Source organism: Ahaetulla prasina, chromosome 4 (genome assembly GCF_028640845.1).
Source record: "Ahaetulla prasina isolate Xishuangbanna chromosome 4, ASM2864084v1, whole genome shotgun sequence".
NCBI classification, from domain to species: Eukaryota; Metazoa; Chordata; class Lepidosauria; order Squamata; family Colubridae; genus Ahaetulla; species Ahaetulla prasina.
Window position 1 is genome coordinate 44,059,492 of NC_080542.1, and position 106,314 is coordinate 44,165,805.

Genomic DNA, 106,314 nt, shown 5'->3' on the forward strand with positions numbered 1-106,314 from the left:
ATGCACAATATCCAATTTATCTTTTTTCCCCTTGGGACAACAATAGTTTCAACTTTAAAACAATGTCCATTTAGCTCACATTTGATTAGAAATACGGGAAGATCTTAGCAGAGATATTCCTATTATAACCACTTCTTAACCTGCCTGAAGGTATGTTTTTTTTCTTCAATTCTACCATACAATACTTGGTGAAGGCAAAATATTAATGTAATTCAAATATAGAAAATGGGAAGCTAATACTTTTAATAGAGCATCCACTTAATTACTTCAGAATTACTACTGCAGCTTCTCCTTTCGCCCCTGCAAAATCTGTTGCAATATTATAAAATAAAACATTAAAATATATAAGAATACATTTTGCAAAAGTGTTTTGACAATCTTTACCATTTGTATTTCTGTAACGTGTTTTTGTGACATACGGCTAGCTAACCTCTCTTCTGATGCAACCATAGAAACAAATTAATTTTTAGCCAAAAGTGTTCAGTGAAAGTTAAACTAAATAAAAAACTCTGAACTAATACAAAAGAAATAACACATTTTGTCATATTGAAAATACAATTTTAAAAAATATGCTGCTTACTGTGTATAAAGACCCAAATAAGACTGGGTCTTATTTTCTTTTGAGCCCCAAAATAAGCACAAGGGCTTATTTTTTGGGAGGTGTCTTTTATTTTTTCCCCCCATGTATGGGAGGCCGACTTCTACTTGCTCGCAGTGGGGCAGGAGGCCACATAGTGCACCAGTGCCACTGCTGCTAGGCAGGGGGATGGAGCTGACCCACACGCCCCACACCAGCTTACCTCAGGACCTCTGCAGCCAGGCCATCTACATCCTGACACCTCCCTTGCCAATTCACCAACACACCACTCAGCCTCCTGCTCCACTGTGGCAGCGAGAAAGCAGAAAGAGTGGGCTGGTGGCCATATAGGCCCTTGCTGCACATTGCTGCTGGTGCTGCTGTCGTGAGGCAGTTGTCAGGGCATGGATGTTCTGGCTGCGGGAGCCCTGAGGTAAGCTGGTGCAGGGAAGCTCCATCACCACCACCACCCCGCCTCACCTCATGGCTGCGGCACCACAAGCAACCAGATGGAATAGGTGGGCAGCCAGCTGCGCAGGCTCTTAAGTAGGGCTTATATTAGGTGCACATGTAAAAACATGCTAGGGCTTATTTTCGGGATAGGTCTTCAGGGAAACAGGGTACATGTGTGAGAAATTGCTTGCAGGAAGTAGGGCAAATTCCATTACACATATCTGCATTGGTTATATGGAAAAGTGTAGCTTTGAGAAAGGTTTATGGGAGTTGTATTCTAACATACATGGTGGACAATATATTGGAGAAGGCTAGATTAGTCTATCTCAGGATTTCCCAACCTTGGCACTTTAAGACGCATGGACTTCAACTCCAAGAATTTCACAGCCCAACCATGCTGGTTGGGAAATTCCGGGACTTGAAGTCCACAGGTCTTAAAGTTGCCAAAGTGGTAAACCATGATCTATCTGAATATATTAGCACATCTGATCCAACCTAGGGATAAAAAAGGAGCAACTGATGCCCTTGAATTACTCCCTCTCCACTTTAGCAATTTATTTTTGCTAACGGCAAGTTACTGATGATGCTATTTCACAAGAAGTATCCCTGCCTAGCATTACTCAGGTCAACAGAACCAGCAAGATGTGTATCTTGACCTTTTGCCTAGAGCAAATTTATTCCCTTTGGGTTTAGTCAGGAATAGTAATATTTCTTCCTTGCTAAACTCCCTGTACAAGCAATGTTTTAAAGGCCACATATACTGAATGTAACACAAACTACATGTGAAAACAGAAATCACTCTCGTTTAATGTCCTTCTTTGTACACCAAAACTCACTACTTTTTTTTTTTATTGAAAAAGTTTAAAAAAAAAAACAAAGACATTTTCCCCCCTTTTTTCCCCCTCCCTCCCAAAACCCCTTCCCCTCCTTCTGGCTTCCCGGTCAATCCGGTATTGTTATACATAAACCAAACATAGAATAAAATTTTCCTTCCAATCCAATTAACCTCATCCAAAGCTTTTCATCTCCCAACCCTCCCATTAAATAAAATAACTTTCTAATTATTCAAAGGCAATCTGATATTTCTTAATCTGATATCTGTTTTGTATATAATCAATCCATTTTTTCCATTCAATTAAATATCTTTCCTGCGTATTGTCTTTTAAGAAAGCTGAGATTTTAGCCATCTCAGCCAAATTCCATACTGGGGTCCTGACTTTTACTTTGAGACTGTTGCTCTTCTTTACGCTTAAGAGCTCCTCTTGTCACCCTTTGCTCTTGTGGTTCCTCTAATGCTGGCAGCAATAAAGGCTCTTGGATCACCACGCCTTCTTGAATCTCTTGAAGTTTTTCTATCACTTCTGTTTCAACTTTCAAAACTGTAGAAAGAAAATCCTTTGCCTTTAAAACAGTGTCAATTCTGTATCTCCTTCCTTGATAAAATACTGTCAGTCCAACTGGCACCTCCCATCTGAATTGAATCTGATGTTTTTTAAGTTCTTGTGTAAAAAAAACAAATTCCTTCCTATCTCTTAACATCTTGGAAGGAATCTCTTTCAACACCTTCAGCTCCTGTTCTCCAATTTTTAAAGTTGTCTGATATGAAACTTGCAAAATCTGATTTCTCATAGTCCTTTTCACAAAATAAACCACAATGTCCCGAGGAAGCTTTCTCTGTCTTGCGATCCAGGAATTAACTCTATATATTTTATCAATTTGGTAAGCTACCTCTTGGGGTTCCACTTCAATAAATTCAGCCAATGCTTCTGATATAATTTTTCTTAAGTCTTCTCTCGCTGTTCTTGCATACCACGAATTCTAAGAGCTCCTTCCATAAGTTTATATTGTAATATCACAACCTGATCTTCATTTTGATCCACTTTTTTCTGAACACCTTGCATTTTATCTTCTAAATGCTTATTTGACTGAGAGATCTGTTGCATTTCCTCTTCCAATCCCTCAATTTTTACTCAGTCCTTGAACTGCCATGAGAATATCTTCTCTTATTTTTGCATTAAAATTCTCCATCATCTCTTTTTGCCTATCTTCAGAAAGTTTTAATTGTTCTTTCAATATATCCTCAAGACTTGGTTCAGATCCCCTTCTTCCAGAAGGCTTTAAAGGTTTAGCTGCCATTCTGTCTTCAAAAAGATCAGGAATTTAAACTTAACAACTTCCCTTTACTCCATTCAGTATAAGAGAACTCCGTTTGTAACAATCCACAAATAACGCTACTTTGTTGTACTAAAAAATTTTACTTTCACTTTCAGACGCCATTTTAAAAGTCAATTAATCAGAGACAAAGAAAGGTTTCAGGTTTCAAAAAGGGAGTCGGTACTTGCCGTGTTGATTCTACATCAAAGATCGAACGCTTGTGAAATTCTGCCTGCTTAGAAAATCAATCAATTTAATAAGTCCTTTTGAGCAGAAGCGACTCTCCTACTCCTTTTTCCTGAAAAAAAACAGGAGCGCGTTTGAAGTTGGAGGTAGTGGAATTTGGTGGGATCATAAATCCAGGAAAATTCGCTCTTAAGAACAAACCCCCTGTCTATATCTACCACTTTTCCACAGCTCTGCATAACCCTCTTTTGCCCAAAGGGTATGCTAAGGTCAGTGAACAGTGATTTATACTGTTTCACTGACTTTTACAATCTTCTAACGCGGAGTGCCCTGTTAGAGCACCCAGCAGGAGCGGTGACGTCACTGGAGCCCCAAAACTCACTACTATTACTTCATATGAATTTACACTGCCATAACCACTTCTGCATTGAATTCAGCCCAACATATAATAAATAACAGTGGCCTTACTTGTTGCCAGATTGGTGGACAGATCTGTAGCAGAGGTGGGTTTCAGCAGGTTCTGATCAGTTGTGGAGAACCGGTAGTGGAAATTTTGAGTAGTTCGGAGAACTAGTAAATAACACATCTAACTGGCCCCACCCCCATCTATTCTCTGCCTCCCGAGTCCCAGTTGATTGGGAGGAAATGGGAATTTTGCAGTAACCTTTCCCTGGAGTGGGGAGGGAATGGGGATTTTACGGTATCCTTCCCCTGCCATGCCCACCATACCAGACCCACCAAGCCATGCCATGCCCACCAAGCCACGCCATGCCCACCAAGCCACGCCATGCCCACCAAGCTATACCCACAGAACTGGTAGTAAAAAATTTTTGAAACCCACCACTGATCTGTAGAACTCCATATTCCCAGATTACAGTAGCATTTGTTAAGCCCTGTCATTATAAGTATTTAGAAGAGACACACATGTATTTTCCAACCTGTCTTGAGGGAGCTTTCCTCCTGAAAGGCAATCCATAAAAGTATTTAAATAAATGGCTTTTGCTATGTGGTTTGATATTTATAATCTCCAGTGCAGAGACAGTATATGCCTTTCTGTATCACTAGATACAGGATAATTATTGCTATCATATCTGCTTACAAGTTTCCAGAGATAAATGCCTGGCCATATTGAGAGAAGAATGCTGATGACATGAGTCTTGGTCAATGAATCAACTTTTGCTACTTAAATAGGCATATTGATATAGATAGACTCATACAAGAATAAAACTACAATAGTCACTGTAATCTTTTTTTAAAAAAAGATAACGAGTGTCACATGCAATTTTAAAAAATGGAACAAACCTTAACATTGGGACAAGAAACAATAAATGAGTACCATGGATAATATTATTCAATCTCTTTTAACAGGAACAAGCATTTTAGTTTACTCAAATCTAAAAAGATTTTTTTTATGTTTTTAGGAATTATATCCATATGAGATTGATGCCTTTTCCATTTAGATGGAAGGTGCTTCAGAAGCATGTAAATTTTAATTTATTTCTTTGTTTATGTACATCCTATTCAGAGGTTGTATTCAACCGGTTCGGTAGCAGCAATTTGACCTGGTTTGCTGAACCGGTAAATACTACCTCTGCTGGCCCCGTCCATGCCTACCCAGTCACCTGGTCACTGCTTGCCCCTTCCGGCCGTTTGCCCCTTCCAGCTGCTCGCCACTAGCCCTGCCCACCCCCACCCCCCTGCCCTATAAATGTTGCCTTCGCAAGTCCCTCCGGTGCAGCGGCAGCAGGCAATGGGGTGCATGTGTGCAGCCAACGCACAGAACAGGGCGGCGATGGCAATGGCACGTTCGCGAAGAGTGAAACCAGAGGTCAGTAATTTTCACTGCAAGAAGCCTGCAACCGCCTCCTCTTTTTTTCAGTGCATCTGGATTCCAGCTGCACCGGAAAAAAGAGGCGGCAGCTGCAGGCATCTTGCGACAAGGGGGGGGTGAGGTGCAGGCTGGTGGGGAGTCCAGCAGTGATGGTTCAGCCCTGCCTTGCCTTGCCTGGCAGCCAATGTGGAAGGAAGGTAAGGTCATGGCTGCGGGACGAAGAAAGAGGCGGTCATGGGGGAGGAAGCAAGGAGATTAAGGGCCGGGGCCTCTGAAGGAGAGGAAATGGGGCAACATGTCGCACTTAAGGGAGAGCGGGCATTGAGCGTCCGGAGGCTTTGGGGCCTTGGGAATGGATGATGTTAAGGAAAAATATTAATTCAAATTTTTTCCCTACCGGGTTTTGTGGTGTGGCTTGGTGGGGGTCATGTGATTGAATGGGTGTGGCCAACTACATGTCACTCACAGCAAGGTGCTGCCCCTCTGTCACATGACCCACCCACCAAGCCTGCCCACAGGACCGGTAGGGAAAAAATTTGAATACCACCACTGATCCTATTCCAATTACTTCTGAGCAGTTCACAATACAATACCATAAAAAGCAATATAAACCAAAACAAGATGAGATTCAATAAGAGTATACAGAGAACAGATGTCAAGCTCGCAGCTTCATATTGCCATCACATGATGTTTCATGACATTTTTCCCATTTGTGGAGCTGGGGTGTGTGTGGCTTGTATGCAACGCATCCGATCCATGGACCACCAGTTTGACATCCCTGATATAGAGAAAAATAAAAAATAATAGTCACGATCCATCCAGCTCAGCCAAGGCCTGAGACAACAACTAATTCTTTAACACTCAGTGGAACACCAAATGGTAGGAGCTGTGCTGATTTCAAAAGCCAAGTGGGTAAGAAAAAAAGGCACACACTTTGTACCCATAGACGACACTATTTAATAGAAGAAATGTGGAGCATGCCAACTCTGCTGGCAAATAGTACCAGGTAGAAACAATTAGAGATAGACATTCATTCAGCCTGGTCCTATATCATGGAGAGCTTTGTAGATAATAACTGGCACTTTGAATTTGACTGGAAGCAGAGTGGTAGACACTAAATCATTATCAGCCTTAGAGAACCAAGAGAGGGGGGAAAGAATCTAGGGATGCCTCAAAAGTGTGCAGTTTGCTTTTTGGGCAGTGGTATCCTCAAAATGTGCTTGGAATGCAATGCAGATTTACCAGTCTTCTATCTGCAACCTGTAATAATAACACAGCTAGATTTATGAAGACGCTCTATAGATTAATATTATCTGTCTCGCTATATTTGAAAATCAGTCAAGACTAGTAAATTTATTATTTTCCAGGCATCTTACAGCACTTAAACTACTGGCATCTCTTCACACCTGGAAAAAGAGAAGGATATAACCGTACATCTTGGAAGAGCATGTCAGAATATTTATTTACATTTATTAATTTATAGATCCATATATATATATAGCAATGACTCTGGATAATATTGAAAGATTAGTCACCAGAGCAGCACATAACCTATAACAGCCTGCTTAAAATAACAGCCTCCCACCTTCACCATTGGAACTCACCTAACCTCATGGCCCAAATGCCTGGGGAAACAGCCAAGTCTTCAGGGTCTTATGGAAGGGAGATTCAAACAGCTAAACACAATGGTCAGATATGGGAGATTCCATTCTACACCTACGATGGACCTCTCTGCATTTGCGGAGCAGCAGAGGTAGAAGATTTGGCTCACATCCTATTTGATTGTTGCCTGTGTAAGAGGGTGAAAAACAGGTACCTTGGAATATATATCAGACAAATGACCCATTGGGAACTCTATATCAAAACAACTTATCTTATGTGTCGCCAGAATCTGAAAATAACATTTAACACAGCACAGTACTTAAGCAAAATGGTTCAGTTGAAATTGGCATATGCGGGACTGACTGGGTAGATTATAGGGGTGATACCGAAATATAATTTTATCATATTTTGTTTATCTATATATTAAATTATTGTATTTTATTCCAATTTCATTTTAAACTGTATTTTATTCCAATTTCATTTTAAATCGTATTTTATCCAATTCTATTTTAAATTGTTTTTCTCAGATTCTAGTAATAATTTGTGTCTCGAACAATGAACTATGATATGGCCCAAGGGCTAATCAATAAAGTAAACTAACCTTATGGAAGGCTATCAGAGCTGAAGTTATTTGTAGTATTTTCCCCCCTCATAATTCCTCTGCAACACTGTAGATAAGATAAGTGTTTAAGTATAATACCAATGCATCACAGTAGGAATGGAATGGAAGGCATTATGTAGTTCCCATGACCATGAGTGACAACCCTAAGAGCAGAAGCTCCTGGCAGAATCATCTTGCCAGCAAGCTTGTAAGGGAAAGGGAAAATTCACAAGGTGGGGATCTGCAGACTGAAGGAAGGCATCTTCTCACCTAGGAAAATGAATCCCAATATCAAATCTAGAATAAGATGAAAATTGTAAATCACCTGTGTGTTTTTGCCAAGAAAACTCTGTGAACGTGATTTCAAAATTTAGATGAAATTGAACCAAGGTGCTGAGACTCTCCAGATCAGAGAGCCCGCTTTTTATTATTAGGAAAGAATGTCAACTTCCGGAAAGAAATATGGGCATGGTGACATGACCAGATAAAAGTTATAAGGAAGTTTTATCACTAAATATAATGTAGCACAGTGGTAGTCAACCTGGTCCCTACCGCCCACTAGTGGGCGTTCCAGCTTTCATGGTGGGCGGTAGGGGTTTTGTCCGATACTGAAGCACTTTCCTTTGTTTTAATTTAATTGACTTTTAAAAAAATGTTCATAACATGATTTAAAAACATTTTCATTAGGTTGTCATAAAATTCCCCATGACAATTTAAATTTCTGAAAATATACTATTTGTATCACCCGTGCGCAAGTTTAGTTCACATTACCTAAGTGAAACTAAATGGCGCTATAGTGCGACCACAAACAAAAGAGCCTCGTCCCAGAATAGCTCGCGCATCTCCCCCCACACCACCCAGCTGTAACAGACAAGCAGAGCTGGAAGCCGGCACCCCCCCACAAACCCAATCCATGATGTGCAAGAGGTATGCACAGACGACGGTACACGGCGCATTACTGTGGAACCGGTGGGCGGTTAGAAAATTTTACTACTAACAGAGATACAAAAGTGGGCAGTAGGTATAAAAAGGTTGACTACCCTGGTGTAGCAGTTAAAGGGAGTTCCTTTCTTTTTTTACAACTGGAATGTGGCATGTAAGAAGCAACCAAGGAAATGAACCATACTAGTTGTAAGGGACAGTGGTGGGATTAAAAAAAATTTACTATCAGTCTGTGGGTGTGGCTTGGTGGGTGTGGCATGGCTTGGTGGGTGTGGTTTGGTGGCCGTGGCAGGGGAAGGATACTGTAAAATCCCCATTCCCTCCCCACTCCAGGGAAAGGTTACTGCAAAATTCCCATTTCCTCCCGATCAACTGGGACTCGGGAGGCAGAGAATAGATGCGGGTAGGGCCAGTTAGAGCTGTTATTTACTAGTGCTCCAAACTACGCAAAATTTCCGCTACCAGTTCTCCAGAACTGGTCAGAACCTGCTGAATACCACCTCTGGTAAGGGAAGATTATCACACTGATAAAGAAGCCATTGTATAAACAATATTCAGGTATAGAATAATCCTTTGAGGAAAGGGCATATTGCTGCATCAAATTCATGTTACAAAAGAGACAGATTTCAATTTAACATACTTCCCAATACTGGCTTATACCCGAACTTATTTTAAATATAAAGTGAATTTTAATCCTTATTAAATTAGGCAGCAGAATATTTTTTTAAAATGTTCATTGTTAGACCATTTCAGCATTTCCAATTTGGATCAATTAACTTAACTTGCTTGGGTGACAAAAGAACAGGATCCTTTGCATTAGATGTTATTGGTTTGATATAGAAACGGTCCACTGTTTATAGCTGTTCCAAATAAATTCCGGTAATTTATTTCTTATTTCAGGATTGGGCTTTGATACTGAAAATAGATACTGAAATTCCCCACTATACAGCATGAGAATAAAACATCGTATACTGATTTTCTATTGTTCTTAAATCCTCCTAATATAACTGGTCCTGGATGCTTAAGGAATCTGCAATGTGCTATCAAGAATTAGCAGTTAGAGTAGATTTTTCAGGAATATAATATTGATTTCCATTAATTAATTTAATGCTATCTACAACCCTATAAAATATTTTTCCACATCTAAAAAATGTGACAGCATCTATACACTGCCAGCAAAGGGAGACTGTATCTGTATGAAACTGCTGGCATTTAAATAGCATGGATTAAAAATAATGAATATATAGGTACACATGGTTAATATCTGCTCTGTTTAATGACTGTTGAAAATTATAACAGCACTGAAAAAGTAGATTTACTGAAAAAAGTAAGGTTTTACATTTAGGCCAAAAAAACAAAATGCACAGGTACTGTATATGTGGTACCTTTCTCAACAGTAATAACTGTGAGCGGGATCTTGGAGTCCTAGTGGACAACCATTTAGATATGAGCCAGCAGTGTGCAGCAGCTGCCAAAAAAGCCAACACAGTTCTGGGCTGCATAAACAGAGGGATAGAATCAAGATCACGTGAAGTGTTAATACCACTTTATAATGCCTTGGTAAGGCCACTTGGAATATTGCATTCAGTTTTGGTCGCCACGATATAAAAAAGATGTTGAGACTCTAGAAAGAGTGCAGAGAAGAGCAACAAAGATGATTAGGGGACTGGAGGCTAAAACATATGAAGAACGGTTGCAGGAACTGGGTATGCCTAGTTTAATGAAAAGAAGGACTACGGGAGACATGATAGCAGTGTTCCAATATCTCAGGGGTTGCCACAAAGAAGAGGGAGTCAAACTATTCTCCAAAGCACCTGAGAGTAGAACAAGAAGCAATGAGTGGAAACTACCGTATATACTCGAGTATAAGCCGAGTTTTTCAGCACGTTTTTTGTGCTGAAAAACGTCCCCTCGGCTTATACTCGAGTATATACGGCTTATACTCGAGTTTTTTTTTCTTCTTCTTTTTTTCACATTATACCGGATGGCGCAAACTTGGCGGGCTTTTGCATTAGCGCGGGGAAGCCCTGCCGGTGCAGTGAGAGGGTGGGGCGGGGGAGCCGCCAGCCTTCTCGGCTGAGGGAGGGAGGGTTTCCCCGACCGGTAGCTGCCTCATTTCCCACCCTCGGCTTATACTCGAGTCCCCAGTTTACCCCAGTTTTTTGGGGTAAAATTGGGGACCTCGGCTTATACTCGGATCGGCTTATATTCGAGTATATACGGTAATTAGAACTCAAGAGAAATTTCTTGACAGTTAGAACAATTAATCAGTGGAACAACTTGCCTGCAGAAGTTGGAATGCTCCAACACTGGAAATTTTTAAGAAAATGTTGGATAACCATTTGTCTGAAATGGTGTAGGGTTTCCTGCCTGGGCAGGGGGTTGGACTAGAAGACCTCCAAGGTCCCTTCCAGCTCTGATATTAATATTATTATTTATGATTGCCATTGTAATTGGAGAACTACCTGTTATGTGTATTTGAATTTGATTCTGTACAGGCCATCATATAGAATTTAATCTCTAGGCAAAGGCCACAATAATGCTTTCCTCCAGCCAATGAGAGAACCAAAATGTAAGTTGGCCACCCTTTGTACTAGCTCCACAATCCTATTCTACAATAAGGAAGGCAACTGGAGCAATAGTTTGTTCCACTTACCTTCACTACTGGTTTGGAATAGGGAGTGTGCATGTGCGCGCTTGCTTTGCTTGCACGTGGTGCTTCTGCACATGTGTAGAATCTTCTGCGCATGCGCAGAGTGTCTGTGATGACGTCTGGGTGGGTGGGCAGAGCCTCTCCCCACCGCTACTACCAGAGCGAACCGGCCAAACCGGAGCGGACTGATAGAAACCCATCACTGAACTGGAGCTGTCCTCACACATTAAATTCTGAAAGAATGATGGGAAGTGATTGGTTCTCTCTTCCCCTCCCAGGTCCCCTCCCCTTAATTTTTTTGACAAGCTTTACATTGTCACAAGTATGGCAGGGTGACATTGGATCTAAAAATCATTAGTGAAGTAGCAAATCCAACAGAGCAAAAAGGGAAAGTGGGTACAGAACTATCAAACAGGATGGGAAGGGCTGGAAGGATTTTTGACAAGGCAAAACAAAGGCTCCAGCTTTTTTCTAAGTTGCCTTTCTCCACCTCCCTTGTATGTTTTCTTACAGCAATAGATAGCAAGTTTTCCTGATGCCAATTGCTCAGGCTCAACAACAATAAAATACAGTCTATTTCCCTTCCCCACCCAAAATTAGACAGTTGAAGTAACCAACTCTGCAGTCTCGGTTCTGTTTTGATAATCAAAAGAAACCTCAGCGCACAGAAGCATCATCTGTTTTATTCTAAGCATGCATGACAGGCTTCTACAAAAGAGCGAGCAGATCTTGCAGCCTTTCCATCTGCCCTCTCCTGTCATGCAAAGGATCCTTCTAGATGTCTCATGGGGAAAGGTGGGGGGGAGGAATATTACGCAATGCTACAATTGCCAGAAGGGAAGACTTAGAAGATGCCTTTTTCGCCTGCTCTCCTTTTCTCTTTCTACCGATGAACTCTGGATTTCCAAGAGTTTGCTTTGGACAGATACACTTTCTGGTTCTGGGTGACAGCCTCCATTTTTCAGTTTGAGCAAAATGTGTTCTGGAGAGTAAAGGAACAACTGATGGGAATTCTGCAGGCAAGCGAAATGTTAATGGTCCCTTAGAAACTGCACAATGGGAAACAGTTCATTCAATCACAGGGAGAAAAAGAAGAGCGACTGGAAATAGGCTCAGTGGGAGGGAAAGTCATTCTCCAGCTGGGCTTGCACCAAAGCAAGTAAAGGAAATAAACCTCCCGGGTTTCAGGGCACCTATTTTCAAGGGGGGGGAAATCAGAATCTTTTTCTCATGTCATTCCCTCTCATCCTCAAGAATGCTATGGCCATGAAACTGGCAACGTAAGAAAAAAAACAACGGTGAGAAGGAAAAACCCTTGTAAAACCCTGCTGCCACCCTTGCCATACATTCTGTTCACCAACTTTGACTTGTCAGTGAACACAAATGACAAAAGTCCGCTTCAGTCTTGCTACCTTTATCGACACTTGCGCTGAAACTAAATGCATCGCTCCCTAGGAAATTGGAAAATAGCAATAGCAATAGCACTTAGACTTATATACCGCTTCACAGTGCTTTACAGCCCTCTCTAAGCAGTTTACAGAGTGGCCCCCAACAATCTGGGTCCTCATTTTATTGACCTCAGAAGGGTGGAAAGCTGAGTTAACCTTTAGTTGGTCAGGGATCAAACTCCTGGCAATGGGAATGCAGAATACAGTGGCAATACTGCATTCTAACCACTGTGCCACCACGGCTCTCACTAATTCAAACAAAATAATAAGAAAACCCCTCAAGATATGGAAATCTTTCACACACACAATAAAATTCTCCCACCCTGGACCCATCAATCAAGGTCAACATTTGGTCACAAAAGGGATGAAGATTGCCTATCCCACTGGATGACAAAACTGAATTTTCTCCCCACCGGACCCATCTCAGCCTTCCCCCACCACGCAAATCATACCAGGTCAGCTTGGATATAATGGATCTAGTCTTAATACAGATATTCCTTGTTCAGTGTCCACAACTGGAACCAGCAACTTGGTAGTTAAGGAAAGGGTTGCTGAGTGAATCCATGACTGTGCTTACAATCTTACTTCAGCTTTTCTTTGTTTTACAGTTCTGTGAAGATTATGAATGCAAAGATTGTGGCAATGTAGCTTTTTCATGGTAATTTCCTGAAATGAAGAAAAAGTTGAATATGCCTGCAGTCTTTTTATCTCAAGAAGGCAATTTTAATATCTGAAGGTGGCATATCCCATCACTTAAGTCTGTTTTCATTGATGATGTTTCCATTGCATTATCTTGAAAAAAAAAGTTTCTTAAGTTTTAATAGAATAATATACTAAGGAACACAAAATCTCCTTTTTGTTAGAGTATCATTATGTACTGACTACAATGCTTCTGTAAGAAGTTAGCACCCACCCCTTTCCTAGAAGAATGAAATATTCTAGGAAATATTAAAAAGGCAGAATATTATACCTCCCTAGATGAGAAAAGGAGAAACATGCTCTTGGATAGCAGCTAATAGTCCCAGAAAGGCTGGACAAGCTTATCTACAACACAAAAGACCTTCACCCTCAGGACATAATAGAATTAACCCTCTACCCATCTCACCATATGACACTTTAAAAGATTACATCACCCAGCAAGATTCAACCAAGCCTGGGACTCAAGATAACCTATAAAGTTCTCCCTGCATGCTCCATGGGAATCTGACAACCAATCAGGATACATTTCTTGCCACAGGAACAGGAAGCAAGTTCAAAGCCCAACAGAGGGTATAAATCTCTCTCCCTGTCTCACCCATGTGCTCATTTTTGTCCAGGATCTCAAACCAATATGGTCCTGTCCACCATTAAACCATCTTTCCAATCAGTCTCCATGTTTCCAGTGTCTTTCTTCCCAGTTAGAATTGAACCCAGATGGACATTTCTTCCAACACTTCCATTAAAAATTCAAGGAAATGTTTTTAAAATTATGGTGTGTGTGTGTGTGTGTGTGTGTGTGTGTGTGTGTGTGTGTGTAGGTCTTGGCATACTTGGGTCTTTTCCCATATAAAATTGAGAGTATCTTGGCGACATTTCGATGAGATCTCACTCGTCATCTTTATAGAGAGACAGCAGCCCCGACCATGCTTTGCTCGCACAAGCACGAAGCCATAAGCACCAGCCTGAAGATGACGAGTGAGATCTCGTCAAAACATTGCCAAGATACTGTCAACATTACATGGGAAAAGACCCAAATACGCCAAGAACTACATACCTATACCCGTGAAAACCTACGAAAACAAACATACATATATATATCATCAGCGAAGAAATTCAACAAAGAATCATTCCCAGAGAGAAATCATCCAGATGCCCTAAGCTCTACGGCCTCCCCAAGATACACAAAGAAGGAACCACACTCAGACCCATAGTCAGCTCCATAGGCTCACCTCTACAAAACCTAGCCAAATTTCTCACCAAACAACTACAGCCCTATGCAGAATCCATCGCCTCACACGTAAAAAACTCATTCCAGTTCATAGAGATCATAAAAAAACAAAACTTACAGCCCAGCGACCTACTCGTGAGCTTTGATGTCATATCCCTCTTCACCCAAGTGCCAATCAAAGAAGCCTTGACAGCTATCCAAAACAAATATAACCCCCCCAAGCACATCCTAGATCTGACCAACCACTGCCTATCCAACACATACTTCATCTATAACGGACAAAAATACAAACAAATAGAAGGAGCACCCATGGGATCATCCCTCTCACCTGTCATTGCCAACCTCTACATGGAACACTTTGAAACCCAAGCACTAGAAAAATCTGATCACAAACCCAAACTCTGGCTCAGATACGTAGACGACACCTTCATAATCTGGCCACACGGGAAAGAAAAACTTGACAACTTCCTCACACACCTCAATAGCCTACACCCCAAAATACAGTTCACCATGGAAACAGAAGTTAACAACCAACTTCCTTCCTAGATGTCTTAGTCTACAGAAACCCAATGGCTCCCTAGGACACACCATCTACCAGAAGAAAACACACACAAACCGCTATCTGCATGCACTCACACCACCACCCAGCACAGATCAACTCCGTAGCCAAGACACTCATCTCCAGAACAAAACGCTTAGCTGATGAACAACACCTAAAACCGAACTACACTCTCACTAACGTACTAACATCCAATGGATTCCAGAGAAATAAGATTACCAAACTAATCCAAAAGAACCCCCACTAAAATCCAAGACAGAGAACAAGAAAACGGCACAGCCCTCCTCCCATATATAAAAGGCACCACAGACAGAATCAGCAAGATCCTCCACAAACATAACATCAAGACAGCATTCTGCACAAACCAAAAATATCCACCATCCTAAGAAACCCCAAAGACAAAATTGAGTTAGAAAATCAAGGAGTATATGAAATCCCATGCACCTGCCCCACCACATACATTGGACAAACCAACAGAAGAATAAGTGCATTGAAGAACACAAGAACTCAGTCAAAAAAGAGGAACCAACTTCTTCCCTGGTTTAACACTTTAAAGTCACAGGACATGATATTGACTTTAAAAAGACCAGAACTATCGCCAAAACTGAACACTTTAACAACAGAATAATCAGAGAAGCCATCGAGATAGAAAAACGCCCACACAGCATGAACAAACGAGATGATACCTCCGCCTACCAGCCATTTGGAAACCCGCCCTTATTGACAAACGAGTCCCTAACATGAGGAATGACACCAGGCCCACATTCACGAGGTCCACACAGGATGTCACCACCACACATCCACCCAGAAAGCAGACCCAAACCCACACTGATCATGAAGCATGACCAAGGACCAGAAGCCAGACCGCAGCTGCAACATTAGCCATTTCAAACCCCTCCAATCCATACATGCAGCAGACTGACACCCACTATGAAGATGTAGCACGACCACAAACACGAAGCCAAACAACAGCAATGCAGCTCACCAGCTCAAAACCCCCTGCCACTCAGACTAATCTGAGCACAACCAAGCCCCCACCCAAACAGGACACACCCCCAGCCAATCAGAGCACACAAAAAACCCCATCCAATCAGAGCACAGCCAAGCTCCCACCCAATCAGTTCAAGCCCCCACTAGCAGTTAAAAAGGAAGAAACAGCTGCAATCACACATTGCTCCCAGAAGCACGAAGCTGAAGCCTGAAGATGACGAATGAGACTTTGTCGAAACGTCGCCAAGACACTTCCAATTTTACGCGGGAGAAAACCCGAATAACCAAAGACCTACATACAAACACCCGCGAAAACCTTAGAAATATATATATATATATATATGTATGTATGTATGTGTGTGTGTATATATATATTCTAGCTTTAGAATATAATTTAGCACCTAATCTTTAATGAGGATAAGATTGGTTTCTTCCTCAGTCCTAGAAAGCTGAAAGTTAGAAAAAAAGACCTGGTTCCCTTCCCCCATTCATCTCATCGGCATTCAACAGCAGGTGACCTCCCTTTAACAGCTGAGTTTCAATCTGCAGTCCAGAATCCAACAAAGGAACAGATTAGAGAGAAAGAAGTAGATTTGTAAATTATCACTTGCATCTCTGAAAATGCTGAATATACTCTCTTTGTATTTTACATGCCTGTGGTGAATGTATTTTAAGCTTTATTTTCTAGTCAGAAAAAATTCTGGATATGGTATTTGCTAAGTGGCAATAATGGACTGAAACAATTGAATCTATACTATTTGAGGTTGCTGTTCCTTCTGTGCTGGAGATACCTTATGATTCTTGACGAATGTATCTTTTCTTTTATGTACACCGAGGACGTATGCACCGACAAATTTCTTGTGTGTCCAATCACACTTGGCCAATAAAGAATTCTATTCTATTCTATTCTATTCTATTCTATTCTATTCTATTCTATTCTATTCTATTCTATTCTATTCTGTAGGTTGGGAGAAAGAATTCAGCCACTGATAAGAGAAATGGATGAGAACTACAGCTAATGGACATGCCCCTAAATTACAGAGGTTCATTTTACCCACTATGCTATGCTATGCTATGCTATCCTATTTATTTATTTTATTTAATTTCAATTCCAATTGTATCTAGGTAGTTTAAAATAATAACTTGAAAAGTCATTACAAACCAAATAAAAGAAGGGATCTGGGCATAATATTTAAATAGAAAATAAAAATAACAGACCCCAAGGCCTGTATCCAACTGGTTTGATTTAGCATAGTGTGTTGTGCAAGTTCAGTCTCTAAAGTTTTTAGGGCATGGTTTTTTGCATCTTATGAAGTGGGAACAAAAACAAGTGTGCGTTAAGCAATAAACCATGATTAAACAAACTATGGCTTAGCTTTTAAGTTTTACCTTGTAGGAAGTTAGCACCCACACCTCTCCTAGAAGAATGAAATATTTTAGAAAATATTTAAAAAGGCAGAATATTATACTTCCCTGGATGAGAAATGGAGAAACATGTTTTAAGGACAAAGCAGCTCCCTGCAGCTTCCTGCCTCCCCACACCTTTGGCAATGGGCCAGAGGCAGAAACTCTTTCTCCCCACCTTTGTCAATGGACCATCATCTGCAACACAATAGGACCCCTCTAGCAACAGAAACTCACCACATGGCACCTGGGAAGATTACATCAGCCAGCAAGGCTAGCTAAGACCCCCACCCCCTGGGGTCTGACAACCAATCAGGATACTCTTCCTGTGCCCCAGGAAGTTCGAAGCTCAGAGAAAGCATAAAACCAAGGTACGCTCAGTACCTCAGCCCTTTTCTGTTCAGGAACTCAAACCGTGTGCTCCTGTCCACCATTAAACCATCTTTCCAAGCAGTCTCCATGTTTCCAGTCTTTTTCCCCACTTGGAACTGAACCCAGATGGACGTTTCTTTCAACAATGCATAACATTAAATAAGTAAGCTTATATGAATAAATATTTGTGTAAAATGTCACCGTGTTCATGCTTTTTAAAAAGGAATGTGCTTAATGTACTTGTTCTACTTTGATAGGGAAAAAAGCTGTGGAATGCTGACCTGGAAAATGATGTGAATTCAGTATAGAGTTCAACATCAGCTCCCTGTTAATACTCATTCCATAACTAGTTTTTGTTTCTTTGGAAAGTAAAACAGGGCGGGTTTCAAAATATAGCAAACAATAAATTTCTGAAGGAATGCTCTGAATTTTCTACATTCCAGGATAAGTGATAATAAGGGAATGAAGAAACAATCCTTTTATAGAGACAGATTTTTGAAAAATCAATTAACTCTGAAAGCATTTCCTGTATTATTTATTTCTTTATTAATGTAGAGGTTGTTGGAAGAAATGTCCATCTGGGTTCAGTTCCAAGTGGGGAAAAAGACACTGGAAAGATGGAGACTGCTTGGAAAAATGGTTTAATGATGGACAGGAGCACATGGTTTGAGTTCCTGAACAGAAAAAGGCCGAGGTACTGAGCATGCCTTGGTTTTATGCTTTCTCTGAGCTTCGAACTTCCTGGGGCACAGGAAGTGTATCCTAATTGGTTGTCAGACTCCCAGGGGGTGGGGGGTCTTAGCTAGCCTTGCTAGCTGATGTAATCTTCCCAGGTGCCATGTGGTGAGTTTCTGTTGCTAGATAGGTCCTATTGTGTTGCAGATGATGGTCCATTGACAAAGGTGGGGAGAAAGAGTTTCTGCCTCTGGCCCACTGACAAAGGTTTGGGGAAGCAGGAAGCTGTAGAGAGCTGCGTTGTCCTTAAAACATGTTTCTCCATTTTTCATCCAGGGAAATATAATATTCTGCCTTTTTTAATATTTTCTAAAATATTTCATTCTTCTAGGAGAGGGGTGAGTGCTAACTTCCTGCAGCATTTATGAACTATATCCAATCCAATGGGGTTGAAAGGGAGGGAAATGTATGTATGTATGTATGTAAGTATGTATCTATGTAAGAGAGTTCACCTCTTATCTATACTGAAAACAAAATTTCATTGTGATTTATCACTGGCCCTTGTTCTCCCTTACAGATGTGCACAAAAACCCATATTCCTTCCAAGCTATTGTTTGAGCAAATGTCCATCTGGGTTCAGTTCCAAGTGGGGGAAAAGACACTGGATTCATGGAAGTTGCTTGGAAAAAAGGTTTATTGATGAACAGGATCACATGCCTTAGAGATCTTGGGAGAAAAAAGGGAAGAGATGCTGAGAGTCCCTGGGTTTTATACCCTCTCTGGCTTTGAACTTCCTGGCACACAGAAAGAATATCCTGATTGGTTGCTGTCAGAGATCATAGCTAGCTTTGTAGGTTGTCTGTGTGCTAAGTTTGGTTGAAACTTGTTGGATGATGCAAAGAAGAGCAATTAAATGGGTTGCCTGAAGGAGGCAGATCTTTGTTATGCAGAATGGACTGGCTCAGGCCTTAATGGCCCATTAACAAAGGGGGCTGGGGGGGTGCTGAGTTTCTGCCTTCCTTTAAGGCAGTGGTTCCCAACCAGTGTGCCGCGGCACTAAGGGGTGCCGTGAGATCTTTTGAGGGTGCCGGGAACTTTTGAGCTACGGAGATTTTAAATATCTATTTCCTTATAAGGGTGCCGGGAACTTTTGAAAGGCTTTCCAAGGGTGCCTCAAACAAGAAAAGGTTGTGCCTCAAACAAGAAAAGGTTGGGAACCACTGCTTTAAGGGGAAATATTCTAGCCTTTTAATATTTCCTAAATTATTTCATTTTTCTAGGAGAGGGGTGGGTTTTAACTTCCTACACTATTGTTGGAAGAAATATCTTGCTAGAATTCAGTATTGTTATTTAAATTATACTATACATAATAATAACAACGTTTATTCTCATAACTTGTTTTCAGCTAAGATATGAAATGGGATGGAGAACATGCAGGGGTGGGCTTCAAAAATTTTAGCAAGGGGTTCTCTTCTGCCCAGTTGCTGGGTGGGCATGGCCATGGTGGGTGTGGCCTAGTCGTCCACCTGCACCACGATGCGAGGGGGGGGGGCGTTTTTGGCCCTCTGGCGGCCGGGTCAGTTTCCAGCCTTCCCAAACTTCCAGTAGGCCCATTTTTCACCCTCCCTGAGCCTGTGTGTGCACGCTGCACTTACCTGCATCCAAAATGGGCTGTGTGGGAACTCCTGGGAGTGGTGGGGCGGGGTGGGTGGGGCCAGCCAGGATTTGGTTTGGGGATTCTCCGAACTGCACAGAATCTTAGGTAGAGGTTCTGCCAAACACCTGCAAACCCCCAGCAGCCCACCTCTGAGAACATGGACCTTCAACATTTTGGAAAATTGATATTCTAGTTGATTTCCCCCAAATTCTATCTTTTACATATTTATATGGCAACTTAATGGATTCTTGCTTAAAAATGGAAACCCTGCCATCCAGAAAAGAAAAATCACTTTCTTTTACCAGTATGACATTTTTAGTATAATCTGGGGATTAAACAAATTTTCCATTCTGCCCCATATCCTGTCACACTAGATACCAAATTTACCATGCTTCTCCTCTGATCCATCGAAAACCAACTAGCTTTCTCTTCAGATACTCAAAAATCCATATAAAAAGAAAATGAGATAAATATATTTTTAACATATATTTTATATAATTGCTATAAAAGATATGAAACACCACATCCCCAAAGATTTAAATTATTAAATTAAACTTCCAAGTTCAGCATTTTTCAAATCTCATGTTGGTTTTGAAATTGCTAAGAATGAGTCCCTACAGTTGCAGTCCCCTGAATACAGAGAGAGAGCAATACTGTAATACTTAATATCTTTGTTAACTATTGTTGATTTTGCTATATCAGACCCTTAATAATGAGTAGGAACTAAAATTGAGTTCATCTAGAGAGCAACAGCTGCAAAAGGCTGGTTTGTGAGATCAGATTTTTCTGTGACACAGACTGCAAATCATTTCCACAAGACATGCAATAATTAGGTAATAATAAAACCTATATTTAATGAAGGAATTTGGTAAGCAACTGAAACTCAATTGCTGATGAGACTATTCTCCTTATTTATTGTTTTTCCGTTAACTGCAGGCCCTAGAGCATTTGCTTGCAGAAAGGTTACCCAGTGATTAAAGACAAGAAAAAGGACAGGATTTTCCATCATAATTCATGTGAAGATAAAAATCTATAGAGGATTATTTTCCCAAGCAACTACATTCCTTTGCCAGGTATTATATTAACTTCTCTTTAAAAACAATAACTGCATTCTCCCGAAAATAAAATAATCTCAGAAAATGCAGCAACTTTGGAAAATGGTTCAGAAACAGATAGCTTACAAACATAAATCAAGTGCACTGGTGTACATGCATCCCCATTCTGTAGAGACATGATTCAATAATTCTTAACCCTTTTTATTAATGGAAAAAAAGGAGATAGATGTGTTTACCACAATATACACTAAGCCATAGTTTATTTAAATTCAAAGTCAATTGCAGAAAATATGACTTCAGTAACAGAGTGGTCAATGCCTGGAATGCACTACCTGACTCTGGTTTCGTCCCCAAACCCCCATAACTTTAACCTTAGACCGTCCACTGTTGACCTCACCCCATTCTTAAGAGGTCAAAAAGGGGCGTGCATAAGCACACCTACATGCCTACCGTCCCTGTCCTACTGTCTCCATTTATTTGTACCCATTTTCTGTATTCATAATCATGTTTATACTTATATCTGTTATCTTACACATGCTTGACAAAAATAAATTTTAAAAATAAAATAATAATAAAAAAGCAATTGGGGCCAAGAGGTACATTTGAGATTTGTCCAAAACAAATGGCAGATTTTTCCATTCCTGAAATAACTACTCCTATAGGTATAGCATTCACAAAACAACAAATTATTTAAAGGAAAGATGGTGAAGATGCTCTCAACCCTTCATTTTAGCTCCACAAGATATTCACAGTCCATTCCCAGTGTAACTATCTTCTTTTCTGGGAAATAAGTAGGTACCAAACTGTATCTACTTATTACATTGATTAACATCCTAAAAATTCTTAAGAGGCCGTCCAAGAGTTTCTTTACAAGTAAATATGATTCAGGAGACAATTGCTTTAGTTGCAACATGGGAAGTTCTACTATTTAAGTTTAAAATGAAATAGAAGAATTTTTAAAATGGAGGTGGAGGTAGCAGGACTGGCAGGTATTAAAGGAAGTTTCTGCAAGGACAGTGATTATTGGGCTATTGGGATCCCAATAATAAATATGGCTTGTAAAATATTTTTTATAAATTATAGTGATTGGAGTCAGGTAACATTCTCCCTGTCAGTGGGAACGCCAGTCAGATGTGGGTTTTCCCTCCTGTCCCTCTGCAAGGACCGAGTCTGCTAATTTGTTTAGCCCCGCCTCTTCCTCTCCTCCCCGGCTTTTCGACTCGGTCTCACAGAAGGACAGTCGTGTCTACCCACTGCTCTGACTCAGTTCTTTAAAATATTTAGGATTCCCACGGCTCCGTATTTAACATCTGCAGGGAGGCTGCTATTCCAGTGAGAAGGGCTTAAGCCTGATACCGCCAAAGACCGCGGCTGCGGTTCCAACCTGCCGGCTGGCAGATTGGGGTTTTTAGAAAGCGGATTCTCTTGCTCCCCCTTGGCGCCCATTTTCCCTTTCAGGGAGGGCAATTTAGCTGCATACAGAGCATTTGCTTTGCAGCCTTTGAGCGCGACGATCATTTCCGCACCGACAAGATCTCATTTCACCCGGAGGGTGAGCGATCGGAGGAAATGTTTCATCAGCTCCACACGAGCTGACAATTGAGGAGTGCTACAGCGGCTTGCCAATGGGTCTGTAAGTAACAGGGGCCCTTGCTTCTTCTCTCCCTCCTGGGGAGTTTCTTGACGTGCTTTTCGGCCATTTTGATTTCTGGGCTACAACTAAAATGGCCCATCCTCACCAGGAGCCTTCTTCCAGGGGACGGACCAGACATCGTTCTGATCCGGGGGAGGGTCCTTCAAGGTCCCAATCCTCCAAAACAAGAGCCAAAACTCCTAAGGAGAGATCCTCCAAGTCCTCCAAGGCAGAAGAGCGCAGACATAGGGCGCTCAAGAGAGTAATTAACAAAGCTCAGCTTCAAGCAGCCTCCAGGGCCAGCTCTCCTCCAGCCCAAACAGCCCCATCGACTCCTCCCGCAGGAGGGCTCAGCCCAGCCAGGGCTTTATCCACCCAGGGAGGTTCAGCAGTCTAGTCCCCTGACCGCCCAGCTTCCACTACCCAGCACTCTCCAACTAGCTTGGGGCCTTTATTCCAACCTCTGCCAGAGCCATCTATCCAGCCTATTTCAGGCCAGCGATCAGCTTCTGCAGCCTCTCCTTTGGTTCCTTCAGGTTCAAGCCTGGGAATCCTTCCTGCATCAGAATTCCAATTGCTTCAAGCCTTTGGACTTATGATTTCTAAGGCTATTAAACAAGGATTGATCCAGTGCCTTACTCAAGGTAACCCACCTGCAAGATTGGATCTCGCCTGCAGGGCTGATCACTACCAGGCCTCAGCAGTTCTTGAAGAATCTGGTGCATATCACAAACACGAAGCCTCTCTGTCCGATGAGGAGATTCTCAGAGAACAATCCCTGTCAGATGACGAAGGTCTGGAACCTGACCAACCCTCATTCATTGGCCTAGTTCAAGCCACATATGTTTCGTTCTCTTTTGTTCAAGGCCCAAAACACCACTAGATTGGGGTCACTCGTCCTCCTCAGAATGCTCAGGCTGAACTAGATCCAGCTAATGCCTTATTTCAGGAGCCTGTTTTAGAAGCAGAAACAGTTCCAGCTCCTAAACTGAAGATGTGGTGCAATGCCAATGGGCGGTTCCTGGTTCTGGCCCCAACCCTAACGGATTGGACAAACATCTATATAATGTGGCTCACAACTTGGACAGTATCCTATAGGTTCCCACTGTAGGCGCTCCCATAGTCTCTCTCACCTCTTCTTCAGCTCTGACAGGCCCAGCTGACGAATCTCTTCGACCAGAGGACAAACGTGCTGAGAGGATCCTGATTAAAGGCCACCAGGCGGCAGCTTGGGCTGTCAAGGCCTCCACTGCATCGTCTTTTTTTGATAGGGCTTCCTTGTTTTGGCTAAAACAACTACAAGCCAGGATTCTCCCATCTGATGTTCATACACATCAGGACCTTAACAAGATCAAGGCGTCCTTAGAATATTCAGTTGATGCCACACTTAAAGCTGCCAGATTTGCGGCCAAAGCCATGGGAGCTTCAGTCACTTCGAGGCAACTCTTTGGCTTCACCAATGGCAGGCTGACACCTGTAATAAGTGGTGCCTCACCTCAGCCCCTTACTCTGGGGACAAGTTATTTGGAGCTCCCTTAGAACCTCTTTGAAACAAGAGACAAACGAAAGATCTTACCATCGATCTCCAGGCACAGTGACTATCGCACCCAACAGTACATTTGCCCTCAGTCCTTTTGGCCCTTGGATTCGTCATATGGCTATCAATGTACCCAACGATTCTTCGCTTCCGGTAGTCTCCAGCAATACAACACCCAGGTCAGACAGGGGACTAGATTCCCTCCTCGCAAATCCTTCGGGGGGGCAGGGGGCTTCCCTTCCGGCATCCCAAGTAAACTCCTTTTCTGCCAGTTGGCACACATTTGGCCCATTTTGCATTCAATTGGGATCTCATAACTTCTGATACCTGGGTCATATCAACTATACGAAATGGCCTCACTCTGGAATTCTCCTCTGAACCCCCGAGGTTTTTCGTACACTGTCCCGTCTCCCGCATTCACTCCTCCAGAATTCTTATTGAATCAGCCATCAACCATCCCCTTTCTATCACCGCAATTGAACCAATACGCAATTGACCAATCCCTCCTTGTGAAGTGGGGCCACCGGAATCAGATGGGGCTGTTGATCACGTACCTGGCTCCTTGCTGCGTGACTACAGCCCTACCTGAGCTACTAGAGGTGCTTGCTGGCATGGCGGTTGAGATTCCCAGACTTTTGGTCTTGGGGGATTTCAACCTGCCATCGGCCGGCTTGTCATCAACGGTGGTTCAGGAGTTCCAGGCCTCCATGACGGCCTTGGACCTGATTCAAGTAACTGATGGCCCTACACACATTGGGGGAGGCGCGCTAGACCTGATTTTTATCTCTGGTCAGTGGGTTAATGATCTGGATTTAGGAGATATAGTTAAAGAACCAGTGTCATGGTCAGATCATTTTCTTCTTCGCCTAGACTTTCGGACCGCCGCTCACCACCGCAGGGAGACGGAGCCAATGCGTTGGTTCCGTCCCAGGCGCCTAATGGACCCGGAGAGGTTCCGGACGGAGCTTGGGCCGTTCCCTGAGGATCTTACCCACGGCACGACTGAAGAACTGGTTGCGGCCTGGGAACGGGCCGCGGCTGGGGCTTTGGACCGTGTCGTGCCTTTGCGGCCTCTGACCCGGCGTAGATCTCAATTGGCTCCCTGGTTTTCCGAGGAGCTGAGAGAGATGAAACGCCGGAGAAGACGCCTAGAGAGTACTTGGAGGTCTAGCTGTTCCGAGGCTGATCGGACACTAGTGAGGTCCTTTACTAGGACCTACCTAGTGGCAATGAGGGAGGCGAAGCGTTCCTACGTTTCCACCCTCATTGCATCGGCAGATAACCGCCCGGCCGCCCTGTTTCGGGTGACCCATTCCCTCCTCCATCAAGAGGGACGGGATGACCCCTTACAGGGATGAGCTGAGGAGTTTAACGGTTATCTATACGATAAAATCGTTCAGCTCCGGGATAGTTTGGACCAAGATTGCGAGGATCCAGCTGAGATGACAGAGACACGTCTTGTTGAGGTTATTTGGGATGAGTTTGATTCTGTGGCTCCCGAGGACATGGACAGGTTGCTGGGGAGGTTACATGCAACTACATGTTTACTGGACCCGTGCCCTTCCTGGTTAGTGCTGGCTGCTCAGGAAGTGACATGAGGCTGGCTCCAGGGAATTATAAATGCTTCTTTGATGGAAGGGGTTTTCCCCGCCGCCTTGAAAGAGGCGGTGGTGAGACCTCTCCTCAAGAAGCCTTCCCTGGACCCAGCTATTTTGGGTAATTACCGTCCAGTCTCCAACCTTCGCTTTGTGACGAAGGTTGTAGAGAGTGTGGTTGCATGGCAGCTCCCCCGGCACCTGGAGGAAACTGTCTATCTAGACCCGTTCCAGTCCGGCTTCCGACCCGGTTATAGCACGGAGACGGCTTTGGTCGCGTTGGTGGATGACCTCTGGAGGGCCAGGGACAGGGGTTGTTCCTCTGCCTTGGTCCTATTAGATCTCTCAGCGACCTTCGATACCATCGACCATGGTATCCTGCTGCGCCGGTTGGAGGGATTGGGAGTGGGGGGCACCGTTTATCGGTGGTTCTCCTCCTATCTCTCTGACCGGCCGCAGACGGTGTTGACAGGGGGGCAGAGGTTGTCCTCGAGGCGCCTCACTTGTGGGGTGCCTCAGGGGTCGATTCTCTCGCCTACCCTGTTCAACATCTATATGAAGCCGCTGGGTGAGGTCATCAGTGGTTTCGGGGTGAGTTATCATCTGTACGCTGATGATACTCAGCTGTACTTTTTCACCCGGACCACCCCAACGGCGGTCAAGTGCTGTCCCGGTGCCTGGAAGCTGTACGGGTCTGGATGGGGAGAAACAGACTCAAGCTCAATCCTCCAAGACGGAGTGGCTGTGGATGCCGGCATCGGTACAGTCAGCTGCATCCGCAGCTGACTGTTGAAGCAGTTAGTGGCCCCAAAGGAGGTGGTTCGCAACTTGGGCGTCCTCCTGGATGGACGGCTGTCTTTTGATGAACACCTGGCGGCCGTCGCCAGGAGGGCCTTTTACCAAGTTCGCTTGGTTCGCCAGTTGCGTCCCTTCCTTGACCGGGATGCCTTATGCACGGTCACTCACGCTCTGGTTACGTCTAGGCTGGATTATTGCAATGCTCTCTACATGGGGCTGCCCTTGAGGTGCACCCGGAGGCTGCAGTTAGTCCAGAATGCAGCTGCGCGAGTAGTAACGGGAGCCGCTCGTGGCTCCCACGTGACATCGCTGCTCCGTAGCTTGCACTGGCTTCCTGTGGTCTTTCGGGTGCGCTTCAAGATTTTTGTAACTATCTTTAAAGCGCTCCATGGCTTAGGACCCGGGTACTTATGAGACCGCCTGCTGTTACCCTTTGCCTCCCACCGACCCGTACGCTCTCACAGAGAGGGTCTCCTTAGGGTGCCGTCCGCCAAACAGTGTCGGCTGGCGGCCCCCAGGAGTAGGGCCTTCTCTGTGGGGGCAGTGACGCTCTGGAACGAACTTCCCCCTGGCCTGCATCAAGTGCCTGATCTTCGGACCTTCCGTTGTGAGCTCAAAACATATTTATTTATTAAAGCAGGACTGGCATAATTAGTGTTGAATTTTAATTGGGTATTCTTAATATTTTTAAATTTTTAAATTTAAATTTTAATAATCAGCCTTTAAAATTTGCTCTTTTTAAATGTTGTTTTAAATTGTATATATTTTGTTTTTATTCTGGCTGTACACCGCCCTGAGTCCTTCGGGAGAAGGGTGGTATAAAAATTTAATAAATAAATAAATAAATACCTAGGGAGCAGAGGGGGCTGGGGTTCTACTCCCAGCTCTTCGTCGTACGGAAATTCTCAGGGAGTTGGCGGGCAATTCTAGATTTAAAGTCCCTTAACTGATATATCATCTATTGCTGGTTTAAAATGCACTCCCTTACTTCCATTTTGGAGAGCATACACCCGGGAGATTTTTTGTCATCTATAGATTTAACAGAGGCATACCTCCACATTCCCATCCATACAGTCCACCGTCAATACCTCAGATTTTCCTACTCAGGATGGCACTATCAATATAAAGCGTTGCCGTTTGGCCTGTCCTCAGCCCCGAGGGTATTCACTCCTGCCCATCAGGATAGTTACCGAATGCCTCCCACCGACCTGTACGCTCGCACAGAGAGGGACTCCTTAGGGTGCCGTTAGCCAAGCAATGTCAGCTGGCAGCCCCCAGGGGGAGGGCCTTCTCTGTGGGGGCTCCCACCCTTTGGAACGAACTTCCCCCTGGACTTCCCCCACCGTGAGCTGAAGACCTATTTGTTTATTCGCGCAGGACTGGCATAGGATTTTAATAGTTTTAATGTTTTAATATTTCATAATTTTATGGGGTTTTCTCATTTTAATGTTTTAATTCGGCCATCTGTGTAATAAGTTTTTTAAGTCATTGTTTTATGTGTATATTGTTGTCGTTTTTTATTTTGGCTGTAAAATATTTTTACATAATATTTTAAAATATTATTTTATTTCCCTGAGTCCCTTGGGAGAAGGGCGGTATAAAAATTCAATAAATAAATAAATAAATAAAGATTCAAGCGTACCTAGATGACATCCTCATTCAATCCTCTTCATTACAATCAGCTAGACCTCAATTCTACCATCAGGAACCTTCAGGAGCATGGCTTCTCGATTAATTGGGACAAAAGCCATCTCTCCCCATCCACCTGCATACTACACTTAGGTACGGAAATAGATTCCTCTCTATCCTTGGTGTTTCTCTCCGAAGAACACCAGGCTAGCCTGTCGGCCTTAGCCGCTCATTGTCGACTCCACAGTGCATCTTCTCTCTTTCAGTTGTCCCAACTCCTCAGCAAAATGGTGTCCACCTTCAGTATTGTACCATGGTCTCGCCTACATTGCAGGCACCTGCAATGGTTCCTCCTACCACGCCAAAAGCGTCATCACAGTTCCTCTTCTGTGAGGGTCACCATTCCCCAGGACGTGCGGGACTCTCTGACCTGGTGGTCCTCCAATGCCATTACCAGGGGCAGCAGTTTCCGGGATCAACCCAAAGTGACACTAACCACAGATGCCAGCCTCATCGGCTGGGGAACCCAACTGGGACCACATATAGTCCAAGGTCATTGGTCCTCCCAGGAATCTCAGTTGAGCATCAATCTCCTGGGCCATTTACCTTGCTCTGCGCAGTTTCCTTCATCTGATTGCGGACCGTCACATGCTAGTACTGATGGACAACACCACAGCAAAGGTGCACGTCAACAGGCTGGGGGGAACGCATTCCAAACCACTCATGACAGAATCTCTACGCCTAGGTCTTTGGGCGGAAGCACATCTGAAATCCATTTCAGCAGCACACATTTCAGGACACGAGAATCTATGAGCGGACGCCCTCAGCCACAAGTCAATCGACCCGGCAGAATGGTCCCTTCATTCCACCTTGTTTAGACAACTATCAACCAAATTCAGCCTTCCAATGATGGACCTCTTCACGTCCCAGACAAATCATCAGGTACCACGGTTCTTCTCCCGGTACCTGTCCCCAGGGGCAGAGGCCGTGGATGCTCTACGTTCTCCTTGGCCCCTGGGTCTCCTCTGTGCCTTCCCTCCCCTCCCAATCATCCCCAAGATCATCACAAAGCTTCTCATACACAAGGCAGAACTGATCCTAGTGGCACCTCGGCCCAGGAGACCATGGTACGCCGACCTGCTGAAACTTTCAGTAGCTCTCCCCTGGACAATACCCGATGTCGAAGTGCTTCTCACTCAGAGCCCCCTCAACCACCCCACCCACAATGGTTCCACCTCACCGTATGGAGTTTGAGCGGCGCCTCCTAAGGAATTCAAATCTCTCGGACAGAGTGACTGTTACCCTGCAGGCCTCAAGGTATGATTCAACTATCCGTATCTATGAAGCTACCTGGTGGTCCTTTTGCGCATGATACGGGTCTCACTCTCTCATTCCAATGGAGGCATCGGTGTTCCACATCCTGGAATTTCTCCAAGATGTATTTGAGGCAGGATTTACCCCTAACATGTTGAGGAGACAAGTGGCAACTTTCGCCTCAGTTCTGGCTGGAGGAGCTTTCATGGCAGCAGCCAAGGACCCCCTCATTCGGCATTTCCTATGAGGCGCCTCCAACTTGCGCCCTCCACTGGTCCACTGCTTCCCCACCTGGCGTTTGAACGTTGTTCTCACGGCTTTGACCAAACCCGCATTCAAGCTATTTCGAGTCACATCACTCCATCTCTTATCGCTCAAACTCTCCTTCCTTGTCGCCATTACATCGGCCAGATGCATCTCCAAGCTCGCCACTCTCTCCATTAAAAAAGGACCTTTGTATATTTCACAGTGATTGTGTGGTACTCAGATTAAATCCGACCTTTGTCCCTAAGGTCAATTCAATCTTTCACCGTGCTCAGGAGATTGTCCTACTGGACTTCTGCCCTTCTCCAAGCCATTGATTGGAACGCCTTTGGCACACTTTGGATGTGCACAGGGCATTAAAGATTTACATCTCCCGTACAGCTTCATTCTGGAAGTCTGAGGCCTTGTTTGTATCCTTCCAACCAACATCATTGGGGGCCAAGGTTTCAGCTAGATCCCTGGGGATGTGGCTTAGGGCGACTATCGCCTCACCATATCAACAACAGGCTCTTCCAATTCCATGCCGAATTTCGGCCCACTCAACCAGGAGCGTGGCCTGGAATACTCAAGCATCATTACTGGAAATTTGCAAAGCAGCCATCTGGTCCACGCTGACACCTTTTATCAGGCATTACCGACTCGATGCGTATGTGTCCATGGACGCTGCATTCGGCAGATGGGTTCTGCAACAAGTTCCTGCTGACTAGTCTCATGGAGCCAACACATTCCCACCCAAAGAGGACACCAGCTTTGGTATGTCCCACATCTAACTGGCGTTCCCACTGACAGGGAGAATGGGCGTTGGCTTACCTGATACGCCCCTTCTTGGAGAAGTGGGAACGCCAGTCAGTCCCACCCTGGGGTTCCTTCCTGGCTCAGGGGTGTCGGGGTGGGTGGCTTCTAATTGTTTATCGTTTCAGGTAGACACAACAGTCTGCTACACGTCCTCGCCAAAAACCTGGGGAAGAGAGGAAGAAGCGGGGCTAAACAAATTAGCAGACTCGGTCCTTGCAGAGGGACAGGAGGGAAAACCCACATCTGACTGGTGTTCCCACTTCTCCAAGAAGGGGCATATCAGGTAAACCAACGCCCATTCTAGGCCCAGAGCAAACAAATCATATGATGGCTTTGCATAACGGGTGAAGCCATGTCACATATTTCCGAGGGCTTGTGTATTTGCACCTATTTCTGCCATCATGGAATTATAATTCTAAAGTTAAGCTTAGCCCGCTATCTTTTATCCCAGATGTTTCAAGTTTCAATATGATTGATTTATTTGTGTCCTGCTTCTATTATTTTTACAAAAAACTCCTATTACTTTCCCCACAACAACCCTATGAAATTCGAGTTAAGAGGGAATGACTGGCCCAAGGTCACCCAGCTGACTTTCATAGCTAAGGTGGGACTAGAACTTATGGTCTCCTGCTTTCTAACCTACTTGCCTTAATCACTAGATTAGACTAAACTGGCTCACTTAATGATAAAATTACCTGCACTGAATAATGTAGAAGCAGCACAAGCCACTGTAGCAAATTATTAGGAAACTGTCAGAATTAACGACTTGCCTCTTTCGACCAACTTCCTCTCCCCCCACAAAAAAACTACAACAACAAAAAACAAATGGAGATTTGTTTTTAAAATGAAAGGGATGAAGAAAGTGGCAGTAGCCAAAATCCTCTCAAGTGGGAGCCCAGATGAATGAGCATTAACATGGAGAGATGGAGGATGAGGCCTAAAAAGCTTCCAGAGACTGTTTTATGTGTTACCACCATGTTAGAGCCAGTTGCCTAGCAACCTGTTCTCTAGTTAAACTTTGGTATGGCAATAATTACAGGCAGGAAACCAGAGGATGGACCTTTTGTGCCCCTCCCCCCGTTGCCCAATGGTTGGAGACAGCTGAGAGAAGCATGGGAGCAATGACATCCATTTTGAAATAAGGTATTTATTTTTATTTATTTATTTATTTATTTTGTCACAACAGTATATATAAGCATAAGCATGAAAATAACTATATAATATATAAGCATATATATAAGCATAAGTATGTAATAACTATATTAATTTGATATAATGAAAGGAAACAATAGGACAGGAACGGTAGGCACGTTTGTGCTCTTATGCACGCCCCTTAGCATGCATAAGAGATTAGCAGAGATGTCCCTTCCATCTCTGCTAATGTTAAGATCATTCTCAGAGATCCGGTTCTTTGCACAACCCTGAATACTTTTTGTTCTCCTGCTAGGCAGAGCTCCTCCCTCCCATGAAACAGAAACCTGGATTTTCCAAAAATAAAGCTGTGCCTACTTAATGACCATTGATTCAGTGACCATTCAAACTTACGATGGTACTGAATGAATGATACCAGCAGCCCTCGAAGTTCCAGTTGTCACATCATGATAACAAGACTGCAATGCAGACACTCAGTTTGCGGCTTGCAATTATGACATTGCAGAGTCTCACAATCACATAGTCGCCATTTCCATGACAGCGCAGTAGTTAGAACACAGTACTGCAGACAAACTCTGCTCACAGCCAGGAGTTTAATCCTGAGTGGCTCAAGGTTGACTCAGCCTTCCATTCTTCTGAAATCAGTAAAATGAGTAATCCCAGGTTGTTGGGGACAATGTGCTGACATTGTAAACCACTCATAGAGTGCTGTAAAACACTATGGAGCATTATATAAATCTAAGTGCTATTGTTATTTGTAATCTTTTTGTTAACTTCCTACAAGCAAAGTCAATGGAAAAGCCATGGTCACAAAAGGTGACTGTGTGAAGTCCTTGCTTAACAACATAAAACATATGAAGAACGGTTACAGGAACTGGGTATGCCTAGTTTAATGAAAAGAAGGACTAGGGGAGACATGATAGCAGTGTTCCAATATCTCAGGGGTTGCCACAAAGAAGAGGGAGTCCAAAGCACCTGAGGGTAGAACAAGAAGCAATGGGTGGAAACTAATTAAGGAGAGAAGCAGCTTAGAACTTAGGAGAAATTTCCTGACAGTAGAACAATTAATCAGTGGAACAACTTGCCTGCAGAAGTTGTGAATGCTCCAACACTTGAAATTTTTAAAAAGTTGTTGGATAACCATTTGTCTGAAGTGGTGTAGGATTTCCTGTCTGGGCAGGGGGTTGGACCAGAAGACCTCCAACTTCCAACTCTGTTGTTGTTATTGTTGTTATATTGTGGGGATTCACTTAAATATGGCAACTGGAAAATGTTGGAACTGTTATCGCTAAAATATGCAGCCACATGATGTCACACTTTACAGCCTCATTGCTTAGTTATGGAAATTCTGGTCCATTATTAAATGAGAATCATCTATACTGCATTCCCTTTCCAGATGCTTCCAGATTATTCTACTTGATCTCCTATGTTCTCATTTTAGGTAGCTGTTCTCTCTACAGAAGTATAGATAACTGCTTACCAATGTATCTCTTAGGCATTACTGTTGGCTTCTAGGAGAGAATCTGTGAGATCCACTCTGCACATGCTCAAAAGTATGCAGATTGAAAAATAGTGCTAACATTCAATCCTAATAAACTGGTGCAGATGATGCTCTGCCGAATAGACAGGTCTAAATGTACTGTCAGATGTAAGGGTTAACATGAACTGGAGTACAGCCAGCTGTTACCAGGATTGCCATCTGGATACTCCCTTAGGGTGGAACTAGATATAAAAAGGAAAACACCAGGTTCTCAATCTGTTGTTTGTTTGTTTCTTTGAACAATGTTAATACTGACATGAACATTAACAGTAATAGAATGGGGTATTATGTGAGAAAAGACTATTAAATGAGGAGGACAAAGCAGACCAGGCTTGTGTTGTTGACTTGTTGGGTCTTCTTACCATTTTCCAGATATACATGTTTTCCCCACTCTCAAACCAACTATAATTCTCCAAAACATCTTAAGTAAACAGAAAGATGCTTAAGGAAGAAAGAAAACAGGAGTCATTTATAACATATAGCTTAAGGACTGTAACAGCACCTGAATAGGACAGATAGATAGAAGACTAGCAGAATGCATCCTTGGCAAGAAAACTATTGTATATAAATAGGCAGAAAATTCCATTGACTAGCACTGGTGATGTTATCTTGTCAGCTAATGAAACATCTACAAGCTTGGTTATTTGCAAGCAAATGTCTGCAAGCAACTAACCAAGCTCAAAGACCATAAAGAATCCCACATTATTTGGTAGGTCAGTCCTGAAAATTGGTGTTTGCAGAGTGAGAGATGGGAGATCCTGATGATAATAGCTTGCTCATCTTGGTTGACCTTGAAAAAGCTAAGCAATATGAGACCTCATAAACATAAAATAAGATAAATAGCTTTATTGATTAGCCTATAGGCCATATCAAAGCACAAAGTTCAAACACATATCGGTAATAAAATCCTATACAAACAATTTATTATTTTATACTAGGAGTTTTAAATGTATATATACTGAGTCCTTTTATTTGTTCTGGTCTAAGACTATTTATTTTTTTATTTTTTTTATTTTAATTTTGTCATAACAATATACACAAACATCACACAAAAAGATTATATAATATATAACATATATATGAGGAGAAACAAGGAAGTATAAGCATATATATATATATATATATATATGTAGGTCTTTGATTATTCGGGTTTTCTCCCGCGTAAAATTGGAAGTATCTTGGCGACGTTTCGACGAAGTCTCATTCGTCATCTTCAGGCTTCAGCTTCGTGCTTCTGGGAGCAATGTGTGATTGCAGCTGTTTCTTCCTTTTTAACTGCTAGTGGGGGTTTGAACTGATTGGGTGGGAGCTTGGCTGTGCTCTGATTGGATGGGGGTTTTTTTGTGCTCTGATTGGCTGGGGGTGTGTCCTGTTTGGGTGGGGGCTTGGTTGTGCTCAGATTAGTCTGAGTTGCAGGGGGATTTGAGCTGGTGAGCTGCACTGCTGCTGTTTGGCTTCGTGTTCGTGGTCGTGCTACATCTTTGTAGTGGGTGTCAGTCTGCTGCATGTATGGATTGGAGGGGTTTGAAATGGCTAATGTTGCAGCTGCAGTCTGGCTTCTAGTCCTTGGTCGTGCTTCCTGATCAGTGTGGGTTTGGGTCTTTCTGGGTGGATGTGTGGTGGTGACATCCTGTGTGGACCTCGTGAGTGTGGGTCTGGTGTCATTCCTCGTGTTAAGGACTCGTTTGTCAGTAAGGGTGGGTTTCCAAATGGCTGGTAGGCGGGAGGTATCATCTCGTTTGTTCATGCTGTGTGGGCGTTTTTCTATCTCGATGGCTTCTCTGATTATTCTGTTGTTAAAGTGTTCAGTTTTGGCGATAGTTCTGGTCTTTCTAAAGTCAATATCGTGTCCTGTGGCTTTAAGGTGTTGGACCAGGGAAGAAGTTGGTTCCTCTTTTTTGACTGAGTTCTTGTGTTCTTCAATGCGTGCGCTTATTCTTCTGTTGGTTTGTCCGATGTATGTGGTGGGGCAGGCGGTGCATGGGATTTCATATACTCCTTGATTTTCTAACTCAATTTTGTCTTTGGGGTTTCTTAGGATGGTGGATTTTTTTTGGTTTGTGCAGAATGCTGTCTTGATGTTATGTTTACACAAACGAATAACCAAAGACCTTCATACAAACACCCGCGAAAACCACAGAAAACAAATATATATATATTTGATTTCTGAGGTTTTCGCGGGTGTTTGGATGTTGGTCTTTGGTTATTCGGGTTTTCGACGTTTCGACGAAGTCTCATTCATCATCTTCAGGCTTCAGCTTCGTGCTTCTGGGAGCAGTGTGTGATTGCAGCTGTTTCTTCCTTTTTAACTGCTAGTGGGGGTTTGAACTGATTGGGTGGGAGCTTGGCTGTGCTCTGATTGGATGGGGGTTTTTTTGTGCTCTGATTGGCTGGGGGGGTGTCCTGTTTGGGTGGGGGCTTGGTTGTGCTCAGATTAGTCTGAGTTGCAGGGGGATTTGAGCTGGTGAGCTGCACTGGTGCTGTTTGGCTTCGTGTTCGTGGTCGTGCTACATCTTTGTAGTGGGTGTCAGTCTGCTGCATGTATGGATTGGAGGGGTTTGAAATGGCTAATGTTGCAGCTGCAGTCTGGCTTCTAGTCCTTGGTCGTGCTTCCTGATCAGTGTGGGTTTGGGTCTTTCTGGGTGGATGTGTGGTGGTGACATCCTGTGTGGACCTCGTGAGTGTGGGTCTGGTGTCATTCCTCGTGTTAAGGACTCGTTTGTCAGTAAGGGTGGGTTTCCAAATGGCTGGTAGGCGGGAGGTATCATCTCGTTTGTTCATGCTGTGTGGGCGTTTTTCTATCTCGATGGCTTCTCTGATTATTCTGTTGTTAAAGTGTTCAGTTTTGGCGATAGTTCTGGTCTTTTTAAAGTCAATATCGTGTCCTGTGGCTTTAAGGTGTTGGACCAGGGAAGAAGTTGGTTCCTCTTTTTTGACTGAGTTCTTGTGTTCTTCAATGCGTGCGCTTATTCTTCTGTTGGTTTGTCCGATGTATGTGGTGGGGCAGGCGGTGCATGGGATTTCATATACTCCTTGATTTTCTAACTCAATTTTGTCTTTGGGGTTTCTTAGGATGGTGGATATTTTTTGGTTTGTGCAGAATGCTGTCTTGATGTTATGTTTCCACAAACGAATAACCAAAGACCTACATACAAACACCCACGAAAACCTCAGAAAACAAATATATATATATTTGTTTTCTGAGGTTTTCGCGGGTGTTTGTATGTAGGTCTTTGGTTATTCGGGTTTTCGACGTTTCGACGAAGTCTCATTCATCATCTTCAGGCTTCAGCTTCGTGCTTCTGGGAGCAGTGTGTGATTGCAGCTGTTTCTTCCTTTTTAACTGCTAGTGGGGGTTTGAACTGCTACATCTTCGTAGTGGGTGTCTGTCTGCTGCATGTATGGATTGGAGGGGTTTGAAATGGCTAATGTTGCAGCTGTTTCTTTTCATATATATATATATGAAAAGAAACAATAGGACAGGAACGGTAGGCACGTTTGTGCTCTTATGCACGCCCCTTAAAATCCTCGTAGGAATTGGGTGAGGTCAACAGTAGATAGTTTTTGGTTAAAGCTTTTGGGGTTATGAGAAGAGACCATAGTCAGGTAATGCATTCCAAGCACAGATAACTCTGTTACAGAAGTCATATTTTCTGCAATCCAAATTGGAGCGGTTGACATTAAGTTTAATATATAATAATAAATTGTTGTTGTTGCTGTTGTTATTGAGACCTCATTAGTATTTCATGAGAGACTATCATGGCTACAAGCCGGACTGGAAGGGCTCTCAGCAAAGGCAATAACAAACTAATTCTAGTATGTTGCTAAAGAACGTTCATAGGCATAGACAAAGCTTATAATAATAGGCAGTGCTAAAAAGTCAAAGTGAGCAATAAACAATCTTAGAAAATTAGAGTGGTTGAATCTGCTTAATTCAATCATCTTTCAAGTTAGGCAGGGAGATATAGATATTGAGATATCCCATTAAATCAGGATTACCATCAACCCAGCATATTGATATAGTAATATTGTCTTCTAATCTGCCTGGAGTTTGCCCTGCTTTCTTATCTTACTTTCAATTCTCCTGCAATTTCTTTTGGTCAGTCAGCAAAGAGGCTTTAATTGAAAGAAGAGGAATTCAAGTTGCATAATGATAGAATGATTTATGGCCATCATATTCCTGTGTTTTTTAGTTAGGGTTATGTCTTTAAGTTGTACTTCTAATATGCTTGTGTAGGTACTGGGTCCTAACATTTTAAATTTTAGGATTGCACATTTCATCCTGAGTAGAATTACAGATTTTTTTATATGCTTTTTATGCTTTAAAGTTTGGGGCACTGTAAACAACAAAGTTTGGGGTATGCGCTGACTCAGATTGTGCTATTACTAATTTGTGTACTAGATCTGTTCTACTTTTAACACTTCTGAGCTATAAGGAAGGGATTGTTGGAAGGTATCTTACAGACATCAGACATCTTCTCTTGTCCAGATGGTATGGCATAAGACAACTTGAAATCACATGGTTAGACAGAAGCTGAAAACACCCTGGAGGGGCGCCTGGAGGATCCAGCATCTTGTTCAAGACAATCCATCTTTTGTTCTCAGAGTATGCCTTCACAGCCAAATTCTCTTGGCCTTTGGAAAGCCAGATGGGTCAGGGCTGGGAAGATCAGTTGAACAGATCCGAGTTTATTAACACACTGCGGTATGTAAGGTTGGATTGGATTCAGTTTCAGTTAATGTGGGCCATCTTGTTCTGTGGTTGTATTAGAAGAAACTGAGTTTAAAAAACCAGCAGTTCTAATACAAAATAAAAATCAGTGAATGCAAGATAATGTATTTCGGGTTTTATATACATTTATATCAAAAAGCTTTGCTGCCCCTGATGTAATATCACAAAAATCCATTCTAGTATCTTTTGGCTGATGAATCAATTCCTGAAAGGAGCATAAATAAGTGAATTACTGGTAATTATGAGATGTCAAATGAGGCCAACTTCTGATACTTATATGAAGAAATGCCTTTAACTTTTATTTCTCCTCTTTGGTAATCCACAGGTTTTCCAAGGATATTTTAATAATATCTTTGAATCTATCCATCCAACTTATTCATGGGCTTCTCATTTTACTTCCTAAACATTGTGAAACATGATTGTTTTTCTCTAGGCCCTCATTCCCTGATAACACATGAGGTTTTTTTAGTTGCTGATCATTGGTTCAAGGCACCAGTCATTCTGTTTCATACCAGACCAACTGATAGCTTTTTATAAAGTCCATGATATTCCTAATAATCATTTCTAAATCTGTAATTTGAAGTATTTATCTTCTTTCTTTTGCTATCTCTCAACATCCAGTTTTCACAGTCATACACTCCCACTGGAAAAACAGATATAATTTTAGTAACAACAAAGATTTGCATAGCTAAAGTAATAACTATGCTGATCTTTGTTGTTACTGAAATAATACTATCTTTCACTATCTTAAGTTTCCTATTGCTTTCCTTCATATAAAATAATTAATTTTCCCATCTCCACTGTACTGCTATCATGATTTATTCTTAAGCTCAAGACACAAAATTATCTACCAGCAATTGCAAGTTAAATAGGAAGGAAGAATAACATTAATTTTATTTTCCTAATATTTAACATTAACTTGGAGTTTTCACTATGCATATTTACTTTCCTGTTGAGCTCCTCTAAGTCTTCTTTCTGTTCAGTTAGCATAGTTGTGGTATTTACATATCTTAAACTGTGAGTGTTTCAATTTTCAGTTCGTATTCCACTTCCAATCCTGCCATTCTGATAATATATTTGCTATACTAGTTAGGCAGATATGGGTACAATCTGTTTCAAATTCATTCCTATTTCTATTTTGAACCATTTTGTTTCCCCAGATTCTAAACTATGTCTTAGTATCTTTATTATTCCAGATGGAGTGTTAAGAGGAGAAGTCTGCAAAAAGAGATGAGATAGGGGAAACCATCATGCCGAAAACTAAGGTTACTTCATTTTTTTTTAAAAAATGAAAATCGATAGGCACATGGCAAGCAGAAGGGACAGCAATTTATCTTTCCACATCACAGTTTTTGCATAGCTTAAAGCTGAGGCTATTCAGTCTGATTATTTAAGACATAAGGATTCTATCTCAGATATGCTTAGCACCTTCATGTAGGAATCTATAGATTTGGAAGAATGTGTGGAACAAAATCTGTGCATACTTCCGGACTTTAGAAATTTCAGAAAACAGCAAACGTTTTAAAAGTTCTGTGGTTTTCCTTGACTCCCAGAAGAAAAACAGTCATTGACAAAAAAGGCAGTAATCTATCCTTGATCTTGGTACTAGGGAAGAGAGTACAGCTTGCCAAAAATTCTGTACTAATGCCTACAGATTGCAAGCAGTTGGGTCCCAAGTAACAGCCTGGTGGGGAGGTGGAACAATGGAAGAGTTCCCAGAATGGCTCAAGTCTAGCAGGAATTAAATCTCTAAGAGACCCTTCTCTATTTGATGCACAAGAGATATGATGCCTGCATATGAATGATAATATATATGAAGATAAATGCTTTCTGAAACAGTCAATATAGCAATGCAATAGCTATGTTATCTATGGAGATGCTTACATTGGCTATAAGTTTTGTTTTGTGATTTTATATTGTCTCTTTAACTCATCTTATTTATTATATTTACTTGCTATTCTTGAACAGAACAGAACAAAACAGAACAGAACAGAACAGAATAGAATAGAATAGAATAGAATTCTTTATTGGCCAAGTATGATTGGATACACAAGGAATTTGTCTTGGTGCACATGCTCTCTGTACATAAAAGAAAAGATACATTTGTCAAGAATCATAAGGTACAACACTTAATGATATCATAGGGAACAAATAAATAAGTAAATCTTGATCTCATTCCATTTTTGTTGTTGAAATAACAAGTACAACAACAAAAATGGAATAAGATTAAGAGCCACCCATAACTTTTACAAAGATGAGTAGCTATATGGTAGATAAATAAATAACTAAACAACCAAGAAATTTGATATAGGGGAGGTCTGGCTTATCCTAAAACTGCCCCTCTTTTATTTTAATGAGTTTTTAACTTGCTTTATGCAGAACGACTTCCCACAAATATCAACAATCAATTATATGGAAAAAATCATTAAAGGGTATTAACTATTAATGCAACCAGTTACTATGACATTTAATTTATGCATACTTGTGCAATTTTTAAAGAACACAAATATTTTTAATCCTCAAGCAAGTCTGTGAATGCCTTTAAGATTTCTATTTCTATTTTAAATTAGATGGGAGATAAATTTCACCCAAATCAAACAATGGCCCTACAGTCTTATGTTTTTTTCAGAGATAATGTTATTATTAAATTAAATGTATTTATTCTAACAAAGGATGTAAACAAACTACCATATATCACGCCTAAACTTAAGGAGGGAAACCCCACTGTTTTAGGCCCAGTACTCTTCAATTTTTTCATCAATGATTTGATGAGGAGATAGATGGGAAACTCATTGAATCTGCAGATGACTCCAAGCTGGCAGGAATAGCCAACACTCCAGAAGATAGGCTTAAGATACAGAAGGATCTTGACAAACTTGAATATTGGGCGTTATCTATAACAAAATGAAATGGTGAAAAAAGTAAGGTTCTACATTTAGGCAAGAAAAACAAATGTACAGATATAGTATAGGTCCGTGATGGCAAACCTATGGCATGCATGGTGGAAGTGGCACACAGAGCCATCTCTCCGGGCATGTGAGCTGTTGCCCCTTACTCGTAGGGGTTCTGGCGCGCCAGCCAGCTGGTCTTCATGCACATGGGAGCACCGGAAACTGGAAGAGCAGTTTCCATGTGCATGAAGACCAGCTGGAAGTTTCCACCGGAAACTGGAAGAGCATGCTGGAAGATCCGTCGCCATCCCCTCACCCTCCCAGCTGGCCACCCCACCTGCTGCTCCTGCCATCACCGGGAGTAAGGGGGGAGGTGGCACTGGAATTTCTCATGCTGCTGCTTCTGGCCAGGATGCTGGAGGAGGAGCCGCCATCGGGGAGGTGAGCTGCCCCAGGAGGTGCTGCCGAGGGCTTGGCTTGCCGGTGGGGGAGCTGCTGCGGAGGCTGGCTGGGCACCCCTGCCCTTTGCCCTGCGGCTGCCATTGCTGCTGTCAGGGACCGATGTCCTAATTATGCCCTTCTGGGGTGGCGGGGCTGCGCAGGAGCTGAGGAACGTCTATCTGGTACCAGAGTAAGAGGCACGCTGGCTGGGAAGCGGTCACGCTCCCTTGGCAGAAGTGACGGGAAGGGGGGCTGCACTGGCTTGTTTTCAGTGGCAGGCTGGGAAGAATGCTTCATTGACACTCTTCCAGTTTCCAGCGCACGTGTGCCAGAAACCAGCTTGTTTTCATGCATGCATCCATGCCAGAAACCGGAAGTCCAGATGGCCAGTGCACATGCACATGTCAGAAACCAGAAGACTGTGGTTGCTCTTCCTGTTTCTGGCAAGCACGCGTGTGCGCATGCACATGCTCCCATTTCAGCACTCTGTGACGAAAAGATTTGCCACCACTGCTATAGGTGGAACCTGACTCAATAGTAGTAACTGTGAGAAGGATCTTGGAATCCTAGTTGACAATCACTTAAATATGAGCCAGCAGTATGCTGCAGCTGCCAAAAAAGGCAACACAATTCTAGGCTGCATAAACAGAGGGATAGAATTAAGATCAATGAAGTGTTAATATCACTTTATAATGCTTTGGTAAGACCACACTTGGAATACTGCCAGAATGTAAAAAAGATGCTAAGACTCTAGAAAGAGTGCAGAGAAGAGAAACAATGATGATTAGGGGACTGGAGGTTAAAACATATAAAGAACTGTTGCTGGAACTGGGTATGTCTAGTTTAATGAAAAGAAGGACTAGGGGTGACATGATAGCAATATGCCAATATCTAAGGGGCTGCCACAAAGAAGAGGGAGTCAACTTGTTCTCTAAACAACCTGAAGGCAGGACAAGAAGCAATGGATGGAAACGAATCAAGAAAAAAAGCCATCTAGAACTAAGGAGAAATTTCCTGACAGAACAATTAATCAGTGGAACAACTTGCCTCCAGAAGTTGTGAATGCTCCAACACTGGAAGTTTTTAAGAAGAGATTGGACAACCATTTCTCTGAAATGGTATATAGGGTTTAATGCCTGAATAGGGGATTGGAATAGACCTCCAAGGTCCCTTCCAACTCTGCTATTCTTGTTACTACTTGTTACTACCGATGTTGACAATTGATTTACTTTTTAAACAACAGCAGATCTTTCCAAATTTGTATGGCAAATAGGAAACCAGGAATTAAATATAAACTGTTGCAAGATGTGAACAAAACAGGTAAGAGAGGTTTACCCAATTTAAAATTGTATTTTGAGGCATATTGTTTGGTTTGAATGAAGGACTTCAAAGAATAGAAGATTGGAGCTAGAGGAACATGATTTGAGATTTGGTTGGCACAGCTATTTATGGTTTAACAAATCTGAAGTTAATTTAAAGAAAACATTTTGTTAGATCTGCCATACTAACAGAGTTTAGAATAAATACAAAGCAAGATTTTCTCCTAAAATCCCTTATGGCTGTCATCTCAGGAAGCTTTTTTTAAAGAAGAGCTACTATGGCTATACAAACTTGGCTGACTTATGCTGATTTACTGACTTCTATTGATTAAATTAAAAACAAGGGAAGAGCTGGAAAAGAAAGATTATATGTGTCAATGGTTTTTGCTTATGCACAACTGGATAAAAGGAATTATGTTTTTGTAAATGAAAGATCAGATTCTGAAAGAAATTTATATATTAATGACAAATATTTTACAGAACTACCTGTTCTACCAGCACATCTGCAGTCATATGATCAAAATTCAGGTGAGTGGAAATCTGCCTGTCAAGACAGTTCAAATGAGTAAACATAGTTTATTACATGCTAAGAATCTCCACAACTACTAACGGTCAAAGCAAATTGTCTGTATATAAGAATCAATGGAGTTCAAGGTGGGGAGGGCTTAGGTCTTTTATGGGCACAAAGAGACTTCAAACTGATGATACATTTGACCCTTCCTTTGGGCTTAGCTTAGTTAACTATACCTCCTCCTTTACAAGTAATTGCAGATACTTTTTTGCAACTCCCTCAACCCACCTAATGTTGCCCACATCCTTCTCCATTAGGTCTCCTGGCCCTTCTTCTCACCTGGCTGGGTCCTCAAAGACCTTGAGCCTACTTCCAATCCTGCTATGTCCCACATCCTTGAGCCTCCTCCTGCCCTATCATGCCTTGCTCCATTTATCTCTTTCAAAGATTGTCTTTCCAAAAAATAATCAGCTGATGCACTATGCAGTCTTCTTATACAGAAGCCATCACATGCCATCCCAGAAGCGAGTGCTATTTTGAAAGTGGCCATGATCTGAGAATTGTTCTCAAAATGGAACCTGCTTCCAGGATGGCACAAAGTGACTTCTTTATAAGAAGGCTACATGGTACACTGGCTGATTCTTTTTCAGAAAGGTATTCTTGAAGATCACCTTGCCAAAAGAGCACAAAGAGAACTCTTCTCTTTGTGTTAATTTGTATTTTATCTTTCTTTCAGAGGATAATTAGAATTGCAGAAAAAATAATTGCCACCAACCTGCCTTCCATTAAGGACCTGTATACTGCACGAATCAAGAAGAGGGCCGTGAAAATATTTACAGATCCCTCACATCCTTGATATAAACTATTTCAACTCCTACCCTCAAAACGACGCTATAGAGCACTGCACACCAGAAAACTAGATACAAGAACAGTTTTTCCCCGAACGCCATCACTCTGCTAAACAAATAATTCCCTCAACACTGTCAAACTATTTACTAAATCTGCACTATTAATCTTCTCGTCGTTCCCATCATCCATCTCCTTCCACTTATGACTGTATGACCGTAACTTTGTTGCTGGTAATCCTTATGATTTATATTGATATTGTTTCCTGATTGCTTATTTGTACCCTATGATTATCATTAAGTGTTGTGTCATTAAGTGTTAAATTTGTACCCTATGACCATCATTAAGTGTTGTAAGTGTTATACCTTGATGAAGGTATCTTTTCTTTTATGTACACTGAGAGCATATGCACCAAGACAAATTCCTTGTGTGTCCAATCACACTTGGCCAATAAAAATTCTGTTCTATTCTATCTATTCCATTTCTTTGAAACTTAATAATGTTTAGAAAAAAATCTGCCAGACTATCCCTCTCCTTGACATGGATGATCTGAAAATGTATTGAAAAATGTCATCTGAAATGGAATTGCTGCTCAACACTCTCCAAATATACAGTCAAGCTACTGCAGTAGAATTTGGACTGAAAAAAAATGTGCCAATCTTATCATCAGCAAGGGAAAAATAACAAACGCTGAAGGAGTCAAGATGCCCTACAGAAATACCATCAAGAATTTGGATGAAAAAGATTACAACAAATATCTGGGCATCCTTGAGGCTAATTATATAATGCACATTGAAATCAAGGTTAGTTGTGAATGAGAATGAAGATTTCCAGAGAGGAAGATAACTAAGAATAACAAACTCAGTGGCAGAAATACCATCAAAGCAATTAACATCTTGGGCAATTTCAATCATTAGATATACAGCTGGAATAAAGGCAGAGGCAAGCTGAATTAAGAGCCCTGGATAGGAAGACAATGAAACATGCCCTTCATCCATACAGCAAAGTTGAGAGACTCTATTTACCTAGGAGATAGATGGGCATGGAATGTTGTAAGTATACCAGACAACCGAAGACAAAAAGAAGCATTGGAAGAATATCTGAAGGACAGTGAAAATGTTGCACTGAAGCAACTACTACTCTATCTATCTATCTATCTATCTATCTATCTATCTATCTATCTATCTATCTATCTATCTATCTATCTATCTTTATATTGCTGCCTATTCGCCCATAGCAACTCAAGGCGGCTTACAGAATATAAAAAAACCCCACATTTAAAAAACAGTAAAACTCATAAAAAATCAAATAAATTAATGTAATAAAATCAACCCTGACCCCCCCACCTCCCGCCCCAGCGACACCAGATTACATGAGCCATTTAATGGGCTCCATCCTGCTCTGGGTTCCCCAGGCCCACTGGCAGAACCAGGTCTTCAGTGCCTTCCAGAAGAGAATTAGGGTGGGGGCCGTTCTAATCTCTGGGGGAATGATGTTCCAGAGAGAGGGAGCCACCACAGAGAAGGCCCTTCTTCTGGGTCCCACCAGATGTATCTCCCTCAGGGATGGGACCCGCAGCATTCCCTGCTTCCCCGCTCTAATGGGTCAGGTAGATGTAACCGGCAAGAGACGGTCCCTCAGATAAGCTGGTCCCAAGCCATGAAGAGCTTTAAAAGTGACAACCAGCACTTGAATTGCACCCAGAAGCAAATTGGTAGCTAAATCAGCTCCTGCAGGAGAGGTGCTATATGTGCACACCGGGGTCTGCACAAAACTGCATTTTGCACCAACTGGAGCTTCAAGGGCAGCCCCATGTAAAGTGTGTTGCAATAGTCAAGATAGGAAGTAGTCACAAGGCATGAGTGACTGTGAGTAGGGATTGCTGGTCCAGGAAAGGGCGTAACTGGTGCACAATTTGCAGTTGCACCAAGGCCCTCCTGGCTGCGACCGTTACCTGCTCTTCATGCAGGAGTCATGAGTCCAGGAGAACCCCCAGATTACGCACAGGATCTGTTTGGGTAGTGCCACCCCATCCAAGACCAAAGATGGCAATTCTCCCTGAGCCAACAAACCACAAACCCAGAGCCACTTGGTCTTGCCAGGGTTTAGTTTCAACCCGTTGCTCCCCATCCAACCCCTAACAGCCTCCAGGCACTGCAAGAGGGAGGACACAGCATCACTTAACTCACCATGGGCTGAGACATACAGCTGAGTATGATCAGTATTTTGGTGATACATCAGTCCGTGGTGATGGATGATCTCATCCAGCGGCTTCATATAAATGTTGAACAGGAGTGGAGAAAGTACTGAGCTCTGTGGCACCCCGCATAGCAGTGGGCGAGGGCTGGATATCTCCCCTCCTTTCAGCACTGACAGAGAGCAACCGTAAAGACTTACTCAATACCAAAGACACCAAACTGGCCTATAAGAAAAGCCAAAAGAATAGAAAAGAGACATGGCAAGGCAAAGTATTATATAGAGACTACATAAAAATTTAGCAAGTAAAGCAGGTTAACAAGACCTGGCTAATGGCTAAGAACAAGAAACAGAACAAAGAGACGCAGGAGTTAATTCTGGCTGCGCAAGGCCAAGCCTTAGGAGCAAATGCATATAAAGTGAGAATTGAAAAGACAACAGATAGCAAATATCATCTCTGTAAAGAAGCTGAAGAAACAATGGAGCACTTAGTTGGCTGCTGCAAGAAGACTGCATCGACTGACTACGAACAACAGCATGACAAAGTAACAAGAATGGTGCATTGGAATATCTGCAAGAAATACCACTTGCCAGCAAGTAAAAACTGGTGAGACCGAAAATAGACAAAGTAATAGAAAATGAAGAAGCTAAAGTGTTCTGGGACTTTATAATGCAAACAAACATCTGCCACACAATACTCCAGCCTTAACAATTGTTGATAAGAAAAGTAAAAAAAATTCTGGATAGTGAACATTATCCACTAGCTGGAAAGAGCAGAATAGAAAGAACTGGAGAAAATAGCAGAAATAATACCAATAGTAACATGTGCCTTGGGTACAAACCCAAAATATCTAGAGCACCAGTCAGACACTACCAGCATTGACAAGAGTGGCAAGAAGGGCAGCCAATAAAACAAATAAAATTACCATCAATAAATTACAAAAAGCACTGGAACAATTTATATCCTGTGATGATACTTTTAATATTGTTAAACATCTGCCTATCCCAGACCCTTAAGGACTTGATAGGTAGACCAAAATGCCAAATCCAGTTTAAACATCTGTCTGGCCATAATAATGTCTTTTAAAATCTAAGTTTGTGAAGATATCTGGGCATTTCCCTTCTGTTTTCCCCTTCAATTTCTTTCATTTCCATTTTATTGGAAAGGAATTTTCAGTTTTCTTGCTGGCAGTCCCAGTAGCCTGGCGACATATGTAAAACCTTGCTGACATCTTTGCCAAACAGACTATGTGTGGGAGTGACAAATTACATGGCATTTGTGTGGGAGAACAATTAGGGACAAGAGAGAGAGAATATCTGTAAATAAGCTTGTGAGAATATTAACTTGTTCCATGCTGGTGGGGGGGGGGAATCTTCCTTTTTCGCTGCAATATTTTTATCCAGCTCACTAAAAAGAGAATTTGCTTTTAATATTTGAAGAATAGATTTTCAGTGAAATTGTATTGGGTAGAATAGTGCTATTCTTTCAATTACTTGATTAATTTAGATGAAAAAGTTAACTAAGGAGCATCTGTGAATAGTCTTCATTTTCTGTGCGATTCTATTTCCAGCAGCTGCCCTTGATTTTTGTACACATTTTTGTTAAATTTCCAAAGGGAATGTCTTCATCTACTTGTGGGACAGTGTGAATATCCAGGAAGGCTAGAGAGTGATGGAAAGAGTAGTAGTAGAAATCTACAACATTAGCAGTAGCATCCTCCACCATGCACAGCAATAAAAGAACTCTAGAATATAAAGAACTTTGAAAGACATTACTCTGAACTCTGAGGTTAAGGTAAAAAATATAGAAGTCATGATCAAGGATAGAGAGAGAGAACAAAATACTTTTGAGTGATTACACAGCATGAATATTAACCCACATCTATTCCAGAACAGCCTATAATCAGTCGATCTCCATTTTCCAGTATGAATAATTATTTGCACCCATGTTGCCCCCTTCAAATTTTATAGAATGCCATTTAGTAATATTGTTCAGGTAAATTGCTAGAATTGCCACTAAGGTCTAATTCATCCCTATCCGGTCTGCAGAAGCTACATAATTTTTTTTGCATCTTATCTCTCACACATGTACATTTAAACATAAATTAAAATTCATCACTTTATTACCATCAGCTTGCAGTTCTGCACCCAGCAACTGATAAGGTACTAATTGAAAATGTAAGAGAATCTTTTTTGTTGTTTCTAAGCATCCTTCAGCTAAAAGAACATTTTCCATGTTTTCCAAGAGACATAGTACGGATGACTGCAAAGTACACTGCGCACACACATGGAGAAAACCCTGCAGCAATATCTAATTGTGGTGATAGAGATTATATAATATCTACATGTATGTGCATGCATATTCTCTCAGGCAGTGATCCTTGGGTGTGAGAATAAGATGGTGCCACTGTTTTTCAAGATTGACAAGTATGACAAAACGAGAAGGGATCCCTGAATCAAAGAAACCATAGATGGTATTATATAACATGATACTAGAAACTGGTGTAAATATATTTATTAGACTTCAAAGCTGTGTAAAAACCATGCATTTTGACTGCTGAGTAGCCTAGATCTAGAGCTGCACTTATTCCAAGCACGTTGTAATTTTAGCTTCTGTTATTCAGATATAAATAAAGCCACCACCTATTATTTTTTGTAATATGAAAAAAACAAACCATCATTCAGCCACGTTTGTGAAAGTTGCAATATTCAACCAGTCTGGTCATGCTGGTTATGGAATTTTGGGAGTTGAAGTCCACATAGCGTAAAGTTGTTAAGGTTGAGAAACATTGGTCTTGATTAAAAGACAAACTTGGTGCTATTTCATGGCAAGTTTATTTATTTCTCCCTTATCTCATTTCAAAGCCACCCATCTCCTTAAACCTCGCAGCAGCTTACAGATAAACTAATTGTATATATAAAAAGAAACCATAACCAAATAGAAGAAACAAATGAACAAAACAAGCCTCGTCTCCATCCTTCTAAGTTGGTATTCTCCTGAGAATGATTATTCTACCTTTATTATATTTATATATATAGTTAATATCCTTTCCTCCTCCTATATTCTCCAAAACTCTGTGAAGTGGGTTGGGCCAAGAGTGAGTGACCCAGCTGGTTCTCATGCCTAAGGCAGAACTAAACTCTGTCTCCTGGTTTCTAGATTAATGCCTTAATCACTAGATCAAACTGGCTCATTGTACAGGTATGTAGGAAACAGTACCATCTTGTCAAACTCTGAAACTGTACCTTCTTAGCATCTGCAGTGGCAGCATCTGGCCTGTGGAACAGCATCTCCCAAGACTTTGAATGGTCCCAATCCTGCTAGCCCAACACAAGGTGTTATTTCTTCAAGCATCTAGGTACATAGATGAGCTCTGCTAGCTTTTTTCTTCTTCTATTAGTGGGCTTGTTTATCCTTGGGTATGGGGGTGATGCTAACCGTAATATGCTGCATTTTTTTCTGTGTTTTAATCCTTCCAGCTGCCCAAAGACACTTGGGTGAAATGGACAATTATATAAATCTGTATTTTAAAAAATTCCCATATCCAAGACAGTTCATGAGCCTGTGTTTTTCCAATCTCATTCTGTTTTTTACCACTTATAGTCTATAAGTGACATCTTAGATTTCACCAGCATAGCCATGAATGAAAGATGCTGGGAAAATGTGCATCTACAACTTTTTTGGGGTAACCAACTTCATCTATTTTGTTGAAATTTGATTTTCCATCGAACATCAGCAATGTAATTTTCTGGTTTTAATAGAGCAGAACAAGGACCTCTTGACCCATGCAGTGGCCAGATCTTCACATCCATAAATCAGCCCATGTTGATTTGTAAGAAGGAAGGGAGGACCTGGTAGTTTTTTAAAATATTTTTTTTAAAAACAAAATGAAATTTGTAAGAACCCTAGATTATTAGAAAGGCAAAGTTTGCCCAATTCTATAAAAATTGGTGTATGTGACATAATCTCAGGTGACACTGATTAATATGATTACAATATATAGCTGCCAATCAGGCCAAAATGGAATAGGAGTGCTTGTTCTTATAAGGACAAAAGACAGGAAGACACACTCTCATTTGTATGCAAGCTCAGATCAGAACTTACTTCAATGGCCTCCTGGAACTTCGTGAAGAAGAAGAGCTGCAACTGAGGGATGAAGAGTGCATGTTCTTTTATTACAATGTATTATTATTATTGCTTTAATTTTATTATTGTTTTATTGATGTAGTCTGCTAGGACCCATGTAGATTAATAGCATATAAATGACGGAAATAAATTAATATATTTATTCTGCATAGTTAAAAAGAAAGCTTATTATAAGCTTATAAGGAATTATAAACGCATGAAAGATAATTAAATTAATACAATTGAAATTATTGTCTTTAATCAAAATAAATGAGTGTCTGTGCAATGATGAAAGGATGGGATGGAGAGAAATGATAAATTAGATAACTGGAAGTTCAAACAAGAATGAGAAAGTGGATCAATTAAAAATTTGCAAAAATTATTGTCAGTCACTTATAAGGAGAATCTGGGTAGAATGAGATTGTACAATATCAAATATATACATCCTTCCCTATATCTTTATCACTCTCTCAACATTGGATTGTGGTATGACTGCAATTTAGGTCATTCAGAGTGAAGTATGCATCTACTGATTCCTGTAATCCGAAAGATTCAGATTTATACACAAACATATATATATATTCTGAATTTCCTATTGGAAGAAGAGCTCCATTTTCAGACTGGAACTGAGTACATTCAGTGCTTCATTTTTCTACATTTACAATTTCTCAGTTCTACACAGTGTGATTTATGCTCCTAATATTCAAAATCACAAACAAAGAGGGCATCTTCAAAGTTGTGACAACCATGTAAAATTAAAGAAGGGGGGGGGATCAATATAAGGTAGAGTCCTATTTTCCAGTTCACTCTTGAAGGTCCTGCAAACATTGCTCATTAATTATCTGGAGGTAAGGTTCAGACTTTGCTCTTATGGTAAAAATGTTAGGAGCCACGCCCATGGTGATTAGCTATGTGGCACTTCTTGAATAAGACCTCTGCCTGATTTCAGGAAAAAACCTCTCCTGTTGGTTCTCAAACATACTGAAGAGAAAGTACTTTCTGTGACTTGGTTCACATATCCTACCAAATCTTTTATTTTAATCATGGCTTGATTAGTAAAATGGCTGAATTCATACAATGTATATTGTAAAACCAAACAAACAGTCTTAAACACACACGCATCCTGTGTGTGTAGATATAATGTATGTGTGTGCATGTACATGTATATGTATATATATGTATTACTATAATGTGTGAACCTAATTAATGAAAATCTGAATTTTGAAAGTTTTTTTTTATTGTAATAGCTTCGCCTTCTACATGGAAAGGATAGTAAAACTGGTATCACCCCCCATTTTAACTAGGGATATTATTAGAGTAACTTGAAATGTCAGTATTAAGATATTCGCTCATGCTTGCCGACTCTGGTCCATAGAACAATTACTTGAGAATTATGGTGCCCTCTGCTGGCTTGGTTAGTCCAGAAGACGTATCCTAATGGGAGTGTGACATTTGCATATGGTATATATCCTGAAAGAGATTGGCAGATTATGATCCTGAGGCTTGATAACTAGAGAGCAAAACATGGGGATAGAATTTCAAGAAGCTTCTATATGACCATCCATCCCTACCATTTAGAAATCTGGCTAGGGAATTTTCAGGCATATGAAATAATCTACTACCCAATAATAGCACAATGGCAGTTTTTGCCTAGTGCAAAGGAAAAGGAAAAGATAGCTCATGTTTTGCCATTTTTTAATTTAGGCAACAGCTCTAAGAATTGTTGAGTGTTTAGTACAATTCCTTCAGCTGATTAATTGAACTTCAAAATAATCTGAGCTTGGTTCAGACTCACCTGCTATACTTGATTCTCTGATGGAAGAGAGCTGGAAAAGAACTATAGCCTCTCTACTATCCCTTTTATCTTATTGTTTCCAGAAGATGCCCAAATGCATTTCAAAAAACTCTTAAGTTTTTTCTTAAACTGCTTAAATTTTTAAATTCTAAAATGTTTTAAATTGGGGTTTTTCGATTTTAAATATTTTAATTTTTCGGCCAATTGTATAATAAGTTTCTTAATTTAGTTTTTAATTGTACATTGTTTATGTTTTATCCTGGCTGTACACCGCCCTGAGTCCTTCGGGAGAAGGGCGGTCTAGAAATCCAATTAATAGTAATAATAATAATAATAATAATAATAATAATAATAATAATAATAATAATAATAATAATAATAATAATAATAATAATAAAGATTTGGCATGTTATCTTTGTTCATTGGTTTATTCCATTCAAAATTCCAAGTGCCTTTGCCAGGGCATTTTGTAACTTCCTTCTTTCTCCCCTTCTGCAGACCATAATAAAACTCCCATAACTTTTAATCTGTGCCCTTGTGATACGGAAGAAATCTAAATGATTGCAAAAACACTTGTATACTGCAGATTTTTATTTGGTCTTACAGCAAAATTTGATATTTTTTTACTGTCTCCTGGACAGATTATGTGGCCTGATAAATGAAAATAATTTCATATCCTCTCATCTGTACTTGAGAAGGAAGGAAGGAAGGAAGGTTCAAATCTAGAGAGGCCAAGGAGTGAAGGCCTCTTCCCAGCCTAGTTGAAAGGAATCGATATAGGGTGTGATTGCTGTAAGTTTAAATGGAATTAAAATATGAAGGCTAATATCTATGAAAATTATTTCTTGTACCTAGGACATCCAAATATTTTTGGCTGTTGTTTAAATCAAATAGAAATATGTCTCTTTTGATTAAAACTGCAACTGACCTAAAGTCTTCCTTCAAAACACAACACTTGTCCAGGAAACCTATTATCTTTCTAGAAGGGTCTCAAGCAGGTTCCTAAGTTCTCTGTTGATTGATGTCTACTGTACTGTATTATCTCTTACTTCATTCTTCTTCCACTTATTCAACGTTAAAAAGATTTAACGAAGATTGTAGTTTTTCTTCATCCTCTTAACAAAACTTGCATTTTAGTTTTTAAAGGTTAAACACTGTCTCACAACTCCTTTGCAAACTTAGTATTTATTGCTAAGATCAAAACATCTCACTTAAAAATATTTTCTCAAATACTTAATATTTTTCTTTTTTCCACAACGATATGGAATCGTTTCCCATGAGCCATGGTGGCACTTTGCCTACTTCTGCTGATTGATGGCTGCCTGTAATTTAGCAGTTCAAATCTCACCAGGCTCAAGGTTGACTGAGTCTTCCATCCTTCCGAGGTGGGTAAAATGAGAATCCAAATTGTTGCGGGCAATATGCTGACTCTGTAAACCGCTTAGATTAGGCTGAAAAGCATTGTGAAGTGGTATGTAAGTCTAAGTGCTATTGCTATTTGTCTATGTCCCTGAATTCCAAAGTAAGATAAACCCCATGCTACTTCTCCCTCACCATTCCCTCACAAGCAGGGAAAATGCTGCTTCAGGAACCAAAACCAATAATAACAACCCTCAGTCAGACTAACTTAAGCATCCTCCAAATGTCTTGGCTTTAACTCCCAGAATTCCCAAATAGTATGGCCGTCACTGATAATTCTAAATCAAAGTCACAAATTTGAAAGACTCTATTATACCCTTAGTTGTCTAGTCACCTTCAAACTTAAATCTGATTGCATAATTCCTTGCTACTTTGGAGTGGAAAATATTGTAATATAAACTTTGAAACAGGCTATCACAGTTTTTTTTTTAAAAAAGCAAAGAAAATTCCCGAACTCCCCATCCCCACACTACAGCTCTCATTCTGCAAAATAATGTTAAATGTGAGTGAGTTTTGACTGGAAAGTCAACTGCCTCTATTTCAAGGGGAATAAAACATCTTATACTACATAACTACGAAGTTTTTTAGAGAAGCACCTGTATGCTAATTCAAGGCTGAGATATTGATAGAGAAGGCTGACAACTAATACCATCATGAGGACTGATTCTAAATAAGGAGGAAGGAAGCAGGCTGGCTGAGGATAGATTAATGATTAATAGACAAGCTTCTACTGAGTAATTATCACGTATTAACTTTTGCATCAAACACTTGCAGTATTATTAACACAAAAAAAGCACTTGAACGAACAGGAACAAAAAAAATTTATTAACAAGAATTAACTATCATAGTGTCCTTAGGTCTAAGATTCAAGACTGATGTTAAAAGAATACATTTAAACATTAAGGCAGAAAAAAACCAAATATATTTTCATCATACAGGGTTTTTTTTCCAAATATTAGCTAAACTGCTTTTTATTTTTTTTTAAAAAAAAAATAGGTCCTGGTATATTCCAAGTAGGAATTTACACATGCACAAAAAAACAAAACAAAACAAAAAACACAGGCTAATAGATCCAGAATATTTTCTGAAAACTTCACCAAAGATTAGTTCAATGTCAATCAATTTCCTCCTGCCCAAATAATCAAAAGGTGGCCATTTTCTACTATGGTTCTGTAAGCAAATCAAGTACATTCAAAGTTTATGAGGATTACAAGATGTGAATGGAAGCCATGCAGCCTGAATAGAGAAATGTAAGCTGCAAAGAGCAGGCAAGAAAAAGATGTCTGTGCGGCATCATTTAAGAGTGGTTTTCTCAACCTTGGCAACTTTAAACACTATGGACTTCAGTGTGGAGAATTATCAGCTAAAATTAGCTTAGTTGCCAAGACTGAGAAATAGTGATTTAGAATCCTAACGAACAGATAGTGCTATATAAAGAACAAATATCTTTTCTGCCTTCTAAAAATGCACCAGAGACTGTTTTGAGCATGAAATATCTAATTTTGAAGGTTATTATAGGGCATTAACTACCCAAATGCATAATCTTGCATAAAATAGTATTTTATTTTAAAATTGTATTGTTGGAAAAAAACATAGCCAAGGAAAACAAATTCATACAAGCTAACAAACTCAAGCTTAACAAACCAGTTAAACGGAACAGAAATAAAGCAGGGACAGGTACATTGAATGAGAAACGAACATAGGTATGTGCTGAATAGATTTAGCTTGACACTTAAAAACTGTCACATTTAGAAAGGAATAAAGTAGAACTGCTCCTCTGTCATTGATCACATATATCTTCCAAAGTACAATACACCAGAAAAAAAGGGGGAACTGCAAAAATATCTGATTTTGCGGATACCCTTCTGATAGACATCTTGCCTCAGATATAACACTGATGTGGCCTGGCCTAGCAGATATATCTGCACCCCTGTGCATCATTCATTACCAAGGGAAAAGAGGAGAGATTCCACAAAGGAGCTGTCTTCTGTCTTCCACAGGGCCAGCTCTGGAACTCTACTGAAATCAGCAAGATGCAGAATTCTCTAAATGTTGCTTCTTTCTTTGGACTTTTCATTTCTGCCATCCTAGATAGAAATGAGAGGGGGGTAAAAGAGCAGAACTCTTTCGTTAATATGGCTTTGGAGCTGATAGTATGAAGCCCCTTACCCACTGCACTTCTTTGCAGAGAAATAACTCTTTCTTGAAGTGATATCTTACCTACTCCGACACTTTTCCCAAGAAGAAACTGCAAATCTGTCTGTCAAAAGAGGTGCTGAGTTAGGAGCACAGGCAAGCATTGACTCCCTGCCACTTCAGCCACATGCCTGTTCCCCCTTTCAAACAAGTGTGTGGGTTGTATGAAGCTGGCTGTGAGAGCAGATAGTTAAGTTGCTCCCTAAAGGAGCTGCTTCAAAGCATTTGTGATGCTTTGAAATGGCTTTTAAATTAATTAATTCCTGTGAAAGGAGGAAGGTTAGTCTCAGCACCACGATATCATCCAGCCTGTAGTAGAAGAAACATAAAGGGGTCCTATTCTCTAGTTTAAACAGTCATCAGTATAAGACATAACTTAGTGTTGCCAAGATTCAGTCAAATTCTTGATCATAATCCAAACATTTCTCCTTTATGAAACAGTATCCTTGTTATTGGCCACTACACACAAGTACATCTTTTATTTTATCACTGTGTACAACCACAGAGCTCCTTACAAGTAATATTCCTGCAGAACAATTTAATTTAGCATTCTTTGCAACGTTCTACCTGCCTACATGGAAGGAGAGAGTTTTAAGAAACATTCTGTTGGGAAACGCCCAGCCTCAGTCTGAAACGGTGCGGCCCAGTCACAAATTGTGAGTTTAGTCGGTAATTATCTAGAGAATAGTCAGAAGTTAACAATTGTTAATACAAATATATTATCATAAGTCCTTAACGTTACTAACTTTCGCTACCTGTTAATTCAACAATTCAATATGAAATCAGCAAATAAAAAAAATCTGAATTTAATTTACAGTAACTGGGTAACTAATCATAAAACTATTAAGTCAAGAAACCAAAAATAATAGTTATTCCCATTTTCTATAAAAAGTTTCAGGAAGTTATCTCAAATGGTGCTCCCCAAATAAAGACATGAGGTTTCTATAGGATTATAGATTCTTTTCCACATTTTAAAAAGGGGAATGCTTTACCTTCATACATTTTGGAGCATTATTAATGGTGTACTGATGTAGCAATAGGGCCTCACATATTCTCAGACAAAAAACATAACACACCAAATAAAGATAAAACACCAAAAGTGAAGCTTTTGCCAGATCAATTAAATAGTGGTACATTCATTTTATACAGTGCACAATAAAGTTAATTCAGATTTATTGTGAAGTTATCTCTCAAATAGTGAAGCTGCAATTAAAAAGATGAATTTTAAAATACATTTTTAGTTTAGTCAAACAGGATCTAGACATCAAGCTTGATTTTAACTTCTATGTTTATTTGTTAAAGTCTTCATAGATGTTAACATGAAACCTATTTACAATCTGTAATAAGAAACTAGAGCTTGCAACATATCAATCAGGTGGAGAGATCGGCACTTCATTACTAAAGGACATTCTTCCAGTAGAAGCAGATACATTAGTAAACTAGGAAGAGACAGGGGGGAAATAACAGACCTCAGGAGGGGGAGGCTTGATAGTGACTGGCTGGGAGGCTCTTCGGGGAGGTGAAGGTTTGGGCTGCACTTGCTGCTGAACTGTGTTGTAGTAAGTGACCCCTCCATACACCTGAGACTGAGCCTGCAAATCCAAAAGGAAAGAAAAAGTATTGGTTTGTTCCAAATGTTCTTATATATGTATATTTAATTCACTTAAAATCAAAACACAAACATGTTAGTTGACCTAGAAACTCATTGAGTTATAAAGACAGCAATATCTAGTAAATTTTCACATTATATATTAAAAAAAACTTTTGAACTGCCTACTGAAATACTAACATTTTATTAAAACTTGCATAGGAAGATTTTCTTAAGAATACAGTATATTCTAAGAACCAATGCACTTCATTCTTTAGCCACCAGATACATTCATTTTATTATTTGTATTATTTCTTTCCTGCATTATTGTAATTCACCAAAATTAACTGCTGTTTGTCTCTTATGAATGTTTATTTTATCTCTTCACCGCTATTCTGGTTAAGTCCAAAGACAAATGAGTTAAATATCTCACTGGGATAGTAAAATGGTCTACTTTTCAGCTCAGTTGAAAATCAGTGTATTTAATAAATATTTCAGAACTATCAATTCTACATCAAGTAACATAGCTTAAAATTAAGAAAGCTATTAAGTTTTTGTTACTTCAATAGAACCATAACTTCTGAAGGGGACTGTCTTTGAGTCAATGCCTAGAAAAGTGATGGCTAATCTTTTTGCAATCGCATGCCAAAAACGGTGCGGGGGGGTCGCATGTGCGTGTGCCCACACCCATAATTCTATGTGCCCCGCCCCTGTGCATGCGCATGCAACCCTCCCACACTTTTGACATGATGACATGGTGGACCCGGTAGGCCGGTTTTTTCTCTTCCCAGTTGGGAAACGGGCCTTTTCCAGCTTCTGGAGGGCTTCCGGGGGGGGGGGGGGGGGCATTTTTGCCCTCCCCAGGCTCCTGGAAAGCCCTGGAGCCTGAGAAGAGCGAAAAATGGGCCTCCCCCCCCCCCCGAGGCCCTCCAGATGCCAGAAACAGCGTGTTTTGAAATTACTTATTAAAGCATGTACTACTACCATTTTCCACTAAATTTCAGCAATTTTTAATTTAGATTTATTAAACATTTTCATATAATAAAAAACAAATGGAAAGGGAAAAAACAAGTCAAAGAAAAAAAAGAAAACTATAGTTAAGAAATATATAAACTTTCAACCATCTTTTCAACAGATTAATTATAATCATATCGTCACTCTTAAATATTTTGCAAATCCTTTCTGCCCCCTCCTTTAGTCTGCATCTTTTAAAATCCTCCAATCCATACATCATCAATTCATGTTTTTCTTCATTCAGAAAAGAAGTCCCCAAAAAAGGCCAAGATTTAAAAGCAAAACACAAATAGACTTACTTGAGTGTTAGGATACAGGTGGGGAGGTGGGGGAGGTGGAAGTGCTCCTGGAGGATAGGGATAACTGGGATTGCCAAAATTCATTACTCCAGGAGGGGGAAAGTAGGTTGGTGCTAAGAGCTGTTGTGGTGGTGGTGGTGGCGGTGGCTGCTGCCCAGGAGGCATGGAGACAGGAGGTGGATATAAGCCAGCATTAGCCAGAGGTGCAGGTGTTTGATGTGGATGCAATCCTGGCAAAGACAAATAACGTAGTCAAACAATTCTGAAATCAAAATGCTATCAGGAAGCAAAGATGGAATAGATAACATTTTAATATATCTGCTCACTTAAAAGAACAATTGATCTATCTGGTTGCTAAGAAGAATAAGTCACAGGAACATACAGTATATCACAGGAGTACACCCCCTCACATTTTGTAAATATTTAAGTATATCGTTTCATGTGATAACACTGAAGAAATGATACTTGGCTACAATGTTAATTAGTGAGTATACAGCTTGTATAATAGTGTAAATGTGCTGTCTCATACTGGTTACCAGAATGGCACCTCATGGCAATGAACTCTCTGAGGATCTGAAAAAACGAATTGTTGCTCTACATAAAGATGGCCTAGGCTATAAGATTACCAAGACCCTGAAACTGAGCTGCAGCACGGTGGCAAAGACCATACAATGGTTTAACAGGACAGGTTCCACTCAGAACAGGCCTCGCCATGGTCGACTAAAGAAGCTCAGTGCCCGTGCTCAGCATCATATCCAGAGGTTGGCTTCGGGAAATAGACGTATGAGTGCTGCCAGCACTGCTGCAGAAGTTGAAGGGGTGGGGGTGGAGGTCAGCCTGTCAGTACTCAGACCATACGCCACACGCTGCATCGAATTGGTCTGCAGGGTTGTCATCCCAGAAGGAAGACTCTTGAATGTCATGGTCTGGGGCTGCATGAGTGCTGCCGGCACAGGGGAGCTACAGTTCATTGAGAAAACCATGAATGCCAACATGTACTGTGACATATGGAAGCATAGCATGATCCCATCCCTTTGGAGACTGGGCCGCAGAGCAGTATTCCAACATGATAACAACCGCAAACATACCTCCAAAACGACCACTGCCTTGCTAAAGACGCTGAGGGTAAAGGTGATGGACTGGCCAAGCATATCTCCAGACCTAAACCCTATTGAGCATCTGTGGGGCATTCTGAAGTGGAATGTGGGGGTGCACAAGGTCTCTAACATCCACCAGCTTTGTGACATTGTCATGGAGGAATGGAAGAGGACTCCAATGGCAACCTGTGAAGTTCTGATGAACTCTATGCCCAAGACGGTTAAGGCAGTGCTGGAAAATAATGGTGGTCACACAAAATATTGACACTTTGGGCCCCATATGGACATTATCACTTAGAGGTGTAGTCACTTTTGTTGTCACCAGTTTAGACATTAATGGCTGTGTGTTGCCTTATTTTGAGGGGACATCACATTTACACTATTATATAAGCTGTATACTCACTACTTCACATTGTAGCCAACTGTCTTTTCTTCAGTGTTGTCATATGAACAGATATACATAAATATTTACAAAATGTGAGGGGGTGTACTCACTTATGTGATATACTGTATATCTACAATATGCCATATGTATCCCTGTTCTTGGCTTGCAGACTGATTTTCAAATGTTAATCTACTTGATTAACAAAAGGATCAGAATATCTGTCCCCCTTATTCTGTATGTATTTTAAAATTCTTTCTTCTTGTGCAATTATTTATTTCATTAGATTTAGACACCACCTTAGTACAAAACATATCTGGGCAAGGAACAAAATAAAAACACAATAAATTAGAATAACCAAGACAGAATCAAGAGTCAATACAGACTACATACAAAAAATCATCCAAAAGAAGACTCCATCCACCCTAACCCAAAATAGCCAGGTTGTGAAGGTTTTCTGGAATATTTTTAGGGTGGGAGCCACATGGATCTCAGAGGGATTTCATCTTAAGATGCAAGACATGTTTCCTGGTCCAAGTTTTAAAAAAATTAATCAAAGGGATCTGGGGCATGCCAACCATGCCAGTTCATTACATTTTAAGAAAGCATCCAAGAAAAGAGAAAAACAAAGTTTTAAAAATATCAGGTAGTCATAGTAAAGACAGTGTTGTTCCTTGCCAGTGGTAGAACTAAGTATAGGTTCTCCTCTCTCCAAAACTGAAAGGTAAAAATATAAACTATGCATCAAATATGTGAGAAACCAATTATTCTGAACGTTCTCCTTTTCCAAAAAATCAAATATTTTACAAAAAATAAAGCCCTTTACCTTCAACTTTATAGCCCCAATAAATCCAATCTCAAATTATAAGTTTTATTTTCCTTCAATTAAAATCATTCCAGGTTACAAAACCCTATTAAATTTTATTGCTTACAGAGAACATTAAAAAAATCCTCCTCCACCACCCAGAAAAATGCTGGAAATGTCATCAGATACCTGGTTCTTATTATCATATGTGGTGGACATACCCAGAAGTTAAAAGATATTGGACTAAAATCCACACATGGTTGGAAAAAATGATAAAAAAGCATATAGACTTTAAACCAGAAGTTTTTCTATTGGGGATTATAACTGAAGCTTATAATAGAGAATTGAGATATTTGATTATGAATTTAGTAAGAGCAGCTAGGATTGTATTTGCTAAGAACTGGAAAAATGAGAAACTACCATCGCAAGACGAAATTATTAAGAAAATAATGGAATGTGCAGAAATGAATAAATTGACATTTTAAATTAGAGAACAGGAAGATAAGCAATATTATAAGATATGGGATTTATTTTATCAATGGCTAGAAGAGAAAATATATTAAAAAAGATTTGAGTTTCTTACAAGGGAAGAATTACTGAATGATACAATTGATTTAAGATGATGTAATAAACGATGTAATAAGATAAAATATTGATTTACCAATAACTTATATGAAATGAGAGAACAAAATACTATAGTTAATTAAAGGATCAATTGATTAAAACATTTGGATATATATTGGATGATAAAATGTAAGATTAGATAAATCAATGATATGCATATGTTGAAATTGCACAAAAGACTTGTAACCAACCCACTGACACACTATTTGGATGGAAGATGTTTTTATGTTTGTTTGTATTAAAAAAAAAAATCGAAAAAAAATCCACCCCTCATCTTTTGTTTGCCTGATATATCTGAATTGCCAAAACTCAATTCTGGAGGTTTATCTTTTAGATACTTATAAAAGCTTTTGCAATATAGCAAAATGGTACAATGGAATCCAAAGCTTCCTTATGGCATTTACAATGTATAAATAAGTAAAGCTTTATAGTGGTGCCAAAGAGTTTTGTCATCCCAAACGGTGAAGGAAGAAAGGAAGTGCAACTACTTTGCATCTTCCTCTATTTCCTGACAGAATTCACATATATTAACAGAGAAGTTCATATTTTCTTTAATGCAGACAAGCAACCGTGTACTAGAAATGATAACAACAAATGATAACTACCTCAGTTTGTTGTTGTTAACAGCAAACAATGTATTGTATTTGTTGAAATGTATCTCAAGAGATGCAAGTGTTGCACTGCAGAAATTTGGGGATATTTCTAACAAGCTGGTAAAACTAAAGTACAAAGGAAATGTTAGAGAAAAATGAAGGAGAGAAGAGGAGCTATGAAAAATCAGTCCTTACCTGGATGTGAAAGATGCATTTCTGGTTGAACAATCACCCCTTGAGGAGGAAGTGGAGTAGGATTTTCACCATGTGTATAAATTGTACCTTGGAACTGTACTGTAAGGACAAACCATTAGACTTTATCTTTCTAACACTGATAGAAGTAATTATTATTTTGAACTCAAAGTAAAACACAGTCTCAGTTGCCATCAAGCAAAGTAACAAAAACAACATATAATTTTTGAACAGTTCATTACATTAGTAACTAGAGCAGCAAACTGGGTTCAAGTCAACAATGGATCAGTATCTCAGGGATACTGTAAATTAAAGTACCATATTTTTCAGACTATAAGATGCTCCGGACTATGAGATGCACCTAGCTTTTGGGGAAGAAAACAAGAAAAAAAATCTGTCTTTGCCTCCCAACAATTTGCCTCCTTGCAGCAAACAGCAAGCAGCCTGGTCAGCTTCAGCACAGCCTGATTTAGCATGAGCAGCTGATTGGCAGCTGGATCTCCTTCCTGGAATACCACCACCCATCATTGCTGCCACCTATTGCTGCCTCCATGCACCCCTTTTCGGCCTCTCACACTCCATTTTTGACTTCCGCGCATCTATTTTCAGCCCATTCCAGGTGGTAGGAATAGGCGGTGGCAACGGTGATCCCCGTCCCCTGGGACAGTCTGAAAATGGGGCATGTGGAGGCCAAAAATGGGGCACGCAGAGGCAGCAATAGGCAGCAGCAGTGATGGGCAGCTGTGGTGGTGATGGGCGGTGGCGATCCCCACAGCCTGGAACAGCTAATAGGCGATATTCTGGGAGGCAGATCCAACTGCCAATCAGCTGCTCATGCTAAATCAGGTTGTGCTGAAACTGACCAGGCTGTTTGCAGCAAGGAAGGCAAATTGCTGGGAGGCAGAGGCCAAAGGGTGGGGGTTGGTGGGTGGGGCGGGCCTTCGACAACATTTGCTGTATAAGACGCACAGACATTTCCATCCACTTTTTTTGGGAGGGGAAGGAGTGCGTCTTGTACACTGAAAAATACGGTACTCCTCAGGTTATGATGGTAACTGGGATCAAGATTTCCATCACTAAGCAATATAGTCATACAATGTAGCACTGGCAATCCCATCCATCCTTGTTGCTATTGTTAAATGAGGATTACGTGAGTTGTTAAGCAAGGACTACTGGGAAGAGATGGGAATCCAGGGAAGCAGGCCAGTAAGCTAAACTTATGTAGTATAAGTAGACAGGTGGATGTCATGAGTGAGTGCTATGGATACAGGCAAGTGAGAGAATGTCACGATGGGTGCTCCTGAGTGCAGGCAGGAAGGTGTCATAGGTAATGCTATGAAGCACAGGCAAGCAAATAGATCCTGCAGGCAGTTGCTGTGAAGTGCAGGCAGTGGATGCTGTGGATGGACACTTTGGAATACAGGTGGGCAAAAAAAAAGCAGCAGAAGTGAGAGGAAGTTGTGGGAATGACTTGTGACCTCCTGCTGCCTTCCCTATTCATTATACTTATGGAAAGCCAATAGGGAAGGTTGCAAATGGTTATCGTATGATTGTGGAACACTACAAATTTTAATTGCAGCTCAGTTTACAAAGCAACAAAATTGCATGCATGTGACTGCAAATCAGAAGACTGATTGTGAGTATATCTCATTCGACACTATCCTAACTTTGAACGAGTGAAACAAGTGGTCATAACCCAAAGAGTACCTGTAATTTGAACAGGACAGCATCATACATTCTATCAAATGTGTCAGATTAAAGGCAAGATGCAGATGAAATACATAAAAAATGATAATATTCTAAGTTTTAGAAATTAAACAGTTTTCTAACAAGGAGCAGGCTTCCAGAAATCCTTTTTCTAGCTTACAAGAGGCAAAAGCCCTTGTGGTTTAGAAAGAGTTCTTATTCAGTATCCAGTTGAGAGCTTCTTCACTTTCCCCATTTTCATATGTACTAACTAGCTGGATACCCGTACTTCGCTACGAAATTATGTGATTAGGCTTGATAAATCCACACAGCTTGAAAATTAATGAATAGTTATGATTGGTTTCTCCTCTCCCCTTCTCTCTGTCAGGCTTGCCCCAAAGAAGCCTATTGTCGTGTCCCACTCCTCCGCTGACGGCTGGGTCCGGGAAATCCGAATCAGGCGTGCCTCTGCAGCTCTGTCCAAAGTCCTAGCAAAGTCCTCAGAGCAGGCAGGAGACCAGTAAGTGACTTCAGCAAGATAAGTTTGACTTTTTGCCTGACTCAGAGACTGCCAGAAAGTAGCTCCTTTATATAGGCCATGGGGTGTGGCACCATGACTCAGCACTCATTAAGGCCTGCCCCTCCCTTCCCTCTGTAGCCTCCGCCTCTCCAATCTTCTGATGCGAGGGTCACACCAATCAGCTGTTCTTGGGAGTAAACCCTCCTCAGGCTCACCTGCTGTGGAGGAGGGGGAGGGGTCTAGCTGCTCCGTTTGCCTGGGCATGGAGTCAGGGCTGGGGCAGGGAGATTCTCCTTCTGCAGTTTGTGTGGGCATGGAGCCAGGACTGGGACCGGGAGGCATACATTCCTCAGTGTGCGGGAGCAGGTAAGAAGGCCCCGGCTGCTCTGAGGGCGGGCAAGACACAACACCTATCCTATCTTATCCCGTTCTCTCCCTCAGACTTGCTCCACAGAAGCCTCCCCTATCCTATTCTCTGTGGGGCAAGGCTGAGGGAGAGAAGGGGAGAGGAGAGGCCGATCGTAACTACTCATTAATTTTCAAGCTGTAAGTGTCAATTGATCAAGCCCGATCACATAGTTTCATAGCGAAGCACGGGTATCCAGCTAGTATATAGATATAATGGTACTTCTCTGAATAAGTCCTTCAGGTTTTTTTTAAAAGGTTAAGAAAATGATATGTAGTCCACAATACTACAAAACCCAATCCAAAACAGATATAAGAATCCTTTTAAGGAACAGTTTGCACTCACATGCATCATAGTAATGTCCTTCCATTATGCTTATATGGACTGGTGGAGCAGGTTCTGGAACAGGCCTCTGACGCTGTGATGAGTAGCGCTTTGCACGCCCAGCTTGAACCCCCTGGAAAAAAGCATAGCAATATCTAATTTCTTAAAATGTTGCCAGAGTGAAATCTTTTCCTTTATGATGAGCTTTGTTAGCCACAAAAGATCTTCTGATTATTAACAACTGTTTTCCAAAAACATTAAATGAAAGCTAGATGAATTTATTACAAAGGCCAGTATCCCACAAAGCTCAATTTGCTGGACTGATCCTGCTGCTTGATAAACACTTTCATTCCTTCAATGAAAAATTCTACAACTATCGTCTGCATTCCAGTTGCCAATCGAACCATCATTTCAGAAGCAAGTAAAATAAATGGAATGTTACCATGTCTTCTATCCTGTTGAACTGAGGGGGTGGGGCTGCTCCAATGTGCATCTGATTAGGCAAACCTATTAGGAAAGACAAAGGAGAAAGAAAACACCTATTATTCTTCAGCTTTACCTTTAAGAAAATTTTTAAAAATTTTAAGAGAGCAGGTTTGGAGAAGTCCTAGATAATATGAAAAAGGCAAATGCTGCTGATTCTGAGAAAGTTGTGCCAAAATCCTCCCATGCTGCCACATGGTAGGGAATAGTCCCAGGAGGAATAAGGCTGGGAATGTATGCCAAGAGTATATACTGTATTTTTTGCTCCATACGACGCTCCTGACCGTAAGACACACCTAGGTTTAGAGAAGGAAAACAAGGGGGGGAAAATCTGCCTCTGCCTCCCAGAGTCCATCCAGTATTTATCTGGCTAGCATCCTTGCAGCAAGCAGCCTAGTCAGCTGCCTCCTCCATATCTGCTGCCTCCCCTGGGGAACGCTGGATCCTTTGCAGCTGATTGGTGGTTGGATCAGCCTCCAGGAATATAGCCGATCAGCTGTTCCAGGCAGTGGGGATTGCTGCCGCCGTTCACTGCTTCTGCCTGCCACCCATATTTGCTCCATAAGACTCACAGATATTTCCACCCACTTTTTTTTTGGGGGGGGGGGAGAAACTGCATTTTACAGAGTGAAAAATATGGTACTCCCAGCAGGGTCATTCAAGTCACGCAAATCATCCCAGCTGCCCTGCTAAAGCAAGCCAAATTTGACAGCAGCAATATAAAAAGATGATGGAGGCAGATTATTATTTAAGTGACAGCAGCAAATTCATTTAAGAGATAATAGCATCATTCCATTCAGTGCAGAAGGCAGTGATAAACCACTTACATGTCTCAATAAGGAAACACAAATGAACAATGGAATAGTATCAGAATTTAAGATGATTGATATCTCAGATCAAATGTCATTCAACATTCTGTTGAGGAAGAACTAAGTGGACTTTTAGCCAGTAACTCCCTCTCAGCCCGATCTATCTCATAGGGTTATTGTTGTGGAGAAAATAGAAGGAAGAAGTACTATCATGTATGTTTGCTGCCTTGAGTTACTTATAAAAATAATAAAGGGATGGATGGATGGGAAACAGGCAGACAGACACCTAGATGTCGAGTTGCTGACTGTGCCATACAGGTAAAGAAATCTGAAACTTCAAAGAGAAAATTATATTTTCTGGAATGTAAAAAATGTAAAATGGAAACAGGAAAAGTATCAATTATACTTAGACATCAACAAATAAAAAAGGAATTTCATTGTTAGGAAGGATACAGCAAAGACATACAAGTTTATGATCAAAACATAACAGAAAATCAATAAGCTTTATGATGAAGTTCAATCTGAAATCCAAAAACATGCAAGTGAGATGTGACAATTTTGGTTGGAGAGCAAAATACCAAAAAAGGGAAATAATGAGAAAAATGTACTGAAATGGAAATGAAGTAGGAGAACAACTTACAGTTTCTTCTTGTCTTACAGCTACAATAAAACCTGATTGGGCACGGAAGGGGGGGTGCCCCTTGTTGAAATGTGCCCACCAGGCTTCCGTGCTTTTTTTAAAATTATTTATTTATTTATTTACATTTATATCCCGCCCTTCTCCGAAGACTCAGGGCGGCTTACAGTGTGTAAGGCAATAGTCTCATTCTATTTGTATATTTACAAAGTCAACTTATTGCCCTCCCAACAATCTGGGTTCTCATTTTACCTACCTTATAAAGGATGGAAGGCTGAGTCAATCTTGGACCTGGTGGGACTAGAACCTGCAGTAATTGCAGGCAGCTGTGTTTAATAACAGGCTTCTTACAGCCTGAGCCACACCGCGGCCCATCATCAGCCGAGGGCCCAGGGTAGGGGTGGAGGGGTGGCGGTTATTATTAATGAGGATCTGGGGCCGAGGGAGGTCACTGTATCACAGATAGCCGGATGTGAATCCCTCTTTGTGAAGTGGGGTCAGGGGATACAGTTGGGCTTGCTGATTATGTACCTGGCTCCTTGCGGCGTGACAGCAACCCTGCCCGAACTGCTGGATGTGATAGCCGGGATGGCGGTTGATACCCCTAGACTTATGGTTATGGGGGATTTCAACCTGCCATCGGTCGGTGAAGTATCTGTTGCAGCTTGGGAGTTCATGGCTTCCATGACGGCCTTGGACCTGACCCAGTTAGTTGATGGTCCCACTTACACTGGGGGAAACACTCTGGACTTGATTTTTGTCTCTGGACAGTGGTTGAATGATCTAGAATTAGGGGATTTAGTTATTCAACCCTTGTCATGGTCTGATCATTCGCTCCTTCGGGTGGACTTTCGATCCGCCATCCACACCGCAGGGAGACAGAACCGACTCGTTGGTTCCGTCCCAGGCGCCTGATGGACCCAGAGAGGTTTCTGACAGAGCTTGGGCCATTTCCTGAGGACCTGCTCACGGCTTGGCCGAAGAACTTGTCGCTGCCTGGGAAAGGGCGGTGGCGGGAGCCTTGGACCGTGTCGTGCCTTTGCGGCCTCTGACCCGGCACCGATCTCGACCGGCTCCTTGGTATTCTAGGAGCTGAGAGAGATGAAGCGCCGGAAAAGACACCTAGGGAGTGGTTGGAGGACCAACCGTTCTGAATCTGATCGAACACTAGTAAGGTCTCATATTCAGACCTACCTAGTGACGATAAGAGCGGCGAAACGGGAGTATTTTTCCACTCTTATTGCATCGGCAGATAATTGCCCAGCCGCCCTGTTTAAGGTGACCCGCTCCCTTCTTACTCAGGGAGCTAGGGAGGACCCCTTGCAAGGACGTGCTGAGGATTTTGGACAATATCTACATGATAAACTTGCTCAGATCCGGGATGGGCTGGACTCAGATTGGGTAGATTCGGGAGGGATGACGGAGATGGATCTTGAGGATGTCACCTGGGAGGAGTTCGATACTGTGGCTCCCGAGGATATGGACAGGATACTGCGGAGGCTGAATGAAACCACATGTTTATTGGACCCATGTCCTTCCTGATTGGTACTGGCCACACAGGAGGTTACACAAGGCTGGCTTCAGGGAATTGTTAACACTTCTTTGAGGGAGGGTGTCTTCCCTACCGCCTTGAAAGAGGCGGTGGTGAGACCCCTCCTCAAGAAGCCCTCCCTGGATCCAGCTGTTTTAGTGGACTATCGTCTGGTCTCCAACCTTTGTTTTGTGGCGAAGGTTGTTGAGAGTGTGGTGGCGCATCAGCTCCCTCAGTACCTGGATGAAACTGTCTATCTTGACCCGTTTCAGTCCGGTTTCCAGCCTGGGTACAGCACAGAGACGGCATTAGTCGCGTTGGTGGATGATCTTTGGAGGGCCCGGGACAGGGGTTGTTCCTCTGCCCTGGTCCTATTAGATCTCTCAGCGGCTTTTGATACCATCAACTATGGTATCTTGCTGCAACGGCTGGAGGGGTTAGGAGTGGGGGGCACCGTTTTTTGGTGTTTCTCCTCCTTCCTTTCTGACCGGTCGCAGACGGTGTTGGCAGGGGGGCAGAGATCGGCCGCGAGGCACCTCTTATGTGGGGTGCCACAGGGGTCGGTTCTCTCGCCTCTCCTGTTCAACATCTATATGAAGCCGCTGGGTGAGATCATCCATGGTTTTGGGGTGCGGTGTCACCTGTACGCTGATGATACACAGCTGTACATTTCCACCCCTAGCCAGGGGAGCTTTTCATCAGGTTCGCCTGATACGCCAGTTACGCCCCTTTCTGGATCGGGCTTCCTTATGCACGGTCGCTCATGCCCTTGTTACATCCCGCCTGGACTACTGTAATGCTCTCTACATGGGGCTCCCCTTGAAGGGTACCCGGAGACTCCAACTGGTCCAGAATGCGGCTGTGCAGGTGATAGAGGGAGCACCTTGTGGCTCCCGTGTAACACCCCTCCTGCGTAATCTGCACTGGCTCCCGGTGGTCTTCCGGGTTCACTTCAAGGTACTTGTTATCACCTTTAAAGCGCTCCATGGCTTAGGGCCGGGATATTTACGGGACCGCCTACTGCCACCATTAGCCTCTCACCGACCAGTGCGCTCTCACAGAGAGGGCCTCCTCCGGATACCGTCAGCTAAACAATGTCGGCTGGCGACCTCCAGGGGGAGGGCATTCTCTGTGGGGGCTCCTACCCTCTGGAATGAGCTCCCTCTGGGGCTTTGTCAACTCCCCGACCTCAGGTCCTTCCGCCGCGAGCTGAAGACGTTGCTGTTTCGAAGAGCAGGACTAGTGTGAACGTAGTTTTAAATTGGGGTTTTAAATCAGGGGTTTAAAACGGGGTTTTAAATTTGTATTTAAAAGTTTTAGGCCATCAATTGAATTAATTTTCTATTCTTTTTTGCTGTTTTATATGTATTATATGTTTTCTGTTGTTTTATTAGCTGTGAACCGCCCTGAGTCCTTCGGGAGATGGGCGGTATACAAATATAATTAATAATAATAATAACAACAACAACAACAACAACAACAACAACAACAACCACCCCAACGAAGCCGTTGAAGTGATGTCCCGGTGTCTGGAGGCTGTGCGGGTCTGTATGGGGAAAAACAGGCTCCGACTCAATCCTTCCAAGACCGAGTGGCTGTGGATGCCGGCAACCCGGTACAGCCAGCTGATTCCATCACTGACTGTTGGGGGCGACTCATTGGCCCCCACGGAGAGGGTCCGCAATCTGGGCGTCCTTCTGGATGCACAGCTATCCTTAGTAGAGCATATGATGGCCGTCGCCAGAGGAGCTTTTTATCAGGTTCGCCTAATACGCCAGTTGCATCCCTTCTTAGACCGGGATTCCCAATGCACAGTCACTCACGCCCTCGTAACTTCCCGCCTGGACTACTGCAATGCTCTCTACATGGGGCTCCCCTTGAAGAGCACCCGGAGGCTCCAACTGGTTCAGAATGCGGCCGCGTAGGTGATAGAGGGAGCAACTCGAGGCTCCCATATAACACCTCTCCTGCGCAGGCTGCACTGGCTTCCGGTGGTCTTCCGGGTGCAATTCAAGGTGTTGGTTATCACCTTTAAAGCGCTCCATGGCATAGGACCGGGTTATTTACGGGACCGCCTGCTGCTACCGGTGGCCTCCCATTGACCAGTGCACTCCCATAGGGAGGGTCTCCTCAGGGTGCCGTCGGCCAGACAATGTTGGCTGGCGACCCCCAGGGGGAGGGCCTTCTCTGTGAGGGCTCCAGCCCTCTTGAACGAGCTACTTCCAGGGATACTCCAACTCCCTGACCTCCAGACCTTCCATCGCGAGTTGAAGACGTTTTTGTTCCATCGCGCAGGACTGCCCTAATAGTTTTTAATGGGGGTTTTTATTGGATTTTTACAGTTCTTAGCCAAATTTGAATTAGTCTTTTAATATTTGTTTTTAATTTTTGTATCTGTTATTTTATCTGGCTGTAAACCGCCCTGAGTCCTTTGGGAGAAGGGAGGTATAGAAATTAAAATAACAAACAAACAAACAAACAAACAAATAAATAAAACCTATAATTTCAATTATTATTTATTGCGATCATAAGTCGAAGCACTATATGACCAGACTCAATTTTAGGCCCATCACATGGTCATTAATCCAGCATATCCAATGGGTATTTTTTGCTGTTTTCTGCTGAAAAACAGCAAAAAACCAAAACAAAACAAAAACTCCTGCAATCACATGACCACAGGACACTGCAACTGATTGCAAATATCTCCTAGTTTTCAAGTACTCAAAATGTAATCATATGACCATGCATGTGTGTGTAAAACTTGTATTTTTAAAGATAGGCCGTAAGTACTATTTTGAAGTTTGTCATAACTTTAAACGGTAGTTAAGCGACTGGTCATAAATTGAGAATTATCTGTATCTGAATGTACTTTTTTATTTCTAACACATCGTTCGAATAACCAAACAATGTCTGTCTGTCTGTGTGTATCAACTTAAAGTGATTGTATTATTGGCATAGGGAGGGAAGAGATCAGCTATAACAACAAAGATGTGGTCAAAGCCTACCTGTTTCCATAATATTATAGAAGATATATCAACCATTTTCAAGGAGAGCATCAGAAATTGCTCTGAAGTATTAAACCATATTAATAAGGAACCACAGAAATTGTGGGATGAATTCAAATAAGTTATTATGGTATAGATCTGGGGTATACCTACTGCCCACTTTTTTATCTCTGTTAGTAGTAAAATTTATTAACCGCCCACCGGTTCCACAGTAATGCGTTGCGTACCGTCGTCTGCGCATGCCTCTCGCATATCATGGATTGCGTTTGGGGGATGGGGGGCCGGCTACCAGCTCTGCTTGTCTGATACAGCTGGGTGGTGTGGGGACAGATGCGCGAGCTATTCTGGGATGAGGTTCCTTTGTTTGCACTCGCACTATAGCACCATTTAATTTCACTTACGTAACGTGAACTAAACTTATGCGCGGGTGATACAAATACCGGGAGAAGGGCGGTATACAAATTAAATTATAAATAAATAAATAAAAATAAAAAATAGTATATTTTCAGAAATTTAAATTGTCATGGGAAATTTTATGAAAACTTAATGAAAATGTTTTTAAATAATGCTATGAAAATTTTTTTAAAAGTCAATTAAATTAAAAAAAAGGAAAGTTCTTAGTATCGGACAAAACCCCTACCGTCCACCATGAAAGCTGGAATGCCCACTAGTGGGCGGTAGGGACCAGGTTGACTACCATTGGTATAGATGAATGTAAAAAAGATAGTCAAAAACCAAAAAATCTGAAGAAACCAAACTGAATGTCAGAACAAACTTTGGAAACTGCCAAGAAAGGAAGCCAAAACTAATCAGCACATCTCACATATGCCTGGGCACCCATCCCAATCTTGCCTTACACACTGTAAGCCGCCCTGAGTCTTCGGAGAAGGGCGGGATATAAATGTAAATAAATAAAAAAAAATCTATACTGTCCACCCATGCATGCTCTCTGCAGCATTTCTAGTACACTCCCTTCCCAACTCACGTGTCTTCCTCACACTTACATTTTTGACCTACACTCCCATGCACCCCCTTGCTCCCCATCTATCCAGCAGCAGTCACTTATTACCTGCCTATCGGCCTTGAAACTTCATTCTAGTTTTCCCATTGACATTTTTCCTGCAAGCTTACCTCAAGCAAAATAAATAGCAGGAATTCTGGGGAGGGAGGGAGGGAGGGAGGGGGGCAGGCTGGGAAAGGAGGGAAAGGAAGAGAGAAGGAAGGTAGGGGAGAGAGAGGGAGAGGAAAGCTTTGTTTCCCTCCCACAAGAAAACAGTGGGAAGTCAGAAGTTATACTTGCTCCCACTGATGTTTTGCCTACACGTTGTCATTCTGTTTCACTGTTTGGGTAAGTAAAGATCTCTGAAATGATGATCAAGAGAGGACAGTTGTCTAGTTTATATATATATTCTGTAAACAAAAGGGGCCGGAATAGCTCAGGCTGTTAAGAAGCCTGTTATTAGAACACAGTAGCCTGCAATTACTGCAGGTTCAAGCCCGGCCCAAGGTTGACTCAGCCTTCCATCCTTTATAAGGTAAGTAAAATGAGGACCCAGATTGTTGGGGGGGCAATAAGTTGACTTTGTAAAAAATATACAAATAGAATGAGACTATTGCCTTACACACTGTAAGCCGCCCTGAGTCTTCGGAGAAGGGCGGGATATAAATGTAAACAAAAAAAAAATATATTTTTACTTGCTTTAGCATATCACTTACCCTGTGTTGGTATGAACTGGGGTTGCCCTTGATTCCAGTTTTGTTCTGTCATATTCAACTGAGTCATGTCTTGCTCAAGACCATCCAGATTTGCTTCAACAGGTACCTCCCAATTACCAGTCTTTGCTGAAGGTGGTGATGGTATAATATCAGCAGTTTTTAATGGTGCCGGCATCAACCCTGATGGAGGTGGAACTTCATCTGCCAATTTTCCTGTCTCACCTGCTTTGTTCCGACTCCTTCTTGCCCGAGAATAGGATTTTTTTTCCACAGGCCTATCTGGCTGTGTTTGTAGAATATCTGCAGGTGGAGTTTGATTTTCCAAAACAACTTCTTCTTTTTTAACAGGGCTGTTTTGAACAGGTGGTATCTCAGATTTGGGAGAAGGATCTCTTGCTGGGATTGGATCTGATCGTCTGGCCCGATAACTGGTCTCAGGCTTTGATTGTTCATTGAAGCGAGGTGCATATTGACTACTTACATCCACAGCTCGATAACTTGGGCGAGTATCTTTATAGCCACTAGGTTTGGGAAATGCCCTTGGACTGGCCATCCGTCCTGTTCCCATTGAGTTTCGATTAATGAATGTCCGAGGTGCCACAGAAGTACTGTCTAGACTCTGATGTCGTGGTGGCTTACTTGGTCGTTCACTGGACCAATTGGATTCTCTTTGTGGTGGACTCCCAAATCTAAATGAAGAGGAGATGCTATTGATCAGAAATGAATGTTTTATGTTCGATTCATCTTCACAATTGTTCTTCTCTCAAGGTCAAAAAAAGAAATTCAAGCTCTACAATATTATTCCAAAAAGCACACAGACCCACTTCTACAAATTCACCTTGGTTTGCGCACCCTCCTGGGTTTGATGTCATCAGGGTTGTGTGCAGAGCGGATATCATAGCCATAAAGAGCAATTAGCTCTTGTCTGGATTTTGGTGCCTGCTCATCTTCTCGAAATTTGTCATGTTCCCACCGTCCTTCATCTTTCCACAATTTACGCTGGCGACCCTTAGGTCTTGTATACCAAAATAAAGAAAAACAATTAAAATTAGAACAATTGGACTGGTATGTGGGGGTACCAAAACGTTTCGAGACTGCTGCTCTATACCATAGTTGTAACAGTGAACTAAAGCCAGAGCCATTAAAAATATGATTCCATAAGGGAAAATTTAGAACAAAACCAAATCCTTGGCAATTTTTTTAATAAAAAAATCTTCATAAACTTCAGAAAGGCCATTATGTTTCTCAAGAAAAAAGATAACTCATCTGGGAAGACTTTACCATGAGAGACAAAGGAAATAGTTGTGTCTGTAAATTAATACCTTCTTAGAGCTGTACTCCTACTCATGGCTGCCCAAAGTCAATTAATCATCCAATAACTATTAAAAGACTGAGAGTGGGTTGCATATTTTCTTTCAGTTTCATTATTTTACTATATAACCCACAGAATGAGACAAAATTTAAAAGCTAAAATGTAATCCTCTTTAGTGGTTTGTGTATCTTTTTCTGTTAGCAGCCAGTTGTGCCCACAAGTAAAATGTTCCTGCTTATGAATTCTTTCTACAATTGTTGCCTATCACCTACCGGACTTCCTCTTCCTGGGTTTGTCCACGGAGGTCATGCTCAAAGAAAAGACCTTTACGAGGTATGTATGCTGGGTTCTTCCGGTCTTCATCATCATCTAGATGCTTAGGAAGTTTTTTACCAATTTTGTTTTCAACTTGTTCAGTGCTTTCCTAAAATGAGAGAAATCAAACACTCACTGACCTATTAAAAAACCACCAATATCCCAGAAACCATGGTTTTCTTTACTAAAAATTTGATTGATCAGGTGCTATGATTATGTATACTGGATAGACAAGTGAGTGGGGATTATTACAGGTATTACAGGTAGCCCTTACAGTCATTTGTTTAGTGGCCATTCAAAGTTACAATAGCACTGAAAAACCTGACTTATAACCGTTTTTCACTTATGACCATTGCAGCATCCCATGGTCATGTGATCAAAATTCGTCTGCTTGGTAACTGGTGTGTATTTATGATAGTTGTAGTGCCCCAGAATCATGTGATCATCTTTTCCAACCTTATGACAAACAAGTCAGTGGGATAGCCAGATTCACTTAACAGCTGTGTTCTTAACTGCAGCAAGTCACATCGTAAAATGGGGCAAAACTCATGTAACAATTGCCTTTTTAGCAACAGAAATTTGGGGCTCAACTGTGGTTGTATGTCAAGGACTACTTGTACCAAATATAAATCAATCACCATAACATTTTAAAATATCTTTGAAAGTACTAATATGAAAAAAATATTAGTCATGTAAAAGATAAGTACCCGATTTATAAAGCTAAATCAATAATTGAGTTCATATTTCAATTATGCTAGAAAATGGTAATATTCACAAGGTTGTAGATGATGAAATATGTGTCACGATAGGAGGATTAATGTGTAGTCAATTAAAACAAGTCCTCTTAAAAAAATATATACACCTTTGTTTATAGATATTAGTGAAAACTAATATTTAAGCAATATAGATCATTCTCAACGATGTAATTAAGATTGGGTTTTCTATCACTAAATGATATGATTGTAAAGTATAATGTCCTATGACTGCATCGCTTAGTAATTAAATTCTTGGCAGTTTCCATTGCCACTGTTAACCAAATCCCAGTGGTTAGCTGAGGACACATCCAATCAGACATCTTGGTCCCTCCCAGCTCTAAGCCTCGGTGAGGCAACTCTCCCCACCAACGTAACTTCTCCTATCTCTGTCCTCTTGGCTCCTGTGCACAGTGGGCACTCCTTGGTGGCAGTAGCAGAGCCAGCACTAAGGCTGAACCAGAGGTCCAAAGCTTTCAGCAATCTCAGTAAGCCAGAACGATCCCCAAGCCTTTATCCCAGCAGTATCAGCGCTGCTACCAAATGTCATCTCAAGCTCCATGCACAAAGTCCCAGCCAGCTCCACCACCACCATGCATTCCACCTCTGCAATGCCCAGTGAATATTTGCTGTCTTTTTCCTCCTGCTGAGGCGCACCCAGCTGGCCATATTTGTGACAGAGAAGGGGGGAAGATAGGCGGGTGGGAAAGTTGAAACACCCCTGTGGGGGGTAGACTGTCAACCACACAAATTTTGAACACATTATCACGAGAGTAGTGCAATAACCATAATTTTAGGAACCAGGCATCAATACCTTTCATTCAGTGTGATTCTAACTCCAATAGTTGCTGAATGAATGGTTGTTAATCAAACACTACTTTTAATTATACATAAAATATGAATTACAATATAAATTGATAAAAATGAGAAAAGTTGCATTGAACTAAAATGAAAAATGGTGAAAAATAATGAATGATAAAAATAATGGAGAAGTTTGATTAAATACACTGCTCATTATTATTTAAGTTTTATTGCTACTACACTAAACCAAGTTAGCTCTTCTTTTTAGCTACAAATATCAGAAACACAGAATATTGCTTATAAAATTCTTACAAAACTACTTGTTTAGAATGCAACTCCAAGTAAGAGGAAAATAATCTAGTGAAATGTGATGACTTAAAAATAGTTTTTTTCATTCTATGACCATAATATTTTGCTATACAATACAAATACATATTTTAATTTCTACTCAAGAAATTAATACTTAAGCTCAAAATTCAGCAAAACATACCTGCCCATCCCCACTCTGCCTTTCACCTGCAACTGTGCCTTTTGATTCTGGTTTCTCATCCCCTTTGTCTGCTTTTGTTCTCAATTCAGTGTCATTTCTGTCCCGCTTTAAGTCCATTTTATTTGTTTCTTCTTCACTGTATTCTCCTTCCTCAGCCTAAAACAAACATCCAATTTGGTTCAGTTTAGCGGGAATGGAGAATAACAAATATTTTGTCTATACTTACACTATGCAAGGCTGTATGTTATACTGGATGTAATTTAATACCTTTTTTTAATATATGCAGAAACAAAGCACACATCCAAAGCATGCATTTCTAACCCATATACGTGCAAGAAACACAAAAACCTAAATGTTGCTAAGTAAAAGAAAAATATACTACACAGCGTATATCCCAAAGGTATCTTTTCAAAAAGTAATCGGACTTTGATTTTCCTTGACGTCGTTTCACTTCTCATCCACGAACCTTCTTCAGTTCTGACTGAATGGTAAAGGATAGAAGGATATTCCATATCATTCCTTATATTTCTTACAGTCATCTGGTCATTAGTATTCTTTCTGAGAGTCATTGAGGCCACTTTGAGATTTATCTGTGCTCTCAGGATCACCTGAATAATACAAATCGGTGTGGAACCTTCTTGGAACTGCTGAAATATGAATGACCTGAATGAATGAGTCCAGACATACAAAGTGTATATAAAAAGGAGCTGAATGGCTTTTCGTGATAAGAAAGTAAATATTTCATGTCCTGATTTGTCCAAAGGCACTTATTAAACCAAGTCTCTAAATCTATCAAGCAAGTTTTAAAAAACCTAACAAACTGCTGTTACATATTCATGCACATTATAAAATGATGTGTATGACCTCAACTTACCTCAGAATCCTCAGCACTTTCATAATCAGAGAGAACAGCTAAAAATAAAGAGTTGTTTGAGGTGAAAAACATCTTCCAAATGCAATGTTTTAAAGGCTTAATTCCCATATTTTCTCCCAAACATTTCTTTCCTATCCTCCAAATCCATTTGCAACTGTATTACCCATTCCTTTTTGATCACATATAAAATCTTGTTTTATCTTTGGTTCATCCATCTAATATTGCTTGTTTTGAATATTCCATCTATCACAAATCGTTTTTTCTGTAAAGCTTAACAAATACAAAATATTGCTCCTCTGCATCTATTTCAGGGAAAACTACAGCACTAATTCATTGACTAATACATTTTTCCTTTTAACATTAAATCCTCTTCCAAGAACTCTGCACTAAATTGTTCATCCTTCCCATGGGGGCTATCTCTTCACAGATTCTTATATTTGTTTCACGTTTGTTTTTGAATCCTTTCTAAACTCATTGTCCATATGTACAAAATATTGGTCTTCATCATCCATGATCTTTTACAATGTTAATTCCTCCATATAGAATAGAATAGAATAGAATAGAATTTTTTATTGGCCAAGTGTGATTGGACACACAAGGAATTTGTCTTGGTGCATATGCTCTCAGTGTACATAAAAGAAAAGATACATATCTATTTATTGATACACTGATCCTTTATTCAATTTTTCTAACTTGCTGTTCAGTATGACTCCAGAACTCTTGTTTCTCCCTCTCTTAAAAATAATCTTATCTATGAAATACTTTTGTTTTCTGCTTTTTCTCTAGATTCTTGCTCATTATGCCTATTAAGATCTAATAACGAAGTCTAACTGTATGAGTGTACAAACTAGTCCTTTTCCAATGCCAATCATTTTGAATAAAGTTATGCAACTTTCTTTGGCAAGATGCTAAAAAAAGTGGTGTTTATCTAACTACTGGTATCAGTAAGCTTGGAATAAGATAATTATTCTAAGCACACACAGAAAGAAGGCCATTTGTGAGCCTCCTCCAAGGATGTCTGCAAAATGGGGATCGACTCCAAGCTTTCAGTTCCAAGGTCCTTTAGAGCAGAGAGAGCTCACCGTGGAGCCAAAAAGGAACAAGGGGAACCTGAAACGTTGGACCCAGAAGAAAGGTGGAGGGGCGAAGAGATTGCTTTACTGATCTTGAGAGAAAAAAAACCCAAGGCTGGCCAAAGCAAGAATGGACCAGTACAAAGAACATCAAAATGCCTCTCATTCCCCTCATTTGGGGTGGGCGAATCATTTCAGTATGATTTCAGATGTGAAGATACCACAGAAAGGCTGTTAGCTGCCCTGATATATTTTTTTTAACTATGTGGCAGTTGGAGCAGTGTTGTGTTGGTTTTTCTGAAATTTTCAATGGTCTTTGACAGTACTGATCATGGATACTACTAGAGTGGCTCAGCGAGTTAGAAATTGGAGCCACAATGTGGTGATGATTTCATTCCTGCCTGCAGAACTATCTAAAATAGCAGTGGAAAGTTTTCAAGAAACTTGTGATGGGACTCTCATATGTTTCCATTTTCCCCCTCTTTGTTCAAGTGGGAACATTTATCCAGAGAATTGGAATAGAGTGTCATCAGTATGATGATAACATTCACCTTCATCCTTCTTTTCCTGGCCTTAGAGACAATAACAATTATGCCAAGCTGTAGCTGGTGTCTGAACTGCCTCAATGATCCATGTTGTTTACAATTATATTATTGCAGCATAACCATCTTGAAGAACTGCAGCCTTCTATGGTAGCCAAACAACAATGTGGAATATTGTAAAATAACAAACCTATGCCCTGGTAATTGATCATATATTGCTTCCAATGCTAACAGAAATATTAGACATACAAAAAGTCTTATTACCAAAAATGGAGGGGTAGAATAAGAAATACTGATTTGCAACAAATATTTTATGATTTCAAAAACATTGCTACGTAATTATTTTGTATTTCTAGCAGCAATAACTACTGTTAAAAGCTACTATCACTTACCATGTCCTTCTATGCCATCTTCACTTTCCTGTTTTGAGAGAGAAAACATTTATCAAAGAAAAAAAAAACAGGCAGATGCAAATATGGTACATTAGACTGCTCTAGAAATGTATTTTATTATAAAAAAATAGATGAATGAATTTAGCATGGTTATCTTCTAAACAACCGAGTATAATAGTTGCTTTAAGATTGGACATAGTCTGAGGAGATCCAAATTAAGAATTCTCTTGGCTTTGTGCTTTATTAGATGATTTTGTACCAGTTATTACTTCTTAGTAACATACCTGCCAAACTACCATGAGGAAAATATTGGAGGAATTATTATGTATACAGCTTTGAACTTCTGAAAGAATGATTAGCATGTCAATGCAACAAATAATCATACAACTATAACAGAGTTTCATTATCAGGTTATAAATATTAGGAAACGATGGAATTGTATTAAAGCTACAGGAAGATATCCTACTTGGAGTGCAATTCCAATAGTTTTCACTGAAAACAATTATGTCAATTAGAAATGTATGGAATGGAATGCCTAATAAAAAAGGATGACTCTTTTTTCCATGTGACATTCACTTTATTGGGAAGCCAAGCTTAAAAATTAGGAAAAAGATATGGAAAAATTGGATGGAAGTGGGGATTGACAGATGAGGAAGATGAATTTTTAACATATGTTGTGTTAAGAGATAAATATCATCTATCATCTATCAATGGCAATATTTATAGCTACAGTATTTGTTAACAGTGTTTGAACCAACAACATTTTCACCCAAGATACAAGAACAACTTGTTAAATCCTTGTTTAACAATCTATTAAATAAAAACCTATTAGTTTTTGTAGATATTTGTCATAAATTTGATATGCAGATGCTGAGAAGTGAATAGAATTAGAGGTTCCTATATTCCTTATGCAATAGGAGTGTCTTAACTTCTATAGCAGGAATGTCAATGAACCTTAGACTATAATTTATAAAACAAAAAATCATTTGAAATTTAATGGAATCCAATATTATTTGTATAGAAAAGGACTAAGATAACATTTTGTTAAAGATGTAATAATGATAATGCTTCTTTAAAATGCATTTTTTATAATGTCCTATACTCACTAAATTTTGGGGGAAAAGTAGATTATATGATTGTACAACAAAAGGTAAAATGTTCAGAAGATAACAATCACTTGACTATGCATCTAGGAAAGGAATTTAACTGTGTAAATGGCCATGTTCTTACTATGACCAAAAGACCGATATTGCAGCATTGGTAAGATAAAGGTATGGTTACATTCACAAAATGGATTGAAGACCTGATTACATGTGCAATCTATTAGAGAATGGCCTAAAGATATTTTATCTCTAATATAATGAGATATGGACTCATTTAAGTATATTAGAAATAAAGAGATACATAGTTGAATATTTTTATTAGTATATATAAATCTGTAACAGTTTATTGTTATGATGCTGTATTTTATGTATTTTTTCATCTTTTCAAATACTTGTTATGAGCTTTTTTCTTTAAGTATGTATTTTCATCATAATTATCTTTGTATATTGTTCTTGTATCTTTTTCAATTATTTAAAAAGCATTAAATAAATTTCCAGTCAGCATCTTTCATAGATAACTTAATAGGGGAATACTACTTTAAATCACCACATCCTTAATTTTTCAAAGAATAATCCACCACTACAACCCCCACCTCCCCCAAAATTCCAGGACACAGATTTTTTTCATTTTTTCTTGATATTTTGGTTATTTTTCTTATTCTTAAACTTGTTTATGTGTGCTTTTTTGACTCCTGTTTAAAACTGAGCCTGATTGTTGTTAGGAGTAATTATTTTGTTATGTTGTAAGTAAAGCATCAGGATATTCCAAAAGAAAGAAGACATCTTTTCCTTCTATTTACAGGAAATCCTGCCTGATGAAACATTAGGATAATTTTATTTTCTTCATAAGAGCAAGAATATGAATAATTTTCTTTAGGGGAAAAATGTCCCTTGGAGATGATTAGTAATTCTTGGAAAATGTTAGAACCCAAAATTATTATTGAATACATGCTTTGTCCAGGTGCATTTTTTAAAATGAAAACTGATCTATATTTAGTTGTCCACATTAGCAATTTAGATGTTCCTGAGACATCTAAGCTTCTATGTACCTAAAAAACATAGATGTTATCTGTGTCTCCATACAAACACAAGAGAACAGATAACAAGAATGTGTCAATATATTATTTTACAGATTTTACTTTCTTACAGAAATATTCACAATGGTAATATAATATTACCATTTAATATACAATACAAAAAAGGTATACCAAGCCTAAATTAAAGCTGCAAGATCTGAATGTTAACTCCTAAGTACTTATACAGTTTTTAATATGATAGAAAACAGGTTCAAAATAGAAAAACATTATACAGAAAACATTGCTACTTGTTAAGCGTAAATGTAGGTTTGCTAAATGTTAAGTGTAACAGATACATTGTAAAATAATCTCTAACTCCTGCATCTACCAAACAAAATCCTTTATTTGCACAATAACCCCTTTTCTGACTCTGAACTTTCAATACACCTGTTATAATTTACCAAGAATTATTTTCAAAGTAGAATACAGTATCAATTTGGATGGCTAACCTAACCTATTGCCAGTTTCAAAACGCCACAACAAAATATTCAGGATCACATTTTCATGACTTATTACACAAAACCCACAATGCCTATTTAAAAACGCAGCTCAGATGTAAAATATGACATGCATTCAAATGTAAATAGTATTTTACCTACTAGAAAACTAAGAAGAGTGTGTAATCTCAAAGAGACTTAAGAAACAAAGTTCAATTTAAATACCCGCAAAATAAAAGACACCATTATTTTAAATTTGCTTTACCACCACCATCCTTTGTCTTAGAATAACAGGTACGCACCTTCTGCATACTGTATTAAACTCAGAGATACAATTTTGTTTAATGCAGCACGCAAACGGAAGTGGTAGCTATCTACTTCCGAGACGACAGAACGGCTATGGAGAAAACATCGAAAAGAAACCCAAATACTAGCTTGTTTCTCCCCATCCAAGAGGAACCTTGTGGGCTATTAAGTCAGCGACGAACTAATGGAGTACTCTGCACATGCTCAGAACCACTTTCCCCTCCCCGGCTCTTCCCAACTTTCCAGGAGCCGCCCAAGGAGAGGATCGTTATTCAAAACCTCCCCGCTATAATATGCAAAGGAAGGCGGGGAGCCGATCGTAAGAGCTTTCCCGTTCCCTCTTTCCCTTCCGGATCTTTCCACTCACACACTCCGAGTCGGCCGGGCTCCCTCCAACCGCCACCGGCGCCTCCACATTTTCAGTACCAGCAGTAGCACCGGTGGTGCTTGCCGGTCCGGCTAAGCCAAAGCGGTGACTGCCGCTGTGCGGGGAAGAACCTGCGCTTCCAGGCGGCGAATCGGACTCATCCTCTTCGCTGCTATCCTGCGAAGCGCGCTGCCTCCTACGATCCGCCATTTTGACAGGAACCAAAAAGGGAAACAAGAAAAGCGAAACGGTTAGAAGGAGGAGGAAGAGGAAGCAAGGCCCAAAGAGGATGACGGGTAAAGAAGGTGACGTCCCATCATGGAAAGACTACGATTCCCAGCAACCAACGCAGGTTTTTTTTTTTTTCAAAACAACCATTCGTTCACCCAGAACTCTGTGCTTCGAGCGCCCGAGGAGGCACGGAGCTCCTGACTGAGGGAGAAGGTTGCGCGGAGAAAAAAATTCGCGCCCAATCAAGGGCGATGACATCACGAGAAAGCGGTTCAATAGGCGGGGAAGCTGGGGGGGGGCGCAGAACTCCCTGCGACAGTGTCACGTGCTTTTATATATATATATCTATCTCTAATCTATATATCTAAATAAATAAATAAATAAATATTTATATATATCTTCTAAACTGCTGCATGAGAGGTGGGGACGGAAGGTGTCTTGCTAGTGCGGCTAGTCAAAAATAGCATGACGTTTTCCCATTGCAGGGATTACATCATTCCAGTTTTCCTGCAGTGCTAAAATAGTTGAGGCGCAGCAGCCTCCTCTGGAGAAAACAAGACTAGCCATTAGTGTTTAAAAGAACAGCAGCTTATGTGAGGCTAAGGTAGCCAGGGAGATAACAACGCAAAAGGCGATCCAGACGTTAGGCGATGCGGATGTCAACAGTGCTGTCTTTGTGCATCATTCTGGCAATTATTATTATTCTATTACAGGACCAAATGCCATGAGGAGGGGGCTCATCTCCATATTCTGGTCAGGTCTTTCCCACGCTATATTTGGTGGCAAAGCCCCTGAGGATGGGAGGAGCCCTGACTAAACAGGTTTCTGAGGTGTTGTTTCTTGCTTCCCATTCCACTCTGCAATCTCTTCAGAAATCTTTCTGATCTCTTGAAGCCATCTTAATTCAAAGGCTACGTCATTTTATGGCGAGGAAATTTATAATGTGAATATAAATTTATAATATTCCACCGATTAACTTCATTGGGTTGACTCCATTTTATATGAGATGGAAGAAAAGTATCCCTATCCATTTTCTGCCTACTGCATTTTCATACACCTTTATCATTTTTCTCCTTTTTTCTTGTTAAAAACATCAAAATACAGCCTTTCTTTTTAAAGGAAATTTATTTTGATTTTCATTGACTTTTTTTGTAATTTGTAAATAATTTTATTACAGTTGTACTTGACTAATAATTGTCATTTTTTGGCCATAAAAATATTCAGAACATCATTTTTTTCACCCAGGATTTGTGTAGGGAATGGGTTAGGGCTGTGACGGTAAACCTATGGCATGTGCACCGGCTAGCTGCTCTCTTCCGGGTTATGGCACACACACATGCCAGCTGGTCTTTGCGCCAAGACCAGCTGATTGGTACGCATGTGCGCAATGGAACCCAGAAGAGCAGCTGGCCGCTGTGCATGCATATCAGCTAGCTGCTCTCTTCTGGGCTCTGGGTTGTGCTCCAGTTTCAGCACTCGGTGCCAAAAAGGTTAACCATCACTGGGTTAGGGATTCTTGTTTATTTGAGCAATATTCATTACAATTATTGACTGTCAAATCTTTAAGGAAGATTGCCACAAAGGAATAGACGTTGGGCTAGTATCTGTTTTGACCTAATACTGCTTGGAACTGCCTGCCTAGGAAAGAGCAGAGCAGTACCAACTTCCCAAAACCTTCAGGCAGTCCATGGGAATACCACAATTGATGACTTCCCTCAACATGGTGGACTGAGTGACGGTGATTTTTTCTGTCTCCTGTAAACAAACAGCTGATTATGCCATCAAAGCTGGCTATTTGGCAGTTCATTCCCCAGATTTGAACAGGAGCAACTAGAACAATTCAAGATGACCATCAGATAATTATGTACCTGCTGGGAAGAGGGATCTTGATAATCACAATTTTCAGTAGAAGCCATAAGAGGGTCAGGTTTTCCATCTTTTCCTTCCAGCTGTTATATTTAAGCATGCTTTGGTTTTAACTGCAGTTTAAAGTTTTCTTTACTATTTGATTTATATTTTTAACTGTTAATTGACTGACTGAATGCTGACATCCTACAATCCTTGTTGGATTTTAACTTAAACTTTTGGTGTTTTCTTTTTACTGTTTGAGTTTTAAATCACTTTCACTTTTGCTGTAAGGAAGTCAATGGCAAAAGGATTTATCCCGGGTGATGAAAATCAGCCAATTTTTACTACAAGGATTCTATATTTTACCAGTTTTTAAAAGCTTTGGTCTTATTTTAACTTCTGATGGAAAATTTCCTTTTTTTTCTAACTACTTTTTATTGTGGGAAATTTTATCTCCATTTTTCTCTAAGGTTGTTCGGTTATGGTACCTTTACTGCTCTAATTGAGATTGAAACTGCTTGCACTTTTGTCATGAATGTTCAACTACAAAAGAGTTTTGGACTATATTAAAATGTAAATATGAATATAAATAACAATAAAGGATTTAAATACAATATTATATATATTCTTTACTGTCTACAAAAAGAGATAAACTCCTTTGGGATGCCTTTAAAATGCTTTTCAATTTACAAATTCTAACTGTAAACTTGGATAAAAAGATTGATAAATTAACAACAATGTTAAAGCAACCCCAACAGCCAGATACAATAACAGCTAGACTAGACTTACAGTCAAATGTATTGGAATCTAATCTTTTGCTGGGAGATATGAAGAAAAAGGAGTCTGGCTTGAGAATTTCAGGCTTGGTGGATAAGATTAAAAGAGGCACGAATATAAAAGATTGAGATGATAGAACTGATGAATGATGGACTGGATTTTCTTCAGATGGATGGAATTTGGAGTGTGCATTTATTATGTTTAATCAGAAAGCAATTGACAAGAGTTTTTATTTAGAGAGGTTTTCTGACAACGCATGCAGTGGAGATACTTACAACAGAATGACTGGGGAATGAGATGCAATTGTTAGGAAAGATCCCTATAAAAATTTTAAGAAAAAGTATTACTAAAAATAAAACAAAGATATTTGATTCTGAACAGATCAGAGATGGGGGCTGTGATAATTTGTGGTTGTAGACTTTCTAGGAGTTAAATACAATAATACGTCATTATCAAAGGATTTTGAGGTTTAACTTTGCTGGTAACAGGTTTGCCTTTTAAAATAGTGTGTACTGATTATAACGATGAGGCAATGTCAAATGAGGCAATACATGACATGACAAAAGCAATAATCTTTTCATTTTATTGCAAAAAAAATTATTTCAATTTTGTTTAAACATACAAGCAGAATTTATCTTTTAATACTCCTTGTTAACACTGTTTAAACTAAATGAACAAAGCAAAACAATTTTAAAAACAAAAAAATGAACATTAACAGCCACAAATTTGGTATTTACAAACTTTTTTCTTTATAAGTTATTTACAAGACAACTGATTTTACATATTGAAAATGGTATAAAAAGAATGCATTTGCAGACAATCACATTTGAAAGGGCGGAAAAAACAAGAGAAAGGGAATTATAGACAGTTTTTAGAACTACCATAAAATTGGTTAAAAAATGTTTGTTTTAAAAAATCAGGTATAATTTGCATTGGCTTTTTTCTTAACAAAGTTTCAAATGTTGACCTCCCTACAGAGTGGGAAACTATTTTTTCCAGCCCATTCCCAGTTAACATCCACTGAAAACTGTTTCTACAAACCCTACCTATTTCCATATGCCTAGTAATCTTTTTTATGATGCATGTATTATAACTGATTGCAAGTCTTTCTGAGTCAACATTCTGTTTATTGAGGGAAGAGATAATATGCTGTTTTATTCAGAATATAAATTGAATTATTTCTGATAACTGTCTTATTGTGGGTTAAATAAAAACATTGTCTTCTGAAAATGGAATATTGATTCAAGAATTGATCATGTGACACATTTCTAATTACGTTAGAAAAAGCAAGATCAAGTTTGAAAATCAACATTGTATTCAAGAAGCTTCTACCAAAAATCTGCTTCTTTGAAACATCCACGCTTGTACTTGGCAGGGGACAAAAAATAACCACTTATGGATGCATGCTGGCATGCTAAAAAGCAAAAGATCCAAATACACCCTTATTTAAAACAAATCAGGCAAACATTTTGCATTACTTCAACTACAATAGACTACATGGCAGAAAAGAGGATCTGTCCTTGTCATTTTAATTTCAAGTCATAGAATATAACTTTTTAACAATGTTTATATGAAGTGTGCTACCTTTGGTGGAAAAAATAGTACTTTAAATTCTCAGGGGAAATTGCCCAGAAGTGTGACTGCAACTGTCCTGAAACACTTGGAAATTAAAATGGACAATGGAACTATTTTTTTAGTGTCCTCCATAAATGGTGCAGAAAATTATATTTAGGGTTATTTTACAATTTAAAAAACTGAAACCTCCAATTATCTAGAAATTTCAGCCGTCTAAAAAAAAAAGTTCATTTCAGTATTCCCGTTAAGCAGGCAATACACAAACAAAGGCAGCTTCCAAAAATGATGTAGATCAGGCAGAAGGACATGCGATTTTACACGAATTCCCTACACTCAGGGAAGATAAAAGTATTGATTTCCACTTACTATAAAAGTTACAGGATTATGATTGGCTTAAAAAAGTGCCAAACTTTAAAACAATCACAATTTGAAGTTTAAGCTATTTCTCAGTATTTCCATTGAGAAACCCAACTGTCCAATTTTTTTTTAAAAACTAAATTCACAGTTTTGACAAAATATTTGGTTAAACTAAACAAAAACTTCTAGAGACAAACTAGCATTGCATGGTTATTTCTGGATTTTGCCAAATTATATATCAGAACCGTGACAAAGATGTGAAGGCATGCAGCTCTTCACTACTAGAACTGCCTGCATTCAGTATTACAAATTCAAGACCTGATTACTAATTGTAATTTGAATCAGAAAGCATGAAAGGAACTCATTAAAAAGCCTTGAAAAGACACTGGGGCAGGAGAAAATACATGAATCAATATGTGGATGCTTTCTAGAACAGCAGTTAGAAGCAATATGTTAAATGAAGTGTCTTGTGTTGCTTAATGATGGATAACCCCTTCCCCCAAAGTGGATTGTACTGGTTGCAGTTATCCAATACAGCTTAACAGAGGTGGCATACCATAAATTGTTAACCCTATTCTCTCAACACAAATTTCCAATATTTTCTACCAAGCAAACAAAAAAATATATATGAAAAAAGTGAAAAAACCCAGGGGGAAAAAGTGTAACCATAAGAAATATTTATAATGAACAAGAATATACATCATGAAGGATGGTAGAAGAAAAAGACATAACAAAACATGTCCTGTTCTCTGCCATTTGGAGCAAATGACACAGGCCGACCATCAAAGACAGATTTCTCCTAGTTTGATACACTTATTTCCTGCATGTCCGATGAGGAGTCTGTTTCTTTTGCATCTCTAGCCGGCAACGACTTCGTTCATCCAGCCATGGCAGTTCAAAGTTCCTGCCAGACAGAAAATGGCCCATAGATGATTATTTGTGATGTTGAAAAGAGGAGAATGGTTAGCAATTCTGTCTACATTTGCATAATTTGGCTACAAGTCTACATTCTGGCAGCAAAGAAATTAAACACAAACCATAAGCACAATTTCTAGATAGACATAACATTTGAATACAGAGGATATTGAATTGTAGCTATTGAAAAGTGTTTTATCAAGACGAGCATTCTTTTACAATATTGGAATAATATAATAATGTTTGCTGAATAAACCATAATTGGCTGAATTTACAATATCTGCTATCCCTTAAGCAATAGATTACAAACTAACAAATCCATCCACATAACATGCTATGATGAAACTTAAGCAATCACACTGTGGTATCATGCAACGTGTAAAGCCAGTTATTATTGTAGAAAAAAGTTAATTTTAAGTCATGGGAGCTAAAACTAAAAACCAATTACTTTTGCCCATGTATTTTATCAATACATTTTCATCTTTTTACCTTTGCAATATGAAAGGAAGGAAACCAGGACTGCAAGAACACAAGTAGTAAAGGCCAAAGAAATGTAATTTGTATGATGTTCACCATTAGAATGCAAGAATCCCATCAAAGCAGAAAAAAGAATCTCTGTTACAAGTTTTACTAAGTACATTCTTCCTTAATGCAGATACATACTACTTTGGTATACTTACTGTGGAGTTAATTTTGGTAATGGTCGGCCAAACGCTACAACAGGTAAATATGGGGTGATCGTCAAACTTTCAACTAGAAGTGGAAATGGAAGAAAGTGTTATTTTACATATTTAGCTACAATGTTCATTCACATTATCATACTTATTTGAAAATACCTGCTTTTACAGTAGAATAATCCCAATCCAAGATTCTTTGGGCATAAAATAGAGTTATGAGAATTTTGACAACCACTCACCATCGTCTGACTCTGGGAAAAATGAGGTAACTTCAGGCTCAGATTCCTGAATTCCTTTCTTTTTATACATTCTAAGTTGCAGTCGTTGCAAAATTCTTTGCTCCCGGATACGCTGAATATCCCACCTGTGAATGGAGTGAGCAAAACAACAACAGAAAAGTTTCAAAATTTTCATTTATGGGAAATTTGAGTGTTTTAGGTTTTATAAAAATCAGCATGTCAAGAGTAGTGCATCTCTGTATTAAATGCTTTTCAATTTATATACGTTATCCCAAGTTCTTGTGTTACAGACAAACCATAATAATTCCTTGCTAGATGAAAGTGCTATCCTGCTTCTTCAACTAAATACAAATCCCCAATCCAAAGTCATTCAGCACATAGTATAAGCCACATGCATAATGGTAAAAAACAGATTTAAGATATACTACTTGCATAAAACCTTTCATACTACATGCTTATCTGCTTGCAATCTATGCAAACTTTATTGTTAAATGAAAGCAGATACTGAATTTACAGGCATATAAACAGCTTTAATTCATCACTCACCTTTTTCTCCTTTTCTCATCCAATTCCAACTTTGCATGTCGTTTGGAAAAGACACTGTCATCTAAGTTCTGTGAAAAATTTAAGGAGAAAAAAACCACAGGTAATATTACATGCTGTACTTTTCACAGTATCTGAGTTCCTGTTTCCATTTTCTGATGGAAAGCATTTAGGTCTGCCTTGCCCATGTGTTCATAAGATGCAGATTTAAATTTTGCTTTATTATAAAAGGAAATAGGACTGAAGATGTTCAAAACTGATTGCCAAGTTTTCTTCTAGGAGACCAGATGTCTTTTTTGTATCTGCAATACCACTGGAAAAATCTATTTATTAAGATATTATTACTTATTACTTTTCCCATCACTGTTTATAAATACAATGCTACAAAAAGTATGACCTATCTAAAGTTGTTCATTCAAGAAACAAAATTTGAAAAAGTTAAGCAAAAGTTAGGTTAGTTGTGAAATTGGATAAGTTAATTATAGTAAGTTTTAAATACAAATATAAATGAATAATTCTGCAAATCAGTATTTTATTTAACAGTCTGTATTATTTAAATGATAATGGTTAAGCATCTCGTATCATGTCCCTCGAGTATGAATACTAGTTGAGGGGCAGGATTGGATTAGTTTTATCGAAACTGAAATGCTTGTATTATTACAAGGATTTTGAAATTGGTTCTTCTTTGGTATTTAGCTTTCCAGTTTGAAATGCTCTGATTGTATTATTAGTATATTTCCAGCTGACATGCTCAGTGTCTTTAACGGCTGAGCCATAATGCCCCCTTTTTAAAAAAATGAATAAATTCCCAAATATATTTCTTTGAAAGTGCTGAAAATTCTGAATCTATCTCCTGAAGTAACATACTGAATTTATCAGCGGCTTAATGAATTAATTTGGTATTTAATTTTAGGTGATAAAATTGTGCCAGGGTAAATAATTTGCCATCAAGAGTTTAGATGGCTTCAGGAACTCCTCAAAATATGTATCTCACAGCCACTAAGTTGCTAATGCAGATCAAGAAATAAGCATTACAAAATTTACCAGAGCAAAAAAGCAGAGATTGCCCATTTTATCTGATATTTCAATGTGTTTCCATAACATAAATTGTTATGGAAACAATGTTGCAAAAAATATCTAGTTGAACAGTATGGTTTAAAAACTCAAATATATTAGGGTGGCTGTCTATATAATTATAGAATATATAAACTATAGTTCTTCCATAACAGCTTCCTAGATTACCAATTCTACATCAGCAATTATACCTAGTCATGTTGCTCAATTCTTACTACAAAGTTATTTGCTTACATACCTCCAGAAGTTCAGAAGGATTCATATCTTTCAGGGGCTCTACTGTGTGGTCCCTCCATGATGGAACTAAGAAAGAGAAAACAGTGTTATGATACTAATTTTAAAGAAATATTTCAGTGAAGGAAGCTAATGTTGTAATCATCAAACATTCAGAGTTAATTTAGGTTAGACATTTCACTAGTATTAATTACTTAACACCTTTATCTTCCTTTTAACCATTCTACAAGCATATTTGAATTTTATTTTTAGAGAACAATTTTTCAATATTATGAAAAATTTCAATATTAACTTGTTAAACTTACTTTTAAAAACTTCCCCACACCCAAGTTCACATAATGCTTTTTGATTTTATTCTCAAGCACTCTCTGACAAAGACAGGATTTTCTCAGTCAGCTTTGGAATTCAGCAAGACTTTAATTTCAGCAATGTTCAAATATTACAATCCAAAATGAGTGCTGTGAAATTGTAATTGTTCAGTGGTAAGAGACCACTTTTTATAAAATTTTATAGATGGTTTTTAGTATTTAATCTTGCAAAATCAATCATATATTTATTATCTTTTAGTGTCAATAATCTAGAACTGAACTGAAATGATCTCTCCTTTTCTTAGGTTGTACAATTTGATATAATCAAAATTCTCCTACAGAATATGGGATGGTTCTAAACCATAATACCAAGCCATAATATGGTTATCTGATTTTGTTTTAACAAATTATATAATCTTGCCATTGTGGTTTATAAAGGATGGATTATGACAATGTATTCTGGGAATCAGACGAGCCAATAACTAATCAAACCACCATATGGCTTACAATTATGTAATAAACAAATGTTTATTACATACATCTTAAATAGTTTAAAGTAGATATTCTGGTTAAAAGTAGCTAAAAAAGCTTAATTTTAGCCAAACTTTATAAACGAAATCCATAAAAGGCCATTTACCTACACATACCTGTATCAATTATAATGTAAACAATCAGTGTCCTAACATTACAAGGAAAAATGACTTTCAGACTATGAATTGGTCTTTATTTTTCATAAACCAATTGCCTACTTTACAATAATCTGCTGGCTGTTAAAACAACACTATGTTTTCTATCACAATGTTTGTAAAGTTACCTGGAACATTTTCTGAAAGTTATCAAGTTAACTTTTTGAAGACATTTAATACTCTGAAGTTTATCTCTGGTGACCATTTATTCAAGATATTAACAGAGGTCTCACAAACTAGAGCTAATAGAAACCGTTACAAAACCTTCTGCGTTTAATCCAGTTCTAGCTCTCACTGAAAAACTGATTAAGTACACAGGATCCTGCCTTAAATATTAGCTCAATACTTTTTAAAAAGAGAAAGGGATTCATGAATACTTATTATCCTTTTTACAAATGAATTACAAATGAAAATTTTCAGAGTGTTTGAGACATATGACCAAGTAGCTATTTTCATTGAGCCTGACATCTAAACTGCCCCAAAGTATCAAATTGGCTGCAGATGAAGTAAGCTGGTGGACTTAATGAACCTTTAAATAAATACAGCAAGGCAATTATTAAGACACAAGCACTTATGTTAGCAAAAACAGCCAAAAAGACATGAGCAAAGCTAAAGACACAAAGAGAGATTAGGCTCTGAATTTGTTGTTGTCATTCTACTATATACAATTACAACCTGACATTAAAAAAGAAACTAACTTAAAAGAGAAAGCACTGGCCACAATCTGGTGTGAGAGGGGAAAAAACCCTCAAAAGGAAATTACTTCGCAGCTTCTCCAACAAATGAATTTGTCACTTTTTGAGACATTATAAAAAGAATAGCAAAATAAACTGTGCTACTATGAAAAACATAGTGAATGGCAAATTCTATCTTATTTAATATCTGCATTCAACATATTAAACCTTAAATTAGAACATTTTTGTCTAATGTGTTGTATGAATTAGCCCATAGTTTATGGTTTGAATATATTGTACTTAAACCATGGTAAGATTATTTGATGAGTTAATATATAATATGACCCATGCAAAGTAATCACATTTCAAGACCACCACCTACTGAACAGTGATACCTATGGAGAAAGGCTAGTAGGAGTAACCAAACTATGTATGTAATATTTTGTCACATATCTTCTTCTCAGTTCCATCAAGGCACCTAGAGAGACTATATACTATACTACAGTTTCTCTTATATGCTTAAAAACTGATTGAAGAAAGCCTGCTGTTGGTCATATTTCAGTAATTCTGCCCTGAAGCTTAATCTCAAGATATAGTTATTATTCATGGAAGGAATCAACTACTTCCTGAAAAGCCTACAAAGAAGGAATTTTAAACAAACCATTGCTGCATAAATTCATATAGTGGTTATTCTCTATCTGACTGAAACTGTATGATCCCACTCCTATGAAATAAGGATGTGTATATTAAGATGCTCTTCTGTAAATGCTTCATTCCATGTCTCAAATATAGCTCTCATGGATAAAGATACAAAGGTATGCTATATGGTTGCAATGATTTAAAGTCTCAGATGTTATGCTGGAAGATGCTTTCAATTGTCTACACTATAAAGATAAAGCAATTAAACTATCATACTTCTCTTCTAGTCTTCTAATACTACCAGCTTTTATACACACTTAAATGTTCCCCACGTTTTTGAAATATTTTAGTTATTTTTAACTTATGAAATCAGAATTAAAAATAACATAATTAATTTACATAAATAAGTCTGATCTTGTTTGCATATTACAGTAGGCCTGAATTTCTTCAAATATTGACTACTGTCAATCAGACTATATAACCAAAACCACTGGTCAATCTGCTCTCAAGAACAAAAAATGTAAAATCTCTTTCCATAGCACCATATCTAGAACCTATATTTGCTGTCTTATCCATTTAGTACTAGAAGTCACGATTTGTTCATGTTTCCGATCCTTGAGTTGTAAAGCAGGACAAGGATCTTGGTTTACAGAACAATCTGATTAAATACTTTTTTCATTTATCCATTCACACTTATAGGTCAATTAGCAGCAACAGAACAGTGTGTGGCAGCAAATTAGCTTATTGACAATAAGACAAAATTCTAGAATATTTGACTCATTGTGATATGTGAACCCTTCCTGATTTTACATTCTTTGTTTCAATATGAAGTACAACTGGAACTTTGCTACGGCTTTTCTTAACAATGCAATAGGTATCATCAAGACTCTAAAAACACTTGACTTTACATCATATCTTAGTATTTTGTTACATTAGAGCATTGGCAATTCATTATCTTTATAATTTTTTTAAAATAGTCTGATCAGAATAACTTAATCAGGGTTCTGTATGCTAATCCCCCTCTTCTAATCCTCAGTAGGGCCAACATTTATAGCCAATCTATAACATTAATCCCATTTTATGTATTTTTTGCTTCCTCTCCATTTCTACTTTTCCATTTCTACTTTTCCTTCCTTCCTTCCTTCCACTTTCTTCATTTAAAATAAAATAGCTGCTGACAAAATTTATTCCTCAATTCAGAATGCACTACTACCGTAGTTTGGATACTGATTCAGACAGATGGATTTCAAAACTTAACTCCATCTTGTCGTACAGGGTGAAAAATTGTTATAGCAGCACCCTCTATATTTAAGATAAACAATTGCCACAAAAGCTTAACCTTAGTAGTAACTAAAAAACACGTCTGAGCAACTTTGCAGTATTGTACAATCAAAATAAGTTATAACCAAGGAGTTGCCTAGGAAGGAAATGAAAGCAGAAAGAGATTCCAGAAATACTTTTTAATCATACAAACAAATCCATTAAGCTAATTTTTAAGAATTAGTTAGCTGATACACTTTTTTTCATATGCACAAACCAATCCCTCCCCCCTGAAATATCATGAAAGGGAACAGAAAGTGACAGAAAGGGATGTTTATTGCATATATAATGAGCATATTGCGATATAAATGTCACAGTTATCAATAAATATCACCACAGGCCATTAAACAGCGTGGTTGATCTTCATACACTGCTCACACACAGTCTAGAACAGAGAGGGTTTCAAAGGCTTCGATATTTCAGACCCAGTCAATTACCTGCATCAACATCACTCAGAAATGGAATGTTGCTCTCTAGCTGTCTTCAAGTATTAATGAGTTCCATGCCCCCTCCAACCCAATACCAGGCCAATCATCACAAAGGGATAAGCAAGCCTCTTACTTGCTACAGTCTCCTCCTTCTTGGGAGAAGGTTCTCGTAATGGAGAAGGAGGTGGTTGATGCCATCGGCACAAATACATTTCAGTGGTGGAAAGGTATGGCAAATCTTCTATTTCACTGCAGGAGCCTTTGTCCTTTGAATGGCACCCAGGTCCTTTCAATGGAGTTGAAGACTTCAACTGTGTGTCCACCAATAATCGTGTTTTCTCTGGAGTCTCCTGACTTCGCAGTTCACGTCTGCTTATTGACTCAGTTAAAGAACTACTGGGTTCCTCCTTTAATGGAGAAGCCTTTGGAGTTTTACATTTGACTCGTGAGAATTCAGCTACCAGCTTCTTCACTGGAGTTTTCCTCTCGGCACTTCCAAATGCAGATTTTCTGCAAAAGTACAAGAAAGGTTAATAGCAAATAGAAAAAGTCTATAAAGGATCTTAGCTCTTATCTAGATAATTAAAATTAGAAAAAGTCGAACAATATTTTAGTTCTAAGATTTAAAGGAAATTCCCATATGGATTTAAGAAAAGCTTTTTTGAAGAAATCATAAGATTTAGTTAAGCACAACTATTAGGACCTCAGAACTCAGAATCATGCCAAATCAATGAAATATTCTCTTATAGCTCCTGATCATCTAGAGATAGATTTCAATATACTCAGTATTTAATAAAACCCCTGGTTTGAATAAAGTGCTTATCTCAAAACCAGCAATCAGTAGATTATCACGAATCAATAACAACTGCAAGTCATGAGCTCTCTGTCTGAAATTTAATCTCGTTATCACTCCATCTGTAAATGTAGGAGAGATGCAACAGCACTAATCTTTCTTTAAATAAAGTTGTAGGGCGTGCATAAAGTAAAATTGAAAAAGTGTGCATAAAACACTTTCATTGCTAAAAGGTAGAGCAGTAAATAATGTTTTAATCACAGACCTATCTCCAAAATTCTTCTATGGAAGTTTTTTAAATCATCAAAATATGTTCTATTTTAAAAAAGAAAAGGTAATATAAGAAATGATTATGGACATGGTAATAAAAAAGATGGTCTGTAAGACTAGAAAAGTAATACAATAAATATGTTTCCTTTTCTTTTTCCTATTATATTTTAATTTTTTTGGTCTTCTACTTAGTATTTTCTTTCTTCACTCTGCATAAAGTTCCGTATCCTAAAAGAGAATAGTAGAATGGATGTGTAAGACACACTTTTTTCCCTTGGCAAAAGGGAGGAACAAAGGCATATCAAAATATTAACATATCAACTTAACTATCGTGATACTTATGCAGATTATCACTAAAAGTAATATTTCTTGCAAGTAATTCTACTCAAGTGATAACTAAAAGGGAGAGTGCCCCATTTGACTCTGATTTGGCTCTGAAGGGGGAGTCATGCTATCCAATGACTATCAAGGGAAAGCATAAATAGCTAGAACTTTTAAAAAAATATATTAACAATATACAATGAAATTACAGGCAAAGAAAAAACAATCCAACATACAAATGGTGGGTTTCCCCACTCAAATATGTAATGTTAAAAAAATACATATCAATCCCCTCTATTCTTTGGTTAATAACTCTCAATCAAAATGCAGATGTGATGGAGATTCATTTTAGCACAACTTGTCTAATTTTTTTAAAAAGTAAGCGTACAGGTTTTGATGCTAGATTTCTTTGCATTTTAATCAAAATTAGGTTCAATGTGAATTACTTTGTGATTTGGGGATCTAGTTTCACATCAATACATAATAAATTGAATTTGATTCATTCAGAGTATATCCCTAGTCAATATTTTTGGCATTAGATTTAACCACTGATGTTTTCTTTAAAAAATTGATTTTGTAGGATATTAGGATTTGTTTGTTAGCAACAGAGAGGTCTTTCAAAGAACAAAAATTTTTCATGGTCATTAATAAAAACCTTAACAGAATAGGTTTAAAAATATATAACTGCAGCTTTCTAGTTTTACCGTTTGTGACCCTTCCCATTTCTTCCACATGGGAAATGTTTCAAAGGCAGCGGCTGGGAAGTCTCCAGGAGTTCTTGTGGTGGGCATTCTATAGGCAGCTTCTCTGGTATATCAGGGTCAACTTTTTCTTCCGTTTCATACTCTTGAAATATCTTGTGTTTGTCACGCTCATTGTCCTTCTTCACCAATTGCATCCTCCTTTCCATACGCTCAATTCGAGCAAGAAGCTAAGAAGACAACATTGCAATTTGGTATTAAAGGGTACTCCATTAACAAAATATAATGTTTGTAGTTAGTAATACCCACTTAACTTTGACATTATATAGAAACAAAGTGCAAGTTCTGCACAAGTTGCACCATTTTAATATTGCCAAGTCTGCAGTGCTTACCAGTATATTGTACACAGGTAAATCCTCAATTTATGACCAAAATTTAGCCCCAAATCTCCTTTGCTAAGCAAGGCATCAAGTGAGTTTTGACCCATTTTACAAACTTTTTTGTAAAGCAATCACCACAGTTGTTAAGTTAGTAATATGGCTGTTAAGTGAATTTAGCTTCCCCATTGATTTTGTTGGTCAGAAAGTCACAAAGGTGAGGACATGACCCTGGGACATTACAACCATGATAAATACATACCACATGTCTGAATTTTAATCATGTGACTATGAGAATGCTGAAATGGTTGTATGAAAAGCGGTCATAAGTCATTTTTTTTCAGTGCTGTTGTAATTTTGAATGGTCACTAAATGAATGGTTGTTAAATCAAGGACTACCTGTAATGATATGTTTAAAATAATTGATAAGACTAACACCATTTGGATGTAGGGAAGAAAAACATTCTTTTCAAAAATATATTATCACCCATTTTCAGCTAAATGACCAGCAACAATAATCCTTTCTGCATTAAATATGCATACTATGTTGTATACCAGGGTTACAATAGCTACCTAATGCTGCATCCTCTGCCAGGATACAGTTTTTGTTTCAAAAAAGGAAGTCTACTTCCCTTTTATGAGGAACTATCATGGATGTTACTTTTACTACAAGTAAACCATCAGAGAATAATGTTTAGAATTGTCAGTGCTACGAATTCAAATGCAAAAAGGTACATTGGAGCATGCCAAAGCATGCATAGAGCACTTATTTGCAATTCATTAAACCATACTTAACTTTTCTTGGAACTTCATTGCAGTTTCAAAGTTTCCCAGTTCCATCTGGGAAAATGTTTACTCTTAAAGCTTTTAAAAAAATGGCAGCAGTGTATATTTGCCTGTTTAAAGTGTTTAAATTAAAGCTGTATTTGAAACAACTGTAAGAATGTAGGGATTCAATTTCCAAATCAGTGAATTCAATTGCTTGGATGAGAGAAAGGTGAAATTTCTATAATTAAGAATTTAGAGAAGCAACTGTATATTTGGTTGCTTCTTTTGTTAATGTGAACTGGACCTATAGATAGTCCTTGATTTACAATTGGTTGCTTAGAAGCCAAAGTTACCATGGTCTTCCCTTGGGAGATACTTATGATCTGGATTTGAAGTTCTGATGCACCATCCCATAGTCATGTGATGGCATTCCAGGCACTCAGCAATTGGCTCACTTTTATGGTTATTTGCAGTGTCCCATGGTCATATGACCAGTTTATGGTGGTTTGACAAAACTGACATTTATTTTCATTTTCAGCAAAACCAGCCCACAGCAAACCATTGCTTTACTTAATAAAATGGGTGACCCCAACTTATGACCATCACAAATTACAACCATGATGGGCAGGCTCCCTTATGATCTTAACTTGAGGACTATCAGTATGTTCTATTTTGAATTATATGCACATAATAGTGTATATTTAATATTTCAATTTAGGACATTTTTACTCTCAGAATATTAAATTATAGATTTTTCAAGAATCACATTACCTCAATAACTGTGTGAGGCGACTAAGAAGCTGGCTAGGTACTGTCCCAGACACTTTCCCTCAACCCAACCCACCTCACAGAGCTGTGGAAAGGAAAAACAGGAGGATGGCTCAAAGCATTTAGAATATTGGAATAGAATATATAAAAAAATTGTCAGCCAAATATCAATAACTAAAAAGGAATCCAAGTAAAATTATGCTAAGCCTATAGTCCCTCAGGTTTACAAAAAACAAGAAAAGTAATGTATTTTTACCATATTGGCTTGCCTTTTTTAATTAAAAGAATGTAAAAATAAAATCAGATGAACAAAGAGCCTGCCAGATTCCAAGGGAGATGTTGCTAGAAAACAAGCACCCATAGGTGTCACTTAAAGAATATACCTTTTGTTCCAGATTATTTATTCTGTCCCCATTACAGCCACAGCTGTTAAGACTTAAGACTGATTTGAAGTATTGCAAAAAGTTTCTGATGGCTTTCAGGTGGAATAATAGTTTGACAGCTTGGCAGCTTCACACAACTCAAAAAAATTCATTATCCCCACCCATGACCAGACAATGCAAACAATATATATAAGAAATATTGCTAGGTGGGTATGTGAGGAGCACCAGTAGTTCTTTTCAATGGGGAGTGGAGGTGACAGAAAAGTGATTGGAGGGGAGGGTCAAAAAAATGCAGATGGAATCATGCAGGTGCAGTCAAGGTCCCAGACCTTTACTTATCTATTAAATTATTTAGATGGTAATTCTTGGAATGTACAATTTAAAACAAATTTCCAAAAAAAATTTTTTTAAAAAATTAGTATTGTAAATAATATGTAAGAGGCTGATGATATGAAGGAGTATATTCCAGGATTTGTATAACTGAAACTGAAAAGAAACACCTCACAGGAAGAAAGGGTGGAAAACAGAACAAAAAAAAAAGAGAATCACTGTAGATACCTTATAAATCTGCAATTAATGCAGCAACAACCAAACCAGCAGTTCTAGTATCCATCTAATTCACAAACTTTCATTTAACTCTTCTGTGTATATTCTAGCTCCTCCTGGTGTGCATATTTATGATTTGCTCTTTTTTTTTTTTTTTTTTTGCAAGCCTGTGCAGGAGCATGTGAACTACTCAGCCTCCTATCATAACATCCTTGACAGCAAAATGGCAGCTGACTCCTTCATATTGGTTAACTTTGCACAGGCCTAAGATTTTTTACACTGTAATGTTGGTAACACATTTTCTGATACAAACAGTAAAATATTAAATATTTATGCTACTACTTCCTGAAACAAGATGCTAATGCTACTATCCTACCCCACATGCACTTTGAACACAGACCCTGAAGACTATGATTAAAGCAGAGGAAAATATTTCTTTCCTTAGCAATAATGGATGCAGCAGCTGCAGGAACTGGGAAGAGGGGGCTATTTTTAGGCTGCAGACTTGTCATGCATACAGGCCAGGATTAAAATCCTTTCTGGCAATTTAGGGACAGGACCTGGAGGGGGAACAGTTAAAATAATAAGCCATCAAACAACTATTCTAGGATTCTAGGACTATAGCTAAGAAATGTACATTATGCACTTCTTGCTTCAGAAAGCACTCTCTTAAGAACAGCAAAATAAACCAATCTTCATTTGCAGCTGATACACATTCTGTCTCCCCAGTCTTCAAGCCATACCCATTTACTCTATTAGTAACAGGATAAGAAAGCAATGGACATATACATTCTTATACATCCCCATGCTTGCAGTAGGCATCTTTTTGTATGGAGAAGCAATTCTCCAGTAACATCAGCCCTCATACTCATACTCCAACTTCATAGGTTCTGAACAGCAGAATTGTACATAATTTATATCATTTTACATCTGGGAATGCATGATAGGGTATGTAAGGTCTAGACAAAGATAAAAAGGAATACCTTATCAGAGTGGCACATACTGTTTTTTCTGCAATATTCATAATTAAAAAGTGGACTGTGCTTCTGGAAAATGAGAGGAAGTAAATCCCAGAGAGAAGAACCAAGGGAGAAGATAGCACCAAACCTACATCTGTAACAATCCTTTAAATATACCAGTTAAAAGGCCCTCCCTATCCTCATTTGCTGTCCACATGACATAAACTGCATCTGGTTGTTTTGCTGCCCCCTTTAAATTAACTCATTTTCTGCCATACACTTAGAACATGCCTGTTGCTTTAAGTTAACCCTGGTGTTGCCAAAGACTTCCTGCCCTGGGGCCCTTCCCTCCTTACAAATAGCTGCAACTCTTTCCAAAATCCATATCCAAATATTACATATCTGGACTGTACTAGTGTCCTTAACCCCACTATCAGGTAGCCAAATCACCCAACAGACTTGACTTAACTTCTAGGTTATTAACTTTAAAGGTTGCTTAACCTGACATTGATCAATATTACAAGTCAAATTAATCACCAAGCTAACACTTTAGTTACACATTATATTGCTGTTTGTTGTACTAATTAGAAAAGCAACTCCAAATTTTTGAATTTTAAGAAACTTATTCTCTAGTCACAGTTAATCTCTTTCATACTATTCCTATATTTAATTTCCATTTCAGGAGTCAATCCCTAATTACACTGAACTCTTTACCAACTCTTCTACTAATGCATCTATTGTGATTGGTAGGGGGTATCTCAGTAGAATTCTTAATTCTTCTTGCTTAAATCTACAACTCATTCTCAGAACTAGGTGCCTAAATCATATATTTTGCTCTCATCCCTTTACCTATTATCAGTGCCAGTTCACCCTACCCCATCTTTCTACACATCTACACATTCACTCTCACTAAGCATGTGCACCCCTTACATTAGACGCCATGCTTTACATTAACCCCTCCCACTGTTAACACCAGGATCCCAAAACTAACCCTTCAAAAATCAGTGCACACCCAACATTTATTAACCCTTGAGTTACCAAATTTTTCCTGAACATTAGTGAACACTAATTCACTCCACCTTGAACGTTAGCCCTCTCCACCCCACATTACCCAACAGATAACTCACTGTGTCCCTCTCGGCTTTGAGTTCTTCAATCTCCTTTTCTTTGGCCTGCAACTGTTGCTGCTGCTGCTCGATAAGGTCCAACTGGAGCAGCAGAATCTGCTTGAGGCAGGCCGCCTGGCTGGAGTTGCCCCCGCCGGCCCCCATGGGGCTTTTCCGAAGGCTGTTCCCGCCGCCGCTCCCGGTGCTGCTGCTACTACTAGCACTTTTCCACTTGCCGCTTGGTTCCGATGAAACCGGAGAACCCCCGGATGCCACTGCTGGGGGTGGAGGCGGCTGCCCGGGTTCGGCCGTAGCGGAAGCCGACGACAGTAGCGGCGGCGGCGGCGGCGAGAGAGACGCTGGAGGTCCTCCAGGCCCGGCGTGGGAGCCGCCGCGCTTGCCGTCTTTGGTGGCGGTAGCAGCAGCAGCGGTGTGTCCGGGCAGCACCGCCTGGTACTTGGAGGGGCGGGAGCTGCCGGCGGCATCGCCCACGCCCGCTTGCCGAGTACTGCCTGCCGGGCACGGCGAGGGCACTAGGCCGCCCCAACAGCAGCCGCCGCCTTCCTGTTGCTGTTGTCCAGGAGCCGCAGCCGCCGGAACTATTGCCCGGCCCTTGGGGCCCGCTGCCGCCACGGGGGCCGGCACGGGGATTTGGTTCTGCGGGGGAGGCGGAGGCTGGCGGAGATGCGGCGGCGGCGGCTCCTCCTCTTCCTTCGGGCCAGGCTCCAGCAAGCCCGGCCCCGTCGTTGTCGTTGTCGCGGTTGCTTTGTAGACGGTCGATCTCATGGCGATGCAACACCTTCAATCTCCAGATTCTGCTGCGACGTCTCCTCCGCCTCCCCCTTCTCCTCTCCGCTGCCGGTCCAAATTCCCCACCTGGACCCCTCCTGGGGCGCCGCCGTCGTCGCCACCCGCCCCACCAAGACCCATCGCCTCCCTTTCTTCCTACACTACCTTCCCCCGGCCGTTTCTCCCGAGTCACCAACCTTCACAACTCCCTGTCGCTAGTGCAAGAACCATCTCTTTGCTTTTCCTTTTTACTCTTCTTTTTCCAGCCCTGCTGATGTAAGGAAAAGCGAAGCAGGGGGCCCTGCTGGCTCTCCGGAACGGAGGGGCCGCTTCCTAATAAATGCGGCTGATCCGCTTAGATCAGTCTTAGTTTCTCCTGCAAGGAATGGGGGGGAGGGGAGGGGTGCGTTTGATTCACCCTTTCCTCTCCCCCCCCCCAGGAAGGAGGAACGAGAAAAGGGGGTGGCTTTTGGTTGCTTTCCCTCTAACGGACACAGCGGTGCCCAATGGGTATTGGGGAAGGTACAGATCGGGAAAGGGGATTACGTCTTTCCTCATCGAGCAAAACCGATAAAAAGAGAGGAAAGCTTGTGGGCTGACCAAGCCAGCTCCCAAATCCTCCCTTTCTAGCGGATCCTCCTCATTGGGAAGCAACCTCCGCCGAGAACGTGGGAAAGGTTACAAGAGGAGCCGTACACAACACACGACGCTGTGTCTTATACACTGGAAATGGGAAGCTAACTTGGTTCCCTGCATAGTATCTCAATCTCGCCTACCAGCTTTTCCTCCAGCCTTTCTGTTTACAAGGTGGCCCCATATTCAGACAGAGAGCGCTGTGGAAATGAAGGGAGTTACTTCCACCTCCTGTTTATTAATAAAATTAAGTAGGGTGGACAAACTTGAGGAAAGAGGCTACTTTTACAAGCAAGTCTCAGTCTTAGCGAGGGTGGGGTGGGGGCTAAATGCAGGTGGGCTTCTTTTGCAAGGGGCGTTAAGAAAATCTTTCCTCCTCAAATACTTAATTTTGAGGGGGTTTGAAGGGGAGATGCGTGGCCTCAAGCGTCCAGGGGAGGCGCGAGAATTTTCAGGCGTTTCTCCCTTTCCTTCTTTTTTAAGCCCGAAGCCGAAAATTTGTCACACTCTGACAACACGGCGGAGTTGGGAAGGGGAGAAATTCCGATGCAAAAATCCAGGGCTCCCGTTCTGTTGAATCGGTTACCTTTAAACGGCCGCCATGGCCCGGGCCGCCTCCCGGCACCACGCATGCGCCAACCGCCATTGAGGGAAGGGAAGAGAAGCACCCTGGAGGGGGGAGGGGCAACACTTTGACTAGGTGAGGAGGAGGAAAAGGGGAAGCATAAAGGCGGGGAGGAGTAACGCAAGAGAGGCGGGAGCTGGGTTGAGGAGCTTCCCGCCTCTTCTAGCCCGTGGTAATGTATTAATAACATATTATATGCATAATGCGGATACAGAGCCTCCTATAACGCATGAGACATCCATGAAATACCTATCTCCAAAATCGGAGAGATCACCTTGAGAATGCGGAAAAAAGTATTATTCGTTTATATTACTAAACTTCAAATTTCAACAGGCATAGAGCTCAACAGCTGGTGCTCCACTAGTCAATGTTTCCACTGAGCCTTTACTGTCCTTGAGACTCTGCTCTGAGCGAGATCCATTATTCGATGGTTCAAAATTCCAAGGAAACATCACAACCTTCCCCCAGTCTGTGAACTTCCATATTTGGAAAGGTCCCAGATTGGAAGCGGTGAAAGAATACAACAGGAACTTCACAAGTGCACAAACCTCTTCCACAAGGCTCTCCATCAAGGACTACCTTGAAAGGTTTCATTATGATAATCTGTCATTTCTAATCGTTGATGAATCTCAGTTGCTCAAAGCTAGGCTGGGCAGAGGAGATCGAGAATGATAGTCACGTTTTAGGAGACTGCATCTTAAAATAGAAATGATAACTAGCATCAATTAAAAAATCAAAAAGAATATGTGTGTGTGTGTATGTATACACATACTTAGTATCCTTGATAGTGGTAGAAATGGATGAATGTAAGAATCCTTGGCTGGTGATAGTTATGCACTATATTCCAATTAATGTTGGGATTAGAAGAACCAGGAATAAATTTTCTGAGAAACTACAGCCTTCTAAAACGCTGCAATCTAGACAAAAACAAAATGTTCTGTTAGGAAGGTGGGAAACAAAATTCAGTCATTTTGGAGACCAAGAGTGAGTGAAAAAAGTAACTCTACCAAATGGTTTGTTTCAAATATAGTATGTGATTTAAGCAAGACTATACATAGCAAAGGAATCAATACAAATCTAAAAGCATGATTGATTGCTTCATGATGAAAAAGATACAAGGCTGATAAGAGATTCTGAGTGTGCAAGCAACAGGTCATGTTACTATTAGTGCCAAAAGGGGTTCTAAGGAAAAAACAGATCCATAGATTGATCTTCTAAGAATTAATGTAGAGCGGAGATGAGAGAATGTAGAAGCTGTTTGGAACAGCGTGAAAAGAATTGTTATAGATTGTCACAGGACTGTGTGGAGCTCCAGTAACAAGAAAATACAGAAAAAGTATTATATTCTGTGGGTTCCGTAATAATTGAGGCTCCACAGATGTTC

The 106,314-nt window shown here is 40.0% G+C and overlaps 2 protein-coding genes across 10 annotated transcripts; both read right to left on the minus strand.

The window, feature by feature from the left end:
- Window positions 1-40,105: 40,105 nt before the first annotated feature.
- Window positions 40,106-83,636, minus strand: CASC3 (CASC3 exon junction complex subunit). Of its 8 annotated transcripts, none has more exons than XR_009154833.1 (14): window positions 83,367-83,634; window positions 80,078-80,105; window positions 78,071-78,108; window positions 77,197-77,352; window positions 75,111-75,262; window positions 74,365-74,541; window positions 73,527-74,215; window positions 65,788-65,852; window positions 65,367-65,478; window positions 62,413-62,511; window positions 58,717-58,946; window positions 57,285-57,407; window positions 46,273-46,505; window positions 40,106-40,969 (listed from the first exon to the last, which is right to left on the minus strand). XR_009154833.1 is itself a non-coding variant. In XM_058180198.1 (14 exons), exons 1-14 carry the CDS (start codon window positions 83,574-83,576, stop codon window positions 55,693-55,695), a joined length of 2,133 nt encoding a protein of 710 aa, XP_058036181.1. In that variant the 5' UTR covers window positions 83,577-83,632; the 3' UTR covers window positions 55,547-55,692. The 8 variants fall into 8 exon arrangements, 7 of the variants coding, with proteins under 7 accessions (XP_058036182.1, XP_058036178.1, XP_058036177.1 ...); XM_058180198.1 differs by lacking the exons at window positions 40,106-40,969; window positions 46,273-46,505 and adding exons at window positions 55,547-55,706; window positions 55,840-55,879 and having other exon boundaries at window positions 83,367-83,632; XM_058180201.1 differs by lacking the exons at window positions 40,106-40,969; window positions 46,273-46,505 and adding exons at window positions 55,572-55,706; window positions 55,840-55,875 and having other exon boundaries at window positions 83,367-83,631.
- Window positions 83,637-86,784: 3,148 nt separating this feature from the next.
- Window positions 86,785-104,958, minus strand: MSL1 (MSL complex subunit 1). Of its 2 annotated transcripts, XM_058181851.1 has the most exons (8): window positions 102,905-104,958; window positions 97,980-98,206; window positions 96,025-96,401; window positions 91,841-91,905; window positions 90,532-90,599; window positions 89,986-90,110; window positions 89,750-89,822; window positions 86,785-89,058 (listed from the first exon to the last, which is right to left on the minus strand). In XM_058181851.1, exons 1-8 carry the CDS (start codon window positions 103,667-103,669, stop codon window positions 88,968-88,970), a joined length of 1,791 nt encoding a protein of 596 aa, XP_058037834.1. In that variant the 5' UTR covers window positions 103,670-104,958; the 3' UTR covers window positions 86,785-88,967. The 2 variants fall into 2 exon arrangements, 1 of the variants encoding a protein (XP_058037834.1); XR_009154994.1 differs by lacking the exons at window positions 86,785-89,058; window positions 89,750-89,822; window positions 89,986-90,110 and having other exon boundaries at window positions 95,901-96,401.
- Window positions 104,959-106,314: the final 1,356 nt, after the last annotated feature.

What these genes read in the sequence shown, in the direction of transcription:
- CASC3 (XM_058180194.1), bottom strand. Translation starts at nt 83,576, where the DNA reads ATGGCGGATCGTAGGAGGCAGCGCGCTTCGCAGGATAGCAGCGAAGAG. An exon ending in AGGAGGGTGCGCAAACCAAG is followed by an intron (nt 74,216 to 74,364) that starts GTGAATTTGTAG and finishes CTCTTCATTTAG; the next exon opens with ATTTGGGAGTCCACCACAAA. An exon ending in AGGACATTACTATGATGCAT is followed by an intron (nt 62,512 to 65,366) that starts GTGAGTGCAAAC and finishes TTGTCCTTACAG; the next exon opens with TACAGTTCCAAGGTACAATT.
- MSL1 (XM_058181851.1), bottom strand. Translation starts at nt 103,669, where the DNA reads ATGAGATCGACCGTCTACAAAGCAACCGCGACAACGACAACGACGGGG. An exon ending in TCAAAGCCGAGAGGGACACA is followed by an intron (nt 98,207 to 102,904) that starts GTGAGTTATCTG and finishes TTGTCTTCTTAG; the next exon opens with CTTCTTGCTCGAATTGAGCG. An exon ending in AATGGGAAGGGTCACAAACG is followed by an intron (nt 96,402 to 97,979) that starts GTAAAACTAGAA and finishes GTACTTTTGCAG; the next exon opens with AAAATCTGCATTTGGAAGTG.